The sequence below is a fragment of the Phyllobates terribilis genome, unplaced genomic scaffold (assembly GCF_046119375.1).
Source record: "Phyllobates terribilis strain yellow unplaced genomic scaffold, ASM4611937v1 Scaffold_4__5_contigs__length_816908805, whole genome shotgun sequence".
In the NCBI taxonomy this organism is placed as follows: domain Eukaryota; kingdom Metazoa; phylum Chordata; class Amphibia; order Anura; family Dendrobatidae; genus Phyllobates; species Phyllobates terribilis.
The window spans coordinates 268,496,068-268,640,246 of NW_027362764.1; the positions used below are offsets into that span (position 1 = coordinate 268,496,068).

Here is a 144,179-nt window from a genome sequence, read left to right on the forward strand (position 1 = left end):
ATAAAAAAAACATAAAATAATTCCTGAATTGCTGTTTTTTGTTTATTCTGCCTCTCAAAAATTGGAATAGTAAGCGATCAAAAATGTTATATGCCCGAAAATGATATCAATAAAAATGTCAACTCATCCTGCAAAAAACAAGCCCTGAAATGACTTTTGGCAGGAATATAGAAAAACTATAGCTTTCAGAATATGGCGATGCAAAATCTATTTTTTTGTAAAAAATAAAAAGCATCTTTTAGTGTGTGATAGCTGCCAAACTTGAAAAACCGATATAAACCGGGTATCACTGTAATCACACCGACCCAAAGAGTAAAGTCATCTAATCACTTATACTACACGAGGAACCACATAAAAAAATAATAGAACCAAGTCTTCACATGCTGTTGATTTGTTCATTCTGCATCCCAAAGATAGTAGTAAGGCTTGGCTCACATTTATCCTGCGCGAATACGTGATTCAGATGGAACCCCCGGAGGAAGATTCCCTATAATGAGGCAGATGGAGTCACTGTGGACTCTGTCTTTCCTATGATCCGGCTGTGTCTGTTTTTTTAGACGTGCATAAAAGCGCTATCCGCCAGAGTTTTGTGTACATCTGAAAAGAAGAACAACACTGAACAGAGGCCAAACGGAGTCCAGAGTAACTCTGCTGCCTCATTATAGTGATTGAATCCATCTGGTGTTTCATCTGAATCACGTCATTCAGAGATTTAAATGGAAACCCCGATGTACGTGCTCAAAGTAGAGCGGAGGATAAATGTGATCTAAAATGTTATGTAAAATGTTCCTAATAAAAGCTTCAACTCAATCCGCAAAAAGCAATTCCCCAGTCAGGTCAGTCATCTGTCAATGGAGGAGGCTTCCACAATACTTGTAGCACAAAGGCTCTGGAAAAGCAAAATGGCTCCTCACCTTCCAAAAGAAATCCAGCAAATTCTGCACTCCCAAATCCTAATGCCCCCTCCCTTCTAAGCCCCACAGTGTGGCTAAACCGCAGTTAGCATCCATATTTGGCATTTCTGTAGCGATGAGAGCCTGCCTAGCTTACGGGGTTCATGTCTCCAGAAGCACGAACTGGACACAATGTATGGGGCACTACAACATACTGGACACTACAATGTATGGGTACTACAACATACTGGCCAGTACAACATAGGGGCACTACAACGGCAGATTTGCAATTTTCACTCAGAAACATATATTGCCACTTGTTTCTGGAAAATGCCCATGGACTCAAAATAATCACTACACCTGTAGATAAATTCCCAGACCGGAATAATTTCCAATATGTGGTTACTTGAGGGGGATTCTGTTCTTCTGGAACTTAGGGGCTGCAAACTATGGAGTCTGCAAACTATTCTACAAAAATGTGTTCTCCAAGAGTCAAATAATTCTCCTTCCCTTCCAAGTCTCGCCATGTGGCTAAGCAGTATTGTACAGCCACATATGGTGTACTGCCACGTACAGCAAAAAATGTGTGTCAAATTTTGGTGCCATTTTTACCCACTTTCCCATGTGAAAATGTAAAATCTTGTGCTAAAACAACATTTTGTGGTAAAAACTTAATTATTATTTCTTCACTGCCCAATGGTATAAAATTCTGTGACATACCCATTGTGTCAATGGGTATCACTGCACTCCTAGATGAATTCATGGAGAGGTGCAGTTTGTAAAATGGGGTCACTTCTGGTGGGGGTTCTGCTGTTCTGGCACCTCAGGGGCTCTGCCAATGTGACATGTCACCTGCAAATGATAACAACAAAATCTGCACTATAATATAGTACTCCTTCCCTTGTCAGCATTTCACTGTGCCTAAAAAGTAGTTTCTGGTTACATGTACAGTAGGATATTGAAGTACTCGGGAGAAATTGCATAACAAACTGAGAGGTCAATTTTTTCCCATTAGCCCTTATAAAAGTTAAAAACTTGGGGCTAAAATAACATTTTAGTGGTGAAAATGTAATTATTCTTTCTTCACAGCCCAATGGTATAAAATTCTGTGAGGAACATGTAGTGTCAATATGCTGACTGCACCCCTAGATTAATTCATTGAGGGGTATAGTTTGTAAAGTGGGTTCACTTATGTTGGGGTCTGCTTTTCTGGCATGTCAGGGGCTCTGCCAATGTGACATGGCTCCCTCAAACCATTCCAGCAAAATTTGAACTCCAATATGGCGCTCCATACCTTCTGAGCTTTGCAATGTGCCTCAAAAAAAGTTTTTCTACCGCATACAGTATGGGGTATTGACATAATCAGGAGAAATTGTGTAGCAAATTGTAATATTCATTTACGCCTATTAGCCCTTCTGAAAATTAAAAACTTGGGGCCAAAGCATCATTTTAGTGGAAAAAAGGGTAATTTTCCATTTACTCAGCTTAATCTTTCATAATTCCATTAATCATCTGAGGTTTAAAACTGCTCACTACACCCATAGATGAATTCCTCAAGAGGTGTAGTTTCAAAAATGGGGTAACATGTGGATTTTTATGCTTTTGTGGCAAATCAAGGACTCTTCAAATGTGACATGGCATCCGCAATCTATTCGAGCCAAAATGGCGCACCAAAATTCAGTTGGCGCTCCTTCCCTTCTGAGCCCTTCCATGCACCCAAACAGTAGTTTTCTATTACTTAAGGGGTATCAGTATCAGTGTACTCAGGAGAAATTGCAATACAAATGATACAGTCCATTTTCTCCTGTTACTCCTGTGAAAATGAAAAATGTGGGGCAAAAACTACTTTTTGGTGGGAAAAAAAATATTGTTTCATTTTCAAGGCTCAACGTTATAACATTCTGTGAAGCACCTATCGGTTCAAGGTGCTTCCCACTAGTGATGGGCGTACCCGAACAGTAAAGTTCGTGGTTAGTAGCAAACACCTACTGTTTGGGTACGGACCCCAAACATGGACTTCCTCGGGAAGTCTGTGTTACTGTTCAGGTTCCAGTTTGGGTTTCCTGCGCTGTCACTTGCATGACAGCGCAGGAAACACAGGCTCTGATCGGCAGTAATAGCATTACCGTGGTCAGAGCGCTGTGGCATCATGCTGACAGATGTCAGCATCATCCCACAGCTGTAACAGTGACCCGCGGTAAATTGTCGGCTGATGGTACTACTACCACCATCAGCCGGCCCCTACTGCCATAGGAAACAGCGAGGGCAGGCGCCGCTGGAGTGGAGCAGTAGTCTCTCACCAGCGGTGCCTGTGCTGAAAGTAAAAACATTTTTTAAAATTAATAAGAAAAATTCTAATAAAAATAAAACACATTATCTTCAACTACACCTTGTCCCCGATGTTCTCCGCCCCTGAAAAAAATAAAGAATAAAAAAACACCATATACTCACCTTACAGCTATTCCCCAAAGTCCATGATCACCTGTAATAAAGGTAAAATAATAAAGCAACCTCATCCTCACTTGTTCGCCGCAGTCCAAATAGCAAGGGTCCCACGATGATCCCATAAATAGAACGGCCACATTGTAAAATGTGACCGCTCTGTTCAGCAGCCGGCAATACACTGACACTCAATGCCGGCAAATGAGGTCAGTGCATGCGCTCCTCAGTGACTCGCACTGCCGTCAATGAGCTGACCTGAGTTCATGTTACATGAACTCAGTTCAACTCATTGACGTCAGCGCAAGAGTGGGAAAATACTCACCGCGCATGCGCTGACCTCATTTGCTGGCACTGAGCCTCAGTGTATTGCCGACTGATGAACAAAGCGGTCACATTTTACAATGTGGTTGTTTTATTCATAGGATCATCGTGGGACCCTCGCTATTTGCATGTGTGCATGTCTGCGTACTGTATGAGTGCATGTCTGCGTACTGTATGAGTGCATGTCTGTGTATGTGTGTGTGCACGTCTGCATATTGTATGTGTTCAGGTCTGCGTATGTGTGTGTGAATGTCTGCATGTTGTATGTGCGCAGGTCTGCGTATGTGTGTGTGCATGTCTGCGTACAGCATGTGTACATGTCTGCACATTGTATGTGTGCATGTCTGCGTACCGTATGTGTGCATGTGTGGGTATGTGTGTACATGTCTGTGTGTGCATGTCTGCGTACTGTATGTGTGCATGTCTCCATACTGTATGTGTGCATGTCTCGATACTGTATGTGTGCATGTCTGCGTATGTGTGCATGTCTGAGTACTGTATGTGTGCATGTCTGCGTACTGTGTGTGCATGTCTGCATACCGTATGTGTGCATGTCTGCATACTATATGTGTACATGTCTGCATACTGTATGTGTGCATGTTTGCATACTGTGTGTGCATGTCTGCATACTGTATGTGTGCATGTCTGCATACTGTATGTGTGCATGTCTGCGTACTATATGTGTGCATGTCTGCGTACTGTATGTGTGCATGTCTGGGTACTGTGTGTATGCATATCTTCGTACTGAGTATTATAAGTTGGCTGCCAGACACATAGTGGATGGGAGATATGTAACATAAAGGTGAATGTCCTGTGATGTAAACCTGGAGTAATACTCTATTACACATAGCAAAAAGAGGGGTTAATCGGCCATGACAGTGCTGGGTTTAATGTGAGCAGCTGAGGAGTTAGGCGGGACAGATGCTCACCCCTGGGTGTGGTTCATATTGTAAAATGGGGCCTGTTTGTCTCACACATGGTCTGGGTGTGGAGGTATGCAGACCTCGAGGATTGTGTGTCTTTGCTAAAGGACTAAACAGCTGGACTCTAAGCCAAGCGAGCAAAACCACACTATTGTGTGGCCTTTTTACTTTACGTTTCACTTTGTGCTGGACAAGGGCAGTATTTAAGTTTCCTGTGATGTGGTTTATGAGGAGTTAAATAAACCAGCTGGACTGGTATTGTGAACAGTTAAGAAAATTGAAGATGAAATTATCTCTAAAAGGCCTAAAGTTAAAGATGACACATTTACTTTGTATTTTAGGCAAAAACATATATATATATATATATATATATATATATATATATATATATTGTATATATATACAGTATATATACAGTACAGACCAAAAGTTTGGACACACCTTCTCATTTAAAGATTTTTCTGTATTTTCATGACTATGAAAATTGTACATTTACACTGAAGGCATCAAAACTATGAATTAACACATGTGGAATTAAATACTTAACAAAAAAAGTGTGAAACAACTGAAAATATGTCTTATATTCTAGGTTCTTCAAAGTAGCCACCTTTTCCTTTGATGACTGCTTTGCACACTCTTGGCATTCTCTTGATGAGCTTCAAGAGGTAGTCACCGGAAATGGTTTTCACTTCACAGGTGTGCCTGTCAGGTTTAATAAGTGGGATTTCTTGCCTTATAAATGGGGTTGGGACCATCAGTTGTGTTGTGCAGAAATCTGGTGGATACACAGCTGATAGTACTACTGAATAGACTGTTAGAATTTGTATTATGGCAAGAAAAAAGCAGCTAAGGAAAGAAAAACGAGTGGCCATCATTACTTTAAGAAATGAAGGTCAGTCAGTGTGAAAAATTGGGCAAACTTTGAAAGTGTCCCCAAGTGCAGTTGCAAAAACCATCAAGCACTACAAAGAAACTGGCTCACATGAGGACTACCCTAGGAAAGGAAGACCAACAGTCACCTCTGCTTCTGAGGATATGTTTATCCGAGTCACCAGCCTCAGAAATCGCAGGTTAACAGCAGGTCAGATTAGAGACCAGGTCAATGCCACACAGAGTTCTAGCAGCAGACACATCTCTTCAACAACTGTTAAGAGGAGACTTTGTGCAGCAGGCCTTCATGGTAAAATAGCTGCTAGGAAACCACTGCTAAGGACAGGCAACAAGCAGAAGAGACTTGTTTGGGATGAAGAACACAAGGAATGGACATTAGACCAGTGCAAATCTGTGCTTTGGTCTGATGAGTCCAAATTTGAGATCTTTGGTTGTGCGACGCAGAAAAGGTGAACAGATGGACTCTACATGCCTGGTTCCCACCGTGAAGCATGGAGGAAGAGGTGTGATGGTGTGGGGGTGCTTTGCTGGTGACACTGTTGGGGATTTATTAAAAATTGAAGGCATACTGAACCAGCATGGCTACCACAGCATCTTGCAGCGGCATGCTATTCCATCCTGTTTGCGTTTAGTTGGACAATCATTTATTTTTCAACAGGACAATGGCCCCAAAACACACCTCCAGGCTGTGTAAGGGCTATTTGACCAAGAAGGAGAGTGATGGGGTGCTACGCCAGATGACCTGGCCTCCACAGTCACCAGACCTGAACCCAATCGAGATGGTTTGGGGTGAGCTGGACCGCAGAGTGAAGGCAAAAGGGCTAACAAGTGCTAAGCATCTCTGGGAACTCCTTCAAGATTGTTGGAAGACCATTTCCGGTGACTACCTCTTGAAGCTCATCAAGAGAATGCCAAGAGTGTGCAAAGCAGTCATCAAAGGAAAAGGTGGCTACTTTGAAGAACTTAGAATATAAGACATATTTTCAGTTGTTTCACACTTTTTTGTTAAGTATATAATTCCACATGTGTTAATTCATAGTTTTGACGCCTTCAGTGTGAATGTACAATTTTCATAGTCTTGAAAATACAGAAAAATCTTTAAATGAGAAGGTGTGTCCAAACTTTTGGTCTGTACTGTATGTATATATATATATATATATATATATATATATATATATAGTCATTTTTTACATTTTAAAAATTACAAAAAGGAAAATGGGCCAATGCAAAAGTTTGGGCACCCTTGGAGATTTGTTTTCTCAGATAACTTTGACCAAGGTTTCAGACCTTAGTTACTTAGTTAGCCTGTTAGGGTTATGGCTTGTTCACTATCATCATTAGGAAAGGACAGGTGTTGCAAATTTCCTAGCTTTATAAAAATCAAGCCTCCTCTAACTGTTAGAACCCTCCTGTTAGTTTTTTCTATCTTGTGTTTTGTGGTCACGTGACCATCTGCCTATATATTCCAGCTCCGCCCTTCTGGCTTTGCTGGACTTCAGTGTTGTTTGACTGTCTCTCTAGCCAGGTGCTTCGGTGCCTATCTCTGTCTAGTTCACTTGGTCCTCTGGGACCTCTAGTACTTTTTGTCAGTTTGTCTTTTGTGCTCTGCAACAACTTCTGTTTAGGAGGTGTCCCATTTTTGTCCCACTCCTTAGTTCATTTAGGGACCCCTCCCTTAATTCTATAGGTCTTCGTTCAGACTAGCCGAGGACTAAGGCGGGTCTGTTCACAAGGAACAGGCAGCCTGCTACATCAAAGGGATTCAGCTTAGTCTTACTGTAGGGACAGCTTTCCCCTATCTTTCCTTAGTTTATGTTGCAGATCATAACAGTAAGTCCAGCCCAAAAAAAAACTAAAAGGAAAGAAATTCGGGGATCAGTATGGTTTCCGTCCAGGAGTTGGCTCCACGCCTGCAGGGATTGTCTCTGGAGGTGGCCGAGCTTCAGCAACACGTGAGTATCTGTCCTGGAGCGCATTTTGTCGAACCCAAGGCAGGACTGCCTGATGTTTTTTATGGTAAACAGCAAGATTTTTTTCCTTTAAAATTGCTTGTTTGTTATATTTTCATTTGAGACCAAGATCCTCTGGGAATGAATCACAGCGCATTGGTTCTATTGTGTCACTTTTGCGCGCAGAACCACAGGGTTGGGCCTTTTCTCTCCAGCCTAATGATCCGTGTTTAAGTTCTGTTGAATAATTTTTTTCTGCTATGGGGCTATTATATGATGATCCTGATCGAATCTCATCTGCTGAATCAGAACTTAGACGTTTGAATCAGGAGTCAGATGATGTTGAAAATTATTGCACACACTTCAGGAGATGGGCCTCAGAAGTTAAATTGAATGATTCTGCGCTGAGATGTTTATTTCCTGAGACTCTGCAGGAAGCTATGCAGTTAGCTGTTCGTGTGGACAGGAGACTGAGGTCCAGGGTTAATGATGTAAAAACTCCTGTAACTTCAGGTCCTAGTTCCCAGAAAATCTGCTCTGACAGCGGAGAACCAATGGAGGTTGGGGCGATGTCACTTCGCTCTCAGGAAAGAGATCGGAGATTTGCCGAGGGTTTATGTCTTTATTGCGGTAAAGCTGATCATTTGATTAAGTATTGTGAGCGTCGTTTAAGTAAAGAAAAAAAAAAGGTCAGTTACGCCCGTATAGCTTGTTTACGCTCTGCAGGAGTATTTCTTTCTGGGAGTACTACTCTGCAGGGAGATTTCATTGAATTTCAGGTATTTGTGGATTGTGGTTCAACACTTAATGTGATTGATAAAGGGTTTTTGGAAAACCTTAAATTGAAATCCAAACCTTTGTCATCACCTATTTCTGTGGTTGCAATTGATAACACTCGTTTGAAATGTATTACTCACAAGACTGCTGCATTTTCCCTCACTATCAATGGAGTTCACCAAGAAATTTTATCAATGGAGTTCACCAAGAAATTTTGGACTTGGTTGTTTTGGATAATTTGCCCTCTGCAGTTGTTCTAGGATTGCCTTGGTTAAAACTGCACAATCCTTTATTGGACTGGTCTACAAATGTGATTAAGTCTTGAAGTCCGAAGTGCTATGATAAATGTTGTAAAGGTCGCATTGTGGCTGTGGAAAAAGGGGAATTACCTGTACCTATTCAGGATTTTTGGAGGTTTTTTTCGGAGGGGGAGTCGCAAGTTTTACCTCCTCATAGGGATTATGATTGCGCCATTGAGTTTGTTCCTATAGCTACTTTTCCCAAAAGTCGCTTGTTTAATCTGACTATCCCTAAAAGAAAGGCCTTGGAGGAGTACATACAGACTAGCCTGGCTGCTGGTCACATTAGACCTTCTAAGTCGCCTGTGGCAGTTGGATTCTTCTTTGTTAAAAAAAAGGACGGCGGTTTACGTCCATGTCTGGATTTTCGTGAAATTAATAAGATTACCGTACGCAATTCCTACCCATTACTGTTAACTCCTGACTTGTTTAACCAGTTAGTGAGAGCCAAGTGGTTCTCCAAAATTGATCTCCGGGGGGCATACAATTTGTTACGTGTGAAGGAGGGTGATGAATGGAAAACTGCTTTTAACACTCCGGTAGGTCATTTTGAAAATCTGGTGATGCCTTTTGGTCTTACCAATGCACCTGCATTTTTTCAGAACCTTATTATTGACATCCTGAGACCTTTGATTGGTAAGAATGTGGTTGTGTATTTGGATGACATTTTGATTTATTCACCAGATCTGGAGTCCCATTGGCAGAGTGTATGCGAAGTTTTGCAGTTATTGGGTGATAATTCACTCTTTGCTAAGCTGGAGAAATGTGAGTTCGCTGTGCAGAAAATTAGTTTTTTTGGGCTACATTGTCTCCAGCGAGGGCTTTGAGATGGACCCTGTGAAGGTTCAGGCTGTGCAGGAATGGCCTAGGCCTATTGGTTTGAAATCTATACTGAGATTTTTGGGTTTTGCCAATTATTACAGGAAGTTCATTAAGAATTTTTCTGTAATTGTTAAACCTCTAACCGATCTCACGAGGAAAGGTGCGAATACGGCCCAGTGGACTACTGAGGCCATTGACGCGTTTAAGTATCTCAAAGAGAGGTTCAGTTCTGCCCCTATCCTTATGCAGCCTGACGAGACCAAGCCTTTTTTGGTCGAGGTTAATGCTTCATCAGTGGGGGTCAGAGCAGTTTTGTCTCAGGAGAACAAGGGTGGAGTACATCCTTGTGCCTTCTTTTGGAAAAAAATTTCAGAAACCGAACTGAATTATGATGTTGGAATTCAGGAGTTGCTGGCAATTAAACTTGCGTTTGAACATTGGCGTCATTTTTTGGAAGGCGCTAGAATTCCTATTCAGGTTTTCACAGATCATAAGAATTTGATCTATCTGGATGCTGCCAAGCGCTTGAATGCCCGTCCGTCAAGCTAGGTGGGAACTTTTTTTTTCCCGGTTTCATTTTTCTGTTACCTATATCCCTGGTACTAAGAATGTTAAAGCCTATGCTTTATCTCGCAGCTTCTCTCCTACCTTCGGTGCCGAGGAGGAGGAGAGCATTTTACAGAACGGAGTTGTGGTGGCGGCTTTGGACTCCATTTTGGAGAATGGGATTCTGAAAGCTCAAGAAGATGCCCCATCTAACACTCCCCATGGGAGGTTGTTCGTGCCTAGAGCCTTTAGGAGAGATTTGTTTGTGGAGTGTCATGAGTCTAAGTTGGCAGGTCATCCAGGAATTTCTGAGACTAAGAGACTGATCAGTCGCAGTTTTTGGTGGCCTGGATGGCAGAAGGAAGTCATCAAGTGGGTGCGTCAGTGTACTGTGTGCGCTAGCTCAAAGGCTTCACATACTCCTGCTGCGGGGTTGCTTTGCCCTCTGGAGGTTCCTAGTGCGCCTTGGACGCATCTCACTATGGATTTTATTACTGATCTTCCTGTGTCCAAGGGTTTTACTGTCATCTGGGTGGTCGTGGACCGTTTTAGTAAGATGTGTCATTTGGTTCCATTCATTAAGTTGCCATGCGCCAAGACACTCGCTAAGGCGTTTGTTAAGGAGATTGTCAAGCTCCATGGCGTTCCCACGGATATTGTTTCTGATAGAGGACCTCAGTTTGTGGCTCGCTTTTGGCGTGCTTTATGTGACAGGTTGGGAGTCCATTTGTCATTTTCGTCTGGTTATCATCCTGAGTCTAATGGACAGACTGAAAGAAAGAACCAGGATGTTGAACAGTTTTTGCGTTGTTTTGTGGCGGACAATCAAGAGGTGTGGTCGGAGTTTCTGCCGCTCGCAGAATTTGCTCTTAACAATCATACATCCTCCTCTGCTGGGTGTTCTCCTTTTTTTGGTTGTACTGGGAGACATCCATCTTTTGGTTCGTTTTCCAAATTGAGGTCGGCGGTGCCGGAGGAGGAGAATTTTTCTGGTGATTTGGAGAGAGTTTGGACTAATGTACGTTGTAACCTTCAAGAGGCTAACAAAAAGTCCAAGAAGTATTTTGACAGGAAACGTAAAGAGGTTTTGTTTACTGTGAGTGACATGGTTTGGTTGTCCTCGAAGAACCTGGGGTTGAGGATTCCCTCTAAAAAACTGGGTCCTAAGTTTGTGGGTCCATTTAAAGCGCTTCAGGTTGTTAACCAGTCTGCTGTTAGGATGTCCCTACTTCCTGAAAGATTAATCCTGTGTTTCATGTTTCTTTGTTGAAAATGCTGACGTATCTGATAGGGACGTCACTGTCACAGTTCCTCCTGTGGTGGAAGACGGCGAATATGAAATTTCGCCTATATTAAATTCTAGATGGCATAGAGGGAGATTATAGTATCTTGTCTCCTGGAAGGGTTTCGGTTCCGAAGACAACTCCTGGGTAAGGACGGATGATGTCTCTGCTCCTAGGCTTGTTAAAGCTTTCCACAGGAGGTTTCCGGATAGGCCTGGGCCTGGAGGATCCGGAGGATCCTCATAAAAGAGGGGGTACTGTTAGAACTTTCCTGTTAGTTTTTTCTATCTTGAGATTTGTGGTCACGTGACCATCTGCCTATATATTCCAGCTCCGCCCTTCTGGCTTTGCTGGACTTCAGTGTTGTTTGACTGTCTCTCTAGCCAGGTGCTTCGGTGCCTATCTCTGTCTAGTTCGCTTGGTCCTCTGGGACCTCTAGTACTTTTGGTCAGTTTGTCTTTGGTGCTCTGCAACAACTTCTGTTTAGGAGATGTCCCATTTTTGTCCCAGTCCTTAGTTCATTTAGGGACCCCTCCCTTAATTCTATAGGTCTTCGCTCAGACTAGCCGAGGACTAAGGCAGGTCTGTTCACAAGGAACAGGCAGCCTGCTACATCATAGGGATTCAGCTTAGTCTTACTGTAGGGACAGCTTTCCCCTATCTTTCCTTAGTTTATGCTGCAGATCATAACACTAACCTTGTGCCAAAAAACAGCAGCCATGGGTTCTTCTAAGCAGCTGTCTAGCACTTTGAAAATGAAAATGGTGGAGGCCCACAAAGCAGGAGAAGGCTATAAGAAGATAGCAAATCTGTCATGGTTCCACCCCTCAATGTGTCTGGGATGCAGTTACTGATAGCTCAGCCATCCAATCTGGTACAGGGGCATACTGAAGCTGTCAGTGATTTGATTGACAGCTCAGTTGTACAGTCTGGTGCTGGGGTGTGCTGAGCTGTCAGTGTGTTGATTGACAGATTGGCCGTCCAATCTGAGACTGGGAGACACTGGCTATCTTCAGGTCTTCTTTATCCCAGGTGATTGCCAGGCTACTTAACTGGGCTGTTTCTCCCACACCTCTACCAAATGTACATTCAGCTTGTGAGAGGTTTGTCTCTGTGCCTTGTGTTCTGTGTATTGATCTTCTGTTGCCTGACCTTGTTCTGACCATCCGTCTGTTTAACCCCTTCTGCTCTGATCCGCTATTCTGCTGGTATTCTGACCAACGGAACGTTACCTGACTACGCCTTTGTCTCTTCCTTCTGTTTATGATGTACCCTCCTGGCTTTTGACTTCGGACTCCTTGACTATCCCATCTCATGGCTTGGCCATGAGACATACCTCAGCGTCACATAATCATTTTCAAGTTGCCTTTTCCTCAGTTTGAAATGTAACTAAGAAATGACAGTTAATAGGAACAGTGGAGGTCAAGATTAGGTTTGGAAGACCAATCAAAATTTCAGTGAGAGCTGCCCATAGTATTGCTAGAGAGGCAAATCAGAACCCCCGCTTGACTGCAAAAGACCTTCTGAAAGATTTAGTTGACTTTGGAGTTGTGGTACATTGTTCTACTTTTCAGAGACATATGCACAAATATGACATTCATGGAAGAGTCATCAAAAGAAAACCTCTCCTGCATCCTCGCCATAAAATTCAGTGTCAGAAGTATGCAAAAGAACATCTAAACAAGCCTGATGCATTTCAAAAACAAGTCCTGTGGACCAATGAGGCTAAAATAGAACTCTTTGGCCAAAATGATCAAAGGTATGTGTGGAGTAAAAAGGGCACAGAATTTCATGAAAAGAACATCTTGCCAACCATTAAGCATGGGGGTGGATGAATCATGCTTTGTTGTGTTGAAGCCAATGGCACGGTGAACATTTCACGAGTATATGGAAGAAAGGTTTAAATGAAATTTCAACAAATTCTTGATGCAAACATAACACCATCTGTAAAGAAAGCTGAAGTTGAAAAGAGATTGGCTTCTACAAATGGATAATGATAGTAAATACACTTCAAAATCCACAATAAACTACCTCAAAAGGCACAAGCTGAGGGTTTTACAATGGCCCTCACAGTCCTCTGATCTGAACATCATTGAAAATCTGTGGCTAAACCTCAAAATATCAGTGCAGGCAAGACGACCCAGGAATCTAGCACAAACCTGGAAGAATTTTCCAAAGAAAAATGGATGAAAATCCATCAAACAAGAATTGAAGGACTCTTGTCTGGCTACAAAAAGCGTTTACAAGTTGTGATATTTTCAAAAGGGGGTGCTACTAGGTACTAACCATGCATGTTGCCCAAACTTTTAAATCGGCCCATTTTCCTTTTTGTAACTTTCAAAATGTAAAAGATGAAAAGACATATACTATATATACTGTATGTACACTTGAAACCAGAAGTTTACATACACTATATAAAAAGACACATATGCATGTTTTTCTCAATATCTGACATGAAATCAGAATAAACCTTTAGGTCAGTTAGGCTTACCATAATTTTTAATATTTGCCAAATGCAAGAATAATGAGAGAGAGAGAATGTTTTAAGGCATTTTTATTACTTACCGCAAAGTTAGAAGTTTACATACACTAAGATTACCATGCCTTTAAACAATTCTGGACTGCTCCTATAATGATGTCATGTTTTGGAAGCTTCTGATAGGTTTGTGGCAACATCTGAGTTAATTAAAGACACACCTGTGGATGTATTTTAATGCACACATGAAACATACTGATTCTTTGTGTATTTGTGTTGCATCATGGGAAAGTCTAAAGAAATCAGCCAAGATATCAGGAAGAGAACTGTGGACTTGCACAAGTCTGGCTCATCCTAGGGTACAATTTCAAGATACCTGAAGGTGCCTCATTCATCTGTACAAACAATTATACGCAAGTACAAACAAGATGGGAATGTCCAGCCATCATACCGCTCAGGAAGGAGACGGGTTCTGTGTCCCAGAGATGAACGTGCTTTGATCCGACATGTGCATATCAACCCAAGGACAAAAGCAAAAAACCTTGTGAAGATGATGGCGGAAGCTGGTAAGATTGTGTCAATATTCTCAGTGAAACGAGTACTGTATCAACATGGGCTGAAAGGCCACTCTGTCAGGAAGAATCTATTACTCCAAAAGAAACATAAAAAAGCCAGATTAATGTTTGCAAATGCACACAGGAACAAAGACCTTAATTTTTGGAGACATGTCCTGTGGTCTGATGAAACTAAAATTTAACTTTTTGGGCATAATGACCATCATTACGTTTGGAGGAAAAAGGGAGAAGCTTGAAAGCCTAAAAACACCATCCCAACTGTGAAACACAGGGGTGGCAGCATCATGTTGTGGGTTTATTTTGCTGCAGGAGGGACTGGTGCACTTCACAAAATAGATGGCATCATGGGAAAAGAAGATTATGTGGCAATACTAAAGCAACATCTCAAGACATCAGTCAGGAAGTTAAAGTTTGGGCGGAAATGGGTCTTCCAAATGGACAATGACCCAAAGCATACTGCCAAAATGGTAACAAAGTGGCTTAAGGATAACATATTCAATATTTTGAAGTTGCCATCACAAAGCCCTGATCTCAATTCTATTGAAAATTTATGGGCAAAACTGAAAAGGCAGGTGCGAGAAAGGGGACATACAAACCTGGATCAGTTACACCAGTTTTGTCAGGAAGAATGGGCCCAAATTACGACCAACTATTGTGAGAAGCTTGTGGAAGGATATCCCAAATGTTTGACCTAAGTCATTCAGTTTAAGGGCAATGGTACCAAATACTAATGAAATGTATACAAACTTTTGACTTTGCAGTAGGTAATAAAACTGCTTTAAAACGTTCTCTCTCTCTCATTATTCTGGCACTTGGCATATATTAAAAATTATGGTAATCCTAATTGACCTAAAACGGGAAAGGTTTATTCTGATTTCATGTCAGATATTGAGAAAAACATGCATATGTGTCTTTTTATATAGTGTATGTAAATTTCTGGTTTCAACTGTATCTATTATCTATCCGTTCATATATCTATCTATCCATCACATATCTATCTATCCATCTGTCTATCTATTTATCTGTATATCTATCTAATGTATATCTATTAGTGATGAGCGAGCACTAAAATGCTCGGGTACTCGTTGCTCGGGTTCAGCAAATTGGAATACTAGGGTGCTCGACCCGAGCAACGATCCCAATGTAAGTCTATGGAAAACTCAAGCATTTTTTAGGCGGCTCCCCCCGGTGGTCTGCAGAAGGCCTAAAAATTGCCAAAATCAATGGGAACAGTGCTCAAATGACATGAGAACAGCATGGGGAAGACCCCTGGAAGCATTTATGACTCCCAGGTCACTGCTGTCAACAACGTTGTCAGAGTATTATGCCACTTTTACGGACTCACAATAAAACATACAAAAACAAAACCAAAATGTTTTTTCCTGGGAAATATATTAAGGAACATCCTTTCCAGGGTAATGACTTGTATATAAGGCAAAATAAATAACCAAAACCAAAAATACTCCTCCACACCTTGGGCTATGTTTACACGTAGAGTTTTTGATGCGTTTTTTCACTTTTGCATTGCTTTCAACTGTGTCAAATGCATTCACTGGGAAAAGTCATTTTAACATTTCACAACCTTATTTGGCCATGTGGTGTGTGACACATCATGAGACACATGCATACAGTGCTGAAAAGGCATGGGAACAGCATGGGGAAGACCTCTGGAAGCATTTCTAACTCCCAGGTCACTGCCTAAAAGTGTGCCCATAATAAGTGATCCTTGGCGCATGCAAAGATGCCTCCCGCCATGCACCTGTCGTTGCAGACTTGCAACAATCACCGTCCACGTCCTTGTCCCACTGCAGCGTTCAGTTGTCCCTACCCCATTCCTTGGAATGCAAGCACAAGTATGCAGCCAGCCACCCACCCACAGGCTGCAATACTATACTGCCAAATTTTTGACAGCTGCTTGCACTTGAAATATGGCCTTTTAGGCTCGTGGAGGCGGAAGCTTTTCATAACCTCATGCCGGCGGCGGCCAGGTGTCCATACTCGGTCCCCAACCGCCATTATTTTTCCCAGTATCGTCTCCGCCTTCCATAAGCACGGGTCCCACAACATTACCCGGAGCCAGTTCACAGCTTTTTTTGATGAGAGGTGTATTTAGCTCCGTGAAAGGACTAGCATAGAGGGAAAATCTACTCTGGGTGTCATTTCATTGTCAAACACGACCATGCCTGGCTGTATGTTCAGCGGTGAGAGCCACAGATCAGGCTGCTGTGTTACAGCTTTCAACAACTCTGCAGCGCTGGGTGGTTTGTCAATTAAGCATTAAGCATGTTATCTTCAGCACAGCCTGTTGCCGCTTGGCCAAGGCAGTGCTGCAGTGCTGTCAGCTTGTGACTGATGTGGTCATTTCGGAGATGGAGGAGGAGGTGCAGGAGCTGAACAATGTGATTACATTGAGGTTAAATTGGTGAAGCTGTTTTTATACTAAAGAAAGATCCTATTGTTTTGTTTTTTTTACGTTATTTTTTAAGACAAATGCATTCACCGGGAAATGTCATTTTAACATTTTACAACGTTATCTGGCAATGTCATAAAGCCTATTTTTATAGGGCTGTCAGACGGCCCATACTATTCTTAAAGGGCCAGCAGTCGGCCCTCGCTATTGTTAGAGAGCCATCAGCCGGCTATGCTTTGTTGTTCCCATTATTAACAAGTGGGTCCCCTATACTGTTATTGCATATCCAATGACTGCAAGGGCTACCAAAAATGTGGACGCACCCCAATACCCCTTTGAAGACACATAGAGGAGGGTCATAGTAAAAAAAATGTTCCCATTATAAAGGAGTGGGTCTCCTATAGTGGTAATGCCCATGTTGTGACTGCAAGGGCTGCCAAAATTTGGGAAAAACCCCACTAAGAATTTAAAGACACATAGAGCAGGGCCACAGTAATGACAAATTCCAGTTAGAAAGGAGAGTGTCTGCTATACATTTATAGGGTATGCAGTGAGTCCAACGGCTGACCAATTTTAGGAAAAACCCTACTAACAATTTAAAAACATATAGAGCAGGGCCACAGTAACGAAAAATTCCCATTAGAAAGGAGAGAGTCTGCTATACAGTTATAGGGTATGCAGTGAGTCCAACGGCTGACCAATTTTAGGAAAAACCCCACTAAGAATTTAAAGACACATAGTGCAGGGCCACAGTAACGACAAATTCCCATTAGAAAGGAGAGAGTCTCGCATAGTGTTGGCCTATGCAGTGAATGCAAGGGCTGCCAAAAATTTGGAGGCACTTCAATGCCCCTTGGAAGAGACGTGGAGGAGGGCCTCATAAAAATATGTTCCCATTAGAAAGGAGCGGGCCTCCTATACTTGTAATGCCCATGCACTAAGTGTATGGGCTGACAAACATTTACCCCTGGGGGGTATACATGAACATACTGTATAAATTTTTTTTTTACGGGCATCATAAACACCCTTTAAAAAAATTATGTGGGTGTTGCATCACGGACCACGATCACCCTGGTGATATGGTGGTGGAGGATGAGGAGATGGAGGAGGACAAGAGCAAATAGCCAAAATCAGGAAGCGTATACCCATGTCTGGGTGTGAAAAGGTGCATGGAAATACACCTCCCAAGAAAAGACACTGGATTTGAGTTTATGTTACAATGCTATCATTCGGTGGTGTTGAGAAGTCTGGCCCAATCCAGCCCTTGTTCATTTTTATAAGAGTCATCCTGTCAGCATTTTCAGTTGACAGGCGGATGTGCTTATCAGTTATAATTCCACCAGCAGCACTAAAAACCCGCTCTGATAAAACGCTGGCAGGGCAGTCCAGGACCTCCAAGGCATAGAGAGCCAGTTCATTCCACGTATCCAGCTTGGATACCCAATAATTATAAGGCACAGAGGAATCATGGAGGATGTTGGTACGGTAGGCAAGGTACTCTCTCAGCATCTTCCAAAACTTTGGACTCCTTGTGAGTGGCCTGTGCGATGGGAGGGTCTGAGAAAACTCTCCCAGAACTTTGACAGTGTTCCCCTGCATCTGCTGGATTGGAGTTGTGTCTCTCTCGCCTGTACTCCTTGGTTGTCCAACGAAGTGTGCCCTCTGCCGCCAGCGTTTTCAGATGGGAATTTTTTTAATACTTCCACAACAAGGGCCTTCTGGTACAGCCCCATTTTTGTAGACCTGTCCGCCTCAGGAATAAGAAATATAAAGTTCTCCTTGTAGCATGGGTCTAGAAGTGTCACCAACCAGTAATGACTGTCACCCAAAATTTTGAGAACGCGACGGTCATGGGAAAGGCAGCGTAACATAAACTCAGCCATGTGTGCCAGACTACTAACAGGCAAGAGTTCCGTGTTCTCACCAAGAGGATGACTGACCAAGCTCTCCTCCTCCTCTCTGTCCTCTGGCCATCCACGCTGAACAGACGGTATGACAGCTGTGCAGGTAGTACCGTCTATGGTGCATGAAACTAGCTCCTGTCCTTCCTCCTCCTCATCTTCTTCCTCATTGTCACCCAATCCACGTTGGGATGAGATGAGGCTTGGCTGTGTGTAATCACCCTGTATGGTTCCTTTCTGCATCTCATCGTGCTCCGCCTGCAATGCATCCTCTTTGATTGTGAGCAGAGAGAGTTTCAGAAGACAGAGAAGCGGGACGGTGATGCTAATTATGGCATCATCGCCGCTCACCATCTTGGTGGAGTCCTCAAAGTTTTGGAGGATGGTACATATTTCTGACATCCATGTCTACTCCTGAGGTCTTATGTGTGGAGTCTGAACTGAATACCGACGGACTTGTTGATGCTGGTACTCAACAACTGCCCTCTTCTGCTCACAAATCCTTCCCAACATCTGCAGTGTAGAGTTCCAACGCTTGGGGACCTCACACACCAGTCTGTGAGCCGGAAGCTGCAAACTCTACTGAAACACGGCAAGGGCGCTGGAAGCTGTAGCTGACTTTCTAAAATGGGCACACAGGCGGCGTTCTTTAACAAGCAGATCCGGCAGCTCCGGGTAGGATTTGAGAAACCACTGAATCATGAGTTTAAGCACATGGGCCAGGCATGGTACGTGTGTGAGCTCGCCTCGCCTCAGAGCTGCCACTAGGTTCCGGCCATTGTCACACACGACCATGCCTGGCTGTAGGTTCAGCGGTGTGAGCCACAGATCTGCCTGCTCTTTCAGAGCTGTCCACAACTCTTCAGCATTGTGCAGTTTGTCACCTAAGCATATTAGCTTCAGCATAGCCTGTTGACGCTTGGTTGAGGCAGTGCTGCAGTGCTTCCAGCTTGTGACTGATGTGGTCATTTCGGAGATGGAGGCTGAAGAGGAGGAGGAGGCTGAGGAGGATGAGGTGCAGGAGCTGTAGACCGTGGGGGCAACCCTGATTGACCTAGGGCCCGCAATCCTTGGCGTCGGGAGGACGTGTTCCGTCCCAAAGTCCGACTGGGTCCCAGCTTCCACTATGTTAACCCAGTGTGCCGTCAGCGAGATGTACCATCCCTGCCCACAAGCACTTGTCCACGTGTCCGTGGTTAGGTGGATTTTCCAGGTAACGGCGTTGTTGAGGGCACGGCTAATATTTTGGGACACGTGCTTGTGTAGTGCGGGGACGGCACACTGGGAGAAATAGTGGCAGCTGGGGACCGAGTACAGAGGGACGGCCGCCGCCATCAGGTTGCGGAATGCTTCCGTCTCCACGAGCCTAAAAGGCAACATTTCGAGCGCAAGCAGTCGTGAAATGTGAGAATTTAGTAGTGTGGCCTGTGGGGCGTTGGCTGCATATTTGCGCTTGCGTTCCAAGGACTGGGGTATGGACAACTGAATGCTACACTGGGACAAGTACATGGACGATCTTCCTGATGCTGCTACTTGAGAGTGCGCAACAACAGGTGCAGGGCAGGAGGCATCTTCGCATGCACCATGGACAGGGAATTGGCTTGCATGCACAACAGCGGAAGAAGCAATGGTACCACCTGCAGACACTGTTCCTGGACCCTGGGGTTCGGCCCACAAAGTCAGGTGCTTTGCTGCCATGTGCCTGATCATGCTGGTGGTTGTCAGGCTGGTCGTTTTGCCACCCCTGCTGATGCTGGCCTGGCAGGTGGTGCAAATGGCCTTTTTGGGGTTATCGGCAGAGTCTTTAAGAAACAACCAGACTCGGGAAGACCTAACAGTTGTACTGGCAACTTCCTTTATGTTAGTGTTATGGGGAACGGTTGCCTGCCTTCTGTCTGCCGCCACCACACTGCTTCTTCCTGCCTGTTGGGGTGCTCTGCCTCCCTCCCCCTGTGTGCTGCTGTCCTCACTCTGCATGTCCTCCTTCCAGGTTGGGTCAGTTACTATATCATCCACCACCTCGTCATCCACTTCCGCACCCTGGTCCTCCTCTTGACTTTCTGGCAATTGTGTCTCATCATCGTCCACCTCTTGTGACACTTTCCCACCGTCGCCTTCGTGTGACCGTGGCTGCTCAAATATTTAGGCATCGCTACACGCGATCTCCTCTTGCCCCGCTTCAAGTGGACCGGGTGAGAGGCCCGAATCTATAAATGGAAAAGTGAACAGCTCTTCTGAGTGTCCAAGTGTGGGATCAGTTGTCTCTGGGCACTCGGCATGGTGGGAGGAAGGAGGATCAGGGTGAGGAATATGCGGTCCAGACTCACGGCTACTGAGACTTGACCGTGTGGAAGACAGAGTGGTGGTGGTGGTGGTGGCTAAGTGACTGGAAGCATTATCCGCTATCCAACCAACAACCTTTTGACACTGCTCTGGGTTCAATAGTGGTGTGCTGCGGTCCCCTAGAAATTGGGATAGGAAGGTCAGGCAAGAAGATGTGGGTGTCTGTTGTGGCACAATTTCAGCTGGCCCACGGCCTTGTCCTCGGCCTCTGCATGCACCATTACCATCACGTCCAGTTCCCCATCCCTTGCCATGTGCCTTTCCCATTTTAAATGGAGGACAGTATCTTCCACACTCACTACAAATGACTGAGTTTGGAGCGAACTTATATGTGATCCGTGTGACGGAGAAAACAGAGTTTTAAATACCTGGCCTGTAGGTAAGTAGTTTGAACAGCAAACTGGTGTGAATTGCTTCACTACCACACTAAAGAAAATTTTTAATGGAGGACAGAAATGGCAGTATTTTCTGACAACATATATGTGATCCGTTTGACGGAGAAAATACAGTTTTAAATAGCTGGATTTCTAGCGCTGTAATATGGAAAGGACCTGGCTGTATTCTGCAGTGCCAACAAGCAAATGGCGCAGAAAAACGGTGTTCTCTGGATTGCTTTTTAAGCAAATAATGAGGATTAAGATCCAAAGAAAAGTATTCCTGGACCCTGAGACCTGGGTCTTTGTATAGAAATATCTAACAGCAGCAGAAGGCAGAATTGGAATGGAGCCTCTTGTGCTATATGCACTGCAGTCTGCTATATACCCTGCCTGCCTGCCTATATACACTACCTGCCTGATATCTCTGCAGATGGATTCGTTAGTCCTCAAAAGGACTGTTTGTTAAGATGGATATGTGTTATGTATGGTTTTTCTCCCTACACTACCTAATACACAAGAAAATCTCTCCCTGATGCAGCAGCACCTCTCCCTACACTGTCTAATTCCGGAGTGACTGTGACGAACATGGTGGTGCCAGGTCTGATATAGACCCGATGACGCTATGCGGCCAGCCAATCACTGTAATGCCACAACCAACATGGCTACGGCATTACAGTGAGTGGCAGGCAATCCCTGCATGTTGATTGGCACTGGGGAGGGGACCCGAGCTCCTGCCGAGCAACCCCGGAAACACTCGGCGAGCGCCGAGCATCTCGAGTAGTGAGATGCTCGGGCGAGCACCGAGCAGTAGTGAGCATGCTCGCTTATCACTAATATCTATATATATCAATATATATATATATTGATAGATGGAAAGATAGATCGATGGATGGATGGATAGATTCATAGATGGATAGATAGATATAAGGATAGATAGATAGATAGATAGATAGAAGGCTAGATAGAAATATGTGAGTGAGATATATACCGTATTTTTCGGACTATAAGACGCACCGGACCATAAGGCGCACTCCAAATTTTGGGGTGGAAAATAGGAAAAAAATATTTTTTATAAGATGGGGTCCGTCTTATAGTCAGAATAGGCATCTTACCTGGGGGGTGGTGGAGCGGGAGTCACAGGAGGCAGGGTCCTTCAGGAAACTGGCCCGGCGGAAGTGGAGCAATGCTGCGGACCCTGGATACATGAAGATGGAGTGCCATCTTCCTGAGGCCGTGATCTACAGGAAAATCGCCGCAGGAGCTCCCGGTCGGCAATTTTTCCTGTAGATCGCGCCCTCAGGAAGATGGCCGAGGCCACCGTAAGCTGCACACGCTGCTCTGCCGCACCGCCGGACACCCCTCGCAGCCCGGCACAGGCCCCTGCTCCTCTGCTTCACCGCCGGACGCCGCTTACAGGTCCGGCACAGGCCCCGGCTCCTCTGCTTCACCGCCCGACACCAGCCACTCCAGCACAGCTACAGGCCCCAGCTCCAGCCGCATCTCACCTCTGCCTCTGCCGGAGGACCCTGCGATCCCCGCTCCACCACCACCGGTAAAGTAACGTTCAGAGCATAAGACCCCCATTTTTTAAAAAAAGTGCGTCTTATGGTCCGAAAAATACGGTAGTCAGTGCTTTGCGTGTGTACCTTGCTGTACAAGAAACTTATTAATAAATGATTACATTTCAGAAAAAAAATGGCGTGGGATCCCCCTTAATTTTATTAAGCAGCAGAGGAAAAGCGGAAAGCTGGGGCTGATGTTTATAGCCTGGGAAGAGGGTAATACCCATGGAGCTTCACAGGCTCTTAGTGTCATCCCACAGCTGTATACTTAGCCTTTACTGGTTATTAAAATGGGGGACACAAATTTTTTTTTATATGGGCCCCCATTATAATTAATAACCAGCAAAGGCTAGGCAGACAGCTGCAGGCAGATTTTAATAGCCTAGGAAGGAGCCATAGATATTGGCCCCCTTCCGAGGCTAAAAACATCAGCTCTCAGTCACCCCAGAAATGGTGCATCCATAAGATGCGCCAATTCTGGCACTTAGCCCCCGCTCTTCCCACTTGCCCTGGTATTGTGGCAAGTGGGGTAATAGGGTTGGGGTTCATGTCAGCTTTGTATTAGCAGCTGACATGAAGCCCAGGTGAGTATTGGAGAGGTGTCTATAAGACGCCCCCATTACTAACTCCATAGTAAGGTGTAGAAATAAACACACAGTCTGAAAAAAATTCTTTATTTGAAAAAAAAGTCCACACAATTTTAATAATTTATTTAAAAATAAAAAACACCATATACTCACCAAAAGCCTAATCCGCTGAAGCCATTGTCACCTGTAAAAATCAAAACTTAAAAAAATCCATATCCCTCACCTGTCCGCCGTGATGACATAATCTCAGATGTCCCATGGAGATCAACTGTAGGACAGTCACATCAGCAGTCACTGATGTGACTGCGCTACAAGAAAGCAGGCTATACACTAAAAATGTAACATCAAAGTAGGATGTGAGCGATTAAACTCACCTCATGGAGTTGTGCAAGCAGGCACAACTCTGAAAAGAACGTGTCTCTAATATGTATCCCTGATGGTGGTTTGCTGCCAGCGTGGTTGCCGTGGACGATTCCTGGGAATCGTTCCAAAGTGGAAGGTAAAACAAAGAAACAGAGGATCAGGTTATAAGACGCTTCCACTCTGATGCATGGAGGATCCAGAGGTATAGATGGATTTGAGATTTTTTATTTTAAAAACCTAACAAAAGGTTGCTAGATGAAATATGACAAATTTAAAAAACTTAATATAACGTAAACACAACGAGTTTTGGTGTAACTGATGAAGGCTAGTCAGCCGAAACGCGTTGTGTTTATGTTTTATTAAGGTTTTTAAATTTGTCATATTTTATCTAGCAACATTTTGTTAGGTTTTTAAAATTAAAAATCTCAAATCCATCTATACCTCTGGATCCTCAATGCATCTGAATGGAAGCGCCTTATACCTCTGCTTCTTTGTTCTATCAGGCACCACTGCTGTGTGAGAATTTTCTCATGCGGGAGTTCAGTAAGTGATGAACTCGTGTGACCTCTCTCACAGCAGTTCAGGGCTGTACGAGCTATGACACTCCTGCCAGTGTATCGCCGGCTGCTGAATAGAACGGTCACATCTCAGGATGTGGCTGTCCTATTCATGAGATCTGCGTGGGACACTTGGGATTACGGCAGATAGGTGAGGATTATGGAGGTTTATTATTTTTTCTTTATTACATGTGACATGGGCATCTGGGATTAGGCGTTAAGGTGAGTATATGGTGTTTTTTTATTTTTTACAGGGGACAAGGTCATCGGCGATTAGGTCTAGGTGAGCATAATGTTTTTTATTTAAATAATTATTTATTAATTGTAATTTTTTTTTTCTTACTTTCACTGCCCAAGCGATGGCTGATGAGACTACTCTAGGCAAGCTTGCAATCCAATGTCAAGGGTCCCCATATGTGCATGCTTGTGAGTGGCTGTCTGCATTAGTATTTTGCACATGTGCTGCCCCTGCCTTTATCATGGAGACTTGCTGCATCCTGCAGTGCATTGGTAATCTGACCTGGTGTTGGTTAGGCATTATCTTTTACTGTGATGTTTTTTTAAATTATGTCCAATGTTCAACATTTTTAATGTTTAGTGTTAGCAAACGCAAGTATGGGGACCCTTGACGTTGGGTTGCGAGCTTGCGCATTTTAGCCAAAATATCGACCAATACCTCATGTGGTGTATTTATCTTATACACTATTTTTCATCTTTTTTGCACATTTTTATGCAGGATGCGGCCAGGCCTCTTTAGTGTTGGCTGGGTGAAATGGGGCGTCTGTCCTGTGGGGGTGCACGTATATACTGCTGGGCAGCCCGCCTGATCTAATAGTATGGGTGTCATCAATAGGCTGCAAGCCAGACACTGTGCATCACACATATCTGTGTGACTGGCGCACTATGCAAACTCCATCGGTGTGCATGTATAATACTACACAGCAACCCTCTCCATGAATTGGTAGGTTGGTGAGTGGCTGTCTGCATCAGTATTTTGCACATGTGCTGCCCCCACCTTTATCATGGTGGCTTGCTGCATCCTGCAGTGCATTGGTAAGTGCAGGCACTGGGCAGGTTAGTAACGCTATTAATCTGCAGGTTAATAGCGTTTTTTCTGGTGACAGGTTCCCTTTAAGGAAATGAGTGGGGTTTTTTCCTGTGTTGGGTAATGTGCGGTGAATGTATACATAAAATCCTCCCCATTACACACTTTAGGAATCAAAAGGAACTTTACCAGGAATCATTACAGGCATATATCTGTTGAGATTGTTAGATACAGGTGCATCTCACAAAATTAGAATATTGAAGAGCTGAAATACATTAACTTTTTGATGATATTCTAATTTAGTGACATGCACCTATATTTATGTTATATTGTATGTCTTGTTACACCATTCTCCTTGCTACTATTGTTATATATTGATACGGACTTTATAAGCAGCTGTGGAGATGTATCTTGAATGTTTTTGTCTGTATCTGTGATAACCAGTGTCATTATTAAGAGTTATATATTATGCTTATCCTCTCTGCTATAGCATATTGAACCTTTTTGAGGTTGTGTCTAATCTATGGGACTTTTGTATCTATAGGATTCTATTTATCATTTACAGAACACCAACCTCTTCGGGTCCAAGGAATCTATTTCATGTTTAGAGACAATATTGTGAAATCTAGTGACAGATTTGCTTTATTGTATGTCATACATGTACATTATTTAATTTACTCAGTTATATAGCAAAATTAACCCCACAGCATTTTACAGACATCATCATCACTGTTCCCATTGGGGCTCACAATCTAGATTCCCTATCAGTACGTCTCTGGAGTGTGGGAGGAAACTGAAGACCCCGGGAAACCCACACAAACACAGGGAGAACATACAAACTCCTTGTAGATGTTGTCTTTGATGGGATTTGAACCCAGGACCCTAACGTTGTAAAGCAACATTACTAAACACTGAGCCACTGTGCTGACCTTGACATTACATTACAGTAATCACAGGCGCTCGGATGCTGTAGTGACTGACAGCCAGGCTCCCACTGTACCTGCCTCTGATACAGCCAGTTTAACCCGTCAGATGCTGCATTCAATAGCGATGGAGGGGTCCTTAAGAACATGGGGTCTTACTAGACATTACAATATAAATGCAAACCATATTTTATTTACAGTACATGGAAATATATTATTCAGATCATAGAACAATCTACAAAGCTAACAGGCAGGCTCAGACTGGCCAACAGGTAAATCCCCTGGTGGCCCCTCACACCCATGTGAGCTGTAGTTGGCACAATACACTTCATTCACTATGTAAAGACAAAGGCAGCATCTCATCATTTACTCAACGACCTATCAAGTTTATTATTATATAGAAGCATAGGTAAATAGGAATATTTGCATGTAGCTGAACAATAGGCCCCCAGAGGCAATGATACTGTTGGTCCTTTGCCAACCTAGTCCGACACTGCTAGCAGGTATGTACCAGAAGAAGCCGTGAGAGCGAAACCCTGGTTCGGGCGTTTGTAAGGCATGCCTCGGTGTTTAGTGCTTTATAGTTGCTGATCCTTTAATGTTTTGCACTATGCACAGCTTTATCGCTAAGATTTACTGAGGTTTGCACAGAAATCCCACAAGGAACTTAGGAAGTGAGCAATTCAAAAGCGGACTATCAAAATGCGTGTAACCAGGGGAAGATCTCTGGTCAGTGCCACATGTCCAACGTTCATGGTCCATACAGCGCGGTTCATGGTCCATACAGCGCGGATCATGGTCCATACAGCGCGGATCATGGTCCATACAGCGCGGTTCATGGTCCATACAGCGTGGTTCATGGTCCATACAGCGCGGATCATGGTCCATACAGCGCGGTTCATGGTCCATACAGCGCAGATCATGGTCCATAGAGCGCGGTTCATGGTCCATACAGCGCGGTTCATGGTCCATACAGCTCGGTTCATGGTCCATACAGCGCAGTTCGTGGTCCATACAGCGCGGTTCATGGTCGATACAGCGCGGATCATGGACCATACAGCGCGGATCATGGTCCATACAGCGCGGATCATGGTCCATACAGCGCGGTTCATGGTCCATACAGCGCGGTTCATGGTCCATACAGCGCGGTTCATGGTCCATAGAGCGAGGTTCATGGTCCATACAGTGCGGATCATGATCCATACAGCGCGGTTCATGGTCCATACAGCACGGTTCATGGTCAATACAGTGCGGTTCATGGTCCATACAGCGCGGATCATGGTCCATACAGCGCGGTTCATGGTCCATACAGCGCGGATCATGGTCCATACAGCGCGGTTCATGGTCCATACAGCACGGTTCATGGTCCATACAGCGTGGTCCATACAGCGTGGTCCATACATGTCAAACGTGTGGCACAGACCTGTGAGCATTCTCACCAAGTGAAGAACAGAGGAGCCCTGATGACAGTGGAAACAAGGCAGAGTTGTAAGGAGCCTTGTTTGTGTAATTACCCCATGAATGCCACAGAGCAATGAATGCCCCTTAGGCCTAGCATTGGGGCGCAGGAGTTTTTCCATTGACTTTAGAGAAGAGAATGGCAATGTGCTAACCAGTGCTGTTATTGTGGAGCTGAGGGCGCAGAGCGGCGTCTCCATTCCCCTCCCTCACAACGCTCCTGCCCCGAGCTGCAGTCTCCAGGTGTCACCGGCGCCTAGCACACAGGAGCAGACGCAGCCCGCAGGCAGGCGGGAGAGGGTGGGGCCACACCGGGGAAGTGACGGGAGGCGGCCCGGGATGTGACAGCGGCGTGAGCCTATGACAGGCCGGATATAGAGGAGCGAAAACAACGGGAGGGAACTGGAAGAGGCGGCGGCAGAGGAAAGCTCCGCACACAGGACACAGAGCTGCTGCTGCGGGGAGGAGATACGGAGGACTGGTGAGGAGATCTCATACTGGTGCTGACATAATGGGGGAGAGCTCATACTGGTGCTGACATAATGGGGGAGAGCTCATACTGGTGCTGACATAATGGGGGAGAGCTCATACTGGTGCTGACATAATGGGGGAGAGCTCATACTGGTGCTGACATAATGGGGGAGAGCTCATACTGGTGCTGACATAATGGGGGAGAGCTCATACTGGTGCTGACATAATGGGGGAGAGATCATCATACTAATGCTGACATAATGGGGGAGAGATCATCATACTAATGCTGACATAATGGGGGAGAGCTCATACTAATGCTGACATAATGGGGGAGAGCTCATACTGGCGCTGATATATAATGGGGGGACAGCTGATACTGGCGCTGATATATAATGGGGGGACAGCTGATACTGGCGCTGATATATAATGGGGGGACAGCTGATACTGGCGCTGATATATAATGGGGGGACAGCTGATACTGGTGCTGATATATAATGGAGGGACAGCTGATACTGGCGCTGATATATAATGGGGGGACAGCTGATACTGGTGCTGATATATAATGGGGGGGACAGCTGATACTGGTGCTGATATATAATGGGGGACAGCTGATACTGGCGCTGATATATGAGGGGACAGCTGATACCAGGGCTGCTATATAATGGGGGGACAGCTGATACTGGTGCTGATATAATGGGAGTGCTGATACCGATGCTGATATAATGGGTGAGTGCTGATACCGGCGCTGACATAATGGGTGAGTGCTGATACCGGCGCTGACATAATGGGTGAGTGCTGATACCGGTGCTGACATAATGGGGGAGAGCTGATACTGGTGCTGACATAATGGGGGAGAGCTGATACCGGTGCTGACATAATGGGGGAGAGCTGATACCGGTGCTGACATAATGGGGGAGAGCTGATACTGGCGCTGATATATAATGGGGGGAGAGCTGATACTGGCGCTGATATATAATGGGGGGAGAGCTGATACTGGCGCTGATATATAATGGGGGGAGAGCTGATACTGGCGCTGATATATAATGGGGGGACAGCTGATACTGGCGCTGATATATAATGGGGGACAGCTGATACTGGCGCTGATATATAATGGGGGGACAGCTGATACTGGCGCTGATATATAATGGGGGGACAGCTGATACTGGCGCTGATATATAATGGTGGGACAGCTGATACTGGCGCTGATATATAATGGGGGGACAGCTGATACTGGCGCTGATATATAATGGGGGGACAGCTGATACTGGCGCTGATATATAATGGGGGGACAGCTGATACTGGCGCTGATATATAATGGGGGGACAGCTGATACTGGCGCTGATATATAATGGGAGGACAGCTGATACTGGCGCTGATATATAATGGGGGGACAGCTGATACTGGCGCTGATATATAATGGGGTGACAGCTGATACTGGCGCTGATATATAATGGGGGGACAGCTGATACTGGCGCTGATATATAATGGGGGGGACAGCTGATACTGGTGTACTGGTGCTGACATGTAATGGGAAGAACTCATAGTGTTACTGATATAATGGGGAGAGATCATCATACTGGTGCTGATCTAATGAGGAGTGCTGATACTGGGGCTGACATAATGGGGAGAGCTTGTCATACTGGTGCTGATCTAATGGAGGGGGGAGTTCATACTGGGGGAGCTTATACTGCTTCTGACATTATTGGGAGAGATCATCATACCGGTGCCGATCTACCTGGTATGTGGGGGATACAAGGGGGAGCTGTAATTGGTCCGGCATATAGAGGAGATATTGGTTGTGCCTGATATAAAGTTTGGTAAATCATGGTCCATGGTTTGGCAAATTGTGGACATGACTGTGTCTGCATGAAATGTTGTCATGTCCCCCGCATCACAGATCGGTGCATGCCCAATGAAGGCAGCCCAGTCTCAGTCGCAAAATGACGAGACGAGAGCTCAATGTGCTACATTGACTTGCATGTGATTGTGCACCTGGACCAAAAATCTGTCTGTGTGAATGCCCACCTTACTGTAGGTATTATGAGGGGTTATCGATATTCTAGTTCCCTGCAACTTCTCTTAAGGCATGGTTCTAAAAAGTGTATGTAGATATTATGGCATTGCTTTCCTACAATCCCTTTAAGGCCACGGCCCCACTATCAGTATTTGGTCAGTATTCGGTCAGTATTTTTTCTCAGGAGTGGGAGCCAAAACCAGGTGAGGAACAATCAGAGAAAATGTATAATAGAAACAAGTCACCAAAAATACTGACCGAATACTGATAGTGGGGCCGTGGCCTTACATAGATGAACATACCTTGTTCAAAATAATAATAATCATTTTATTTTTATAGCGCCAACATATTCTGCAGCACCTTACAATTTAGTGGGGACATTTACAGACAATAATGACATTACAATGTAACACACAGTTCAACAGTTAAAGCAGGAGTGAGGGTCCTACTCACAAGCTTACAGTCTATAAGGAGATGGGGGGGGGGGCACAATAGGTAGGAAGAGCTTGTCATGTATAGTCCAGTAATAAGGCATTTCATAAGCTGCCTGAGCCGGTCATCATCCAGTATCTAAGCACAGTTACCAACAACTGCTGGGAACCTCAGTATTAGTTCATGGATTTAATCCATTCTCTTATTACAGTCTGTTATAAATGGGACATTGCATACTTAGTAGAAAGTCAGTAAATGAAAGCCCTAGGATTAAATAGAACAGAGATTTGGGTTAAGTCTGCAGACCGCTGTGCACATATGACATCTGCGGACGGCGGTGCAGGTACCGCGTCTGCGGACGGCGGTGCAGGTACCGCGTCTGCGGACGGCAGTGCAGGTACCGCGTCTGCGGCACGAGAACGCCTGGTACCCCGCACATCATTCTGGACTAGCCTATTTAGTAATTTAGCCGTTCTGTATAGATTTCTGAAAATGTTTGGAAGGAACTCTGCAGCAGTTCTTCATTGCTTCAGATGTTATGAATATGGCTGTTTTATGGCTCTCATATCCTGTGGCCAGTCCAAATGGACTGCAAAACATGGATGTGTGAAGACTGCTCAATGACGCCAAATCATACACTTTAAATAGCTATCGACCGATTCTTCAGCTGTCTCATCCGATTATTGCTCTTATGTTTTTAATGCGCTGACCGCTGCCAGACATCACTAGTGGCAGCTTATCTCTTAAAAAGCAAAAGCATCGGCAGTTTGAAATCGGATTTGCCAAATCCTTATCTAACCCAACATCATCAGGCAAGGGCTCCCAATACACATTAGACTGCCAGCCGAACCTGTCAATATCAGTGAGTGTAGCTGATGTTAGTCCAATGTGTATTGGGGCATTAAGGAACATCAAAGGTGTTATCAAGCCATACTGTACCTCTCTACCTAATCTGACATTGTGGTATTGTCAGCTGCCTCTCTAATACAGCATGTAAACCTAAGTCACAAGGAGGTGGCTTATGGGCCCCTATAATACTGATCAGTAATATGTACAGTGGTGGCCAAAAGTATTGGCACCCCTGTAATTCTGTCAGATAATACTCAGTTTCTTCCTGAAAATGATTGCAATCACCAATTCTTTGGTATTATTATCTTCATTTAATTTGTCTTCAATGAAAAAACACAAAAAGAATTGTCCTAAAGCCAAATTGGATATAATTCCACACCAAACTTAAAAAAGGGGGTGGACAAAAGTATTGGCACTGTTTGAAAAATCATGTGATGCTTCTCTAATTCGAGTAATTAACAGCACCTGTAACTTACCTGTGGCACCTCACAGGTGTTGGCAATAACTAAATCACACTTGCAGCCAGTTAACATGGATTAAAGTTGACTCAACCTCTGTCCTGTGTCCTTGTGTGTACCACATTGAGCATGGAGAAAAGAAAGAAGACCAAAGAACTGTCTGAGGACTTGAGAAACCAAATTGTAAGGAAGCATGTGCAATCTCAAGGCTACAAGTCCATCTCCAAAGACCTGAATGTTCCTGTGTCTTCCGTGCGCAGTGTCATGCCCAAAGTCAGTAAGGGCAAACAGGGTAATGGGATGTATCAGAAGAGGTATGGCTGCAAAGGATGAGAACATTGTTCTTCCACTGTACAAAGCACTGGTCAGACCACACTTGGAATACTGTGCTCAGTTATGGGCCCCAATATATAGAAAGGATATAAATGAGCTTGAAAAGGTACAAAGAAGGGCAACAAAATTAATAAAGGGAATGGAGGGACTGCAATACCCAGAGAGGTTGGCAAAACTAGGACTATTCAGCCTGGAAAAGAGAAGGTTGAGGGGGGACATAATAAATGTGTACAAATATGTTAGGGGACAGTATAGATACCTTGCTAGGGATTTGTTCAAAAGGAGGGATATTACGGTAACAAGAGGGCACTCACTAAGACTGGAAGAGAAAAGGTTTCAGCACCAGCATAGGAAGGGGTTCTTTACGGTAAGAGCAGTGAGAATATGGAATTCATTGAGTGAGGAGACGGTAATGTCGGATTCACTACACCAGTTCAAGCGGGGACTGGATGCATTTCTAGATACCAGGCAGATTTCAGCATATACTTAAAAATAAAATAAAATAGTAGGTTGATACAGGGATTTATTCTGACTGCTGGTTTCAGAGTCTGGAGGGAATTTTTCCTCAGGTGAAGATTGGCCAAATCATTTGGGGTTTTTGCCCTCCTCTGGATCAACTTTAGCAATTACAGAACTAACAGGTCGAACTTGATGGACGCAAGTCTTTATTCGGCTTTATAAACTATGTTACTATGTTACTATGTCATCAAGAAGTTTAAAGCCCATGGCACTGTGGCTAACCTCTCTAGATGTGGACGGAAAAGAAAAATTGACAAGAGATTTCAACGCAAGATTGTGCGGATGGTGGATAAAGAACCTCGACTAACATCCAAACAAGTTCAAGCTGCCCTGCAGTCCGAGGGTACAACAGTGTCAACCCGTACTATCCGTCGGCGTCTGAATGAAAAGGGACTGTATGGTAGGATACCCAGGAAGACCCCACTTCTTACCCTGAGACATAAAAAAAGCCAGGCTGGAGTTTGCCAAAACTTACCTGAGAAAGCCTAAAACGTTTTGGAAGAATGTTCTCTGGTCAGATGAGACAAAAGTAGAGCTTTTTGGCAAAAAGCATCAACATAGAGTGTACAGGAAAAAAATAAAAGCATTCAAAGAAAAGAACATGGTCCCTACAGTCAAACATGGCGGAGGTTCCCTGATGTTTTGGGGTTGCTTTGCTGCCTCTGGCACTGGACTGCTTGACCGTGTGCATGGCATTATGAAGTCTGAAGACTACCAACAAATTTTGCAGCATAATGTAGGGCCCAGTGTGAGAAAGCTGGGTCTCCCTCAGAGGTCATGGGTCTTCCAGCAGGACAATGACCCAAAACACACTTCCAAAAGCACTATACACTGTGTTCCAAATTATTATGCAAATAATATTTTCTCAGATTTTCCCAAATTACCTATATGAATTGCACTCATTGGAATTTTCCAGTCAAATAACTATTAGAGTACAACTGAAAGGTTTTTGCACAAACTGCCTATGATAACAGTATATTTTTAAAAAAATAAAAAACTCAAACTGCACTCAAAATGCATGTTCCAAATTATTATGAACAGCAGAGTTTTCAACCTTTTCATTTTAATGAGGAACCAGGAAGATCCAGCTGAACAAATCTTCTAAAATCCATATTTTATTGGGTCATGCAAAAAATATTAAAAGTCCACCTTGGAGAGGAACAGCAAACACGTTTCGAACTATAAGTTCTTAATCATTGCAATAATAAAGAGCAAAAAAATAGTCATTTTTGAAATTATAAGCATTAGCAGGTTATTACAAACTGAAATCAAACAGTTTTCAACTCAAAACTTTATTCTAGGTGATGTTACATTTGCACATAGGACCCCTTGTTCGAAAGGAGCTTCTGAACTCTCTCGTCCATTGAATTTGTCAGGTTTTGGATGGTTTCTGCTTTAATTGTTTTGCATGAGGACAGAATACCCTCCCAGAGCTGTTGCTTAGATGTGACCTGCCTCCCGCCATCATAGACACTCCTTTTGATGATGCTCCAGAGATTCTCAATGGGGTTGAGGTCAGGGGAGCATGGGTGCCACACCATAAGTTTGTCCCCTTTTATGCCCATAGCAGCCAGAGATGCAGATGTGTTATGTGCAGCATGAGACGGGGCATTATCATGCATGAAAATGATCTTGCTGTGGAATGCACGGTTCTTCTTCTTGAACCATGGAAGGAAGTGCTGTTTGAGAAACTCAACATACATTATGGAGTTCATCTTTACCCCTTCAGGGATCCTAAAGGGGCCGACAATCTCTCTCCCCATGATTCCAGCCCAAAACATTACTCCACCTCCTCCTTGTTAGCGCCGTAGCCGTGTTTGCATGGGGTGTCCATCAACCAGCCATCCTCCACTCCATCCATCTGGACCATCGAGATCATTTCATATTTTATATTAATATTAACTATCACATAATATTTAGCAGAATTGAGTATGCTGACACCCCCTATATACCGTATGAGCCCGCACATGGCCGCCCCACATAGCCTCTCTATATACAGTATGAGACCCCACATAGCCTCCTTTATACAGTATAAGCCCTTACATAGTTTCTATATATACAGTGTGAGCCCACCACATAGCCTCTCTGTATGCAATATAAGCCCCCACATAGCCTCCTATATCCAGTATGAGCACCCAAATTGCCCCTATAAACAATATGAGCCCCCACATAGCCTCTGTATACAATATGAGCCCCCACATAGCCTCTCTGTATACAGTGTGAGCCCCCACATAGCCTCTCTATATACAATGTGAGCCCCCCACACAGCCTCTCTATATACAGTATGAGCCCCACAGTCTCCTACATACAGTATAAGCACCCACTTAGCCTCTTCAATACAGTATGAGCCCCCACATAGCCTCTCTATATAGCCTCTTAAATCCATTATGAACCCCGAAATAGCCTCTTAAATACAGTGTGAGCCCCAACATAGCCTCCCTATGTACATTATAAACCCTCACATAGCCTCCTATATGCAGTATGAGCCTCCACATAGGCTCCTATATGCAGTATGAGCCTCCACATAGGCTCCTATATGCAGTATTAGCCTCCACATAGGCTCCTATATGCAGTATGAGCCTCCACATAGGCTCCTATATGCAGTATGAGCCTCCACATAGTCTCCTATATGCAGTATGAGCCTCCACATAGCCTCCTATATGCAGTATGAGCCTCCACATAGCCTCCTATATGCAGTATGAGCCTCCAAATAGCCTCCTATATGCAGTATGAGCCCCCACATGCAACCATCCTATACACATGTGAAAAAAACCTACATGCTCACCTCGCCCCCATTTCCCTGGCACTTTGCGCTAGTTTTGCTGTGTGCACTGAATCTCCGGACAGCAGACGTGATGAAGTGACGTCTGCATCTTGAGGATGTAGATAGCAATGCCAGCGGGCGGCAGAGAGCATGGTGCGGCCTGTGGGCCACTGTTTCAGCCCTTCGGCTGTCTCGGTCCACGGGCCAGACTGGAACAGCCAGAGGCCCAGTTGTGACCTGCGGGCTTCACTTTGCCCAGCTCAGCCATACAGTGTTACATTTTTGCCAATGTATGGGGGATGTACTGTTTACAATCGATAGATCTTTCCAGGTCCAACATGGTATGCAATCGTTGACATGTTTTCAAGGGAAAATATTTGTGAAGGAGCATGCTTACAAATTCTTGTTCAGCCAATTATTGGCCCATGTTAAAGGAGCTTAAACAAGTTGTCCAGTACTTTTTTCAATTGCCCCAATGTATTTACCCTGGGCCCATAAGTGTTTTTGTAAATAACTTTGGTTGTCCTTCTAGCCTGTGAGCAACACTATAGCTGGCCGCTCACAGCCATCATGTGACCCCCGACGGCATCCGACTTTTTCTTCCGCTGATGTCACGTCAAGTGAGGTGTGACATCGGTGACGCGCTCCCCGCGGTGGATGCTTGGTTGTGGGCGGGTTACCCCGCACATCACACCCGGCATCCACCGCGCACTTTCCCAATGAATGAGGAGAGGGAAAGCATGCGGTGGATGCTGGGTGTGACGCGCGGGGTAACCCCACCCACAGCCCATCACTCACCGTGGAGCGCAGCACTGAGCCACGCCCGGACAACCCCTTTAATTGTACGTCACCGTTCACCTGACTGATACACTTGTATGCTGGGAATAGTGTCATATGACAACATCCGATCAGAATCCTTATCTACAATAAACATGTCCTTGGGACAGCTTGAGCGTTAAAGAAGCAACCTGCACGTGATCTTAAGTGACTTTTAGCTGGAATGGGCGAGTCTTGGAATGTTTAGTATTGGCCTTTTCGCATGCCCTTCATATTCTGAACTCAAGCTTTATAAAACAGAACAATTTGATCAGCCACGATCTTGTTTTCTTATAGGGTGGAGTAATTGTATACTAGGGCCACATCGGCTTCTGTGGGCTCAGAATCGCTGCTGCATACAATCTGGATGTTGTACAGAACGATAATATGGTAATGCCATGGGAGTATTTAGTAATGACTCCTTCTGCTGATATAGGAAGACTGTGCAAGTGGCTTTCACATGTGCAGGAACCCTAACAACAAATCTTTACTTTGGTAGGACAAATATTTTGATCATTGTTTAAACGATTATATTTGATCACTTTTAAGGGTATGTGCCCACGATGCAGATTTGAAGCAGAAATTTCCTGAGCATTTCTGCATCTCCTTGGCTGAAAAAACGCATGTGGATTTTACATGCGTTTTTAAATGCTTTTTTTTCAAGCGTTTTTCCAAGCATCACTTGGAAAAGGGCTTGACAAGTTGGTCACACAATATAAATCCATGCAACTGGCATGGATTTATATTGTGTGACCAACTTAGAGGAAATTTCTACTTCAAATGCTGCATCTAAGGCTTAGTGCCCACGATGCAGAAATTTTCCTGAGCATTTCTGCATCTCCTTGGCCGAAAAACACATGCGATTTTTTTTTTTTTACATGCGTATTTGCCATGCGTTTTCCAATGCATTGTATAAGCAAATCTGCATTCAGAAACGCACAAGAATTGGTCATGTCCGGATTTTTTCTGCGAGTAAAATCCACGCAGAAAAAATCCTGACCATGTGCACAGAACTTGCAGAAAGTCATAGGAAGTCATGGGATAAGGTATGCAATGCGTTTCTGGAACGATTCCGCGCTGCAAATCCGCACCAAAAACTCATCGTGGGCACACAGCCTAAAAAGTAAAAAAAAAAATGAAAAAGTAAAAATAAATTAAAAAAAAAAAACTTATATTCACCTCTCCGGTGGCCCCCGGTCTCCTCCCGGCCGCGTCCTTTCTCCTCGGCGTCCCACGGTGTACTGGCAGGACCTGCGTTGACGTCATTTAGTCAGCTGATGGTCACGCGACCATCACCTGTCCGCTGACGTCAGTGGTCACGTGACCATCAGCTGACTAAGTGACGTCACCGCAGGTCCTGCCAGTACACTGTGGGACGCCGAAGACAGAGGATGCGGCCGGGAGGAGACCGGGGGCTGCCGGAGAGGTGTGTATGAATAATTTTTTTTTTTTTTTTTACTTTATTATTCTCTTTTTACTTGCTGGTACGATAGTACCTGGGTTGGAGGAGAGTCTCCTCTTCTCCCGACCCGGGTACCATCCACGCATTGAATCGCATAACATCCGCATGTATACATGCGGATATTATGCGGTTCAATGCAAGTCAATGGGCAAGATTTCGCCGCGAAATTGCGCCCAAATTGGTTGTGCTGCGGATTTTTCCGCAGTGATCATCCGCAGCGGAAATTTCCGCAGCATATGTGCACAGCACATGCAGATTATCATTGGGATACATCCCAGACCTCTTAACAAGCGATTTTAATGCTTTTCTGCGGCGGAAATGCATTAAATCTGCATCGTGGGCACTCAGTCTAATATACTGTACTTAAGGCTCGTTCACATTGTGTCTTTGGCACATGTTTGGCTTCTGTCTAAATCCCTGAAAAGCAGGATTCGGGTTCATCTGCCCATGAGGCCACGTCCTTTTCCTTTTCGGCAGTGTCTGCCTTTTTGAGGCCCACACAAAAGCATGGTCAACTGTACTTTTATGCCCACCTCCAAAAGGTGGAAAAAGAGTTCAGACAAAGCGCAAAGTGACTGTCTGCTTCATTTAACTTAATGGTCTCATCGGCCGTTCTGACCAAATCCTGTTTTTCAGGGCTTCTGAAGCCCTACCAGAGGAGCTGATGAACGTCAAAGACTCATGAGCATAGCCTAAATGTGTTTCAGTACAAACGTGTTCTTAAAGAGTTTTACCTAAAATTACAGCACGGACCATGACTATTTAGTCATCTCCATAAACCTTGAATAGAATGTTAGAGCTCGTTCAGACATTTGAACAAGCCGTGGCTCTCCAAGCAGCCTCACAAAAATATATGAAGCTATCATGCTCCGCCTGAGAGACCCGCGGTCAGTGCGTGTATTGTGGACCAAGATCCACGGACGTCTGAATGAGCCCTGAGTGCTTGCTCATCCGATACTCCATTCAGAATATTTGGGACCCTCATTCTCTTGATTGGTGATGAGATATGTAGCACCTATTCTGTCCATAGTAGGAAAACCTCTTAATTATTATTTTTTAATACGTCTGCTAAATATTACTCAACTAAATGGAACCTGTCAGCTCCTCCAAGGGCCTAGAACTGTCGCCATTATCCTTCAGAGTCCTATTCCTGTATTGTTATTAGGGGCTACCTGTTCCAGAAAATTCTTGTTAAGTGTGGCAAAAATACTTTTATAGTGTCGCTCATTATATGTAAAATATTCAGGACTAGTCTTTTTCCCCAGACTAGTCCGGCCACAGGTGCTATAATCGGCATGATTGACGTATTCTTCACTATCCCCCTCAAATCTTCAGGTCAGGAAATCTCGCACAAGTGCATAATGTCCTCTACTGAAGAAAAGATTGGGTCAGTTAAGAAGACATCAATCACAACCTAGGGGTGCAAATCCAGTGCCCGTGGCCAGACTAATCTGGGGGAGGGGAAGACGCCCCACTGGACTAGTCCTGTACAATAATGAGCATGGTGTAAATGCTTCCTGTAATAAAATTCTTGAAGTATATACAGTAACTATGTTAAAGCATAACTGGTTTATTGCTTCACCTATAAGGAGAAGAGGAAAAAGAATATGAGGCCAAAGGTTCTGTTTGATTTTAGGTCTTCTGATCTTCAGCTCAGATATCAAAAGATCTTTGTAGCGGACCAATTTACTTGGCAATTGACACTGGATCAGCAAATATGTCTAGTGCTTCTAGTGTTGGTTTTATGGTGAACTGTATGGATCTGATATATGTATAATTTATATGTGTGCATGAGACCTTACTCACACTCATTTACGTAAGCTAAAACAATAGTTCTTACTGGGGTCCAGCACAGCAGAAAAGGCCAAAGACAGACATAGAGAATATTTTTCCTCTGCTGTTTTTCACACACAAACCATAGATGTAGATGCAGATTTTGTTACAAATTCACAATGAATTTGACCCTTTGCATTATAAAGGTTGAAAGCTGTGATTATAATCTGAGACATTTTGGCAATGGGATGGGCTTTTTCCCCAGAACAGAGTTAATTTTAATAAATCTTGGAATAAAATAATAATAATTTCCACAATTGGATCTGGTTAAATAAAATGTTCCTGTGCTGCGATAATCTTATAAATGTGCCCCTGCTGTGTACTGTTTAATGGCTGTGTCTGACCATACAGGAATATTGTCTGATCATACCACATCTCCTGGGTAGGGGAGGAAGCAAAAGAGTATACAGACATTACAGCAGGGGATCACACAGAGGATTCATTTTGTGAGATAAAGCATTTCCCTACCTATTTTTAAAAAAATGTTTTACCTCAAAGAAAGAATTATTTGTAATCCCGTACTATAATGTCTGTATACTCTTTTGCATCCTCCCGTGCCCAGGAGATGTGGTATGATCAGACCATGTTCCTGTACGGTCAGACACAGCCATTACACAGTACACAGCAGGGGCACATTTATAAGATTATCTCAGCACAGGAACATTTTATTTAAACACATTCAATTGTGGAAATTATTATTATTCCAAGATCTATTGATTAAAATCAACTTTGTTTAATTTCAAATCCACAACATGCAGTAATTTCTACACAGTTTTCCGCTATATGTGAATTGGGTTTATAAAACCTTACCACTTGTTCTGCACTATACATTCCTCCAGATTTTCAGTCTCTTCAAAAACCTTATTCTCTACCAGGGCTGTGGAGTCGGAGTCAGTATAAAATGGACCTACTCTGACTCCTAAAATATATAATAAATTGGGTACAGTAGATCAATGCAGTTTGTGGGGAATATTTTTTCATAAGAATTTGGGAAAGTTATGAAATGTCCTATAAATGTCTGTACTATTCCTGATCTAAGGGTCTAGACTTTTAGCTGAGATGAATCTGTGCTACAGTAAATTTATCACATAAACATGAGCCAAGTATGAGGGAGTCGTGGAGTCGGCGGTTTGGCTTACCGACTCCACAGCCCTGCTATCTACCGATGAGTATCAAAAACTCCGAAACAGATTTGTCTTGAAATGCGACAATTTGCGTAGAACACAGCAATCCAGGAGAGCGGTACATTGGTAGGTTCTTACACCGTATATATTAAGTCAGAAGAACTAGGCACTCAAATGATTAACTCAATATTTATTTGCAATCTCAAAGTGAACTGCGTATTGTGTTTCAGTTGTCAACTTCGACTTTTATCAGATACACGGATTGCATTGGAGAAGAGGGTGGAGAAGATGAGATTAATAATGTATTATGGAATAGGGTATACCCGCAGCGTATGAGATTGGTAGCCAAAAACATGGATGTCTTTGGTTTGGGCTGATATACAGAGTCATATTGTAGTGTCGGCGTCCCTGCCCTCTGCTAGGCAGGGACGCTGCTCCTCTCACCGCTCTGCTCCGTGCCCGGCTTCCTTCCCCCGCTCTGCTGTCAGCGCGCGCTCCGTCCCGGCGTCCTCCTCCTGCTCTGCTCTCAGCGCGCGCTCCTTCCCGGCCCCTGTGCTTAGGGCGCGCGCGCGCGCGCTCCCCTCCTCTTAAAGGGGCCGCGCGCGCCGCCCTAAAGAGTCCCCGGCCAATGGCCGGAGGACTTCATCATATATAAGGCACCTCCTCCAAAATGGAGGTGCCCGAGCAATGTTGTTTGCACCTGTGTCTCACCTGTGCTTCAGCCCTCAGGTCCCGTTGCCAGTTACCTGCCAGTTTCCTGCCAGTTTCCTGCTAGTTACCTGCCAGTACCTGCCAGTTACCTGCCTGATTCCTGCCTGAATACTTGTTACCTGTCTGCCAGTCTGAGGTCCGACGGTCTGCCTTACTACTCCTGTCAGTCTGTCTAAAGGACCAGCCTGCCCGCTCACCTGGGAGCGCATATCAGCTACCTGCCTGCTTGCCTGAGGTCCGACGGTCTGCCTTACTACTCCGGTCAGTCTGTCTATGGACCAGCTTGCCCGCTCACCTGGGAGCGCTTCTCCGTTATCTGCCTGCTTGCCAGCCCGGAGGCTCCGTTGTCACGTGCTGTGACCACCAGCTACTCCAGACTCTTGCCCGCTCACCTGGGAGCGCATCTCCGTTACCTGCCTGCTTGCCAGCCCGGAGGTCCCGTTGTCACGTGCGGTGACCATCAGCTATTCCAGAGACTCTTGCCCGCTCACCTGGGAGCGCTTCTCCGTTACCTACCTGCCTGCCAGCCCGGAGGTTCCGCCGTCACGTGCCGTGACCACCTGCTATTCCAGAGACTCTCGCTTGCTCACCTGGGAGCACACATCTACCACCTGCCTGCTAGCCTACCCGGAGGCTCTGCCATCACAGGTCGTACCTACCCCTTACCCAGAGACTGCCCTGATCACTTGCCGTAACTCCCTGTCCGTTCACCCAGAGACTGCCACCCGCTCCCTTACAAGGGCCGCCCCCTTGTATAGTAGCTCAGAGGTTCCGCCTCCCGGACCCGTTACAGTCCGCCTCCCGGACCCGTTACAGTTTGCTCGGGCCATGGAACCCGGTGGCACCCAAGCTCCCTCGCTCTCGGACCTCGGTCTTGAACTGTCCCGTCAGAGGTCCCAACAGGAGGCCATCCTGGGTCACCTGCGGAATGTTAATACTCGCCTGAACACTCTGTCTGATCCACCAACAACCTCCGCCAGTGCCATATCTTGCAATCCGGCGGCTCCGCTGCTCACTAATACTATGGTATCCTACCCCGGACCCCGGCTTTCTGCACCTCCTCGCTTCGGAGGCGACCCCGTCCAGGCTCGGGGCTTCTTGAATCAGTGCACCCTGCATTTTGAACTTTTGTCCTACCAGTTTAACTCCGACCGGGCCAAAATTGCCTTCATCATGTCCCATCTCACCGGGGAGGCCCTGGCCTGGCTGAATCCTCTATGGGAGAGAGGAGACCCCCTGGTGTCCAACTTGCCTGCTTTTCTCACGGCTTTCCGGAAAGTCTTCGACGAACCCGGACGGAAGACCTCATCTGCATCATCGTTGCTACGCCTCCGTCAGGGGAGTCTCACCGTGGGCCAATATGCCATACGGTTCCGTACCCTTGCCTCGGAGCTGGCCTGGGATAACGACGCTCTGGTTTCCGTCTTCTGGGAGGGTCTGTCCGGCCGTATTAAAGATGAACTTGCCGGTCGGGACATTCCTACCACTCTCGATGACTTAATAACTCTTGCCACCCGAATTGACCTACGGTTTCAGGAGCGTGCCAAAGAGGTCACCCGTGAGAGAAGGATTCCACGTTTAGCTCCTACTTTCCAGAAACCCGTCATTCCCTCCATCTCTCCCCAGGTACACTCTCCTGAGCCTATGCAGGTCGACCAGACCAAGATGGTCAAAACCCGTCAGGACTCACGCCGTGCCGAGGGGAGCTGCTTCTACTGTGGCAGTAAGGAGCACCGGATCCGTGCCTGCCCGGAGAGGTCGGGAAACGCCTGTGTCTAGGTTCGCTCAGAGAGGTCCACCTAGACAAGAATAAATCCTCTCCATCCCTGCTGTTGTCAGTTTCGATCATCTACGGGGAGAACCGTTATTTCGAACTAGCCCAACTTGACTCTGGAGCAGCCGGGAACCTTATTTCACAGTCCCTGGTTGAGAAATACCGCATCCCCACCAAACCTCTGGCTGTACCCTTGTCTGTCGCTGCCGTGGATGGGGGCCTCTTACCTCGCCCCATTCAACTCATCACCGAATCCATTACCCTGCAGGTGGGAATGCTGCATTCTGAAAGTATCTCCTTTCATGTTCTGCCTGGACTCTCTCACGCCCTCTTGCTAGGTCTGCCCTGGCTCCAGAGACATGCACCCGTGCTAGACTGGCAAACCGGAGAGGTCCTTCGCTGGGGACAAGACTGTCATAAAACCTGCCTGGTTCCCGTCCATCCCGTCCGTCCCTCTCCTACCCCAGCTAATCTACCTGGACTTCCGATTCCTTATTGGTCTTATGCAGATGTCTTTAATAAAAAGGAGGCAGAGACATTACCACCACATAGACCATACGACTGTCCCATCGATCTGCTACCCGGTACTACTCCTCCCCGTGGGCGTATCTATCCTTTGTCCGCTGCTGAGACCCGGTCAATGTCCGAATATATTGAGGAGAATCTGGCCAGAGGATTCATCCGGAAATCTACCTCCCCGGCGGGAGCAGGCTTCTTTTTCGTCAAAAAGAAGGACGGCTCTCTCCGTCCCTGTATAGACTATAGAGGCCTAAACCTGATCACGGTGAAGAATAAGTACCCCCTTCCGCTCATTCCAGAATTATTTGATCGTCTGAGGGGGGCTAGGATCTTCACCAAACTGGACCTTCGTGGGGCGTACAACCTGGTTCGTATTCGTCAGGGGGATGAATGGAAGACGGCATTCAACACCCGGGACGGCCACTATGAATACCTGGTAATGCCCTTTGGTCTCTGTAACGCTCCTGCCGTCTTTCAAGAGTTGGTCAATGACATCTTCCGGGACCTTCTCTACTCCTGCGTAGTGGTGTACCTGGACGACATCTTGGTCTTCTCTCCGGATCTCCAGACTCACCGGAGGGACGTTCGTCAGGTCCTGCTCAGGCTAAGGCAGAACCATCTCTACGCTAAATTTGAGAAGTGCCTCTTTGAGCAGACCTCGCTTCCGTTTCTGGGCTACATTATCTCTCAGACCGGCCTTCAAATGGATCCTGAGAAACTGTCTGCCATCGAGAAATGGCCCTGACCGGAGGGGTTGAAGGCCATTCAGCGTTTCCTGGGCTTCGCCAACTACTACCGCCTCTTCATACCACACTTCTCTTCCCGGACGGCCCCAATTTCTGCGCTCACCCGTAAAGGTACTAATCCCAAAGAGTGGCCACCCGAAGCAGAGGAGGCCTTTCTTTCCCTTAAACAGGCCTTCTCTTCCGCCCCGGTGCTGCATCGCCCAGATGGCAACAAGCAGTTCTTCCTGGAAGTTGACGCCTCCTCCTCTGGAGCCGGAGCGGTACTTACTCAAAAATCATCTTCCGGGAGTATGGTAACTTGTGGCTTCTTCTCTAAACTCTTCTCCTCCTCTGAGCGCAACTATTCCATAGGAGACCGAGAGTTATTGGCCATCAAACTGGCATTGGAGGAGTGGCGTTACCTGCTCGAGGGGGCTCTTCACCCGGTAATAATTTACACTGACCACAAGAACTTGGCTTACCTCCAGCATGCCCAGAGACTTAACCCGCGCCAAGCCCGGTGGTCCTTGTTTTTTGCTCGTTTTGATTTTGTCCTTCATTTTCGCCCGGCTGACAAAAACGTCAAGGCGGATGCCTTGTCTCGATCCTTTCTGGTGTCTGATCTCGAGGAGGATCCGAAACATATCATCGATCCCGCCAGAGTAATGCAGGTGGCTCCCGTGAGTCTAAATCGTCTTCCTCCTGGTAAGACGTTCGTACCAGTACCTGATCGGGAGAAGATTCTACACTGGGGTCATTCGTCTAAACTAGCTGGCCACGCCGGTCAGAAAAAGACCCTCCAGCTTATTACCCGGCACTACTGGTGGCCTAACCTGCACAAGGATGTAATAGACTTTGTTTCTGCCTGTGTGTCCTGCGCCCGCAACAAAGTTCCGAGACACCTGCCGGCCGGCCGCCTCCTACCTCTGCCAGTACCTGCTGCCCCCTGGCAGCATATAGCGATGGACTTCATTACTGATCTGCCCGTCTCTGCCGGTTGTACGGTCATTTGGGTGGTCGCTGACCGCTTCTCCAAGATGGCTCACTTCATTCCACTGCCAGGTCTTCCGTCTGCACCCGAGCTGGCTAAAGACTTTATCCGCCACATCTTCCGTCTTCATGGCCTGCCCCGTCACATCGTGTCGGATCGTGGGGTACAGTTCACTTCCCGTTTCTGGAGAGCCACTTGTAAATTGCTGGACGTCACCCTGGACTTCTCCTCCGCTTACCACCCACAGTCTAATGGTCAAGTGGAGCGGATCAATCAGAACCTGACCAGTTACCTTCGGCACTTCGTTAATGCCCACCATTCTGACTGGGTGGATCTCCTGCCTTGGGCCGAATTCTCGTACAACAATCACGAGAGCGAGTCTTCCTCCAAATCCCCGTTTTTTTGTAGTCTACGGTCAGCATCATCGGATCCCGTTTCCCGTCTCCACCTCGGCGGACAATCCGGCTGCGGAATCTCTTGTTAACAAATTTTCCTCCATATGGGAGAGTACCCGGTCCGCACTCCTTCTGTCATCCGAGCGTATGAAAAGACACGCTGACAAAAAACGTCTGGACCCTCCTCAATTCTGCCCTGGGGATAAAGTCTGGCTCTCGTCCAAATATGTCCGGCTCAAGATCCCTTCCTATAAGTTAGGGCCTCGGTTCATCGGCCCACTGGAGGTCATCAGTCAGATCAACCCGGTGGCCTATAAATTGAAACTCTCGGCCAACTTACGGATCCCTAACTCCTTCCATGTGTCTCTCCTCAAACCTGTGGTACTTAACTCTTTTTCCAAGTCTACAGGTACGCCTCCTGCTCCGGTTTCTGCTGAGGACGAGTTTGAGGTAGAGAACATTCTTGCCACCAAAAGGGTAAGAGGAAAGACCTTTTTCCTGGTAGATTGGAAGGGGTTTGGTCCTGAGGAGAGAACGTGGGAGCCCCGGGAGAACATCCATGCCCCTCTCATCCTAGCTAAATTTCTGTCTGGCCTAAAAAAGGGGGGGCCTAAAGGGGGGGGTACTGTAGTGCCGGCGTCCCTGCCCTCTGCTAGGCAGGGACGCTGCTCCTCTCACCGCTCTGCTCCGTGCCCGGCTTCCTTCCCCCGCTCTGCTGTCAGCGCGCGCTCCGTCCCGGCGTCCTCCTCCTGCTCTGCTCTCAGCGCGCGCTCCTTCCCGGCCCCTGTGCTTAGGGCGCGCGCGCGCTCCCCTCCTCTTAAAGGGGCCGCGCGCGCCGCCCTAAAGAGTCCCCGGCCAATGGCCGGAGGACTTCATCATATATAAGGCACCTCCTCCAAAATGGAGGTGCCCGAGCAATGTTGTTTGCACCTGTGTCTCACCTGTGCTTCAGCCCTCAGGTCCCGTTGCCAGTTACCTGCCAGTTTCCTGCCAGTTTCCTGCTAGTTACCTGCCAGTACCTGCCAGTTACCTGCCTGATTCCTGCCTGAATACTTGTTACCTGTCTGCCAGTCTGAGGTCCGACGGTCTGCCTTACTACTCCTGTCAGTCTGTCTAAAGGACCAGCCTGCCCGCTCACCTGGGAGCGCATATCAGCTACCTGCCTGCTTGCCTGAGGTCCGACGGTCTGCCTTACTACTCCGGTCAGTCTGTCTATGGACCAGCTTGCCCGCTCACCTGGGAGCGCTTCTCCGTTATCTGCCTGCTTGCCAGCCCGGAGGCTCCGTTGTCACGTGCTGTGACCACCAGCTACTCCAGACTCTTGCCCGCTCACCTGGGAGCGCATCTCCGTTACCTGCCTGCTTGCCAGCCCGGAGGTCCCGTTGTCACGTGCGGTGACCATCAGCTATTCCAGAGACTCTTGCCCGCTCACCTGGGAGCGCTTCTCCGTTACCTACCTGCCTGCCAGCCCGGAGGTTCCGCCGTCACGTGCCGTGACCACCTGCTATTCCAGAGACTCTCGCTTGCTCACCTGGGAGCACACATCTACCACCTGCCTGCTAGCCTACCCGGAGGCTCTGCCATCACAGGTCGTACCTACCCCTTACCCAGAGACTGCCCTGATCACTTGCCGTAACTCCCTGTCCGTTCACCCAGAGACTGCCACCCGCTCCCTTACAAGGGCCGCCCCCTTGTATAGTAGCTCAGAGGTTCCGCCTCCCGGACCCGTTACAGTCCGCCTCCCGGACCCGTTACACATATATAGTGGCTGAAATAGTATTGAACATGTCACCAATTTTCTAAGTAAATATATTCTAAAGGTGCTATTGACATGAAATTCTCACCAGATTTCAGTAACAACCCATCCAATCCACACAGGCAAAGAAATCAAACTATAGATGTCCATAAATTAAGTTATGTATAATAATGAGATATGACATAGGGAAAAGTTGGTGATGACAGCTTCAAGACGCCTCCTGTATGGAGAAATTAGTCGCATGCATTGCTGAGGTGTGATTTTGACCCATTCTTCCACGCTAAGACTCTACAAATGCTGAAGATTCTGTGGGCTCCTTCTATAAACTCTGAGCTTTAGTTTCTTTATATAAATTTTCTTTTGGATTTGGGTCAGGTGATCGGCTGGGTCATTCTAGCGGCTATATTTTGTTTCTCTGAAACCAATTGTGAGTTTCCTTGGCTGTGTGCATGGAATCATCATTATGCTGAACTGTCCACCCTCTCTTCATCTTCATCATCTTGGTAGATGGCAGCAGATTTTTATCAAGAAAGTCTCGGTCCATTTGTCCATTCATCCTTCCGTAAATTATATGAAGTTTGCTAGTGGCATATGCTGGAAAACCTCCCCACACCATGATGTTCCCACCTCCAAACTTCACTGATGGCATGGTGTTTTTTGGGGATATGCAGTGCCTTTTGGCCTCCAAACATGGTGTGTGTTATGGCATCCAAAGAGTTAAATTTTGGTCTCATATGACCAGACTATATTCTCCCAGTATTTCATAGGCTTGTCTAAATGTTGTTGAACAAACTTTAAACGTGCTTTTACATGCTTTTTGTTCAGCAATGGAGTCTTGCGTGTTGAGTGCATGCAGGACATGAAGGTTGAGTGCATTACTTAAAGTTTTCTTTGAAACAGTTGTACCTTCTGATTTCAAGTCTTTCTGTACCTCTCACAGGTTGTCCTTAGCTCTTGGATAGCTCTTCTGATAATTATTTTCACGCCTCGAGCTGAAACCTTGCATGGAGCAACTGGTCGTGGCCAGTTCATGTTGAAATGATGTTCTTTCTGCTTCCTGTTTAAGGCTCCAACAGTGCTCACTACCTTCTGTAGTTTAGAAATTCTTCTATAACTGTCATGCAAGATGTGGGAAAGACTTAATGCACACAAAGAGAAGAGGGAAAGGGAGCCCAGTGGAGACCTCCTAGGCTGATCTAGTATCACCCTGTCTCCACTAACGTCCCTATATTGGCTCTTCACCAATCTCCTCATGTGAACCTCGCCCTGTCTTTCCCTGGCATTTGGCCCTGACTAGGGAAGGGAGGGGGGTGAGCGCTAGTCGATCCCCACTGACCACTAAAGACAGCAAGGGGAAACAAACTAGGGAAGATAGCTTAGCTTTTAGTCGACTTCAGAGAGATGAACACCCGTCCCCATAGCTCCAGAGTGGATGAAGTAATGCACTTGCTCCGAGCCTTCACAAAAGGTAATGTGAGTATTGCCGGCACCTCCCTCCAGCAGACAGCAGGTATTTATACACCTAGGCCAGGGTGTTAATTAGCCAGAGGAAGGTAGCCACTGGGTCCTAGAGAGACAGCCTCTAAGAAGGTGTCTGTAATGCCAAACATAGATATCTCCTGCAACCAACTGCAGGGCGACTGTCTGTCACTTCTGACACACCCGTGACAATAACACATGCTATCAGTATGTTTTGAAACAATAAGGTTGCGAAGCTCTTGAGACAGCTCACTGGTTTTACCACTCACGAGCTGTTTCTTGTGTGACACCTTTGTAATGAGACACCTCTTTATAGGCAATCAGTTGAACCAGCTGATTATTTTTCAGTAAGTGTTAGGATTTTTATTTACTGATAGATTTCAGCTGGTGTCATGACTTTCCGTGGCTTTTTTTTTCACCTCTCTTCATGTGTTCATTTTTTTTTTATAACATTGAGATGCAGAAAATTTTTGGCGACCTTTTCATGTGTTCTATCCCAGAAAAGACACTTTGATGCATCGGGCCCATTGTCTTTACAGCAATTTTGCAGTTCAGCTTTTCTTTTGGCTGATAACATTGCTGTAGCGTCGGCGTCCCTGCCTCCTGCTAGGCAGGGACGCCGTTCCCCTCACCTCTCCGCTCCGTGCCTGGCGGCTTCCTCCCGCTCTGCTGGCAGCGCGCGCTGCTTCCCGGCCCCTGTGCTTAGGGGGCGCGCGCGCGCGCGCTCCCCCTCTCTTAAAGGGGCCGCGCGCGCCGTCCTAAGGAGTCCCCGGCCAATGGCCGGAGGACCTCACCATATATAAGGCACCTCCTCCAAAATGGAGGTGCCCGAGCAATGGTGTTGCAAAGCCTTTGAACTCTGCTTCAGCCCTCAGGTCCCGTTACCAGTTACCTGCCAGTCACCTGCCAGTCACCTGCCTGTTACTTATCTATCTGCGGTCCGACAGTCTGCCTACCAGCCCTGCCAGTCTGTCTATGGATCAGTCTGCCTGCTCACCTGGGAGCGCTCACCTACTACCTGTCTGCTAGCCTACCTGGAGGCTCCGCCGTCACGTGCTGTGACCACCTGCCTGTCCAAAGACTCTTGCCAGCTCACCTGGGAGCGCTCACCTGCTACCTGCCTGTTAGCCTACCTGGAGGCTCTGCCGTCACCTGCCGTGACCACCTGCCTGTTCAGAGACTCTTGCCCGCTCATCTGCTACCTGCCTGCTAGCCTACCTGGAGGCTCTGCCGTCACGTGCCGTGACCACCTGCCTGTCCAGAGACTCTTGCCCGCTCACCTGGGAGCGCTCCTCTGCTACCTGCCTGCTAGCCTACCTGGAGCCTTCACTTGCTGTGACCACTGGCCTGTCCAGAGACTCTTGCCCGCTGCCGTGTCCTCCTGCCTTTCTGCCCAGAGACTGTCCCCGTCACTAGCCGTGACTACCTGCCCACCTTCCCTGGGAGCCACCCGCTTCCTTACAAGGACTGCCCCCTTGTATAGTTGCTCAGAGGTTCCACCTCCCGGACCCGTTACAGTTTGCTCGGGCCATGGAACCCGGTGGCACCCAAACTCCCTCGCTCTCGGACCTATGCCATGAACTGTCCCGTCAGAGGTCCCAACAGGAGTCCATCCTAAGCCACCTGTGGAATGTCAACTCTCGCCTGGACACTCTGACTTCTCCACCAGCAACCACCGCTAGTGTCTTGACTCGCAACCCGGCAGCGCCGCTGCCCACCAATACCATGGCATCCTGCCCCGGTCCCCGGCTTTCTGCACCTCCTCGCTTCGGAGGCGACCCTGCTCAAGCTCGGGACTTCATAAACCAGTGCACCCTGCACTTTGAACTCCTGGCCCACCAGTTTGTCTCCGACCGAGCCAGAGTGGCATTCATCATGTCCCATCTCACTGGGGAGGCACTGGCATGGCTTAACCCTCTGTGGGAGAGAGGGGATCCCCTGGTGTCCGACCTGTCGTCTTTCCTCACTGCTTTCCGAAGGGTCTTCGATGAACCGGGACGAAAGACCTCATCTGCCTCCTCTTTGCTACGTCTCTGCCAAGGGTGTCTCACCGTGGGCCAATATGCCATACGATTCCGCACCCTCGCTTCTGAGCTTGCCTGGGATAATGAGGCCCTGGTGTCTGTCTTCTGGGAGGGCCTTTCCGGTCGGATTAAAGATGAGCTCGCCGGTCGGGACATTCCTACCACCCTGGATGACCTGGTGTCTCTAGCTACCCGGATTGACATCCGGTTTCAAGAACGTACCAAAGAGACCACCCGTGAGAGAAGGTTTCCCCGCCTAGCTCCTACTTTCCAGAAACCTGTCTCCTCTTCTGTCACTCCCCGGGCGCACTCACCCGAGTCCATGCAGATCGACCAGACCAAGTTGGTCAAATCTCGCCAAGAGTCACGCCGAGCCGAGGGGAGCTGCTTCTATTGTGGCAGTAAGGAGCACCTGATTCGTTCCTGCCCGGAGAGGCCGGGAAACTCCAGGGTCTAGGACCGCTCGGAGAGGTCGCCCTAGACAAAAATAAGTCCTCTGCAACCCTGACTTTGTCTGTATCTATCTCCTGGGGAGAGAACCGTCACTTTGAACTCGCCCACCTGGACTCTGGATCCGCTGGAAACCTCATCTCTCAGTCCCTGGTTGAGAAATACCGTATTCCCACCAAGTCTCTGGCTGAACCTTTGTCAGTCGCCTCCGTGGATGGAAGACTCATTCCGGTGACCATCCTGCTCGTCACGGAACCCATAACCCTGCAGGTGGGAATGCTGCACTCTGAGGTAATCTCCTTCCATGTGTTGTCCGGACTCTCCCACTCCCTATTGCTAGGTCTACCTTGGCTCCAGACACATGAACCCGTGTTGAACTGGCATTCCGGTGAAGTACTCCGGTGGGGGCCGGCCTGCCATAAGACCTGCCTGGTTCCGGTTCATCCGGTTCGTCCTCCACCTATCCCAGCTAATTTACCCGGTCTTCCGGCTCCTTACTGGCCCTATGCTGACGTCTTCGGTAAGAAAGAAGCAGAGACATTGCCACCTCATAGGTCATATGATTGCCCGATCGACCTGGTACCTGGCGCCACTCCACCCCGTGGGCGTATTTATCCGTTGTCTGCGGCAGAAACCCGGGCCATGTCTGAGTACATAGAGGAGAATCTGGCCAGGGGATTCATCCGGAAGTCTACTTCCCCGGCTGGAGCCGGATTCTTCTTTGTCAAAAAAAAAGATGTCTCGCTTCGCCCCTGTATTGACTATAGAGGACTCAATCAGATCACGGTTAAAAATAAATACCCCCTTCCGCTCATCTCTGAGTTATCTGACCGCCTTAAAGGCGCCAGGATCTTTTCCAAGCTGGATCTACGTGGAGCATATAACCTGGTCCGTATCCGTCAGGGAGACGAGTGGAAAACAGCATTTAATACCCGGGACGGACACTATGATTACCGTGTGATGCCCTTCGGTCTCTGCAATGCTCCCGCCGTCTTCCAAGAACTGGTCAACGACATCTTCCGTGACCTTCTGTACTCCTGCGTGGTGGTATACCTGGACGACATCTTGGTCTTCTCTCCGGATCTTCCCACACACCGGAGGGATGTTCGTCAGGTCCTGCTTAGGCTCAGGCAGAACCACCTCTATGCTAAATACGAGAAGTGCCCTTTTGAGCAGACCTCTCTTCCTTTTCTGGGCTATGTTATCTCCCAGACAGGCTTGCGAATGGATCCCGAGAAGCTCTCTGCTGTCCTAAAGTGGCCCCGTCCGGAGGGCTTGAAGGCGATACAGCGATTCCTGGGCTTCGCTAATTACTATCGTCTCTTCATTTCTCACTTCTCGTCACGGACTGCGCCCATATCTGCGCTCACCCGTAAGGGAGCAAATCCCAAGGTATGGTCATCCGAAGCTGAGGAGGCCTTCCTTTCCCTGAAACAAGCCTTCTCCTCTGCCCCTGTGCTGCACCGTTCGGACTGCAACAAACAGTTCTACCTGGAGGTTGATGCCTCCTCCTCTGGAGCCGGAGCAGTGCTCACCCAAAAGTCTTCCTCCGGGAGAATGGTAACCTGCGGCTTTTTCTCTAAAATCTTCTCCTCCTCTGAGCGCAATTACTCCATAGGAGACCAAGAACTGCTAGCCGTTAAATTGGCGCTGGAGGAGTGGCGTTACCTGCTTGAAGGGGCTCTATACCCGGTGATCATCTACACGGATCACAAGAACCTGGCATATCTCCAAAATGCCCAGAGACTTAATCCACGTCAGGCCCGGTGGTCTTTGTCTTTTGCCCGCTTCGATTTCATCCTTCATTTCCGCCCGGCGGACAAAAATGTCAAAGCTGATGCCTTGTCCCGATCCTTCCTGTCCTCCGACCAAGAGGAGGAGCCTATGCACATTATCGACCCCTCCAAGGTGATGAATGTGGCCCCCTTGGATTTGACTCGTCTTCCACCCGGCAAGACGTTCGTGGCGCCTCCAGACCGTGAGAGGGTTCTTCGCTGGGGTCATTCTTCTAAATTAGCTGGCCATGCCGGCCAAAAAAAGACCTTCCTACTCATTTCCCGGCATTACTGGTGGTCTACCCTGCGTAAGGATGTGGTAGACTTCATCTCTGCCTGTTCATCTTGTGGCCGCAACAAATTTCCCAGACACTTACCAGCTGGTCATCTCCTGCCGCTTCCCGTACCTGTTGCCCCGTGGCAACACATCGCTATGGACTTCATTACCGATCTTCCTGTCTCTGCCGGGTGTACTGTCATTTGGGTGGTCGCGGACCGCTTCTCTAAAATGGCCCACTTCATTCCCCTGCCTGGTCTTCCGTCTGCACCTGAGCTGGCTAAGGACTTTATCCGCCATATCTTTCGTCTCCATGGCCTACCCCTCCACATCGTGTCGGATCGAGGGGTTCAGTTTACCTCACGCTTCTGGAGAGCCACATGTAAACTGCTGGACGTCACCCTGGACTTCTCCGCTTACCACCCTCAGTCCAATGGTCAAGTGGAGCGGATAAATCAGATCCTTACCAGCTATCTCCGGCACTTTGTTAATGCCCACCATTCTGATTGGGTGGACCTCCTTCCTTGGGCCGAGTTCTCTTATAATAACCACGAGAGCGAATCCTCTTCCAAGTCCCCGTTCTTTATTGTCTATGGCCAGCACCCCCGGATTCCGTTTCCCGTCTCCGCCTCTGTGGACAACCCTGCCGCGCAGTCTCTTGTCAGCGAGTTTTCTACCATTTGGGAGAGTACTAGGTCTGCACTTCTTCTGTCCTCCGAGCGGATGAAGCGATATGCTGATAAGAGACGTCTGGATCCGCCTCAATTCCGTCCGGGAGACAAGGTTTTGGCTCTCTTCCAAACATGTACGGCTCAAGATACCCTCCTACAAGTTAGGTCCTCGCTTCATCGGTCCTTTCGAAATCCTCAGGCAAATGAATCCAGTGGCCTACAAATTAAAACTCCCGGCCACCTTACGGATTCCCAACTCCTTCCACGTATCTCTCCTCAAACCCGTTGTCTTTAACTCTTTTTCCAACAATCCAGGTACTCCTCCTGCTCCGGTTTCCGCTGAAGACGTCTTTGAGGTAGAGAGTATTCTGGCCACTAAGAGGGTAAGAGGTAAGACTTTTTTTTTTGGTAGATTGGAAGGGGTTTGGTCCTGAGGAGAGAACAACCATGCCCCTCTCATCCTTGCTAAATTTCTCTCTGGCCTAAAAAGGGGGGGGCCTAAAGGGGGGGTACTGTAGCGTCGGCGTCCCTGCCTCCTGCTAGGCAGGGACGCCGTTCCCCTCACCTCTCCGCTCCGTGCCCGGCGGCTTCCTCCCGCTCTGCTGGCAGCGCGCGCTGCTTCCCGGCCTCTGTGCTCCCCCTCTCTTAAAGGGGCCGCGCGCGCCGTCCTAAGGAGTCCCCGGCCAATGGCCGGAGGACCTCACCATATATAAGGCAGCTCCTCGAAAATGGAGGTGCCCGAGCAATGTTGTTGCAAAGCCTTTCAACTCTGCTTCAGCCCTCAGGTCCCGTTACCAGTCACCTGCCAGTCACCTGCCCGATTCCTGCCTGTTACTTATCTACCTGCGGTCCGACAGTCTGCCTACCAGCCCTGCCAGTCTGTCTATGGATCAGTCTGCCCGCTCACCTGGGAGCGCTCACCTACTACCTGTCTGCTAGCCTACCTGGAGGCTCCGCCGTCACGTGCTGTGACCACCTGCCTGTCCAGAGACTCTTGCCAGCTCACCTGGGAGCGCTCACCTGCTACCTGCCTGTTAGCCTACCTGGAGACTCCGCCGTCACGTGCTGTGACCATCTGCCCGTCCAGAGACTCTTGCCCGCTCACCTGGGAGTGCTCACCTGCTACCTGCCTGTTAGCCTACCTGGAGGCTCTGCCGTCACCTGCCGTGACCACCTGCCTGTTCAGAGACTCTTGCCCGCTCACCTGGGAGCGCTTACCTGCTACCTGCCTGCTAGCCTACCTGGAGGCTCTGCCGTCACGTACCCTGACCACCTGCCTGTCCAGAGACTCTTGCCCGCTCACCTGGGAGCACTCCTCTGCTACCTGCCTGTTAGCCTACCTGGAGCCGTCACTTGCTGTGACCACCGGCCTGTCCAGAGACTCTTGCCCGCTCACCTGGGAGCGTCCACCTGCTACCTGCCTGCTAGCCTACCTGGAGGCTCTGCTATCACTTGCCGTGACCTCCTGCCCTTCTACCCAGAGACTGTCCCCGTCACCTGCCGTGTCCTCCTGCCCTTCTACCCAGAGACTGTCCCCGTCACTAGCCGTGACTACCTGCCCGCCTTCCCTGGGAGCCACCCTCTTCCTTACAAGGACTGCCCCCTTGTATAGTTGCTCAGAGGTTCCACCTCCCAGACCCGTTACAATTGCATTGTAGAATTTTTTAGAGACTAAACAAGGGATGTATTCAGCTGGCAGCCAGCCCACTATTCAGCATTATCTCTGTAGATCTAATGGAAAAACTGCATTTAGTAATTGTGTTCCAGGTTCTGATGATTACAGCAGTAATGATTATACCCTCTTATGTCTGCATAAATGTGTCATGTAATAACATTCTCTAAGAAGATTAATTCTAAATAAGTTATTTTTCTTTTCTGCTATGTTCCCAAGATGAGTATTTGGTGAGTTTTTGGTATTGCAGATTTTTTGCACCTATAAGATTACTTGCATTTTTTTCCATGCATTTTTATTGTTTTTGATGCTACATATTTTGTCTGTTGCTGGTATGTCATGTTTTGAATAAAGCTGATTTGTTTTTGATACTTCTTGCTATTTGACTTTGACAACTTTTGATAGTCATTTGTGATTGACTTTCGTGTTTGAATTCCTGCGCGTTACTTACCTGCCGATTTTCTGCAATTCTATGAGAAAAATCTACACGTAAAACTCAGCGTACTCGCAAGGGAAATTGACATGTTATGGATTTCAAATACGCAACGCAGGTCAGTTTACGCTGAATTAAAAAATAAGCACAGTGGGTATGAGATTTCTGTAAATCCCACCCACTTTGCTGGAACTAGAAGATGATGCATTTATGGGGCATGGAAAATACACGTCTTCAAAACTCATTGTGGGAACTTTAATTTACTTTACGTTTTTATTTTAAAGAGGATCTGTCAGCCCTACTGACATATGGTTTTACCCTTGAAATTTAGCAGCAATGAATGTGAGTGCTAAGTGTGACATGCCCCACTTATAAAGTAAATGTAACAGAGTGCTGTCAATTTTGAATAAAAAGGCAGAATACATAAGGGCACATTCACATTTTTTTTGGAGGTGGAGAATCCCGCCTCAGGAAATTGTTTTGTTTTTCTTTTTTCCTGAAGTGTTTTTTTTGTGAAGGATTGTTTTACAGCCTTTTATATTGACAGTGACAAGTTCAGAGTAGATTCCGTAAGAATTCTGCCTCGAAGTTACAGGTCAATCCTTTTTTTATTTCCCTCAGTGAGGTTTTCAACACCTCGGAAAAAGAAAAATGCTGAAAAAATTGTAAGGTAAACCACAAAATAGATTTTACATTTACTTCACAATCTTCCATAAAAAAACTGATCAAATATATCCTACGTATACAAAAGCATGGTAGGACATTCAAGGAAAGCAGATAATGACATACCTAGTGGTGGCTTATCTCCCAGGAAAACAAGAGGATCGGGCATTGTAATTCAAAATGCCTGATCCTTCTCTCCCCCAACATCATTGGTCAAGGGAGGTTTGGGAGGCCCCAATATACATTAGATGGTCATCTGTCTTTAGTCTAATGTCTGTAATCCGTTTTAAGAGTAATCAAACGTTTACTAGGGGTCCGGATGCTGAAGCCACAACCGATCGCTCGGAAACGATCCGAGAAGTGCATAGCTCAGGAGACAATAGTGCTCAGCTCCTGCTTCAGTGCCTGCACAAAATGGGGTACGCATGTGGTAGAAAGCCTATGCGCGTGCTCAGCCAGGAGTTGTGCACTTCTGTTTTCTCCTGCTCTGCCCACCTATATGGGTGTTTCTGAGCAATCTGTGAGGGTCTCATGACTCGGACCCCCTACCGATCTACTTGCAATTAAGAGAATAGCAACATATGAAAAAATAATAGCAAAAGTTTATGGACTCCCAACTCCCAAATTTTATCGCTCCTTAGACTTTTATTAGTTGTGACTGCCATTAAAGGGAATCTGTCACCCCTGTCACTTATCTGAATGCAAATCTATACCTACCTGTATGCTTCATATTTGAGGTCTTGTTGCTGTGAAATGTCTTTTTATTCCTACAAGTTTCTGATGCTTGCAGGCAGGGCTGTGGAGTCAGTAAGCCAAACCTCCGACTCCAACTCCGACTCCTCAATTTCCATGACACCGACTCCAACTCCACAACTCCCTCATACATGGATCATGTTTAAGTAATAAATTTACAGTAGCACAGATTCATCTCAGCTAAAAGTCTAGACCCTTAGATCAGGATTAGGACAGACATTTATAGGACATTTCATAACTTTCCCAAATTCTTATGAAAAAATATTCCCCACAAACTGCATTGAACTACTGTACCCAATTTATTATATACTTTAGGAGGTTGAGTCGGTCCATTTTATACCGATTCCGACTCCACAGCCCAGCTTGCAGGCCCGGGGCCCTGAAGAAATCCCCGCCTCCTGTGGTAATTACAATGTTTCCCCCCCTCCCCTGCATGTCACAGTGCCTGGATTTGGCTGCTGCAACTGCACATCACAGGGCACTGTGACATGCAGGGGAGGGGGGGAAACATTGTAATTCACACAGGAGGCTGGGATTTCTATTAGTCCCCAGGACTGGAACACATCAGAAACTTGTAGGAATAAAAAGACATTTCACAGCAACAGGACCTCTAATATGGGGCATACAGGTAGGTATAGATTTACATTTCTATCACCTGTATGCCCATATTAGAGGTCAGATAAGTGCCAGGGGGTGATAGATTCCCTTTAAATTGTTTAGCGACATGTCCTTGTAAATTTTTTCACTTTATAGCTTTGAATAATTATTGTTCATTTGGCCTACACTTTTGTCATCTTTCACTATAATTGCTTAGAAGATGTGACGTGCCAGGACATTTTAGTGTGGGTAATATATTATTTTAGCAATTAAGTTTGCGAACTTTCAAAATATGCAAATCATCGGCTCCTGACACTTGTGTCTTTTTATATTGCCAGGTTCTGATTTCAGCCAGATTGATATCAATACGCACAACGGATGAAAGTGACAAAAAGGACTTCTTGCCTTCAGTCACAGTATAACAGGAACAGCAAAATTTGTGATTACAAGGTAACAGTCATCTAAATTGGAGAAGTTCTACCGCACCTCGTACTTACAGTTCTTATTGCCTACAGACATAAATACCCTTCCTATAAGTTTCTTTTATATCTGTTCTGCTAACATCTAAAATAGCAGAGAAGAGAAGTTTCACTCATGTACATGAATTCTTCTTTTTTTTTGTCTGCAGTTTCCTCTTTGCACAGAGTTCAGTGACCCAGGCTTCTTTACAATGCTATCACATGGGGAAGGCGACACTGTCTGGGATCTGGCCAACAACATGTGATCTGTGAGAAAACACTTGTGTTTTATTGTGTGGATAGGGAAGTGCGAAGAATGGTTCTTACAGGTATATAGATATGCTAAGTAAGTACAAACGTCTGCACACATTATTGTATTAAAGTGCTCTTCACTGTAGTGGCTAACAATGTGTTTGTGCTTCTTCTATATAGACTAGTGGTACAATTATGGGGTTAAAAGCGTTTTTTTATACTGATATGAAGCCAGCATATGAGTTATGTGCAGAAATGTAACGTCTCTAGTGATGTTCTGAAGATCTTTCAATGAATATTTGCTTTTGTATTCCATTTCATTTGTAAATGCATAGAGAGGGGTAGGTCCTAAAGAGCTGGAACCCGGTGTGAAGTCTTCGGAAGCACCTGATTTCCCTATGTGACAAATTTGGTTCAGTAATTTATTTGTCCGTGCATAAAGAACAGATAACTTGAGAAATTAATTTAGTAAAATATATAAAAATTAATTTATCATGTCTGTTATCTGTTCTTTATGCATGGCCAAACAACTGGACCAGCCTGCGTCAAGCTTGACTCTTCCAAAAATTTTAGACACAGCCATTACAAAAAAAAAGGAGAGGAGGAGAGGACACCACACAATCTGGATCTCCATTTCATCAATGAGAAGTCCCTTTTAATAGATGATAATCTACTGCTAATAGTACAGAGACTTCTATATTAACTCTTTATGGACCAGGGGATTTTTTGCTTTCAAGCTTTTGTTTTTTCTCGCCTTCATCCAAGAGCCATAACTTTTTTTATTTTTCCATCAATATAGCCGTGTAAGGGCTTGTTAATTTGTTGGACGAATTGTAGTTATGATTGGCGTCATTCATTTTACCATAAAATATACTGAAACTCAAAAAAATTCCAAGTGTGATGAAATGGTGAAAAAAAAAGAAATGCAAATCTGCCATTGTTTTTTGTATATTCAAATAAAAAGTTTGAAAATTGCAAATTTTTCAAAATGTTTGGCAAATTTCAGATATTTTCATAAATAAATGCAAATCATATCCACCAAAATTTACCACTAACGTAAAATACAATTTGTCACAGAAAATAATCTTAGAACCACTGGGATATTGAAGCGTTCCAGAGTTATTACCCCATAAAGTGACACTGGTCAAATTTGAAAATTTGGCCTGGCCAGGAAGGTGAAAACAGGCTCGGTGGTGAGGGGTCTACAGAAATTCTACAATTTGTGTAAACCCTTTAACCATAAATTTGTGATGAGTGCTGTGATTTGCTTCACTCTCTTATGAAGTTCTATTTAAAAAAAGAAAAAAAGTTAAATATTCTTTCTAGACGCAATCATTTTTAGCTCCTACAGGAGACTCCACTTATCTTTTTCAGTCTGAATTGCAAATCTACCCAGTAATGCAGGGATACAGCCCACACTATCAATTTACTGTATAACTGCTGTTTAGAAGATTCAGAAAACTGAATTCATTGCCATATGAGTTAATGGAGAACAAAAATGACAACTTATTTTATTGTCCATTAATGAGATAATGTATGCTGTCCTCTTAAAGGGAATCTGTTATCTCATTTGACCTATGTAAACTATTAATATGGGCATTCAGGTTATAGACTACTAAGGAGAGTGATCCCTGTATGTCTCATATCAGATGTCTTGCTGTGGATGAATCCTCTTTTATCACTTTAGATAAATGACCTCTTCCAGGCTCTGAGGAGGACACTGCCTGGAAGATAACTCTGCCTCCGCACTTCATGTATATACATCTCGCCTCCCATCAACGTCACTATGTCCCTGTGATGTCAGCCCCTTGACAGGAAATCTTGTGCATGTGCTTTTTCTCCGAAGTCTTCAGCCCTTCTATGGCATAGGCATCAAGTGTCTTCTGTGCAGGTGCCGTTCCCAGTGTTCTCTGACGCATGCGTCTAATCACTCTGGGAACACTGGAAATGGCACCTGCACAGAAGACACTTGATGGCTATGCCATAGAAGGGCTGAAGACTTCGGAGAAAAGAGAACAGTAATGGGCAAGTGTGAGATTTCATTTCAAGCGGCCAACGTCACAGGGACAGAATAAGGCTGATGGAAGGCGAGATACAGTTATATGAAAAAGTTTGGGCACCCCTATTAATCTTAAGCTTAATGTTTTATAAAAATTGGTGTTTTTGCAACAGCTATTTCAGTTTGATATATGTAATAACTGTTGGACACAGTAATTTTTCTTCCTTGAAATGAGGTTTATTGTACTAACAGAAAATGTGCAATCTGCATTCAAACAAAATTTGACAGGTGCATAAGTATGGGCACCCTTATCATTTTCTTGTTTTAAATACTCCTACCTACTTTTTACTGACTTACTAAAGCACTTTTTTTGGTTTTGTAACCTCATTGAGCTTTGAACTTCATAGCCAGGTGTATGCAATCATGAGAAAAGCTACTTAAAGTGGCCACTTGCAAGTTGTTCTCCTGTTTGAATCTCCACTGAAGAGTGGCATCATGGGCTCCTCAAAACAACTGTCAAATGATCTGAAAACAAAGATTATTCAACATAGTTGTTCAGGGGAAGGATACAAAAAGCTGTCTCAGAGATTTAACCTGCCAGTTTCCACTGTGAGTAACATAGTAAGGAAATGGAAGAACACAGGGACAGTTCTTGTTAAGGCCAGAAGTGGCAGGCCAAGAAAAACATCAGAAAGGCAGAGAAGAAGAATGGTGAGATCAGTCAAGGACAATCCTCAGACCACCTCCAGAGAGCTGCAGCATCAACTTGCTGCAGATGGTGTCACTGTGCATCGGTCAACTATACAACGCACTTTGCACAAGGAGAAGCTGTATGGGAGAGTGATGCGAAAGAAGCCGTTTCTGCAAGCACGCCACAAACAGAGTTGGCTGAGGTATGCAAAAGCACATTTGGAGAAGCCAATTTCTTTTTGGAACAAGGTCCTGTGGACTGATGAAACCAAGATTGAGTTGTTTGGTCATACAAAAAGGCGTTATGCATGGCGGCAAAAAAACACAGCATTCCAAGAAAAACACTTGCTACCCACAGTAAAATTTGGTGGAGGTTCCATCATGCTTTGGGGCTGTGTGGCCAATGCCAGCAACGGGAATCTTGTTAAAGTTGAGGGATGCATGGATTCCACTCAGTATCAGCAGATTATTGACAATAATTTTCAAGAATCAGTGATAAAGTTGAAGTTACGCAGGGGATGGATCTTTCAGCAAGACAATGATCCAAAACAATGCTCCAAATCTACTCAGGCATTCATGCAGAGGAACAATTACAATGTTCTGGAATGGCCATCCCAGTCCCCAGACCTGAATATCATTGAACATCTGTGGGATCATTTGAAGAGGGCTGTCCATGCTCGGCGACCATCAAACTTAACTGAACTGGAATTGTTTTGTAAAGAGGAATGGTCAAAAATACCTTCATCCAGGATCCAGGAACTCACTAAAAGCTACAGGAAGCGACTAGAGGCTGTTATTTTTGCAAAAGGAGGATCTACTAAATATTAATGTCACTTTTCTGGTGAGGTGCCCATACTTATGCACCTGTCAAATTTTGTTTGAATGCAGATTGCACATTTTCTGTTAGTACAATAAACCTCATTTCAAGGCAGAAACATTACTGTGTCCAACAGTTATTACATATATCAAACTGAAATAGCTGTTGCAAAAACACCAATTTTTATAAAACAATAAGCTTAAGATTAATAGGGGTGCCCAAACTTTTTCATATAACTGTATATGAAGATAACGCTGCCTCTGAACTTCATCTTCCCAGCAGTGTCCTCCCCATAGCCGGTAAGAGGTAATTTATATAAATGGATAAAAGAGGATTCATCCACAGCAAGGCATCTGATATGAGACATACAGGGATCACTCTCCTTAGTAGTCTATAACCTGAATGCCCATATTAATAGTTTACATGGGAATCTGTCACCATTGACCTTTTAAAGGGATTATTCAGTCTTCTCAAGATTGAGCGCTCTGATCCCCAACCTCACAGCCTCCTGCTTAATTGACACTTCTGATGAGTGGTAGCTGTGCTCCGTTGGCCCAAATTGTCCTCCCCGATACTGAATATAAAGGCGTCTTTGGCATTACCACATCAGAGGAGTGCATTATCATGGAAGCAGGCTAGAATTGGGAGGTAACGGCACACTGAAGCAATCCCAGCCAGCTTACAACCAGAGTTTACAAGTTTAATAGCTTGTAAGCACTGCTCATGTTCGGCAACCACTGCTAGACTGCAGCAGTGGCTGGTAACCTAAGCAATGAACAGTTAGGCTATGTGCCCACGATGCAGAAATGAAGCAGAAAATTTCTGCAGCATTTCTGCATCTCCCTGGCAGAAAAAAACGCATGCAGATTGTGCATGCGTTTTTCCTGCAGAATACATGCGGATCCACATGCGGGTTCACATGCGTTTCCGCATGCAGATTGACAAGCGCTTTCCAGGCGATAGCATCACTTGGAAAGTGCTTGACAACTAGGTCACACTGTATAAATCCATGCAAACAGCATGGATTTATACAGTGTGAACCGTAAAACTTGAAACAAATAAAGCTATACTCACCCCCGAGGCCCCGGTATGTGCTGCAGCGCTGCTTCCTGGCTGGTTCCCGGCTGCCGGCATATCGCGAGACAGAGCGGTGAAGGGCCTGCGGTCACATGACTGTGACGTCACCGAAGGTCCTTCAGCGCTGCTGGCATTCAGAGAGAAGCCTCCGGACAGGTGAGTATAAACTTTATTTGTTATTTTATTCTTTTTTTACAGGTACAATGGTACCCAGGTCTGGATGAGAGTCTTCTCTCCTCCAGAACTGGGTACCATCCGCACATAGAGACGCATAGAAGCCGCTTGTACAAATGTACAGTCGCGGTTTCTGTGCGTCTCAATGCAAGTCAATGGCGGGAGTTCCGCTGCGCTTCCGCAAAATTAAATGACATGCTGCAGATTTTTGTACGCAGCATAAACGCTGCGGAAAAATCCGCAGCATGTGCATAGAACATGCGGAATCCCCTTGGGGACCATGGGGTGCGGATTACCTAGCGTTTTACAAGCGTTTCCGCTGCGGAAATTCCGCAGCATAAACGCTTGAAAAACGCTTCGTGGGCACACAGCCTTAATAGCAAAATGTAAAATCACACCGTTCTTGATTTTTAATGACAGGTAAATTGCAAAGTTGCTATAACCCTTTAAGGTAGCCGTACACTTTAGATAACTGTTGGTCAAACATTTTTCAACTCTTCCTTTATATCTATCCATACAAATATGAGCCAAGCATTCATATATTAGTGAGGTCATGGCCATCGACTCTGAAAGCTTTCACCTAATGTGTTATGGCCACCTTAAGCAACCTCGTCACGGAAAACTTTGTTAATGTGAGACCTGCCATGGTCTTAAGATGAAGTTACTAAGACTCCAGCAGATTTGTGCCTGGGAGGCTGGCGGCTCTTGCTACATCGGATTTGTAGTACCATATGCATGTAAATAAATGTCCGTCCTTGTAATTCCTAGATAAAGGGGGTCCGCCACTGCTTGTTAGTTGTCTTTCACTCCTAGAAATGATAGAACTATGATGTTCTTATACCCTGATCGGTCATTAGGAAAGGGGTTGTTGAAATAAGGCAACTCCATTCATACTGTTCTGTCGTATATTTCTTCTAATGACCGTTTATTCATTTGCACAGGTACAGATACTTTTAGGTGATGATAGAGAAGAAAAGAAGCCATCCTTTGCTCAGTCACAATGAACCAGCAAACGGTTGACAGCGAGTACGCACGAAACAGGGTCTTGGATTCTCACGGTTCTCTGATTGACGTCCATTCAATTAATAGCGCTGAGTTGGTGGCAAGACTTGAATCATATGAGAGCTCAGGGAAAAAAAGCATATCTGATGTCAGAAGAACATTCTGCCTCTTCGTCACCTTTGATTTCCTGTTTGTCGCTTTGTTGTGGATCATAGAACTAAATGTGAGTAATTCCTTTTGGGTGGGTCATAACGTTTTTTTCCTTTTCGTTAATAGCCAGTCATGTACATTTTTGAATTCCGTATTTATTTTAACTTACAAAGTTGAGTATGCAAACTGTTTGTAAAGACTTGGGCCTCATTCAAACGTCCATATATTTCGGAGCACGATGCCCAGACTGGCCGCAGGTCTCCTGACCTGAAGTTGACAGGCTGTTACAGTATTATACAAACATTTTAGTCAGATGTGGGAAAAATGCTGCAAAGTAAAAATGCTTTAAAAATAGAGTAAATAATACTTTTATTATTAGCAAATAAGATGCAAAGTGAATGAACAAAAGAGAAATCTAAATGAAATCAATATTTGGTGTGACCACCCTTTACATTTTTAAGTTTCTCTAGGTACACTTGCACACCGTTTTTGTATAAACTTGCCAGGGAGATTGCTCCCAACACTTTGGAGAACTAACCACAGATGTTCTGTGCTTGTAGCCTTGTGTCCTTCTGTCTCTTCTTATAATCCCAGACAGACTTGATGATGTTGAGATCAAGGCTCTGTGGGGCCATATCATCACTTCCAGGACTTTTTGTTCTTCTTTCATCACACAGGTCATACCTCAATGGCAAGACTGACCACAGTAACAAGATACAAGGTAGTTATAGTGCATCATCAAGGTCTCCCTTACAATGATTTCAAAGCAGACTGGGGTTTCTAGATGTGCTGTTCAAGCTCTTTTGAAGAAGCGCATAGAAATGGGCAACATTGAGGACAGTAGACACATTGGTCTGCCAAGGAAAGTTATTACAGCAGATGAAAGACACATCATGCTTACTTCCCTTCGTAATCGAAAGATGTCGAGCATTGCTATCAGCTCAGAAATGGTAGCAACCAGTTGAACCCAGCTATACCCATCTACTGTTCAGAGAATTCTTTGTGGAAGAATTGTACCCAAAAAGCCATATCTTCAACACATAAGTAAGGTCAAGCGACTCAACTATGCATGAAAACATAGGACTTGGGGTCCAGAAAGTGGCAGCAGGTGCTCTGGACTAAGTAGTCAAATTTGAAATATTTGGCTGTAACAGAAGGCAGTGTAGTTGCCGAACATCTGCAGAGCGGTACAATAATGAGCATCTGCAGGCAACAGTGAAGTATGGCGGAGGTTCCTTGTAGTATGGGGCCATGTTTCAGAAAATAGAGTTGGGAATTTGGTCAGGATTACGGGTGTCCTCAATTCTAAGAAATACAGGCAGATACTTATCCATCATGCAATACCATAATGGAGGCTTCTGATTGGCTCCAAATATATTCTGCCGCAGGATAATGACTCCAAATATTTTACCAATGTTGTTAAGAACTATCTTCGCCTTAAAGAAGAACAAGGAGACCTGAAAGTGATGATATGGTCCCCACATATTCGTGATCTCAACATCATCAAGTCTGTCTGGGAATACGTGAACAGACAGAAGAATTTGCACAAGTGACATTCACAGAAGCTCTGTGGTACTCAAATATATTTGGAATAACCCCCCCTGCCGAGTACCGAGTTATAAGCATTCAGCTGTTTCCATTGTCATTATGAACATTGAATGAGGCTGCAGGGCACATGCTCAATATCTGCTCCCTTTAAAGAGTAAGGCTATGTTCACACTAGGCATTGTTTTTATTTTTATGCTTTTTTATGAAATTTTCAACTGCGTTTTATAGTACCAGCAAAGTCTATGAGATTTCGGAAATCTCATGAACTACTTGTTTTTTTGTCCTCAGTGTTTTGTGCTTTGCATGATCTTTTGCACAATAGAGCATGTCACTTCTTTCAGCTTTTTTTCAGCGTTTTTCACTTATTGAAAGCAATGTGTAGTGCAAAAAACACAGATGTCAGGTTTTGCTGATGATTTTTTTTTTTTTTGTGAAAAAAAGCAAGTACAGCAGTATGTGAAACCCATTTATTTTCGTAATTTTTTTTTCCGAAGTTTACCATCTTGTCTTGGTCACATGAGATGGTAGTTTGGATTAGTACGGTTTAATTAAATTAGTGATGTGTGCACAGTAAACATTGGATGACCAAAGTGTGAGATTGAACAATACCTGTGGCCAATCAAGTTGTGAAATTGAACAATGCTGGAGTAACTCAATGACCAACCAAAATGTGAAAGTAAATAGCGTCCTACAAACAAAATGCTCTGCCAGTGTCTTAGGCAAACTATTCCTGAACCTCACCCACCGTTACATTTGTAATTCTAGTTAATATGGTTTCACATATGTCTTGCATTCGTGACCGGTGTTCATGCTTCTGTGGTGGAAGCAAAGCTAAACTTTGGAATCCTGAAAAACGCAGCAAAAAACGTACCAGAATATGCATTTTTGACCCTGGTTCTTTTCTGCCAAGAGAGCAGGTTTTTCTGCAGAAAAATACACTGAAAAAACAATAGCCTAACCATCGTTTTAAATTTTATTTCATAAATCAATAGTACACGTGAAAATAATAAACTTTAGATATATTACAATAAGAGAAATCTGCTCCTTTCTCTTCCTGTAAAACAAAGAGAGGGTGGGGTGGAGAAGCGCTGTGCCTGTGTGAACCCGATAGATTATAAACTGGCTGTGCGAATAATGGTAGGCTGCTCACCTTTGGGGGGTTGTGCAAACCGCACAACCCAGGTGTGGAAGCCTCTGATGTTCAAGGTAGTTGCTGCCGCTTATGGTGCGTGGCCTCTGATGACCGCTGTCCGCTGCTGATCACGTGGTACCTGGTACGGATCACGTGGACGGTGACGTCATCAAGGTCCTGGTTCCAGCGAGCGCATACAGTTCCCTGCAGCTCCGAGCCACAAATCCCCTCGGGGAATGCAGAAAATGTACAGATAGATTGTGGTCAAATTCGGGCGCCAGGAACTGGAAAAAACGACTGGAAGGATATTTAAAAGAAAACGAACCTCTTTATTCGACAATGTTATTCCCACTACGCGTTTCTGCAGCGATCTGTTGCCTTCATCAGGTATAATTACAAGGAAAAAGGTAAATTAGGGCACTTTTTATACAAAAAGGAGGAACTCAGTGGGAGGATTTAAAAAAATCAATCAATTTACCTTAACCCCTTGATTACTGTTCACCAAATAACAGTGTGAATTGGCAATCGAGAACCAAAGGCCCTATAAAAACCAACAACGATACATTATAAATCTACTAATAACATCAAATAAGACAATGATAACAATCATGATAAAATATAATAATAATTTGCACTTAATCACAAAAATAATTAAAAATATTAAAAAGTAATAAAAGAACTCATTAATAAATCATGCATGTAAGATCCTGACAACTTCACTTATTTCTAATGCAGAGAGTACACATGCATCATCTGCAAACGTTGTCAATCGCTAAATTTAACCCTTCAGGATATAATGTACCTAATTTGAAGATCCAAAAATTCTCTCTCTTCATAAGGTATTTATACCGATTCACCATATTTTCAGAAATTTGTTCCAAAATTGTCACTCTCAGATCACTAGGATCCTTCTGGTGAGTAGTCAAAAAATGTTTGGATACACTGTGCTGTAAATAACCATTCTTGATATTGGAACGATGTTTATTGAGGCGGGCATGCATTCTTTGTATAGTCCGGCCTACATATTGTAAACCACACCCACACTGTAACATGTAGATCACGTAATCAGAATGGCAATCCACCCTACAAGAAATATAAAATTGCTCCCCCATGGTCTGTGAGGTAAAAAAGGTGGCACCATTGGTGATAGCGCTACAACATAAACATCCAGGGGATCCGCAGGCGAAACAGCCTATTTCTTCCTGTTTTTGTTTCTCGTATTTTCGTGTTGAGGTTATATGTTGAGGACCTTAGATTCCGATTTTTTCTATAAATAATCCTAGGCTTACTTGGTAGATGCTTATGTAGGATCGGGTCACCCAACAAGACACACCAATAACGATTTATCAATTTCTGTATGTTCATTCTAGATTTATTGAAAGTGGTCACTAGACTCCAATCTCTAAATCGTGTGCTTGTGTTCTCACATTCCCGTTCAGAGACCCGTGCCAAACATGATTCTTGACTGAGCAGCTTAGTTCTTTTATACGCATCTCTAATCAGTTTCTTGGGGTATCCCTTCCTCAAAAATCTTTTTTGAAGAACATCAGCCTCATGGACAAAGTCACCATTATGTGTGCAGTTTTTTCGTATACGCCAATACTGGCCATACGGAATGTTCTTAATCCACCTAGGAAGGTGGCCACTGTCAAATCTGAGATAGCTATTCACGTCCACAGTTTTGAAATGAGTGGACGTGAAAAAATTCCCCATGTCATCCAGTTTCAACATAAGGTCAAGGAACTGTATGGAACTACATGACATGGATACGGAAAACTTAAGACCCCATGGGTTGTGGTCCAAGGTAAAAAATAAATCTCTGGCTGATTTCTCTGTACCCTCCCAAATAAAAATCAAGTCATCAATGTAACGGCGGTGGAGTAAAATATGAGCTTGGGATAAGGGTGAGGACGTGATAAACAAGGATTCAAAAAGTCCCATGAAGAGATTCGCGTAGCTGGGAGCTACCCTCGTCCCCATGGCACAGCCCTTTATTTGCTTATAGAAATTGTCTTCAAACATAAATACATTTATTATTTAATATGAATTCTATTGATTTTAAAATGAATTATTTTTGGGAAAGGGGGATGCTATTATTCTTCATCAAGTAATGACGTACTGCTCCTATTCCCAAGTCATGGGCGATGTTACTATAAAGAGCCGTAACGCCTGCTGTGATGAGAATACAATTTTTTACAGACGGTAGGCTCCTTATTATGGTAATCAAGGAAGTGGAATCTTTGAGATAAGACTCCAATTCACACACATATTTCTGGAGGAACAGGTCAATGAAGTGGGAAAGGTTGGACGTGATTGAATTGATCCCAGATATGATGGGACGCCCAGGTGGATTACATGGATCCTTGTGCATCTTAGGTAGGAAATAAAAAACAGGAATCCGGTAACTGGGGATATCTAAAAATTTCTTTTCAGTCCTATTTAAAATGCCTTTCTCATGACCCTCCTTAATCAGGTAATTATAACTTACAAAAATGGAAATAGAGGGATCACTATCCAATTTTTCATAATATTGATAATCACTCAATATCCTGAGATCCTCGTTCTGATACCAAGATCTGTCCATGACCACAACCCCACCTCCTTTATCGGCACTTCTGATTATAATGTTGTTATTACTTCTCAAGGACTGTATGGCTTCCCTTTCACCTTTTCTTAGATTGTCCGACTTATCACATCGTTCAATTGAACGCAGATCTCTGAGGATCAGCTGTTGGAAGGATTCTATATGCGCACCTTTATGGTGCATTGGATAGAACTTACTAGAACCACCCCTAACTGTCATATGTTTATAATGGTCAGACAGGATTACCTCCTCATCTGGTGACCTGGAGGATCCTGTAGGTGAGGTAGGGGCTGGCAATTTCTTGACACGTTCTTCTATCAAAAAATGCCGCTTGATGGTCAGTTTCCGAAAGAATTCGTTCAGATCTAAATATAGATCAAAACTATTCAAATCAGCATCTGGGCAAAATGATAGTCCCTTCGCTAACAAGGAAATCTCGCCTTCTGTTAATTCATGGCTTGAAAGATTGAATATCCCAAGGGTTCTCAAGTCAATAGTTTCTGAAATTTTTAAATTGGGTCCTAAATCACCTATACTTTTGTTTTCTTTGTCACTGTGGACTCTGATTTGGCAGTGTTTGTCAGAGACTCCTCTGACTCCTCTACCTCCTCTACATCCACGTGTCCTCTTTTTCTTTACGGGTGACGCCCCGGTGCCACCCGAAAAAATTGTGTGATCTTGGAGTCTTTCATTACTGATAGTGGCCTGACCTGGCCTGGTGGTGGTAAAAGTCCCACCGCTGTATTAGCTGTCTCAGACATGGGTACAGTTAAGGATAAAGCAGAATTTTTAACCTCTAATAATGGTGTGCCCATAGGAATGGAAGCAATTTCCCCAATGGACTCAACCGCTTGAGCGTTACTACATCCTGATTCAAAGAGCTCCTGACTCATATCTGGCCCTGATGCCATTTTACAATCTTGTGAAGTGGGATGAATCGTTAGAAATAGGGGGACTCCTTCGATGTTAGTATTACCCGGTACATGTTCGTAACTTGGTATAGGACCCATATTCAAGCCCATTCCAGGTTCCATGGTTAAGAGAGCAGTGTTACTCACATGTAATGAAGCCACTGCTTCCATGGAATTCTGTGTGGCTCCATGTATATCACATGTGATATTTACTCTACTCTCATCTGGGGTGGGGATATTGACTTTATTAGCGAGGTTACATAGGACATTAATATCATGTAGCTCTGGGTTGGTTACTCCTGAGAGTGGCAAGGGTGCGTTACCCATACTCAGGGGGTCTCCTGGGTTACCTAGATTGACATTACACTCAAAAATAGGAGATGGAGTCTGAGAATTTAACAAGGCAATCACTTGTGTTGTGTGGTTAATGTCCTGCGTACCGTGTTTAGCTGGTATTGTTCCTAATGAGGTAAAGGTTTCCATGGCCTTGGTTGAAACCACATTCTTACCACGCAGCGTCTTCTTATGTTTATCATAATTGTCCCTTTGTACCTTTGTTTTAAAAGCACTAGATGAACCGGATATTGGTCCCCTTTCCTGTTTATCCTCTAATTTATTACATATATCTGCTTCCGTTGTGACATTACACACTGGAGATATAGTCATGGGATCAAGAGGTGTGGAGTTCTCCATTTTATCTCTCAAATATTTGGTCCCTTTTTTCCTAATAATATTATCTTCAAACTTCAACAGCCTGCATTTAAGAATGGGATCGAAGTCCTGAAAATCCCTATACCGGGAAAACGATTCTAAGCTATTCCTCAAACAGCACATATCACCAACGGCCTTATCAGCCAAGGCTGTTCTTTTCTCAATCAGGAGCTTCATGAGATTCATTGAACAATCAATGAAATATTCATCCCACTGTTTAGTAAAATCTTTATCTTGGGGAAAAGAGGATGGTACCTTCACCCTTAGACCCCTGGGTGTAATTCTGCTTAGTATATATTGGTTAAGAAACAATATATATAATTTATTTAAAATTTCGATCTTAGATGTATTTCTGAACTCCAGAAACAAATCATACATGCACCTTTTATCTGCCTCGCCCAAATTATCATTACGTGTGATTGGGGCTCCATCTGTATGGAGACTATTTGGGGTGTTAATGGCCGCCAACATGAGCCTCTCCCTCCTGGATTCCCCATTGAGTAGATAATCCATGTTAGCCAACCTGATGTGTGTTAACCAACACGAGTGTTATATGGGGATCAGTATAAACTGCCGGGTTAAAAAAATAAAATACTGGTGAACAGTAATCAAGGGGTTAAGGTAAATTGATTGATTTTTTAAATCCTCCCACTGAGTTCCTCCTTTTTGTATAAAAAGTGCCCTAATTTACCTTTTTCCTTGTAATTCCACCTGATGAAAGCAGCAGATCGCTGCAGAAACGCGTAGTGGGCATAACATTGTCGAATAAAGAGGTTCGTTTTCTTTTAAATATCCTTCCAGTCATTTTTTCCAGTTCCTGGCGCCCAAATTTGACCACAATCTATCTGTACACCTTTCTCTTCCTGGACTGATCTTTTATGTTCAAAATTCTTAATTCTTGGGTAAAATCTGTATTCAGGGACTACAATTTTTTTATATTACTGAGATAGAATCTTATTTCAGTAATATAAAAAATTGTAGTTCCTGAATACAGATTTTACCCAAGAATTAAGAATTTTGAACATAAAAGATCAGTCCAGGAAGAGAAAGGAGCAGATTTCTCTGATAAAGTATATTACAAAGTTTCTTATTTTTACATGTACTGTTGATTTATGCAGTAAAAATTAAAATGACTGTTACTCTTTTTCACTATGGTTTTGTAATAGAAAAAATTGTATCAAAATTGATTGCGCATACAATTCATTTCATAGGGAAAAAATCAGTTTGAACTACTTTTCTGGAGGAGAGGACTAAGCAATAATTCAGTCATATTGTTACTGCTCGTGATATTTTAACTTGCGTGTGGCCACTATTCTAAAACTCAAATCACGCTCTGAGATTCCTCCTGATTTTTTTTCATTTTGTTTTTGGGGTTTGGTAAAAATATGTTATGTTGTACTTTGTGCAGATGATGATAATGCAATATTCTTACTGATGTGTATAAAAATGGTTATGTTCCCTACTACATACATTTACACTCTGCCTGCAATGTATTAACTAATTTTTAAAGGACTTGGAGCAACTCGCATTGATTTTAAGGTCTTTGGGTTTTGTGCTAAAATATATGAAATGTTTTTAGTAAAATAGTTTTTTATTTTTTCTTTTAGGCAAAATATAATATTTTAGATGCCCTGGAGAAAGAGGTTTTACATTATGACTACTACTATTCATTTTTTGACATCTTTGTAAGTATTTATGTGAAGTAAGGGTATAAGCATGCAACAAGTAGTAAGGAGGCATGAATGGAGTATCGGAATAGAGGTGCATTAATGGGCACCTGTCACATCAGATAACGCCATGATCCTGCAGATATAGAGTCAACCTAATTAGCATTAAAGCGGTTGTCCGGTCCAAATCGATAAGTCTGAAGTCAGTCTGTGTGACTGCAGACTTATGAGTCACCCCCCCCCCCCCCCCAGCACATGCACTGTGCGCTGCGGGGATTCACCGGTTTCTGAGCGGGGACTGGAGGGTATGTGTTATACATATCCCGTCCAGTGGGTACAGCCTCTCTTCCATACACTTGTATGGAGCGAGGCTGCGCTCTCTAGTTGGCCACTCCCACTGGTCGGCCGCATCACTAAACGAGGCGCAGCCTTGCTTGATACAAGTGTATAGAGCGAGGCTACTAGACGGGCCCTGGCCAGGAATATGTATAACACATACATACCCTCCGGTCCCGGGTCAGAAACTGGCGAATGCGTGCGCTGAGGGATTTATAAGCCTGCAGTCACAGAAAGTCACTGTAGACTTATCAATTTAGACTTATCAATTTGGACTCGACAACCCCCTTAAGAAGGTGCCTGACCACCTTGCTGAAATCACCACTGTCGGGAGGAAATTAACTTTATTCCTCTCAGGAACCGCCAGCTTTCAGTCATAGGGGTGTGGCCAGAGCTGTTTCAGTCTCTGCTCAGTACATATTGAACAGCGACTGTGAGCATGTGCTGGCACTTTGACGGATTCACTGCTGTGCCAGCTGTCCATCCAAGTCCCAGTTGTGCTTATAGCCATGCTGCTTGTTTACTGAGTGGTGACTGTAGCCACGTTGGCCGTGCCTCTATGACTGAAAGCTGGCTGCTCCCGAGAGGAGTAAAGTTAATTTTCTCCCGAGTATCGGACTTTCAGTACACCGGCGCAGCACCTTCCTAACACTATTAACCTGCAGATTAACCCAAAATCCGGCGTGACAGGTTCCCTTCAAACTGCGGCTACAGCGAATATCAGATATATTTAGTTAAAATGTTAACTGTGTGTATTGTGTAAGATTAGCCGTGTCCGAGGCAGGAATTGACCTGTTCTTAATAAGTGGTGTACAAAATAAATGCAAAGCTTTACATCAAAACACAAATTAACCCCTGCACAGCTGAGCACTATTTAGACATCAGCTTCCCTGACTATACAGGTGACCCACTACCATCCACCCAAAATAAAACAAAAAGGTCACACCAACAGCACTAACTGGAGACGAGTAGTCTACTGAACGGACAAGTTCTGCCTCTTCAGCCGGCTTTCTCCTACTAAAGTGCACACATTTCTAAATAATAAATAAGCCTTGGACTGACTGTGGGCTTCAGGGAATACCAGGTCAGGAAGAAATAAAACACCCTGCTGTCTATCATTCCATAAAAATCCATGCCAGGAAACAGAAATTTCCAAATCCCTTAAAGGGGTTGGGAACATTTTTTTTATTTTTACTTAGATACATGTATTTGGGACTAAAAATAATTTTTGCAATTGAGTTTTGTTAAAATTGTTGCACCATTTGTGTTCTATAGCCTCTGTGTTTTATATTTGTGGCTGCAGAACGAGTTATGTGTTATTTTGGCAGTGAGCTCATTCTAACAATGTGCCAAGGAGTTTGTAACCTCTGTATCTCTTCTTCTGAGCTCCTCTCAGCTAATTTGTGGCCACAAACCACATCAAAGTTTAATGTGCAAGGAAACAAAAGGCCTGCAAAAAGCCAAATTGTGCAACATTTTTAATGATTTATAATTGCAAAAATGACTTTAAGCTTTAAAATGCATGTATTTACATAAACAAAATTCCCCAAAGTTAGACAACCCATTTAACAAACTTTGCTAGTGTTATCCAGCTTTCCTGGAGCCTTGTATGCATATGAGAGGAATCTTGGGGAAATATAGCAATCCCTGACTATCTCACAGTATGTATATACTGTACACACGTGAATTAGTTATTTCACTCATTTGTTAAGTGATTCTGATAGAGATTATGTATGTACCTAATTAGCTCATTTCTCTTACTGTCCTATCAGGAGGTTTCAAACTTTTGTAAACGTGTAATATCTTGCTCCACAAGGAGAACTCGATCTGCACGGGAATTGGTAAATTACTGACCTGTCTCTACATAGATGCTGGCAGGTCAGGAATGTCTCCCGACATATGCAGCTGTATAACCAGGAAAATACAGCTGCACTCTGAAATGCTATAATATGCAAATATTGAATATATGATATTGGAACTGCATTACTGCTTTAAAAAGGTACTTAATGTACAAATTGGCCAATTCATAAGAGCCCAACACCCACGGCGAGGCGTACCATTTTGTTGGGACCGTAACCTTATATGCCGCTCCAGGGCTGAAAGCCTACAATTTTAAGGGCAGGCAGGATCCACCTCTAAGTAAAAATGCCTTAAGCTGATGGGAGGAGTGCTCAGTCAGAAGGAGTAAGTTGTTTTATATTTGTAGTACACTCCTGACTGAGCACTCCTCCCATCAGCCTAAGGAATTTTTAATTAGAGCTGGATCCTGCCTGCCCTTAAAATTGTAGGCTTTCAGCCCTGGAGAGGCATATGAGGTTAGGGTCCCAACAAAATGGTACGCCTCACAATGGGTGTTGGGCTCTTATGAACTGGCCAATTTGAGCACTAATTTAACAAATGAAGGTACTTATCTGCTATAGCAGTAATGCTGTTCCAATTTAATATATTCAATGTTTGCATATTATAGAATTTCAGAGTGCAGCTGTATTTTCTTGGCTATATTGAATAGTTTTGACGGCTTGTACCTGTTCACACTTGTCTTATTTTCTTTGGAGGTGCTGATCAGGTTTTTCTATATGCAGCTGTATGCCTTATACCACTGATCACTTCATTCTTAGATTCACAGTTAGCCCATGTGAGCCGTAATACTGTTTGAAAATGTTTGCTGGCCGAAGGGTTCATTGTAATGTGGTGAATCACATGCCCAGTTTTCTGTTGGAATCTCTGCAATCAGTGCTTCAAGCCAAATACTCAGTATGATAGATGTTATCATAGACAGCTTGTTGAAGTATTTTGCTTTATACATGGTTATGCAGAGTCCAGCTTAAAAAGCATTATTGTTTTTGGCATCCAAGAGTAGAATGGATCCCAAATACAGTCATGTACAGGACCCCTAACTCCGTTCCCCGGATCCAGAGGCTGCTTCTCTGGACTAGATACTGAAGCGAAGCCGACACATTCAAGATGCTGTTAGGCATAATGTGCCGAAATATCAGAAGTAAATACTGATTATCTTCTTTACTTGGTATTCTTTATACATTTAAAGGGGTTTTCTATTACACAAACAATACATTTTTAAATGGAGTAGTCCCCCTTGTAAATTAAAAATGACAGGTGCTCGCCTCCTGCATCGGCACCATTCCAGCAATGTCTTCTCCCGGGGCTCACATGACATTGGCTGCAGGGCTCACGTGGCACAACAATCAGCAGCCACTATTGGTTACTTCCATTGGACAAACCTTGGATAAGTGGAAGAAGTGAGCGCACAGCGGTCCCATAGCAGCCGCTGAGTGACATGGCATTACAATGTCTTTGGAGACCCAGCGCCGACATTGCTGCAATACCACCAGTGCGGCAGGTGAATATCGATTACTTTTATTTCACAAGAGGGACCATGCAAAAAGGCTTTGTCCAAGTAGTGGAAAACCACTTTAATGTAATAAACCATGAATTGTTTTAATGCAATTTTCTTTTTTCTCTACAGTTGTTATCATTCTTTCGATTCAATCTCCTAATTATTGCTTATGCAATATGCAAAATTCGCCATTGGTGGGCAGTAGCGGTAAGTATTAAACTAATGATATCGTTCCTATTGTAGATACTATACATGTTAATAACTGGTACTTAAAATTCACATTTTACTGTACATACATTAAAAAAATGATAGTGAGTGGGTCAAGAAATGCAGGAGGACACGTTAGGTTTTTAAAATGGTAGTCCTGTTTCTGAATGATTATAGGACAGTTTGATCCGGACTATGCAGTTATATTAACATATAACACCAATGATTTTACCAAATAGTGTACTGAAAAACAGGGAAAAAATTCCAAGTGCGGTGAAATTGCTAAAAAAAAAAAGTTCAATTCCACAATTGTTTTTTATTCAGCATGTTCACTACATGGTAAACCAGACCTGCCAATCTGATTCCCCAGTTCAGTACGAGTACAAAGATACCAAACATGTATAGGTTCTTTTTTATTTAAGAAGTGAAAAAAAAATCTGAAATTTGTATGTAAAAAAGTTTTTGTGTTTGTCACCATTTTCGGAGACCTGTAGCGTTTCTATTTTTCGGGATCTGGGGCCGGGTGAGGGCTTATTTTTTTGTGCCCTGAGCTGACGTTTTTATTGATACCATTTTGGGGTAGATCCGATATTTTGTTCGCCTTTTATTGCAATGTTGCAGCAACCAAAAAAAACGTAATTCTGGTGTTTTGATTTTTTTCTCGTTACGCCATTTACCGATCTAATTAATTTATTTTATATTTTGATAGATCGGACATTCCTGAAATCAGCAATACCAAATCTGTGTGGTCTTTTTTTATTTCTTTTTAATTGTTTTATTTTAATGGGACAAAAGGGGGCTGATTTGAATTTTCATGATTTTTTTTTGTTGTTTTTAACCTTTTTTAAAAAAATATTTTTAAAAACTTTTAAAGCATGTGAGACCGCATCAAACGCAGGGACGTGGCCAATGACGTAAATATATGTTATCGGTCATGAAGTAGTTAAAGGGGCTTTCCAGTCTAGGAAGAAAAGTTTGCAGTCACTCTAAGTGACCGCAGACTGCTCAATGACACACTACTCACGCTCTAAGTGACCGCAGACTGCTCAATAACACACTACTCACGCTCTAAGTGACCGCAGACTGCTCAATAACACACTACTCACGCTCTAAGTGACCACAGACTGCTGAATCTTGACTGGACAAAGCAAACACTATGACGATTCCCCTGTATTCATCATGTGAGTGGGAACATGTCTGTGATTTTTGCATACTTTTCATTTTTTCATTCAAGTGCCAACTAGTCTAACCCAGCTCCTGTCAATTACCGTCTATTGAGACAAGCCTGATGAGACAAGTCGGCACATGACCACAACTATGTAAATTGCTGCTCACTCACACGGGCCCTCCAGAGGAATCCTGACAGTATATGCATTTCACACTGCCACGACCAGTCAGTGTGCAGTCACATAACGTGACTGCAGACTTTTCTTCTTAGAATGGAAAACTCCACTAAAGAGGTTTTCCACTACAATGTGTAATGTGCAGATCGATTTAAACCTTGGAAATGAGCCCTTCTTCACTCAGGGAGCCTGGGCCCCGTCTCGGTGATGCCGGGTCAGCTTCCATTTCTGGACATTGACATGACATCACCGGACATCAGAGGCAGCTGCAGCCGAGGGTCACGTGATGGGGATGAGTGGACAGCGATAGCGCCGCTCACAGGAAGCTCAAGGTATTTGAAGAAAGCCTCATTTCCAAGGTTTAAATTGATCGGCCCACTATACATTGTAGAGGACAACCTCTTTAAGGGGGTTGTCCTGTTTTTTTTTAACAAAAACAAGAACAAATACTGTAGAACAATGAAAGACACACTACTCACATCTATTATCTATTTGTGACCCAGCACAGAAGTGCTGTAAGTCTTCCCAGTCTTTTTTGACAAGAAGCCAACACATGACCACAGGAGGCAGTTGGTGACCACTAAGGACACTCTTTCACTGTTCAGTTCTGAGCCTTGATGCCAGTACTACGGCACAGACCACTCTGGCCACGTGGTCACGTGCAAACAACTAGAGGACTGCCCTGATTTAGATCACTGTTAGATCAGTGGGTGATAGCAAATTTAAGTAGTGTTTATTTGTGTATTTTTGTTTATTATTATTATTATTTTTTTTTTTTTATGTAATGGGATTAAAGCCCTTTTAACATATTAAGATCTATTAAGCCTGACACAATAACTTTAGTCTACTAATCGATTGTGTTCAGTTCAGAAAACTTGTACCGTCAGAAATGAACTCAGCAGCCAAAGTTGCTTGTTGAATTTCGTTTGCTAACTGAAGTGTGTGACTCGCTGCTTGACCTGCAGGTGCTTCTCACAAAATTAGAATATCATCAAAAAGTTCATTTATTTCAGTTCTTCAATGCAAAAAGTGAAACTCGTATATTATATAGAGTCATTACAAACAGAGTGATCTATTTCTAGTGTTTATTTCTGTTAATGTTGATGATTATGGCTTACAGCCAATGAAAACACTAAAGTCATTATCTCAGTAAATTAGAATACTTTATACCAGCTTGAAAAATGATTTTAAAATCTGAAATGTTGGCCTACTGAAATGTATGTTCAGTAAATGCACTCAATACTTGGTCGGGGCTCCTTTTGCATCAATTACTGCATCAATGCAGCGTGGCATGGAGGCGATCAGCCTGTAGCACTGCTGAGGTGTTATGGAAGCCCAGGTTGCTTTGATAGCAGCCTTCAGCTCGTCTGCATTGTTGTGTCTGGTGTCTCTCCTCTTCCTCTTGACAATACCCCATAGATTCTCTATGGGGTTAAGGTCAGGCGAGTTTGCTGGCCAATCAAGCACAGTGATACTGTTGTTTTTAAAACAGGTCTTGGTACTTTTGGCAGTGTGGACAGGTGCCAAGTCCTGCTGGAGAATGAAATTTCCATCTCCAAAAAGCTTGTCGGCAGAGGGAAGCATGAAGTGCTCTAAAATTTCCTGGTAAACGGCTGCGCTGACTTTGGTCTTGATAAAACACAGTGGACCTACACCAGCAGATGACATGGCTCCCCATACCATCACTGATTGTGGAAACTTCACAGTACACCTCAAGCAGCTTGGATTGTGTGACTCTCCACTGTTCCTCCAGACTCTGGGACCTTAATTTCCAAAGGAAAATTGAAACTCTGGGACCTTGTGCAGTGTGTCAATGACTGCCTTCTGGACATCTGTCAAGTCAGCTGTCTTCCCCATGATAGTAGAGCCAACTGAAACAGACTAGTGGACCTTTTTAAACGCTTAGGAAGCCTTTACAGGTGTTTTTTGTTAATTATTTTAAATTACTGAGATAATGACTTTGTGTTTTCATTGGCTGTAGGCCATAATCATCAACATTAACAGAAATAAGCACTTGAAATAGATCACTGTTTGTAATGACTCTATATGATGTGTTTCACTTTTTGTATTGAAGAACTGAAATAAATGAACTTTTTGATGATATTCTAATTTAGTGAGATGCACCTGTATCTGATCCTCATTCTCTGACTTAATTTGGCAGCCCCTCAAATGAGTTATGAGTGGGGGCTGTGAGAACCTATCCCTATATCAATGGTTCATTAAGGTATATTTATATACAGTCGCTAGATACATTTTAGACTCCATAATGAATCAATAAATAATAAAGGCTTCTTTGAGTAGTGTATTGGTTACCCATTAAACAAGTAGATGTGGCAATTAGGAGATGGCGAGTGGGCTATATAAAGCCTTTGACATCACAGTCTCTATAGCAAATGGAGGAGACTGAGGTTTTGTAGTCTCCTTTACAGAATATGCTTTGGAGAATTTTAAACCTGTCTTAATGAGACCAGCTCGAGTTTTTACAGCACCTGTGACCCGTATCTTACTCCTACTGTGACATAAATCAGTTTGGATGCTGCTTTTGGGACATTTATTAAGAGATATATATATATATATATATATATATATATATATATATATATATATATATATATATATATATATATAATGTGTGTATATTATATATTCCCTAAATATAGATTATATAAGGCTCATAAGAGGAGGAGTGCCTTTCACGTGTGAATATGTAAAATGTATACTACATGTTATATGTAGCAGAAGGTAGTATGCAGTCTACGGAAGAAATATTTTGTTGTCGCTCCGGTTTTTGACCTCGAGGTTGTTAAGAAGGTTCAAATAATTTGACGTACATTTTGAAAGGACTTTTTCTTGTCATTCCCCTACAGGTGACCACAGCAATTACCTGTGCCTTCCTGATAGTGAAAGTCATTTTATCGAAGGTAAGCAGGAGATTGAATAATGTTCCTTTCCCGATAATCCCATCTCCTAAATATGACTGTGGGCATCTAGCTTGTAATATGGATTTATAATGGCAGCAGGTGCTTTACTTTTATATAAATAAAATTCCTCCCCTATAAACAAACTAAATTATTTAAAAGATCTTGAAATCCGTAAAGAATTGAAGCAAATTGACAATATTTCTGAATACAGAATGGTTAAAGAAGCACTGTGAGACAAAATAAAAAGACAGCTTTTTCCACAAAAATAACTCCACTCTTGTCCATAGACTTTATCTGGTATTGCAGCTCCGTCTAATTAACCCCTTAAGGACCCTGGGATTTTCAGTTTTTGCATTTTTGTTTTTTTGCTCCCCTTCTTCCCAGAGCCATAGTCTTTTTATTTTTTCCATCAATATGGCCTTGTGAGGGCTTATTTTTTGCAGGACGAGTTGTACTTTTAAACGATATCACTGGTTTTACCATATCGTGTACTGGAAAATGGGAAAAAAAATTCCAAGTGCGGTGAAATTGCAAAAAAAAGTTTGGTTTTTTTTTGTTGTTTTTTTACCACGTTCACTGAATGCTAAAACGGACCTGCCATTCTTATTCTCCAGGTCATTACGAGTTTGTAGATACCAAACATGTATAGGTTCTTTTTTATTTAAGTGGTGAAAAAAAAATACAAAGTTTGCTTAAAAAAAAAAAATGGCGCCATTTTCCAAGACCCGTAGCGTTCCCATTTTTCGGGATCTGGGGCCGGGTGAGGGCTAATTTTTTTGCGCGCCGAGCTGAAGGTTTTTATTGATACCATTTTGGGGTAGAACTGATGTTTTGATCGCTCTTTATTGCATTTTACTGCAATGTTGCGGCGACCAAAAACTTAATTCTGGCATTTAGAATTTTTTTCTCGTTACGCCGTTTACCGATCGGATTAATTATTTTTCTGTATTGATAGATCGGACGATTCTGAATGCGGCAATACCAAATGTGTGTGGTTTTTTTTTATTATTATTTTATTTTGAATGGACTGAAAGGGGGGTGATTTAAACTTTTTATATATTTTTTTTAATATTTTTAAAAACATTTTTTTAAATTTTTTTGCTTGCTTCTATAGTCTCCATAGGAGACTAGAAGCAGCAACTGTCCGATCGCCTCTGCTACAAAGAGGTGATGAGCAGATCACCTCTATGTAGCAGAAATGCCCCTGTGCCATGAGCGCCGACCACTAGGTGGTCTGTTTTTAATTAGTTTTAGCATGTTTGTGTCAGTGCACATTAATACATTTTGGAATTTTTTGATTTAACACTATTGACTCATAGGTGTGCATTTCCATATTACATTGTCTCTTTCTTCTTTTTTTTTGCCGCCGACCACTAAGTGGCGCTCATAGCGATCAGTACATGACAACCACTGGGGTCTGCTGGAGACCCAGGGTTGTCATGCCCACCCATCAGTGACCCGCGATCACGTGACGGGGTCACCGATGGGCGGGGTAAGTGACGCGCTTCCGGCGCGGTGCTGTTAAATGCCGCTGTCAGAGATTGACAGCGGCATTTAACATGTTATCAGCCGCGGGTGGATTGCGATTCCACCCGCGGCTGTTGTGGGCTCATGTCCGCTGTATAAATCAGCTGAGATGTGCTCGGTTCAGTGCGGGCTCAGCGCCGGAGCCTTCACTGAACCAGGGGTGATAGTCTGGTGCCTACTATTACGCTCCAGGCTTTAAAGGGGTTAAATGGAATCAGCAGGTTTTATGTAATCTGAGAGCAGCATGGTGTTGGCGCTGAGAGCCTGATTCCAGAGATGTGTCACTTTTTAGACTTTGATTTTATTGTAAAAAAAAAAAAAAGTGTTTTATCAGCAGTAGATTTTCACTATAAGGCCACAGTCCCACTATCAGTATTTTTTGTCAGTATTCAGTCAGTATTTTTTCTCAGGAGTGGAAGCCAAAACCAGGTGAGGAACAATCAGAGAAAAGGTATAATAGAAACAAGTCACCAATTCTGCATTTATCATCCACTCCTGGTTTTCGCTCCCACTCCTGAGAAAAAATACTGACCAAATACTGATTAGCAGCTTTCTGTCGCTATACATTGGCAGCTCTCTAAGTACAATCAGTGGTGTGTGTGGGGTTACACTGGGCTCAACATTCCAAGCTCTGCTAGATCTGTAACAGAAAAAATGTGACTCTATCTCAACTGCTACACCCAGTAAACTAAGTGATACATCGCTGGAATCCTGCTCTCTACCCTACATCATGTTGCTGTCAGATTAAATAGCAAAAACTTTCTGAAAGATTCCCTTTAAGATAAGAGCCTTATAAACTCCTATTCACACAAACCTGAAGCATCCTTTCCAGCCTTGCACCAAGCTGTAACGTTCCAGGAACGATTTAGTCCACACAAATTTCCGTAATAATTTGGCGCATTTATAGAGTGGCACAGGAGCTGTACCTGCGCCATCATTTGTGGATGCTAGCTGATAGCAACTACTGACCACCTGCTTCAAATTGAGATCTCTGATCTCTCCTAGCTTTTTTACCCTTTGGACTTTACGTTGTAAGTCATTGGATAGAAAGCTTCCCATTTTAGCACCTGTGCAATACGGTTCTGGAGTGATGATGGGTTACTATTGCAGCCGGTGGCCCAACAATGGCCCCCAGATCAGCCATGCACGGAAGCCTATTACTGCCTACCAGAGATATAATACATTAACAGGCATTATACATTGCAATACAAAAGTAGGGTTGGCTGTTCAAGTCCCTTAGTATAAAAAAATGGATAAGTCCTTTAAGGCTATGTGCCCACGATGCGGAAATGAAGCAGAAAATTTCTGCAGCATTTCTGCATCTCCCTGGCAGAAAAAACGCATGCAGATTGTGCATGCGTTTTTCCTGCAGAATACATGCGGATCCACATGCGGATTCACATGCGTTTCCGCATGCAGATTGACAAGCGCTTTCCAGGCGATAGCATCACTTGGAAAGTGCTTGACAACTAGGTCACACTATATAAATCCATGCAAATAGCATGGATTTATACAGTGTGAACCGTAAAAATTAAAACAAATAAAGCTATACTCACCCCCGAGGCCCCGGCGTGGCTGCAGCGCTGCTTCCTGGCTGGTTCCCGGCTGCCGGCATATCGCGAGACAGAGCGGTGAAGGGCCTGCGGTCACATGACTGTGACGTCACCGCAGGTCCTCAAGCGATGCCGGCATTCAGAGAGAAGACGCCGGACAGGTGAATATAAACTTTATTTGTTATTTTATTCTTTTTTTTACAGGTACAATGGTACCCAGGTCTGGATGAGAGTCTTCTCTCCTCCAGAACTGGGTACCATCCGCACATAGAGACGCATAGAAGCCGCTTGTAAAAATGTACAGTCGCGGTTTCTATGCGTCTCAATGCAAGTCAATGGCGGGAGTTCCGCTGCGCTTCCGCAAAATTAAATGACATGCTGTGGATTTTTGTACGCAGCATAAACGCTACGGAAAAATCCGCAGCATGTGCATAGAACATGCGGAATCCCCTTGGGGACCATGGGGTGCGGATTACCTAGCGTTTCACAAGCGTTTACGCTGCGGAAATTCCGCAGCATAAACGCTTGAAAAACGCTACGTGGGCACACAGCCTCAAGATTTTAGAAACATAAAACCAAAATCCTACAATAAAAATAATCTATAAAACACTTTTCTCCCTATATAAGCTACTTATATATTGGTGTCACACTCCTTCCTTATTACATAAACTCAATCCTTATATTCCCGTCTGCTGATGGAGATGTAGCAACTCACTTATTCTGGTATTGTACAGGTATCCTAAGCTTTTGGAAATCTGTTAAAAATCTTATTATTAAAGTCACTGGTCTTCAGGTACCCCTTGATCCTAAATTGTATCTACCTAATATCCCACCATTTCAAATCAGTCCTAATGTCCGACAACTATTACTTCACATGACCACTGCTGCTAGGTATCACACAACATCTCAGAACCCATGTATTAGACTGAGTAGAGAAGCGATCCACCAATTAAAACCAAATTTTATTGAAATCATTAAAACAACATAATAAAATAAGCAAAATTCTCTGAACTATATTACCATCCTATTATAATGCAATAATATCAAAAAGGGAAACCATCATAGCCACCCAGTACAAGAAGTAGAATGACAGCCTCACTGATAAATCTTCAAGGAAATATCAACACCTTAGTCCAAATAAACAATAGCCCCTAGTGGGTGTAATATAGGCAATACTCTACAAGAGATATGCCAAAGGGGAGTATAACAAGTAACCCAAGTAGATATCTAATGAGGCATGTGACACTGTTACACCAAAGCAATGCTGAAACCATATGCAGAAATAGGCTTCGCTAATATACCTGCAATACTATGCAATATTGTTTGCTAATATTTTGAATTCTATGGTGTCATTCTGTAAATTTATTTTTGAAAAATGTTATAAAAATTCAGTTATTAAAAAAAAAACTTTTCTCCCTTACATGTCTCTGTGTTATGGCAAAAAATGGGTTAAAAAACCTGGACATAATTGGTACTGCTACATCTGCAACTACCACGAGTTGCAATGTAAAATTGTAAAAGTTATGGCTGCTTCCTTAAAGATGTTACTACTAGACTAGACTACTAGATATCCCTCCATTGTGTTAAGTAAAGTAAGAAAATACATACCTCCCGTCCCATCTCTGCCTTGAGCGCTGTGTCCCCTGGTGATCTTGTGACACTGTCCATGTCACATAAGCGCTGCAGCCTATCATCCCCTAAAGACTCTTTTTTTGTCTGTCGATTATACTTACATATTTCATGTGGATTTTTTTATTATTTTGTTCTTTTCATCATATAAAAGTGATAATGAAAATAAATATACCTATTTGCATTTCCCAGTTGTTTTCCCAAGGTGCTTTTGGTTATGTCCTTCCTATTATGTCCTTTATCTTGGCCTGGATAGAAGCTTGGTTCCTAGATTTTAAAGTTTTACCTCAAGAAGCTGAAGAAGAAAATCGTGAGTTGTTAAATGTTTGTTCATTATTTTGTATTGGTTTTTATTGTTGCTGTTTTGGATATGTGTCTCTTAAAGGGAAAGTTTCAACAGGTCTTTGTCACCTAATCTGAGAACAACATTACAGTGGCATGTAAAAGTTTGGCCACCCCTGGTCAAAATGACTGTTATTGTGATAAGTTAAGCAAGTTGAAGATGAAATGACCTCTGAAAGGCCTCAAGTTAAAGATGACACATTTCCTTTATATTTTAGGCAAAAAAAATATACTGTCATTTTTTACATTTTAAAAACTACAAAAAAGGAAAATGGGCCGATGCAAAGGTTTGGGCACCCTTGGAGATTTGTGTTCTCAGATAACTGACTAAGGTTTCAGACCTTAATTAGCCTGTTAGGGTTATGGCTTGTTCATTATCATCGTTAGGAAAGGCCAGGTGATGCAGATTTATCAGCTTTATAAAAACTGAGCTTCCTCTAACCTTGTGCCAAAAAACAGCAGCCATGGGTTCTTCTAAGCAGCTGCCTAGCACTCTGAAAATGTAAATGGTGGAGGCTCACAAACCAGGAGAAGGCTATAAGAAGATAACAAAGCATTTTTAAGTTGCCTTTTTCTCAACTGAAATGTAATTAAGAAATGGCAGTTAACAGGAACAGTGGAGGTCAAGATAAAGTCTGGAAGACCAAGCAAAATTTCAGTTAGAGCTGCTCATAGGACTCCTAGAGAGGCAAATCAGAACCCCCGCTTGACTGCAACAGACCTTCAGAAAGATTTATCAGACTCTGGAGTTGTGGTACATTGTTCTACTGTTCAGAGACCTCTGCACAAACATGGCCTTCATGGAAGAGTCGTCAGAAGAAAACCTCTCCTGCATCCTCACCATAAAATTCAGCATCAGAAGTATGCAAAAGAACATCTAAACAAGCCTGATTCATTTTGGAAACAAGTCCTGTGGTCCGATGAGTTTAAAATAGAACTCTCTGGCCACAATGGTCAAAGGTATGTGTGGAGAAAAAAGGGTACAGAATTTCAGGAAAAGAACATCTTGCCAATTATTAAGCGAGTGGGGGGGTGGATTAATCGTGCTTTGGGGTTGTGTTGCGGCCAATGGCATTTGGAACATTTCACTGGTAGAGGGAAGAATGGATTCTTTGTGAATTCTTGATGCAAACATGACACCATCTGTAAAAAAGCTGAAGTTGAAAGAAGGATGGTTTCTACAAATGGATAACAATGATCCTAAGCACATGTCAAAATCCACAATAGACTCCCTCAAAAGGCACAAGCTGGAGGTTTTACAATGGCCCTCACAGTCCCCTGATCTGAACATCATTGAAAATCTATGGCTAGACTTCAAAATAGCAGTGCATGCAAGACGACCCAGGAATCTCACAGAACCGGAAGGATTTTCCAAGGAAGAATGGATGAAAATCCCTCAAACGAGAATTGAAAGACTCTTGTCTGGCTACAAAAAGTGTTCTCAAGCTGTGATATTTTCAAAAGGGGGTGCTACTAGGTACTAACCATTCAGGCGGCCCATTTTCCTTTTTTTTACTTTTTTTTTTTAATGTAAAAGACGAGTCTATATGTATGTGTGTGTGTGTTTATGTATGTGTGTGTGTGTATATATATATTAATTATAATGAGTGAGGCATATATCTGGTGAGATTGTTACATACAGGTGCATCTCACTAAATTAGAATATCATCAAAAAGTTAATTTATTTCAGTTCTTCAATGCAAAAAGTGAAACTCATATATTATATAGAGTCGTTACAAACAGAGTGATCTATTTCAAGTGTTTATTTGTGTTAATGTTGATGATTATGGCTTACAGCCAATGAAAACACAAAAGTCATTTTCTCAGTAAATTAGAGTAATTAACAAAAAACACCTGCAAAGACTTCCTACGCGTTTAAAAAGATCCCTTAGTCTGTTTCAGTAGGCTCCACAATCATGGGGAAGACTGCTGACTTGACAGATGTCTAGAAGGCAGTTATTGACACACTCCACAAGGAGGGTAAGCCACAAAAGGTCATTGGTAAAGAAGCTGGCTGTTCACAGAGTGCTGTATCCAAGCATATTAATGGAAAGTTTAGTGGAAGGAAAAAGTGTGGTAGGAAAAGATGCACAAGCATCCGTGATAACCGCAGCCCTGAATGAATTGTTAAGAAAAGGCCTTCCGAAATTTGGGGGAGATTAACAAGGAGTGGACTGCTGCTGGAGTCATTGCTTCAAGAGCTCGGATACACAGACGTATCCAGGACATGGGCTACAAGTGTCGCATCCTTGTGTAAAGCCACTCATGACCAATAGACAACGCCAGAAGCGTCTTACCTGGGCCAAGGAGAAAAAGACATGGACTGTTGCTCAGTGGTCCAAGGTGTTGTGAGATGAAAGTAAATTTTGCATTTCATTTGGAAATCAAGGTCCCAGAGTCTGGAGGAAGAGTGGAGAGGCCACAATCCAAGCTGCTTGAGGTCTAGTGTGAAGTTTCCACAATCAGTGATGGTTTGGGAGCCATGTCATCTGCTGGTGTAGGTCCACTGTGTTTTATCAAGACCAAAGTCAGCGCAGCCGTCTACCAGGAAATTTTAGAGCACTTCATGCTTCCCTCTGCCGACAAGCTTTTTGGAGATGGAAATTTCATTCTCCAGCAGGAGTTGGCACCTGTCCACACTGCCAAAAGTACCAATGCCTGGTTTAAAAACAACAGTATCACTGTGCTTGATTGGCCAGCAAACTCGCCTGACCATAACCCCAAAGAGAATCTATGGGGTATTGTCAACATGAAGATAAGAGACACCAGACCCAACAATGCAGACAAGCTGAAGGCTGCTATCAAAGCAACCTGGGCTTCCATAACACCTCAGCAGTGCCACAGGCTGATCGCCTCCATGCCACGCCGCATTGATGCAGGAATTGATGCAAAAGGAGCCCCGACCAAGTATTGAGTGCATTTACTGAACATACATTTCAGTAGGCCAACATTTCGGATTTTAAAAACATTTTTCCAGAATTCTAATTTACTGAGATAATGATTTTTGTGTTTTCATTGGCTGTAAGCCATAATCATCAACATTAACAGAAATAAACACTTGAAATAGATCACTCTGTTTGTAATGATCTTTTTGAGGATATTCTTATTTTGTGAGAAGCACCTGTGTGTGTATAAAGGGAGCACTCAAATAACACATCCTAGATCTGAATGAATGAAATATTCTCATTGAATACTTTATGTACAAAGTTGAATGTGCTGACAACAAAATCACACAAAAATCATCAATGGAAATCAAATTTATTAACCAATGGAGGCTTGGATTTGGAGTCACCCCCAAAATTAAAGTGGAAAAACACACTACAGGCTGATACAACTTTGATGTAATGTCCTTTAAAACAAGTCAAAATGAGGCTAAGTATTGTGTGTGGCCTCCATGTGTCTGTATGACCTCCCTACAATGCCTTGGCATGCTCCTGATGAGGTTGCGGATGGTCTCCTGTGGGATCTCCTCCCAGAACTGGACTAAAGCATCCGCCAACTCCTGGACAGTCTGTGGTGCAACGTGACGTTGGTGGATGGAGCGAGACACGATGTCCCAGATGTGCTCAATCGGATTCAGGTCTGGGGAACCGGCGGGCCAGTCCATAGCTTCAGTGCTTTCATCTTGCAGGAACTGCTGACACACTCCAGCCACATGAGGTTTGGCATTGTTCTGCATTAGGAGGAACCCAGGGCCAACCGCACCAGTATATGGTCTCACAAGGGGTCTGAGGATCTCATCTCGGTACCTAATGGCAGTCAGGCTACCTCGGCGAGCACATGGAGGGCTGTGCGGCCCTCCAAAGAAATGCCACCCCACACCATTACTGACCCATTGCCAAACCAGTCATGCTGAAGGATGTTGCAGGCAGCTGATCGCTCTCCACGGTGTCTCCAGACTCTGTCACGTCTGTGACATGTGCTCAGTGTGAACCTGCTTTCATCTGTGAAGAGCACAGGGCGCCAGTGGAGACTGCCAATCCTGGTGTTTTGTGAGCGCAACCCCCATCTGTGGACGTCTTGCCCTCATACCACCCTCATGGAGTCTGTTTCTAACCTTTTCTGCAGACACATGCACATTTGTGGCCTGCTGGAGGTCATTTTGCAGGGCTCTGGCAGTGCTCCTCCTGTTCCTCCTTGCACAAAGGCGGAGGTAGAGGTCCTGCTGCTGGGTTGTTGCCCTCCTACGGCCGCCTCCACGTCTCCTGGTGTACTGGCCTGTCTCCTGGTAGCGCCTCCAGCCTCTGGACAATACGCTGACAGACACAACAAACCTTCTTGCCACAGCTCGCATTGATGTGCCATCCTGGATGAGCAGCACTACCTGAGCAACTTCTGTGGGTTGTAGAGTCCGTCTCTTGCTACCACGAGTGTGAAAGCACAACCAACATTCAAAACTGACCAAAACATCAGCCAGAAAGCATTGGTACTGAGATGTGGTCTGTGGTCCCCACCTGCAGAACCACTCCTTTATTGAGTGTGTCTTGATAATTGCCAATAATTTCCATCTATTGTCTATTCCATTTGCACAACAGCATGTGAAATTGATTGTCAATCAGTGTTGCTTCCTATGTGGACAGTTTGATTTCACAGAAGTTTGATTTACTTGGAGTTATATTCTGTTGTTTAAGTGTTCCCTTTATTTTTTTGAGCAGTGTATGTATATATATATATTGTATATATTATAATTTTTTTTTGTTTTCAACCTAAAATACAAAGGAAATGTGTCATCTTTAACTTTAGGCGTTTTAGAGATCATTTCATGTTCAACTTGCTTAACTGTTCACAATAACAGTGATTTTGACCAGGGGTCACCAGACTTTTACATGCCATAGTAATGTAGAAACAGAGACCCTGATTCCAGCATATGTCACTTTCTTGGCTGCTTACTGTAGTTTTGATTAAAATCACAGTTTTATCAGCAGGAGATTATCACTAGAGGACTAATAAACCTACTGCCATGTAGTCCTTCATGTTCATGAGCTCTATATAACCCCGCCCCCAACACTGATTAGCCGCTTTCTGCCTAAGCACAGCTGTGTCAGCGGGGTTACACAGAGAACTGGTAAATCTGCAACAGATAAAACTGGGATTTTATCAGAACTGCAGCAATCAGCCCAATAAGTGACTTATTGCTGAAATCAGAGTTCCCACCTGTACATTATGCTACTCTCAAATTAGGTAGTAGACATTTGGCGAAAGATTCCCTTTAAATTAAATAAACATTCCCATTAAAATGAAATTACCTTCCATACGTTCATGCACTTATTACGCCAAACATTGCAACATCCACGTGGGTTGGCCTTGCTGTGAATAAATCTGCAATAGCAGCAGAAAAGACTGATCTACGCCAGACAGAATGAATACCTGGTCAGATAATGGTAACAGCAAGAGTAAACAAGACAATTAATACTTGCCTTTTAATTCAGTCTATTAAAAGTTAATAATTATAAAATCAATGTAGAAGAGACAACAACGGTCTGTACCCAAATAGTGATAGAACCATTTTGGGTCAGGGACCTAGGTCACCTATAGATTAAACAGGCAGTGAACAAGCGGAGGAAAAATTGCCCCAAGCAGAACAATGCCTGTCGACTGTGTCCAAGCTAAAACTTAGATGGACAAGAGAAAATCGCATAAATAAGTGTAATACATATCAGGTGAGACAAGCATCAAAAATGTCTTCATATACATATACAGTACAGACCAAAAGTTTGGACACACCTCATTTAAAGATTTTTCTGTATTTTCATGACTATGAAAATTGTACATTCACACTGAAGGCATCAAAACTATGAATTAACACATGTGGAATTATATACTTAGCAAAAAAGTGTGAAACAACTGAAAATATGTCTTATATTCTAGGTTCTTCAAAGTAGCCACCTTTTGCTTTGATGACTGCTTTGCACACTCTTGGCATTCTCTTGATGAGCTTCAAGAGGTAGTCACTGGAAATGGTCTTCCAACAATCTTGAAGGAGTTCCCAGAGATGCTTAGCACTTATTGGCCCTTTTGCCTTCACTCTGCGGTCCAGCTCACCCCAAACCATCTCGATTGGGTTCAGGTTTGGTGACTGTGGAGGCCAGGTCATCTGGCGTAGCACCCCATCACTCCCCCTCTTTGTCAAATAGCCCTTACACAGCCTGGAGGTGTGTTTGGGGTCATTTTCCTGTTGAAAAATAAATGATGGTCCAACTAAGCGCAAACCGGATGGAATAGCATGCCGCTGCAAGATGCTGTGGTAGCCGTGCTGGTTCAGTATGCCTTCAATTTTGAATAAATCCCCAACAGTGTCACCAGCAAAGCACCATCACACCTCCTCCTCCATGCTTCACGGTGGGAACCAGGCATGTAGAGTCCATCCGTTCACCTTTTCTGCGTCGCACAAAGACACGGTGGTTGGAACCAAAGATCTCAAATTTGGACTCATCAGACCAAAGCACAGATTTCCACTGGTCTAATGTCCATTCCTTGTGTCCTTTAGCCCAAACAAGTCTCTTCTGCTTGTTGCCTGTCCTTAGCAGTGGTTTCCTAGCAGCTATTTTACCATGAAGGCCTGCTGCACAAATCTCCTCTTAACAGTTGTTGTAGACATGTGTCTGCTGCTAGAACTCTGTGTGGCATTGACCTGGTCTCTAATCTGAGCTGCTGTTAACCTGCGATTTCTGAGGCTGGTGACTCGGATAAACTTATCCTCAGAAGCAGAGGTGACTCTTGGTCTTCCTTTCCTGGGGCGGTTCTCATCTGAGCCAGTTTCTTTGTAGCGCTTGATGGTTTTTGCAACTGCACTTGGGGACACTTTCAAAGTTTTCCCAATTTTTTGGACTGACTGACCTTCATTTCTTAAAGTAATGATGGCCACTCGTTTTTCTTTACTTAGCTTTTTTCTTGCCATAATACAAATTCTAACAGTCTGTACAGTAGGACTATAAACTGTGTATCCACCAGACTGCTGCACAACACAACTGATGGTCCCAACCCGATTTATAAGGCAAGAAATCCCACTTATTAAACCTAAATATTTACATAAAAAGATAACAGTTAAAATAGGCTAAAGAAAACAGGAACGTCCTCACCCGTTAGTTGATATCCTCTACGGGGACAGGTAGGTTCTCAGAGGAGGAAAGGCAAGGAAGAGTCCAGAGGAGAGGCGTGAATGTCTGCCCCAGTGTCTTCCTGTATGATCTATGCTGCCCTGGCACCCCTTGCTCCTTCCCTCACAAGGACAGTCCACATCTAGCGCTGCACTGTTTAGCCCTGCGCTTTCCCTGTAGTACAACCCCTGGCAAAAATTATGGAATCACCGGGCTCGGAGGCTTTTCATTCAATTGTTTAATGTTGTTGAAAAAAAGCAGATCACAGTCATGGCACAAAACTAAAGTTATTTCAAATGGCAACTTTAGGGCTTTAAGAAACACTTAAAGAAATCAAGATAAAAAATGTGGTACTCAGTAAAGGTAATTTTTTTCAGACCAAGCAGAGGGGAAAAATTATAGAATCACTCAATTCTGAGGAAAAAATTATGGAATAATGAAAAACAGACACACAAAAGAACACTCCAATACATCACCAGTATTTTGTTGCACCACCTCTGGCTTTAATAACAGTTTGCAGTCTCTGAGGCTTGGACTTAATGAGTGACAAACAGTACTCTTCTTTAATCTGGCTCCAACTTTCTCTGATTGCTGTTGCCAGAGCAGCTTTGCAGGTTGGCGCCTTGTCATGGACCATTTTCTTCAACTTCCACCAAAGATTTCCAATTGGATTGAGATCCGGACTATTTGCAGGCCATGACACTGACCTTATGTGTCTTCTTTCAAGGAATGTTTTCACAGTTTTTGCTCTATGGCAGGATGCGTTATCATCTTGAAAAATGATGTCATCCCCAAACATCCTTTCAATTGATGGGATAAGAAAACTGTCCAAAATATCAATGTAAACTTGGGCATTTATTGAAGATGTAATGACAGCCATCTCCCTAGTGCCTTTACCTGACATGCAGCCCCATATCATCAATAACTGTGGAAATTTGCATGTTCTCTTCATGCAGTTATCTTTATAAATCTCATTGGAACGGCACCAAACAAAAGTTCCAGCATCATCACCTTGCCCAATGCAGATTCGCGATTCATCACTGAATATGAATTTCATCCACAGTCCACGATTGCTTTTCCTTAGCCCATTGTAACCTTGTTTTTTTTCTGTTTAGGTGTTAATGATGAAGCATGTTTAGCTTTTCTGTATGTAAATCCCATTTCCTTTAGGCAGTTTCTTACAGTTGGGCCACAGACATTGACTCCAGTTTCCTCCCATTCGTTCCTCATTTGTTTTGTTGTGCATTTCCTGTTTTGGAGACATATTACTTTAAGTTTCCGGTCTTGACGCTTTGATGTCTTCCTTTGTCTTCCAGTATGTTTGCCTTTAACAACCTTCCCATGTTGTTTGTATTTGGTCCAGATTTTAGACACAGCTGACTGTGAACAACCAACATCTTTTGCAACATTGCGTGATGATTTACCTTCTTTTAAGAGTTTGATAATCCTCTCCTTTGTTTCAATTGACATCTCTTGTGTTGGAGCCATGATTCATGTCAGTCCACTTGGTGCAACAGCTCTCAAAGGTGTGATCACTCCTTTTTAGATGCAGACTAACGAGCAGATCTAATTTGATGCAGGTGTTAGTTTTGGAAATGAAAATTTACAGGGTGATTCCATAATTTTTTCCTCAGAATTGAGTGATTCCATATTTTTTTTTCCTCTGCTTGGTCTGCAAAAAATTACCCTTACTGAGTACCACATTTTTAATCTTGATTTCTTTTAGTGTTTCTTAAAGCCCTAAAGTTGCCATTTGAAATGACTTTAGTTTTGTGCCATGTCTCTGATCTGCTTTTTTCAACAACATTAAACAACTGAATGAACATCCTCCGAGCCCGGTGATTCCATAATTTTTGCCAGGGGTTGTAGCTTCACAAGAATTTATTGGAGACAGTCATGTTTCTCTTGTAAGAGACTAGTATAGCTCCGTATGTGCTGTAGAATGACAGTGCCCTGATGACTCCGGATTGGAAGAAACGCGTCGAGACTACAGGGAATGCGGCTGAGGACGTTCCTGTTTTCTTTAGCCTATTTGCACTGTTATCTTTTTATGTCAATTATTTGTGTACTACAGGTATATGTATATGAAGACCTTTTTGATGCTTGCCTCACCTGATATGGATTACACTTATTTATGTGATTTTCTCTGGTCCATCTAAGTTTTAGCTTGGACACAGTCGACAGGCATTGTTCTGCTTGGGGCAATTTTTCCTCCGCTTGTTCACTGCCTGTTTAATCTATAGGTGACCTAGGTCCCTGACCTAATATGGTTCTATCACTATTTGGGTACAGACCGTTGTTGAATAAATCTGCAGAAAATGTGAGCTAGAATCTGTAGAGGAATTCGCCAAAACATCTGCACTAAATTGTCCTGACTTTGGTGCTGCTTTTCTGCAATTAAAAAAATAATAATCATGCACTGATCATCTGCTGCTTCTATCTCACCACATGTCACCGTGAAAGCCAGTGACTGCCTGCAGCAGCCCCGTGTCAAGAGCTTCCGACCATTAAGCTGACATCTGTAGCAGATTGCAGTGCTATTCCATGCATGGTATAAAATGGAGACCTCTGCGTATTCAGCTAGATAGAGGTCACATTGACCCTGTCTGGTAGATGGGGTTCTATAGACTCGCATGCCACAAACTGAAATAAGATGCAGTGCGGAAAGACCTTTGCTTCTGATTCAGCAAAGTTATTCAATGACTATAATATTCTCACCATGAAATCTCTGAAAGAATGCTATCTCGTTGCTATCCTTGTGTTCACTAGGGATCACACCAGCCGGACACTTGCTTACTGGAATGTCTCAGTACATCCAATGTATCAGCAATGTTTCCTTAGGCCCACATTCACATTAGATACCTATTGTCTGAATGATCATTTGGCCGTCAGCTATCTCCCCTTCACCCCATACGTAGGCCTAGCCTATGAGAGGGCCATTGCAAGAATCACTAGACAAAGAATTATCTCCAGGGAGAACGAAAAGGATCGGCCATTGAAATTAAACATCCTTCTCTCCTCCAACATCAGGGGAGAGTTGGGAGGGCTCCATACATATTTGACTAATTTAGATATTGCTGGGTTCTGACAACTTTAGCTTAATGTGTATGGGAGCCTTTAGACAAACATGGGGTTTCCTTGCTTAAACTGAACCTGACAGCTAATACCTACTGCCCGATCCACGGACAGGATGTGTCAGACACTGGATGGATGAATTCAGCCAGGTACTCTGCGGCGTTTCATTGAAAAACATACTTTAAAAGCCGCCGGGGGCTGAGCCACACTGGAGACTAGTCGCACAGACGGGACCCCGGCGGCTTCGCCCTGCTCATTTAGGGGCACATATAGGCAGAGACCTGCCACTTCAGGGCAGCGGACGGGGAGAAGCTGCCGGGAACTCACCTGTCCAACTAGTCTACAATGTGGCTCGGTTCCTGGCGGCTTTTAGGCTACGGTCACACGACCGTAGATTTTCTCATGCGAGAGAGTCGGATCAATTATATTAATGACACTCCAGTCAAACTCTGATCCGAGTTTGATCCGACTGTCAGCTTAGTATGTGCTGATTTTTCTCAGATGAGAGAATCTTGGCACAAGTGAGAAGATGAACAAAATTTCTCCATCTTCTCCTTTCTGTGAGTATGCCAAAATCGGACTGCAGTCGGATGTCATCCGAGTGCAGTCTGATGTTTTCCATGCACCCATAGGCTTGGATGGCCAAGTGTGATTTAATTTGCACTGCTATTTTTTTTCTCATGCTGAATCGGTATAAGAAAAATTCCTCTGAATCAAACATACATGAGTGAAATCATCCATGCAGTGTCTGATATATGCTGCCTGTGGATCGGGCGGCATGTATCAGCTGTCAGGTTCCCTTTTAAAAAGTTTCTTGAATTGTTTTTTTTTTTTTTCTTTTAAGTGTAGTTTTATTAAAATCTGCTCAAAGAGCTTTTGTTTGCTGTGTGACAAGGATCTGCGGCTTTCTCTAGTGACTTGGCCGTTTACCCTCAGGAATCCACCTTCTGCTTGTTGCAAAAACATGTCTAAGGCCGTCTGCATTTCTAGTCCTACTGGTGCACAGGAAACAGAAGAGCTTTTCCTTCTGAAGAACAGATGCGGTAGTCATCAATTTACTTTCCAAGGCCTCGTATAAAACCTTGTGATAAACAATAATATATCTTATGACAAACGTTAACATCCAGGACCTTCTTATACTCCAGGAATAGGCTGATACAACGTTATGGTGGCGGTTTAAGAGGGGCTGGGCAGCTGACCGCTTCCTTGAGATGTCATGTTATGTTACAGCATGTCTTATTAGTCCCAAATATCTGACTCTTCTTCGTGTGCTGCATGAATTTCAAAAACGTGTCCAGCCTGTAGTTCCAATGGCTAAAATACCAAATCTGCAGCATAAAGAATCTATAAAAAGATTAGATTAAGTGTTTGTTCAGACCGGTGTATTTTACAGACAGTGCTGTCTGTGCGATTGGGAGGTACTCTGACTAATGGAATTCAGCGGGGCCATACAGATGACCGTTTTCCACAAGTGTCCATGTGAAGAAAGTCGCAGCATGTACGATTTTCTTCTATATTGCCCATGAGACTCGTCCATGGATGTGCAAAAAAAGATCAGATCCCATACCAGTCATCTGTGTAGTATTCAATTTTTACGGGTACATTGCCATTATTAATACAGGAATACACCTAATTTGATCTTGTTCATTTTAAACTGTTGATGTATAAGTGTGGATGTCACACGGACTTAAAATATGGACATACGGATGGAAATCATCTGAGTTTTCTGGATGAAAATCGGACAATTTTTCATATACTCGTCTGACCCCAGCTTGAATTGTATCCTGTAAATCTATAGCCTTCACCTAAATACAAATAATTTATAGTATCTTATTGTATTTTGAGATGTAAAAACTATGCAAAAAAAGTGTTTGTTTTTTTTCTTTTTTAGGTCGTTTAATGATTCAGAGTGTTTCTGAACGTGCTGCACTTTTAACACCAGGACCAAGGTCGGACGGACAGTTCTACTCACCCCCTGAGTCTCCTGCAGGTAGAGCAAGCAGTGCGAAACGTTCAGAATGGAGATATACTGTATGTGACTACTATTCACCCAGAGTTTAGGATGTTATTACTGACTTGTTTAACCATTTATATCGACTGAATGCGCGTCCTCATGCAGCCGCTCTCATTGCATGCCATCCAATCATGGAGTGCCAATGGGGAGTCATGGCAGCAAGGTGTGTGCTTAAAGGGGTTGTCCGGTACAAATCGATAAGTCTGCAGTCACTCGGTGTGACTGCCGAGTTATGAATCCCCCCAGTGCACGCACTGTGCGCTGCGGGGATTCGCCAGATCCTGACCAGAGCCCATCCAGTGGGCGCAGCCTCGCTCCAGATACTTGTATTGAGCGAGGCCGCGCCCCAACTAGTGACGTGGCCATCTAGTGTGTGTGTGGCCTTCTAGAGAGGGTGCAGCCTTGCTCCATACAAGTGTATGGAGCGAGGCTGCGCCCACTGGACCGGTGTATGTATAACACATACATACCTTCCGGTCCCGGGTCTGAAACCGGCGAATCCCCGCAGCGCACAGTGTGTGCACTTGGGGATTCATAAGTCTGCAGTCACACCTTCTGTCATGTAGACCTCAATATTCAAGAGCTCTTTATAACCCTGCCTCCACCACTGATTGGCAGCTTTCTGCCTATGCATAGTATACATAGAAAGCTGCCAATCAGTGGCTTGGGCAGAGTTATCCAGATCTCAGTATTCCGAGAACTAGGATATCTGCAGCAGATAAAACTATAATTGACACATCATTGGATTCAGGGTCTCTGTCACTACATCATGCTGCTCTCATATTGGATATCAAAAACTTGGTGATAGATTCCCTTTAAAAACAAAGGATCAGACTTGTTGAAATTCAACATGTTTAACCCTTCTTTTTCCCGATGCACATAGTTTAGAAGGTTTGTCTGACTTTGGCCACCTTTAGACTTCTTTCAGTCAGAGCAGGGTAAATTGACAGTAGTTTTTGTCCTCTTCACTTGTAGATGATCTTCTGGACTAATTCATGTCTAATTCTGAAACAGTCTTGTTGAATCCTTTTTCCAGACATGTACATGGCCATTTTCCCCTGTTCATGACTAGCACGTTTTTGTTTTTCGTCATACATGTGGTTTTAACAGCTCTAAGGTTTTCTTCTCATTTCGTTATTCATATAATTTTTGCTTTTTTTTTTTTTTTCGGGATAAGCAATGCCTAATTTAAATTTTTCATATGCTTTGCCAATATAGAGGAAAGTTGTTTAAGGAAAAAAAAAAAAAAGGAAATATCTGTTTTTTTTTTTTACAATTTCTGTTTGTTTTGTTTTTTTTTTTTTTTATTAAAAACACAATGGACCACTAAATTATGTTTTCAGTTATGTTCCTATTTCCATTACAATTTTTTTTTTTACTTCTCAGACATTGGGATTTTTATGTCAGGATGTGAGGCTAGAAACAGCAGTTTAGACTGGAGGTGCCTTTCCTCATTCTATTGTCATATTTTTCTTGGCTTATATTTGCTTTCTTTTATTTATTTCACGCATTGTGCTCCCATAAGGTCATGGCATGGCACACCTCCTATATAAAACTAACACGTTGCAGTCTCTTTCTAATGGTAGACACATGCACTTTGACATCATTATTGGTGAGAACTACATTTTCTGATGAAAATCAGTTTCTTTTCAAAAAGAACAGGTACCTCCGTTTTTTCCCTGCAATATTCAGCGGAAATCATCTCTTCATCATATTATATTATATTATATTATTATTATTATTTTTTTTTTAATTTATGTACAGTGGTGTGAAAAAGAGTTTGCCCCTTACTGATTTCTTATTCTTTTGCATGTTTGTCACACTTAAATGTTTCAGATCACAAAACAAACAATTACAATTTTAGACAAAGATAACACAAATAAACACAAAATGCAGTTCTTAAATGAAGGTCTTTATTATTAAGGGAAAAAAGAATCCAAGCCTACGGGGCCCTGTGTGTAAAACGGATTGCCCCCTAAACCTAATAACTATTGAGCCACCCATAGCAGCCACAACTGCAATCAAGCGTTTGCGATAACTGGCAATGAGTCTTTTACAACACTCTGGAGGAATTTTGGCCCACTCATCTTTGCAAAATTGTTGTAATTCAGCCACATTGGAGGTTTCCGAGCATGAACGGCCTTTTTAAGGTCATGCCACAGCATCTCAATTGGATTAAGGTCAGGACTTTGACTAGGCCACTCCAAAGTCTTAATTTTGTTTTTCTTAAGCCATTCAGAGGTGGACTTGCTGGTGTGTTTTGGATCATTGTCCTGCTGCATAACCCAAGTGTGCTTCAGCTTGAGGTCACAAACAGATGGACAGACATTCTCCTTCAGGATTTTTTGGTAGACAGCAGAATTCATGGTTCCATTTACCACAGCAAGTCTTCCAGGTTCTAAAGCAGCAAAACAGCCCCAGACCATAACATTACCACTGTACTTTACTGTTGGTATGATGTTCCTTTTCTGAAATGCTGTGTTACTTTTACTCCAGATGTAATGAGACATATACCTTCCAAAAAGTTAAACTTTTGCCTCCTCAGTCCACAGAATATCTCCCAAAAGTCTTGGCAATCATCAAGATGTTTTCTGGGAAAACTGAGACAAGCCTTTATGTTCTTTTTGCTCAGCTGTGGTTTTCGTCTTTGAACTCTGCCATGCATGCCATTTTTGCCCAGTCTCTTTCTTATGGTGGAGTCATGAACGCTGACCTTAACTGAGGTAAATGAGGCCTGCAGTTCTTTGTATGTTGTGGGTTCTTTTGTGACCTCTTGGATGAGTCGTCGCTGCACTCTTAGAGTAATTTTGGTCGGCCGGCCAGACCTGGGAAAGTTCACCACTGTTCCAAGTTTTAGCCATTTGTGGATAATAGCTCTCACTGTGGTTCGTTGGAGTTCGAAGGCTTTAGAAATGGTTTTATAACCTTTTGCAGACTGATAGATCTCAATTACTTTGTTTCTCATTTGTTCCTGAATTTCTTTGGATCACAGCATGATGTCTAGCTTTTAAGCATCTTTTGGTCCACTTCACTTTGTCAGGCAGGTCCTATTAAAAGAGATTTCTTGATTGAGAACAGGTGTGACAGTAATCAGGCCTGTGTGTGGCTAGGGAAATTGAACTCTGCTTTCCAAAGATGTGATAAACCACAGTTAATTTATGTTTTAAGGGGAGGGGGGATAACTTTTTCACACAGGTCTCTGTAGGTTTGGATTTCTTTTTCCCTTAAAGGGGTTTTCCCACGAGCGAAAGTTCATTTTAATCAATAGATCTTGGAATAATAATAACTTCCACAATTGGATGTGTTTAAATAAAATGTACCTGTGCTGAGATAATCTTATAAATGTTCCCCTGTGTAATGGCTGTGTCTGACTGTTTATGGAATACTAGATGGTGGCCCGATTCTAATGCATCGGGTATTCTAGAATATGTATGCGTCCGACCAGGCGCAGTCAGCAGAGCGGTGTTTAAATTTGGCGCCAATATCGCTGATTGGTCGCGGCCGCCACCAATCAGCAAACCGTATTAGTGCGGACCGGGGAGCTGCGCTGCCTGTGCGGGTACTTCTGCTGCGAGCAGCCGGGAGATGACTGGCTGCTCGCAGCAGAAGTATCCCGACCGGTGGCGCTGCTCCCCGGTCCTCCCTTCACACTTGCCTTCGGGAGATCAGTGGCCCTAGCCGCTGATCTCCCGACGGTAGCTGCATGGAGGTCAGCGGCGCCGCCGGTCGGGGTACTTCTGCTGCGAGCAGCTGGGAGATGACCGGCTAGCGCCGGTCATCTCCCGGCTGCATCGCCGCTGACCTCCGTGCTACAGATGAGCAGCTAACGGCCGCTATCTTTTACTGAAATCCCTCGTCGCTGATTGGCCGCGGCCGGACTGAAGGACAGACAGACGGGATAAGACGATTATATATATTAGATGGTCTGATCATACCACATCTCCTGGGCTGGGGAGGGAGCAAAAGAGTACACAGACATTACAGCCGGGGAGCACAGCTGATTCTTTTTGTGAGGTAAAACATTTCACTGCCTGTTTATAAACAATGTTTTACCTCAAAGAATCAGCTGTGAACCCCTGCTGTAATGTCTGTATACTCTCTTTCAATCCTCCCCTGGCCAGGAGTTGTGGTATGATCAGACCATGTTCCTGTACAGTCAGACACATCCATTACACAGTACACAGCAGGGGCACATTTATAAGATTATCTCAGCACCGAGACATTTTATTTAAATACATTCAATTGTGGAAATTATTATTATTCCAAGATCTATTGATTAAAATCAACTTTTGTTCGTGGGAAAACCCCTTTAATAATAAAGACCTTCATTTAAAAACTGCATTTTGTGTTTACTTGTGTTATCTTTACCTAATATTTAAATTTGTTTGTGATCTGAAACATTTAAATGTGACAAGCATGCAAAAGAATAAGAAATCACTGTATAGGGTCATCTTTTAGACATTGGCTCATTCTTATTTTTATAAGTAAATACATACTGTCTTAGGCTATGTGCCCACGATGCAGAAATGAAGCAGAAAATTTCTGCTGCATTTCTGCATCTCCCTGGCAGAAAAAACGCATGCAGATTGTGCATGCGTTTTTCCTGCAGAATACATGCGGATCCACATGCGGATTCACATGCGTTTCTGCATGCAGATTGACAAGCGCTTTCCAGGCGATAGCATCACTTGGAAAGTGCTTGACAACTAGGTCACACTATATAAATCCATGCAAACAGCATGGATTTATACAGTGTGAACCGTAAAAATTAAAACAAATAAAGCTATACTCACCCCCGAGGCCCCGGCGTGGCTGCAGCGCTCGTTACTGTCTGGTTCCTGGCTGCCGGCATCTCGCGAGACAGAGCGGTGAAGGGCCTGCGGTCACATGACTGTGACGTCACCGCAGGTCCTCAAGCGATGCCGGCATTCAGAGACAAGCCGCCGGACAGGTGAATATAAACTTTATTTGTTATTTTATTCTTTTTTTACAGGTACAATGGTACCCAGGTCTGGATGAGAGTCTCCTCTCCTCCAGAACTGGGTACCATCCACACATAGAGACGCATAGAAGCCGCTTGTACAAATGTACAGTCGCGGTTTCTATGCGTCTCAATGCAAGTCAATGGCGGGAGTTCCGCTGCGCTTCCGCAAAATTAAATGACATGCTGCGGATTTTTGTACGCAGCATAAACGCTGCGGAAAAATCCGCAGCATGTGCATAGAACATGCGGAATCCCCTTGGGGACCATGGGGTGCGGATTACCTAGCGTTTAACAAGCGTTTCCGCTGCGGAAATTCCGCAGCATAAACGCTTGAAAAACGCTACGTGGGCACACAGCCTTAAAGTGCTTTGATTTTAGTTTTCTTTTCTTGTTTGTAGATTCTGAAGATGATGTTGAAGAAAAACAAGACAGTGAAAAATCTCTCATTTAGTAAAGTAAGCAAACTAATTTTCCAGTGAGAAATGTAATGTTCTGTCACATTTTACTGTAACATCCTGTGCAATAGTGAAAATATTTCTGTTGATGGATGACCAATAAAAAAAACCTAAACTCTAAGCAGCTCATTCAAAAGTGGCGTTAAAGCTGTGACTGAGTTGGGACAGCGGCATGGCCGCGTCTACCTGTCAGATCCATCAAGACTGCCGGCTTCTGTATGCCAGAAATACTGGCGTCCCTGTGCAGCACATGGATTCGCACACCACTTGGGAGAGGTTATGAAGATCAATTCATCCCGAAAGCCGGGCATTCAGTGCGATGGCCACACGACTATAGAGCGCTATTAACCTGCAGATTAACCCCATACCTGCAAGTTAAAGGGAATCGGTCAGCATGTTTTTGTTATGCAATCTGAAAACAGCATGCTGTAGGGGTTAAAACACTCCATGGTTTTGTTTGCTTGCAATGATTGTTTTAGCACCAGGAGCTTATCATTGCTGGGCACATCAACATGTGCCTCCTGGTCTGGCAATGCCCCCTCTTGTGATGCACATCTCATTGTCTATATTGTCTATAGACATTGTATACACAGAGCCTGGTGTGGGCGGGGTCAGCTTTCTCAGCTCTGCTAAATCTAAAAACTGATTGTGTGAGAATGGCTGCACCCAGTAAACTAAGTGATACATCTTTGGTTTCAGGGTCTCTTCACCTATATTATGCTGCTCTCAGATGATGAGCTGCAAAAACCTGCTGACAGATTCCCTTTACTAGTAGTTTTTTACATGACTATTTTCTTTTAACCCCCTTAAGGATTCGCTGATACGCATTAAAACGGCGATCGTTAAGGGGCCTTATTCCTGATATCCGTTTCAAAACGGCGATTGGGAATAAGGGAATACCGCAGCAGTGGCAATTCCTGACGGTGTCGGTTGTACATGACATAGGTATTTAAGTGTTTGCAAGAGGGTCACAAGACCCCCTTAGTAAACATAGAATAGTAGCCTGTGAGATCCAGCTATTAGCTGGGTCTCACTGACTGCTCTCATGCACTGCTGTACACGAGTACCGCAGTGTATGAGACCAGCAAGCAACAAAAAATATATACATGAACCACTGTGAAAAAAGTGGAAAAATGTAAAATAAAATATGTAAAAAAAAAAAAATCAGGAAAAGCAGTTTTGCCACTCAAAACGCAGCGTTTGTGATGAAATAAAAATAAACAACATTTTGCAGTGTCCAGAACGGCCCGCTCTATAAAACTGGCATGTTTTTTATTCCAAATCACGAACGCCTTAAAAAAATAAATAAATAACATGCCAAAAATGTAGCTTTTTCAGCATACTGACTCACAAAAAAGTGAATGAAAAGCGATCAAAAAGTCATATGTAAAAAAGGGGTATAAATGAAAACGCCAAACCGTCCCGCAAAAAAACAAACCCTAATGTGGCTCATTCTCACTCAGAATATGGCTATGCAAAAACAAATTCATTTTTGTAAAATAGTGTTTTTTAGTGTGTAAAAATAGCGAAGCATAAAAAAACAATATAAATCTGGTATCGCTGTAATCGTACCGACCCGACAAACAAATTGGTGTTATCACTTCTACAACACAGTGAACGGCGCAATAAATAAAAGCAATAACGGAATTGCTGGTTTTTGTTCATTCTGTATCTGAAAAACTGGTAGAACAAAGACTCTGGAAAAGCGACATGGCTCTCTCCCCCTCAAATAAAATCCAATGAATGCTGTGCTCCCAAATCCAATTGCCCCCTCCTTCTGAGCCCCACTGTGCCTAAACCACAGTAAGCGGCCACATGTTTGGCATTACTGTAGTGGGAAGAGAGCACCTAACATTTTACGGGGTGTGTGTCACCAGAAGCACAAGCTGGGTACAATGTATGGGGGCTCTACAATATATGGGGGGACAATGTATGGGCACTAAACTGGTGTGGATGTTACAAAATAGTCACTGCAGGCGTAGATGAATTCATTGAGAGGTGTAATTTTTACAATTTGAAAAAAAGATTTCCAGCAAAATATACTGTATTTTGCGGATTATAAGACGCATCGGTTTATAAGACGCACCCCAAATTTTGGGGAGGAGAATAGGAAAAAAATGCGACGGTCTCCGAGAAAATGGACATCAGAGGCGGCGCATGCTCAGATTGAGATCTTGACACTGAGATCTCGGCTCTGAGATCTGAATTGCGCATGCACCGCCTCCCGCTGCCATTTTCCCGGAGACCGCCGCATGGATCAGTATGGAAGGTGCTGCGCTCCGGCTTTTAAAAAATATCGGCAGAGCCACCGGACACCTACTGTAAGCAAGGGGACTGCAGCCATTTTCCGACCCCTACCACTGCCGGAAGGCAGAAGCTTGTGGCAGCAGCAATCCTGGGATCTCGTTCTACCAACGCCGGTAAATGCCGGTATAGTTCGCTTTATAAGACGCACCCCCAAATTTGGGGGAAAAAAAGTGTGTCTTATAATCCGAGAAATACGATAATTCCTTTTCTATTGTTAAAACTTCACATTTATTCTTAAATTAAAAAGGTGCATACATAAGACAGGCCACGGATGTGAACAGGACCAACATGTTTCAGCAGTCACGCCTTAATCATGACCTAATTTTTACAAAGGGGTCACTTTTGGGATTTGTCCGCTATTCTGGCACCTTTGGGGCTCCGCAAAAGTCGCCCACAAACTACTCTACCAAAATCTGTGCTCCAAAAGGCAAATAGTGCTCCTTCCTTCCCAGCCCTGACGTGTGGCCTAACAGTAATTTCTGATGACAAAATTTTTGTGAAAAAAACCCGAAAATTTTCCATATGACAACCTAATGCTATCAAATTCTGTGTAGTACCTGTGGGTTCAAAATGCTCACTATACCCCTGGATAAAAGAGGTGTAGTTTCCAAAATGTGGTCATTTATGGGGGGTTTCCACTGTTTAGGCACATCAGTGGCTCTCCAAACGCGACATGACGCTCGCAGACCATTCCATCAAAGTCTGGGTTCCAAAACATCACTCCTTCTTTTCCGAGCTCTGCCGTGCTTCCAAACAATAGTTTTCCCCTACATATGGGGAATCTGCGTGCTCACGAGAAATTGAACAACAAATTTTGGGGTCCATTTTCTCCTATTACCCTTGTGAAAATAAACAAAATTGGGACTAAAAGTACATTTTTGTGGTAAAAATATTTAATTTTCATGGCTCTACGTTATACACTTCTGTGAAGCACTTGTGGGTTCAAGGTACTCACCACACATCTAAATACATTCCTTGAGGGGTCTAGTTTGCAAAATGGGGTCACTTTTGGGGGGGTTTCCACTGTTTGAGCACATCAAGGCCTCTCCAACCGAGACATGGCGTCCTTTCTCGATTCCAGCCATTTTTGCCTTCAAAAAGTCAAACGGTGCTCTTTCCCTTCCAAGCCCTGCCGTGTGCCCAGACAAAAGTTTTCCCCCACATATGGGGTATCGGCATACTCGGGAGAAAATGGACCTCAAAATTTGTTGTGCAATTTCTACTGTTACCCATATGAATTTTCACGTGTTTAACAGGAGAAATTGCACAAAAAAGTTGGGACTAAATTTAAATTTTTGTGAAAAAAAAAAAAAGTAAAATGTTCATATTTTCCTTCCACATTGCTTTAGTTCCTGTGAAGCACCTGAAGGGCTAATAAACTTCTTGAATATAGTTTGGAGGACTTTGAGGGGTGCAGTTTTTATAATGGTGTCACTTCTGGCTATTTTCTGTCATATAGGCCCCCCAAAGTCACTTCAAATGTGATGTGATGTACCTAAAAAAAAATGATTTTGTAAATTTTGTTGGAAAAATGAGAAATTGCTGATTAACTTTTAACCCTTTATAACTTCCTAACAAAAAAAAAATATGTTTCAAAAATTGTGCTGATGTAAAGTAGAGTTTGTGTGACATAACTCTGGTTTAAGGGCATAAGAATTAAAAGTTTGAAAATTGCTACATTTTCTAAATGTTCTCACAAATAAACGCAAGTCGTATCAAACAAATTGTACTACTATCATGAAGTACAATATGTCACGAAAAAACAGTCTCCGAATCACTGGGATCCATTGAAGTGTTCCAGAGTTATTATCATTTTAAATGACACTGGTAAGATTTAAGAAATTTGATCTGGTCATTAAGGTCAAAATTGGCTCCATCACTAAGGGGTTAATCAGCATAAAGGTCTTTGGTCTTGTCCTTCAACTAATGTCCACTAGGTGGCGACTTGTTTACATTTCTTACTATTTCTATTGTGAAAACCAACTTTCCATTCTCTATTCTCTACAGATTGAGCATTACATTGCATCGAACTCTTTTGGAAAAAGTGACGCATCTATGGTGACAACGGGAAAAAGCCACCTAAAGCCTTTAACTAGTTTACTGACGGTGCTATTCTAATGGATAGTTCCAAAAGGCTGCTAAGCTACTGTTGAAGATGCTGTAGGCATAGGTTAAGACTCGCCTTAGTAAGAAGAGAAAAATACAGCATATACTTTTTGTAATATTGCAAATACAATAAGGGTCACAAAACTGGACCAACATATATTGTGCTGTCCTGGAGGCCACAGTGTCCGATATTAGTGCCTTTGTGTTCTCTATGATGCTGACATAGGTACAAACCTAAGAATGAGTTCTCTAGTGAGACATAAAATGTGAAGTTGTGGATTTCATTATAGTTGTGTTGTAAGTCATGTACATGATGTATATATCTAACTAATCTGACATGTCTTTATAAATAGTGGCACACTGGCAAGAAGCAAGAAATGGAATTAGTATTTAAAGCGTCCTACACTGGGCGAGATTTAAGCTTATACTGTGCATCTCTCTTATCACTCTTTGCTCAAATACTTTTTTCGTAGCTGCTATTATAGAGGTTAATTCCAATTTCTTTATTCAGCCTTAGTTGTTTTTTTTTTGTTTTTTTTAATCCATGTTGTACATTTCTAAATCATCACCCATTGTATGTTCTCGAGCAAAGCTTGCCAAAATATATCTCAAGATAATTATGAATAATTTTACTTGCATTGAGATTTGATTGTATCCATTGTTCTGCAATTCTGTAGATTATTTTTAATTTATTTTAAGCCTGATAGATATAAACTATAAAAAAGCCCCTAACATATATTTATATACAGTACAGACCAAAAGTTTGGACACACCTTCTCATTTAAAGATTTTTCTGTATTTTCATGACTATGGAAATTGTACTTTCACACTGAAGGCATCAAAACTATGAATTAACACATGTGGAATTATATACTTAACAAAAAAGTGTGAAACAACTGAAAATATGTCTTATATTCTAGGTTCTTCAAAGTAGCCACCTTTTGCTTTGATGACTGCTTTGCACACTCTTGGCATGCGGTATGATCAGACCTTGTCTCTGCACGGTCAGACACAGCCATTTTCACAGTATACAGCAGGGGAACATTTATAAGATTATCTCAGCACAGGAACATTTTTCATTTTCTTTTTAACACATTCAATTGTGGAAATCATTATTCTTCCAAGTATTTCATGTATTGATTAAAATTAACTTTGTTCGTGGGAAAACCCCTTTCATTTCTTAACAGTTGCAGCGTATTTCAATATATGATTTTAATAGATTATTTAGAACAGTAAAAATACTTTTTTTTTCAGAATCTGAAAATCCTGAAATTCCTCAAACCTAACACGTTTACATCTATTATAACATTGTGTCGAATCAGAAAGTGTGAAGCATTGAGAGATTCATTTAAAAAAAATGTATGATAACATTTATTGTGTTAACATTTTATTTTGTGCTTTATCTTGGCTATTAAGTTACCCCCAAAATAAGGTTAAAAAGATTGAAATAAAAGATACAAGATCAACTTTTCTCAATCAGTTATACGTTATCTATCGCAAGATTATCCATAACCCACAGTGCCATTTTTTATGAGAAGTAGGTTATGCTGAAGATTCCCTTACGAGACTGATCTACATGTTTTTCATTGAATATCCAGAGAATGTTATCATCTGACATACATAATGACCTGGATCGGATCTCGTTGATGTCATATTAAAGCAAATTTACTGTGCCTATATGCTCTATTCTTGCCATTTATAATATATCATCTTTTCTGACCTCCAAGTGTAAAAGTTAATGTATACTTATATGGTGACCTCCTCCTAGAAGAAATAGCTACCCTTTTTTTTGATGTAGACAAAAAACATGTACATGTAGTCATTTATATTCCACCGATCCTTTTTTTTAGGGCCTCACCTACGATGAGAGTGGGGCTATTGCCATAAAGTGTCAGAAAAATGCTGTAACCAACAGTTAATATAACTTCCTGACGTTAACTTGGTCTTATAAAGGTTATATCCTTAAGCCAACCTGTGGATTTTGGCAGAACCAGCCAACTATCTAGTGTGTATGGGTTTTTCTCAATCTTCCACCAATGGCTGCTGTTGGGGGAAAGAAGGATTGGGCCTAACGGATGTTTCAAAGATGTCTTGTAGGATCTTCTTACCATTCAAACCACATGTATACACAGCGAAGTATACATTTATATGGGGGAGTCGAGAGTAAGAGCTTTTCCACTGACCGATATCCACAGTATTTGGGCACCTTTTTACAACATTTAGCATTTCCTTGTAAAACATTAGGGTATGATTAACTACAATTTCAAATTACATTTTAGGATGACTAGGCATATTTTCTGTTTTCATCATTTTATTTACATTTAACCAATATATTCTGTTGCACTTTGCAATTTAAAGGGAACATGTACAGTCAGTATCAGACTTAACCGAGTAACAGTTACAGATTCAACAATTAGACAAGCGGTGTGAGGGCCTTGCTCGCAAGCTTACTATAAGGAGTGGCACATAAGATAAAAAGTGCTGGTCGTGTATTGTCCAAACATCAATATAATAAGGGTATTCAAGTAAAGCTGCTTGAGCCAGTCATCAGACCGTATCTGTCTATATCCAGGTAAAATGTGCTACCGAGTGCATGGGTGTGGGAACAGGTGATAGAAAGGACCAGATTCTGATGAAAATTTAGGAAGGAAGAACAGACTGTAGTTAAATTCATAAGGTGATAGGCCAGCCTAAAGAAATGTGTTTTTAGGGCATGCCTAAAATTATGGATACTGAGAATTAACCCGAGAACTGGCACAGCACGAGAAAGGTTTTGGAGACAGGAGTGGGAAATTTGGTTTATGAAGGATCAAAAGCAGAACAGATGACACCAAAAAGGTGGCAGACAGACATGAGGGAGGGGATATAGAGTGTTCCAGAACTGAGAAGAACTTTTGGGGTGATTTGTTTTATTCTGTAGCAAATGGGTAACCACTGCAGTGACTTGTACAGCGTGGAGGCAGTTTCAAAGGTAAGCAAAGGGTGGATTATGGAAATGTTTCGAAGGTGTAGGCGGACACAAGGGAGTCATTGAATTGATATAGGGAGTGGAGGAAAGGTCACATATAACCCCAACACAAAGGGAGTGCTGGGAGTTTCTGGCAAAACGAAACACAGAAATATACCGTTTAGGCTGTGTGCCCACTATGCGTTTTTTAAGCATTTCCGCAGCGGCAATTCCGCCGCAGAAACGCTTAAAAAATGCTTGGTAGAAGGTCTGGAATGTTCCCCAATGATAATCCGATGTGCTGTGCACATGCTGCGGAAATTTCCGCTGCGGATTATCATTGTGGAAAAATCCGCAGCACTACCAATTATTTAGCGTAATCGCGGCGTTTTCGCCGCCATTGACTTGCATTGAATCGCCTGATATCCGCATCACTACATGTGCACATGCGGATATTAAGCGATTCAATGTGCGGATGGTACCCGGGTCTGGAGAAGAGGAGACTCATCCAGACCTGGGTACCATAGTACCTGTAAAAAAAAAAAAAAAAAAAAAGAATTTAAAATAAAAAAATACATTTTACTTACCTTCTGATGGCCCCATGTCTCCTTAGTGATGCGTCCTGGCTCCCCGGCGGCTCGTGATGACTAAATGACGTCATAGAATGTCCTTTTAGACCATGTGAGGGATCACACGACCGCTGACGTCGGCAGTCGCGTGACCTGTCACATGACTAAATGACGTCATGGAAGGTCCTTTTACACCACTGCGAGACACTGGGGAGTAAGGACGCATCGGATACAGAGACCGGGGGGCCATCGGAAGGTGAGTATAATGTTTTTTTTTTTATTTTTTACCATTTTTATTCTTTTTTTTTTAACTAACCTGGTCACACTATATAAAATTCATGCCGGTTGCATGGATTTATATAGTGTGACCAAGTTGTCAAACACTTTCCAAGTCATGCTAAAATCGCTTGGAAAGCGCTTGACAACCCGCATGTGAAATCGCATGTGCAGAACGCGTGACAAACGCTTGTCCCAGACTGAAAAAAACGCATGTGTAATCCGCATGCGTTTTTTTTGCCAGGGAGATGCAGAAACGCTCACGAAAAATCCGGAGCATTTCTGCACCGTGGGCACATAGCCTTAGATAGGTTAGTAGAGGGAGGAAACAAAAAAGCTCAGTTTTGCAAGATTGTGTTTCAGACACAGGTAGGAAATAATGTTGGAAACAGCGGACAATCACTGGTATAAGAGAAGGGGTAACACATGCCAGATCTGTACAATTTGTCAGCATAGTGGTAATATTTGCTATAACTTCTCTATGTGTTTTATTTAATATTGCAAGTAATTGAGAACTTCTTGCATGCAGATATTGCAAAATAAATTTTTATTTTTAAAGGGGATTTCCGGGACTTTAAAAAAAAAAAAAAGGCATGTACTTGCTAACAGCATGACAGCAGTAGTCCCAGCCTGTCAACAGGAAGAGAAACTGCTGCTCTGTTGACAGGGAGCAGCTGAATCTCAGGCAGGAGCGGTCAATGACCGGCACCAGGTACAACAGGCAGGTAGTTGTCTCTGTTAGCAATTACATGCCTTTTTTAAAGTCCTGGATATCTCTTTTGAGTAATATCATCTTTTATTTTATGCTAAAATTTCTCATTTTACCAAAATAATTGTGGACTTTAAAATGAGTGTAGTATAAACTAGTTATAATAAGATTGCTATTTAGAGATCTGCCTCTCTGACTGGGTAAGTAGTGTAGATCTAGAAATGTTTTCTGTTTCTGTCAGTTTGTTAGGAACCAAAAAGAGTAGAAACTATTATTGACAGCATTTTCTGTAATTATAAGTCTATTTCCAATTCATTGTCGTGATTTTCTTACACCTATGGGATTGGTTGCCCTCATTAATTGGCAATGTTACATCCCAAGTTATTATCTGCAATTAATAACTAAAAAAATATATTCTAATATGTTGTGAATGTATCTAGAAAAATTTGTTTACAAGCAAATGTGCAGTGACCTCTACAAAGGAATTAGACATTTTCATTAAATTTTTAACCATTTCTATAGCAACTGCACATTTGATTTAGCTATTAAAGAGAACTTGTCAGGTCCCTAAAGTCTCAGAAACCACCCATTGTGCAATTTAGGATGCAGTCAGACAGCCGTATAACTCACACAAGAATCTCATTGCAATCCTCGGACTGGCCGTCAGCTCTCCTGACCTGAGCATGACAACTGCATAGAAATACATACTGTCACACTCAGGTCAGGAGAGCCGATGGCCAGTCCAAGGATTGCGATGCGATCCTCGCTCGAGCAATACGGCCGTCTGTCTGCGCCCTAAGAATGTAAATCCAGCTTCCCTTCTAATAATGTCTCTGATACCTGAAATTATAGCAGTTATTAAATAGTACAGCATATGAAAAGAGATAGTAAGGCACCAGTCACACTAGCAGCTTTCAATTGTCGAGCACAGCACTAATCGCTGCACTCTGCATATGAAAGAGTGTTGGCCTGGAAACCACGTAGACAGGGCACTAGCCGTGTACATGCGAGCCAGGTGGTGCAAATTCCATATAAAGTGAAACTTGAGCCATAAAAGCTATAGAAATGGAACAGATAATGCACTCGCCAATAGTGTTGCTTGATAATAGTCCTGTTTATTCAGGATTACACATGCGGAGGGTTGGTGCAGGTTCTGGGGTGCGGGGGGTAAGAGGACAACATCCGTTTCGCGCGAGTCCTGCGCTTCAACGGGTCCACTACCATAGGTAAGGTAAGATAAACAGGACTATTATCAAGCAACATTGTTGGTGAGTGCATTATCTGTTCCATTTCTATAGTTTTTATGGCTTATTAAATAGTACACAATTTCTAATTTAATGGTTAACTTGGTACAAGTCAAAGTCATAGTTCATCTATCAAAACACACTATCCCTTTTCTATATTAAAAGGGTTATACCTGGCTAATCTGATTCAGATCCTTGAGAAAGTATTGTCAGATTACCACATGGTTAAAACTGGTAAAGCATGATAAAGACTGGTATTGTCGAAACGTTGCACTGTGTTTGGCACAATAAAAAGATTTTTTTACTTCACTCAAGTTTGGATGCTGTCCTTCTATTCTACTGATGTATTTCTACGCAGGTGTCGTGCTCGTGTCAGGAAAGCCGACGGTCAAGCCAAGGATTGCAATGCGATCCTCACGCGAGAAATACGGCCATCTGTCTGTTTTCTATGCAAATTTTTCACAGATAGAACAAGCACACATTAAAGTCTATGGGGCAGTTCATATGTCTTAATTTTTTTTTAGAACTGAGTGTCCACAAAAAAATAAACTATTTAAATTCAATCAAAACTACACATTCAAGTCTATTGGCCGGTGAAAAACTTGGGCAGGACAGTGATGGCTTCTTAGTTGCATCCTAGTGCTTTTTTTACTGACTGTTTTCTAGGAGATTCTTGAGAAGCCTCCATTAGTCTGGAGAAAAAACTGATGAAGCGCTGATATAAAAGCTGACACACTGACCAAACACTGATGGAAAATCTGATCCAAAACACTGATGGAAAATGGTCCAACATTTTAAACGTACAAGAAAACAATGAATATCTGAATGGGTTCTTAGAGTACAAGTCGATTTTTTTTTTTTTTTTTTTAATATTTATAAATAAAACCAAATTTAAAAAAAGATATTACTGCTCATTAACCCAAAAGCACATAAGACCCATGTCTGCTTTTTTTCCTTTCTGTATTGATTAATGTAGTAATGTCAAAGAGCATAGTACGATTTCACTTCAGAATTCATGCAACTGCTTTTTACATTTAGTGTATCCTTTTTCTATTTACTCAAATAGATCCAAAATTATTTGTTGCTTAAAAGGAATTTGTCAGCAGGTTTTTGATATGTAATAAGAGAGCAGCATTATAGAGGGGCTGAGACCCAGATTCTAGTGATGTGTCACTTACTAGGTTGTGTGTTGTTTCAATAAAATAAGCGTTTTATCAGCAAGAGATTATTACTACATGATGATGTGTCTCGCACATCCTAGTCAACAGCTTTGTGTAACCCCACCCCCACCACTGATTGGCAGATTTCTGTGTACACTGTATATTGACACCAAGCTGCTATATCAGTGGTGTGAACTGGGATATATAGGGCTTAGTGTTTGAGCACTACTATATCTGCAGCAGAGAAAACATTGTATCAAAATGACAGCAAGCTGACCAGCAAGTCTAGGAGACCAGGTGTCTCCAGCCCACCACTGATTAGCAGCTTTCTGACAATATACATTGTACACAGAGAGCTGCCAATCAGTGATGTGAGCGGGGTTATTTAACATTCTGAGCTCTGCTAGCTTTTCATCAGAGAAACCTGTGATACTATCACAACTGCTGCACTGCCTGGAATTAGGCTCTCTATCCCTACATCATGCTGCTCTCAGATTACATAACAAAAACCAGGTGACAGATTCCCTTTATTTTTTTTACTGTGTGTTCACAGGGAATAGACATTTTTACAATACATAAAATATATAAAAATATATTATTAGGTTGCACTGTGTTTGGATGTATTTAGAATAAAATTTATGAAACAAGAGGTACACCTTTGCAGGGGACTATAATAAAACTTTGATAATGTACTTTGAACTACTTGCCTCCAATAATGCAAAGTTGTAATGATTGTAACATGTAAATATTTGTATATGACATTGTATGGCAGTATTGCTTAACAATTGTATTTAGTGGGCTGCTTAAGTGTTTGTAAAAGCATATTTTTTCAAATAAACAAATGTATCATAACATTCTTATGAGTCCAGTAACTTCTATGCAAGCAATAATGCGGAAGCCAAAATCGCCATAATTATACTTGGGTGTTAATTTCAACACTTCCCAATCCTCTGGTCTCAGTCTTCCAATCCTCCTCTACCCTCCAGCTCCAGCAATGGCATCCCATAAACTGACATGTAGTCACTGCATCCAATTTGGCAAAGAATATACAATTTGTCATTTCTTACTTGTTTCCAAACACAACTTATCCCAAGATATACAGTTATATGAAAAAGTTTGAGAACCCCTATTAATCTTTAGCTTAATGTTTTATAAAAATTGGTGTTTTTGCAACAGCTATTTGAGTTTGATATATGTAATAACTGTTGGACACAGTAATGTTTCTGCCTTGAAATGAGGTTTATTGTACTAACAGAAAATGTGCAATCTGCATTCAAACAAAATTTGACAGGTGCATAAGTATGGGCACCCTTATCATTTTCTGGTTTTAAATACTCCTACCTACTTTTTACTGACTTACTAAAGCACTTTTTTTGGTTTTGAACTTCATAGCCAGATGTATGCAATCATGAGAAAAGCTACTTAAAGTGGCCACTTGCAAGTTGTTCTCTTGTTTGAATCTCCTCTGAAGAGTGGCATCATGGGCTCCTCTAAACAACTGTCAAATGATCTGAAAACAAAGATTATTCAACATAGTTGTTCAGGGGAAGGATACAAAAAGCTGTCTCAGAGATTTAACCTGTCAGTTTCCACTGTGAGGAACATAGTAAGGAAATGGAAGAACACAGGGACAGTTCTTGTTAAGGCCAGAAGTGGCAGGCCAAGAAAAACATCAGAAAGGCAGAGAAGAAGAATGGTGAGATCAGTCAAGGACAATCCTCAGACCACCTCCAGAGAGCTGCAGCATCAACTTGCTGCAGATGGTGTCACTGTGCATCGGTCAACTATACAACGCACTTTGCACAAGGAGAAGCTGCATGGGAGAGTGATGCGAAAGAAGCTGTTTCTGCAAGCACGCCACAAACAGAGTCGTCTGAGGTATGCAAAAGCACATTTGGAGAAGCCAAGTTCTTTTTGGAAGAAGGTCCTGTTGACTGATGCAACCAAGATTGAGTTGTTTGGTCATACAAAAAGGCATTATGCATGGCGGCAAAAAAAACAGCATTCCAAGAAAAACACTTGCTACCCACAATAAAATTTGGTGGAGGTTCCATCATGCTTTGGGGCTGTGTGGCCAATGCCGGCACCGGGAATGTTGTTAAAGTTGAGGGACTCATGGATTCCACTCAGTATCAGCAGATTCTTGACAATAATGTTCAAGAATCAGTGACAAAGTTGAAGTCACGCAGGGGATGGATCTTTCAGCAAGACAATGATCCAAAACACCGCTCCAAATCTACTCCGGCATTCATTCAGAGGAACAATTACAATGTTCTGGAATGGCCATCCCAGTCCCCAGACCTGAATATCATTGAACATCTGTGGGATCATTTGAAAAGGGCTGTCCATGCTCGGTGACCATCAAACTTACAGGAACTGGAATTGTTTTGTAAAGAGGAATGGTCAAAAATACCTTCATCCAGGATCCAGGAAATCATTAAAAGCTACAGGAAGCGACTAGAGGCTGTTATTTTTGCAAAAGGAGGATCTACTAAATATTAATGTCACTTTTCTGGTGAGGTGCCCATACTTATGCACCTGTCAAATTTTGTTTGAATGCAGGTTGCACATTTTCTGTTAGTACAATAAACCTCATTTCAAGGCAGAAACATTACTGTGTCCAACAGTTATTACATATATCAAACTGAAATAGCTGTTGCAAAAACACCAATTTTTATAAAACATTAAGCTTAAGATTAATAGGGGTGCCCAAACTTTTTCATAGAACTGTATGGTTCCAGATATTAAACAAACAAAAATAAATTAATAATTGAATCATATAAACATTGGTATCATGACAAATTGCTAACTTAAAGTGTACCTTTAATTTCAGGTAATAAGATTGCGTGTGTGTCCATGAGGAATAACACTATATCTGACTATTATATCATTTGCATCATGCATTTTTGCCAGTTTACCCTTTACAGGCTCTATATCAGTTTTCTCAGAACTAGTGGGTGTAGTTTAGTTGCTATAATGTCTCCTACACACAGAGTTCTTTCTCTGTTTAGAACATGTTCAGAAGTAGCAGTAGGACAGGATACAGCAGCATGGAATATAGTATGCAGCAGTACTGAGCACTGTAATTGTGAATCCAGCCTGGAAAAAGATAAATCACTCACTAACTTCAGCGGGTTCGTTCTGCCTGTCTTTACTTTTGCTTGTTTTCTGATTCTTCTTTCCTCCTCTCAACTCCACCTCACTGTGCCAGAAGGCCATCTCTCTTTGACTTGTTTTTCAGTAACTTGGATTCAGGGAGTTTGGAAGGGAGGACTTTGGACTGAATTGCTGTCTGTATTTCATTAATTCTTTGCTTTTCTTTTTACTTAAAATTCTGTCTATTGCAATCCCCATTAGGAAATGAGCTCCATTATTGACAATGCTATCCAGTGTACATCTTGCCACATGTATGCAATCCTTGAACAGCCGGTCGGGGTAGCTTACTGCTGCGCGAGATGTGTGCACGTTGTGCATTTGGAAGCCCAGATACTGGATCTAAATGAGCAGCTGGCAACACTGAGATCCATTGACAACATGGAAAGGAGTCTGCTGCTCACTGAGCAGCAGCTCACTGGGGGTGATGTGGGGGAGGGTGGTAGTCGGGAGCTGCAGGACAGTGAGGCCGTTAGTTGGGTGACAGTTAGAAGGGGGGGTAGAGGGAAGAGTGCCAGGGAGGCTAGTCCTGATCTGGCACACCCCAATAAGTTTGCAAAGTTGGCAGATGAGGGGAGTGACGGTACAGGGGTAGCACTGCTGCAGCAAGGCATGTCCCCTGAAAGCCGGAGGAGTGTCAGCTCCAGTAAAGAGGGAAATAGGAGAGTAGGGCAGGCTAGGCAGGTGCTGGTAGTGGGGGACTCAATTATTAGGGGAACAGATAGGGCAATCTGTCACAAAGACAGGGATCGTCGAACAGTGTGCTGCCTACCTGGCGCTCGAGTCCGGCACATCGCTGATCGGGTTGACAGATTACTAGGAGGGGCTGGTGAGGACCCAGCGGTCATGGTGCACATTGGCACAAATGACAAAGTTAAAGGTAGGTGGAAGGTCCTTAAAGATGATTTCAGGGAATTAGGCTGCAAGCTGAAAGCAAGGACCTCCAAGGTGGTATTCTCTGAAATACTACCGGTACCACGTGCCATGCCAGAGAGGCAACGGGAGATTAGGGAGATAAATAAGTGGCTCAAGAACTGGTGTAGGAAGGAGGGATTTGGGTTCCTGGAGAACTGGGCCGACTTCTCAGTTGGCTACAGACTCTACGCTAGGGACCTTCTGCACCTTAATGGGGAGGGTGCAGCTGTGCTGGGGGAGAAAATGGCTAGAAGGTTGGAGGAGTGTTTAAACTAGGGATTGGGGGGGGGGGTATTCATTTTGTAGGTGGGGAAGATAGTGCAGATAGTGACCTGGGCACAAATAAAGAAATTGGGGTGGGGTTAGAACAGTCAAAAAAGTAAGAAGGAATAGAGGTACAGAGAGATACATAAAATGCATGTACATTAATGCCAGAAGCCTCACCAACAAAATGGAGGAATTAGAATTAATTTTGTTGGAAAATAATTATGACATGGTAGGGATATCTGAGACGTGGCTGGACGAGAGCCATGACTGGGCAGTTAATTTACAGGGCTATAGTCTGTTCAGAAATGACCATACAAACAAGTGAGGGAGGGGGTGTGTTTATATGTAAAATCATCCTTAAAACCTGTCTTGTGGGAGGATATATGTGAATCTAATGAAAATGTAGAGTCCCTGTGGGTGGAGATAAGGGGAGGGGGAAAAAATAATAAATTACTGATAGGGGTTTGTTATAAGTCTCCAAAAATAATGGAAGTAGCGGAGAATATCCTCGTAAAGCAAATAGATGAAGCAGCGACTCAAGGAGAAGTTGTTATTATGGGAGACTTCAACTACCCTGAAATACATTGGGGGACAGAAACATGTAGTTCAAGCAAAGGTAATAGGTTTTTGACAACTATGAGAGACAATTACCTTTCACAACTGGTTCAGGACCCAACAAGAAGGGGGGCACTGCTAGACCTAATATTAACCAATAGGCCAGACCGCATATCAAATATACGAGTTGGGGGTAACTTGGGTAATAGTGATCACAAAATAATACGTTTTCGTGTAACCTTTAATAAGATGTGTAGTAGAGGGGTTACAAGGACACTAAACTTCAGGAAGGCTAATTTCCAACGGTTGAGAGATGATCTTAGTGCAATAAACTGGGACGATATCCTGAGACATAAAGCTACACAAAGCAAATGAATAGTACCTGTGCACAATATATACCCTTTGGGAATAAACATGCTAGAAATAGGAGGAAACCACTATGGCTAAATAGAGCTGTAAGGGGCCCAATAAGTGACAAAAAGAAAGCATTTAGAGAACTAAAGCAAGTAGGTAGTGATGAGGCATTAAATAAATATAGAAAATTAAATAAATTATGTAAAAAACAAATCAAGGCAGCAAAGATTGAGGCAGAGAGAATCATTGCCAGAGAAAGTAAAAATAACCCCAAAATATTCTTTAACTACATAAATAGTAAAAAACGAAAAAATGATAGTGTTGGCCCCCTTAAAAATAGTCTGGGTGAAATGGTGGATGAGGATGAGGAAAAAGCCAATATGCTAAATGATTTTTTTTCAACCGTATTTGCACAAGAAAATCGCATGACAGAAAACATGATTAGTGATGACAAAAATTCTCCATTAAATGTCACTTGCTTAACCCAGCAGGAAGTATGGCGGCATCTAAAAATCACTAAAGTTGACAAATCCCCGGGCCCGGATGGGATACACCCGCGAGTACTGCAGGAATTAAGTAACGTCATAGATAGACCATTATTTTTAATCTTTAAAGATTCCATAATAACAGGGTCTGTACCACAGGACTGGCGTATAGCAAATGTGGTGCCAATATTCAAAAAGGGGACAAAAACTGAACTTGGAAATTATAGGCCGGTAAGCTTAACCTCTACTGTGGGTAAAATCCTGGAGGGTTTCCTAAGAGATGCTATACTAGAGTGTCTGAAGAAGAATAATCTCATGACCCAATATCAACATGGGTTTACAAGGGACCGTTCCTGTCAAACTAATCTGATCAGTTTTTATGAGCAGGCAAGTTCTGGACTGGACCAAGGAAATGCAGTGGATGTTGTGTATATGGACTTTTCAAAAGCTTTTAATACGGTTCCACACAAAAGGTTGATACATAAAATGAGAACAATGGGGATAGGGGAAAATATATGTATGTGGGTTAAGAATTGGCTCAGTGATAGGAAACGAAGGGTGGTTATTAATGGAAAACACTCAGACTGGGTCTCAGTTAACAGTGGGGTACCACAGGGGTCTGTATTGGGCCCCCTTCTTTTTAACATATTTATTAATGACCTTGTAGGGGGCATACAGAGTAATATTTCAATATTTGCAGATGACACTAAACTCTGCAGGGTAATCAATACCGAGGAGGACAATTTTATATTACAGGAGGATCTATGTAAACTAGAAGCTTGGGCTGATAAATGGCAAATGAGCTTTAATGGGGATAAATGTAAGGTAATGCACTCGGGCAGAGGAAATAAAATGTATAATTATATGCTTAATTGTAAAACAGTGGGCAAAACTGTAACTGAAAAAGACCTGGGTGTATTGGTGGACGACAAGCTCACGTTTGGTGGCCAGTGTCAGGCAGCTGCTGCAAAGGCAAATAAAATAATGGGATGCATTAAAAGAGGCATAGATGCTCATCAGGAGAACATAATTTTACCTCTATACAAGTCATTAGTGCGACTACACATAGAATACTGTGTACAGTTCTGGTCTCCGGTGTATAAGAAAGACATAGCTGAACTAGAGCGGGTGCAGAGAAGAGCGACCAAGGTTATTAGAGGACTGGGGGTTCTGCAAAACCAAGACAGGTTATTACACTTGGGGTTATTTACTGTGGAAAAAAGAAGGCTTAGGGGTGATCTTATTACTATGTACAAGTATATGAGGGGACAGTACAAAGACCTTTCTACTGATCTTTTTACTCTGAGGCCTGAGACGGGGACAAGGGGGCATCTTCTACGTCGGGAGGAAAGAAGGTTTAATCATAATCACAGACGGGGATTCTTTACTGTAAGAGCAGTGAGACTATGGAACTCTCTGCTGCATGATGTTGTAATGAGTGATTCACTGTTAAAATTTAAGAAGGGCATGGATGCCTTTCTTGAAAAGTATAATATTTACAGGTTATAAATGCTAGATTCCTTGATAGGGTGTTGATTCAGGGAACTAGTCTGATTGTCGTATGGAGTCGGGAAGAAATTTTTTTTCCCCAACGTGGAGCTTAGTGTTTGCCACATGTTTTTTTTGCCTTCCTCTGGATCAACATGTTAGGCTATGGGTTGAACTAGATGGACTTAGTCTTCCTTCAACCTTAAAAACTATGTTACTATGTTACTAAAATGGATATGTCTGTGGATGATGTGTTTAGAAGGCAGGAGAGGCGGGCAGTGGCTTATAAGTGGAGAAAGCAGATTTCTGTGATTAGATTTATATTACAAAAGTTTTGTATGTTCGCTTGTACTATAGCTACACTGTGTGCAGAATTATTAGGCAAGTTGTATTTTAGAGGATTATTTTTATTATTGATCAACAACTATGTTCTCAATCAACCCAAAAGACTCATAAATATCCAAGCTTAATATTTTTTCAAAGTTGGAGTTTTTTTTTTTTAGATTTGGCTATCTTAGGAGGATATCTGTTTGTGCAGGTAACTATTACTGTGCAGAATTATTAGGCAACTTAATAAAAACCAAATATAATCCCATCTCACTTGTTTATTTTCACCAGGTACACCAATATTGGTGCACAAAATTTAGAAATAAACATTTCTGACATGCAGAAACAAAAACCCAAAAAATTAGTGCTCAATATAGCCACCTTTCTTTATGAGGACACTCAATAGCCTTCCATCCATAGATTCTGTCAGTTGCTCGATCTGTTTTCGATCAACATTGCGTGCAGCAGCCACCACAGCCTCCCAGACACTGTTCCGAGAGGTGTACTGTTTTCCCTACCTGTAGATCTCACATTTTATGATGGACCACAGGTTCTCTATGGGGTTCAGATCAGGTGAACAAGGGGGCCATGTCATTATTTTTTCTTCTTTTAGACCTTTACTGGCCAGCCACACTGTGGAGTAGTTGGATGCATGTGATAGAGCATTGTCCTGCATGAAAATCATATTTTTCTTGAACGATAACGACTTCTTTCTGTACCACTGCTTGAAGAAGTTGACTTCCAGAAACTGGCAGTAGGTCTGGGAGTTGAGCTTCACTCCATCCTCAACCCGAAAAGGTCCCACAAGTTCATTTTTGATGATACCAGCCCATACCAGTACCCCACCTCCACCTTGCTGGTGTCTGAGTCAGAGTGGAGCTCTCTGCCCTTTACTGATCCAGCCTCTGGCCCATCAAGAGTCACTCTCATTTCATCAGTCCATAAAACCTTTGAAAAATCAGTCTTAAGATATTTCTTGGGCCATTCTTGACGTTTTATCTTATATTTCTTGATCAAAGGTGGTCATTTTTCAGCCTTCCTTACCTTGGCCATGTCCCTGAGTATCACACACCTTGTGCTTTTTGATACTCCAGTAACGTTGCAGCTCTGAAATATGGCAAAACTGGTAGCGAATGGCATCTTGGCAGCTTCACGCTTGATTTTCCTCAATTCATGGGCAGTTATTTTGCGCCTTTTTTGCCAACACGCTTCTTGCGACCCTGTTGGCTATTTGCCATGAAACGCTTGATTTTTTGGTGATCACGCTTCAAAAGTTTGGAAATTTCAAGACTGCTGCATCCCTCTGCAAGACATCTCACAATTTTGGACTTTTCAGAGCCCATCAAATCTCTCTTCTGACCCATTTTGCCAAAGGAAAGCAAGTTGCCTAATAATTAAGCACACCTTATATAGGGTGTTGATGTCATTAGTCAACACCCCTCCTCATTACAGAGATGCACATCACCAGATTTACTTAATTGGTAGTTGGCTCTCAAGCCTATGCAGCTTGGAGTAGGACAACATGTATAAAAAGTATCATGTGATCAAAATACTCATTTGCCTAATAATTCTGCACACAGTGTATATGCAAAGATTGTTAAAATAACTGACTAGCACAAATAAATATAACCTAGGATAAAAACAAAATTAGCAAATACCCTGTAGTAAGTAAATACATAGTACATGTACATAACATAGGGTACTTGGTTGACCCTATTTTGATCAATGGGTGGGATGACTTTTAGGCTCTTTTGATCAAAATAGTGTCAACTAAGTACTCTATGTTATTTTTATTTACTACAGGGTATTTGCTTGTTTTTGTTTTTTTATCCTAGGTTTTGTCGAATAGCCTCAGTGTTAATGTGCGCCTACACATTGCACTTATACCACCATGCGTTCTGCTCATTTCTTTAGTTTTACTTTAGTTTTTTGTTCTTTGTACATACAGGGGCGTGGCTCTCTTTTTTGGGGTTGGGCATCTTATCTATAAAGCTTTCCACAGGCAGGTGCAAAATGATCATGTCTGGATTCTGCTCTTCCAGTCTATTTTGGAGTCTGCTGACACATAGTCATGGCCGAAAGTGTTTGCACGTTTGAAATTGTTCCATAAAATTAAGTATTTCTCCCAGAAAATTATTGCAATTACACGTTTTATTATACATATGTTTATTTCCTTTGTGAGTATTGGAACAACACAAAAAAACACAGAAAAGGCAAATTGGACATCATTTCACACAAAAAACACAAAAATGGGCCGAACAAAATTGTTGGCACCTTTCCAAAATTGTGGGTAAATAACTTTGTTTCAAGCATGTTATGCTCATTCAAACTCACCTGTGGCAAGTAATAGGTGTAGTCAATATGAAAGTCGTACCTGAAACCAGATAAAAATGGGAAAAGTTAACTCAATCCTTGCATTGAGTGTCTGTGTGTACCACACTAAGGATACGGCCTCACTATCAGTATTCGGTCAGCATTTTTTCTCAAGAGTGGGAGCCAAAACCAGGTGAGGAACAATCAGAGAAAAGGTATAATAGAAACAAGTGCACCAATTCTGCATTTATCACCCACTCCTGGTTTTTGCTTCCACTCCTGAGAAAAAATACTGACCAAATACTGATATTGGGGCCGTTGCCTAAGTATGGAGAACAGAAAGAGGAGAAGAGAACGGTCTGAGGACTTGAGAACCAAAATTCTTTAAAAATATCAGCAATCTCAAGGTTACAAGTCGATCTGCAGAGATCTTGAGGTTCTTTTGTCCACGGTGTGCACTTAAGAAGTTTACAACCCTTGGCATTGTATCTAATCTGCATGGATGGCAGAGAAAAATTGAGGAAAGGTTGCATGGTGTTGCATAGTCCAGATGGTGGCTTACTATCCTCCATCAAATTCCAAAGAAATTCAAGCTGTCTTAAAGGCTCAGTGTGCATCAGTGTCAGCGCAAACTGTTCGTCGACCTTTGAATGAAATGAAACACTATGGCAATAGACCCAGGAGGATCCCACTGCTGACACAGACATAAAAAAAGCTAGACTGCAGTTTGCCAAAATTTCTGTGAGTAAGCCAATACTGCTGGGAAATCGTCTTGTAGACAGATGAGACAAAGATAGAGCTTTTTTGGTAAAGCACATCATTCTGTTTACTGAAAATGGAAAATAATACAGTACCTACAGTCAAATATGGTGAAGGTTCAAAGATGTTTGGGGCTGCTTTGCTGCCTCTGGCAATGGGTGCCTTGACTGTGTGCAAGGCATCATGAAATCTGAAGATTACCAAAGGATTTTGGGTCACAATGTACAGTGTCAGAAATCTGGGTTTTCGTCCTAGGTCATGGGTCTTCCAGCAGGACAATGGTCCCAAACATACTTCAAAAAGCACCAGAAATGGATGGAAACAAAGAGATGGAGAGTTCTGAAGTGGCCAGAAATGGGTCCAGATATTATAATTGCTATTGGGAGAAGGCACCCTTCAAATATGAGAGCCCTGGAGCAGTTTGCAAAAGGAGACGTCCAAAATTCCAACTGAGAGGTATAAGAAGTTTGGTTGATGGTTATAGGAAGTTATTGATTGCAGTTATTTATTCCAAAGGGTGTGCAACCAAATATAAAGTTGAAGGTGCCAATAATTTTGTCCGACCCTTTTTTGGGGTTTTGTATGAAATTATGTCCAATTTGCCTTAGACATAGTATCGAGTATGAGCACCACGCACAGAAATACACACACCCACCTTGTCTGCTATCAATGAGGTCATTAATGATTGAGGAATGTTCTGCCACACTGAGTGGATTTGGGCATGCAAATCATCAAGATCGGCCACTGGCAATTGCCGACCAATGACGTTCCAGATGTGGTAGATGGGAAACAGGTTTGGAGATGCTGTAGGCCCCAATAGCCAGTTTAGGCCATGCAGTCTGCTCACAATAGCACAAGCAATATGCAAGCAGGCATTGTCATGTTAAAAAATGTCTTCTGAGACTCGTTGGAGAAATAGTCATACCACTGGTTCCACAACTGATCCATTCTGTATTGTAAGCAATATTGGGATTCATATATCAAGCCTAAGGCATCAGTGTGTACAGACTATCACAAAGTGTTTGCATAACATTGGGCTACAGGCTAGTTGTCCAGCTGCAAGTTTTCCATTGACATCCCACCACCGTTCTCATATGCTATCATGATGCAGAGCAAAATGGCAATGGAAGTTGAAATGGAGGTGTTTCCTGTTCAATGATTAGTGTCCCTTCTATTTTGCATACGATGATAGCCGAAGATTGGTTCTTGAGAGAACGTCACTACTCCCGCTATTATTGTGTGGGGTGGCATAGTATAGAGTAGCCATACCCCTCTGGTCTTCATTCTAGGTAGACTAACGGCTAAATGTTACATCGTTTTGGTCAGGGAATCAGTGGTACTGCCATTTCTACAAAGTGTTCCAGGAGCCGTTTTTCAACATGACAATGCCAGGTCACATGTTTCTTATGCTACTGTAAGCAGCCTGGGTGGCCTAACTGTGCCATCATGGCTTGTAGCATCTCTAGACATCTCATAATCAATACTGATTAAATTGAGATGTTTTGAAAAATTTTTTTCCTTTTTTTTCATTATTTGCATATCATTATTATGTCCCTCGATTCTGTGATTTCCATAATTCCATGATTTTTCCTTCTTGATGTTGCAAATTTGCGGTAGATGTATTATGCCTTAAAGGTCTTATAGATGACTGTCCAAAGCTTACAGCAGCCCAATGAGCCCCTCCTTGTACAGTGTTGTGATAATGTCATGATGACTGCAGCAATGAAGTGGTTAATTACCATATTTGTATAAATGTATAGTCTTCAATTTAAAGGAAAAACGTTCTGGCTGCATGGAATTATTATTCAATAAAAAAAGAGGATCCAGGGGGTAATTTACCATTTGCATAAAGTCTAACCAATTTCTGTGGGAGTTCCAATGATAATGAGTAGAGTGGAAGTCAAGTATGTGCGCCTCCACTCAGTTCAAGATGGGGCTCTGCAGAGCCTGGTTCTCAGGATTAATAGCCCTGTTCATAGGTTCACTGAACAGATGGACCCCCCAGTACTTAGTTATCTTCTATGCCATTGATAGGGGGTAACTTTAGATTCTGGGAAACTCTATGCATGGGGCTTAAGAGCTTTGTACCTGAAAAATGAGCTCCAACTATATAAAGACCTAATTGAAAAGTAATAGGCACAGGGTGCTACACCTAACGGATGATGGGGTACTCATTCACTTCAAAGTTAAACCAGGTTTAAATGTCTTCACTAAGTGGTCATTTAATTGTCTTCAGTAAGTGGTAATTTTTTTAGTAGCCACTTTGTTCTAGTCAAATAAAACTGTTTTTGTTTTTTTCGTAGAAAAGGCGTAGTGAATATGTAAATATCTATGTTGCACTACTGGCGTAGCACTTCTGGAATCCAGACGCCGGAGGAGCGAGAGCAGGAAATGGCAGACAGTAGTAGAAGTTCTTGCAAGTAGTAGAAGTTGTAGCAGCAATCTGCAGAGAAGTGGGAACAGTCTGGGTAAAATAGTTCTCAGAACAAGGAGCTGGTGACTGAACTAGACTAAACAACAAGACACAATACTCAAGCAATGAGTGAGGGATCCATGTGACTTTAAGTAGGCCCAAACAAGAAACCAGATGGATTCCACAGGTTCAGAATCTGCCATCTTAGTAAAAGGCAATTTTAGGACACAACAGCAGCCTCCAGTGGAAGAGGTGAAATTACAGCATAATATCAAGGTGAACAACAGCAGCCACTAGGGGTCAAACTGTAGAAAGAAAACAGGAATCCGGACATTACTCCACCCTTTCAACCACGATGCTTGACTTGGTTTATGTGGGTATTTTTGGTAAAACTCTTTATGCAGTCGAGGAGCATTGATATTTTTGTACAGGTTCCCATGCGTTATCGTCCGGGCCGTACCCTTGCCACTTTATTAAGTATTGCAGCTTGTTTCTGAATATTCGGGAGTTCAGGACCTTTTCAACTGTGTAATGTTCTTGTCCATCCACTTCAATAGGATCAGGAGGAGGAAGACGACTCCCTGGAAAAGGACTTGGAACAAATGGCTTTAATAAGGAGACATGGAACACTGGATGTACAGTACAGACCAAAAGTTTGGACACACCTTCTCATTTAAAGATTTTTATGTATTTTCATGACTATGAAAATTGTACATTCACACTGAAGGCATCAAAACCATGAATTAACACATGGGGAATTATATAGTTAACAGAAAAGTGTGAAACAACTGAAAATATGTCTTATATTCTAGGTTCCTCAAAGTAGCCACCTTTTGCTTTGATGACTGATTTGCCCACTCCTGGCATTCTCTTGATGAGCTTCAAGAGGTAGTCACCGGAAATGGTCTTCCAACAATCTTGAAGCAGTTCCCAGAGATGCATAGCACTTGTTGGCCCTTTTGCCCTCACTCTGCGGTCCAGCTCACCCCAAACCATCTCCATTGGGTTCAGGTCTGGTGACTGTGGAGGCCAGGTCATCTGGCGTAGCACCCCATTACTCTCCTACTTGGTCAAATAGCCCTTACACAGCCTGGAGGTGTGTTTGAGGTCATTGTCCTGTTGAAAAATAAATGATGGTCCAACTAAACGCAAACCGGATGGAATAGCATGCCGCTGCAAGATGCTGTGGTAGCCATGCTGGTTCAGTATGCCTTCAGTTTTGAATAAATCCCCAACAGTGTGACCAGCAAAGCACCCCCACACCATCACACCTCTTCCTCCATGCTTCACGGTGGGAACCAGGCATGTAGAGTCCATCCGTTCACCTTTTCTGCGTCGCACAAAGACACAGTAGTTGAAACCAAAGATCTCAAATTTGGACTCATCAGACCAAAGCACAGATTTCCTCTCGTATAATGTCCATTCCTTGTGTTCTTTAGCCCAAACAAGTCTCTTCTGCTTGTTCCCTGTCCTTAGCAGTGGTTTCCTAGCAGCTATTTTACCATGAAGGCCTGCTGCACAAAGTCTCCTCTTAACAGTTGTTGTAGAGATGTGTCTGCTGCTAGAACTCTGTGTGGCATTGACCTGGTCTCTAATCTGAGCTGCTGTTAACCTGCAATTTCTGAGGCTGGTGACTTGGATAAACTTATCCTCAGAAGCAGTGGTGACTCTTGGTCTTCCTTTTCTGGGTCTTCATGTGAGCCAGTTTCTTTGTAGCGCTTGATGGTGTTTGCAACTGCACTTGGGGACACTTTCAAAGTTTTCCCAATTTTTCGGACTGATTGACCTTCATTTCTTAAAGTAATGATGTCCACTCATTTTTCTTTACTTTGCTGCTTTTTTCTTGCCATAATACAAATTCTAACAGTCTATTCAGTAGGACTATTAGCTGTGTATCCACCAGACTTCTGCACAATGCAACTGATGGTCCCAACCCGATTTATAAGGCAAGAAATCCCACTTATTAAACCTGACAGGGCACACCTGTGAAGTGAAAACCATTTCTGGTGACTACCTCTTGAAGCTTCAAGAGAATGCCAAGAGTGTGCAAAGCAGTCATCAAAGCAAAAGGTGGCTACTTTGAAGAACCTAGAATATAAGACATATTTTCAGTTGTTTCACACTTTTTTGTTAACTATATAATTCCACATGTGCTAATTCATAGTTTTGATGCCTTCAGTGTGAATGTACAATTTTCATATTCAGGAAAATACAGAAAAATCTTTAAATGAGAAGGTGTGTCCAAACTTTTGGTCTGTACTGTATCTTCATTGTTCTGGGCAGTTGAAGGCGAAAAGCTACTGAGCTAACTTGCACTATGATTTTGAAAGGATCAATACATTTTTGGCCCAGTTTTGGTGAGGGAATAGGGAGTTTCAAATTCTTGCTGGAAAGCCATACTTCACCACCCACTTGGAAGCTTGGAGAAGGTCTGCGAGATTTAGCCACTGCTTCCTTATATTTCTACTGGACAATTCTTAAAGTATCTTTTAGCATTTCCAGATTCTGTTGCAGGGATTATATTCTGTCAGTGACAGCAGGAATAGACGTTTCTCTGGGAAAATTAGGAAGAATACTTGGATGGTCATCCAAATTTGCGAAGAATTGTGTTTGTTTGGTCGAAGCATTTTGAGAATTATTGTATGAAAATTCTTCCATAGGAAGCAAATCAATCCAGTAATCCAGAAGATAACAAATGTAGCATCTGTGATATTGTGCTAAGGTTTGGTTTGTGCGTTCAGTTTGACCATTAGATTGGGCTGCTTTGGTGAGTCAGTCCATCACTACTAGAATGCAACTCTTCCCCTTTTGAAATTGGTAGTTCAACAATACAGTCCATAGATATAGAGCCCCAATGACAAGATGGAATTTTCAGTGGCTGCAAAAAACCCATTGGTGATATGCGGGGAGTTTTGTACATGGCACAGGTGCTACAGGAAGATGCATATTTTTTAACCTCTTTTTGGCAATTGGGCTACCAAAAGAAGCGAGACAGAAATTCTTGTGGTTTTTAAATTAATTTCTGTCCTGCTAACTTGAAGTTATGGATCAGTTTTAATAGATGGTGGAGGTGCTGCTGAAGAAGAATCTTTGGAGAATATTCTAGATAAGTCATCAGCTTTAACATTACAGGAGCCAGGTCTCTAAGAGATAACAAAGTTGAATCGGTTAAGAAAAAGACTCCCTCGAGCTTGGCAGGGGGACAAACATTTGGCAGATCTGATAAATTCAAGGTTACCATGGTCAGTTAGAACAACAATTTATTGAGCTGCTCCTTCTAGATGATGTCTCCATTCTTTGAAAGCGGCAATGATAGCTAATAGCTCTTTGTTTCCCACATCATAATTCCTTTTTGACACGGTCAAACTTCGGGAGAAATATGCACAAGGATGTAGCAATTCTTTTGTTCCTGTTCTTTGTGATAGAATAGCCCCAACTGCACTGTCTGAAGCATCCACTTCTACAATTAAGGCATGTTCAGGATTGGGATGAATCGGTATAGGAGCTGTGGTGAACTTTGTCTTCAGGCAAGAAAAAGCATCTTGTGCTTGAGGAGACCAAACAAACGATATGTCTTTCTTTGTTAATCGGTAATTGGAGCAATTATACCTGAAAAATTCTTAATGAAATGTCTGTAAAAATTGGCAAGGCCCACGAATCATTGGACGTCTTTCACATTTTTTGGCATTGGCCTCTCAATGATAGCTTGAATCTTGCTAGAGTCCATTTGTAATCCTAGAGTAGAGATTAAATAGCCCAAGAACTGGTTCTCTGTTAGATGTAACTCACATTTCTCCAGCTTAATATAGAGATGGTGAGTTCTTAGATTCTCTAGCACAGTTTTCACATGATTCTGGTGTACTTCTGCATAATTAGAAAATATTGGTATATCATCCAGATAAATTACTACAAATTGATCAAGCAAGTCTCTGAAAATGTCGTTAATGAAATCCTAGTGTACGTAAACCCTTTAAAAGTTTATATTTAATTAGAACGAGATTAAAAAATACCTAATAAGCCCAAGTGTACAGTGAAAAAAATCAAACAAACAAGATTGTCTGATTCATTGTATCTAGTAATTGATTATCATAATGCTTTAACAATAGTTATGGATCAAGGAATATAAACACATTTTAAACAATGCAGTAGCTCCTTAGACCTCAGAGCAAAACAATATATGGATAGCAATGATAGTCACAGAGGATTGGAGTTATGTTAATGAGATAAATATATACCATCCCAGGTTATATCACAGATATACGGCCTATTAGTCCCTAGGATGTTTGCTAGGCTGGTCCTGCCTAGCAGCGGAGGTTGGCACCCTAATAATACGGCATTTGGTGCCTCCACTCCACGGTGACTTGCCGTCACTTGCTCTAGTTGTCCCTACTAGACAGACAGATAAAATCATAGTCCAGACAATATAAGTACTATTCTAAGGCAAAGCATATCATAAAAAATATATATTGTAGTATAACTTATCAGTTTTGTTAATTTGTCATGATGTCAATCTCTGTACCTCATGCCTCGATGCGTTTCACCAGATATTGGATCATCAGGAGGCCCAGTCCAACAATCAGAGAAATAGAGATGCAGGATGAAATGCATACAGGATACTCATAGGCCCATTGTGACAATGGGTCTATGAGTATCCTGTATGCATTTCACCCTCCCCCCCCCCCCGATAGAGAAACTTCTCACTTTGCACGTTTCTGTACATCCTTGGTCCCACATATTCATGGACTTCATTACGGATCTCCCTGACTCCAAGGATATGACTACGGTGTGAGTTACGCCGTGTCTTTCACTGATTTCCACGGTTGTCAGTCAGCTTAGGATGCTGCTTTGTCTGGCACTAAGCAGTGGTGGAATTATGTTAATTCGGCTGTGCAAGCTAGCAGGGAGTGGTGTCTGGGGATGATTGGGAGGTATCCAACACCTGATCATTAGGCGGGCTATTTAATCCTGCTCACTGCTCAGTAATTTGTTGTTTATTTCAGTTCCTATTTGCTTGGTGGTGAGTGGTGCTAGCATTAGTGTTGCTATCTTTTCGGGGGTTTTCTCATTTTCTCTTCTGGTTACACTTCCTGGGGTTCTAGCAAAGGTACTCACCTGGTTCTTGACTGGCACGAGCCAAGTTACCAGACGCCAGCTGTCCGGTGACAGTGGGCCTGGGAAGGGCTCTGCCAAAGTCACTGTTCCATTTACTGGGAGCTGTGTAGAGTATTCCCCGCCGTCAAGGGCTCAGCTAGCTGGGCAGCTTGTGCCAAGTGTGTCTGTGGATGCACCTCTGCTGGTTTGGTGCCAGTCTTGCTGGGTCCCTCTGCAAAACGCATAATAGAATAAACAGCCATACAGTATATGCAGGTGAATCTCACTAAATTAGAATATCATCAAAATGTTAATTTATTTCAGTTCTTCAATACAAAAAGTGAAACTCATATATTATATAGAGTCATCACAAACAGAGTGATCTATTTCAAGTGTTTATTTCTGTTAATGTTGATGATTATAGCTTACAGCCAATGAAAACACAAAGTCATTATCTCAGTAAATTAGAATACTTTATAACAACAGCTTGAAAAATGATTTTAAAATACGAAATGTTGGCCTACTGAAATGTATGTTCAGTAAATGCACTCAATACTTGCTCTGGGGCTCCTTTTGCATCAATTACTGCATCAGTGTGGTGTGGCATGGAGGCGATCAGCCTGTGGCACTGCTGAGGTGTTATGGAAGCCTAGGTTGCTCTGATAGCAGCCTTCAGCTCGTCTGCATTGTTGGGTCTGGTGTCTCTCATCTTCCTCTTGACAATACCACATAGATTCTCTATGGGGTTACGGTCAGGCAAGTTTGCTGTCCAATCAAGCACAGTGATACTGTTATTTTTAAACCAGGTATTGGTACTTTTGGCAGTGTGGACAGTTGCCAAGTCCTGATGGAGAATGAAATTTCCATCTCCATAAAGCTTGTCGGCAGAGGGAAGCATGAAGTGCTCTAAAATTTCCTGGTAGACAGCTGCGCTGACTCTGGTCTTGATAAAACACAGTGGACTTACACCAGCAGAAGACATGACTCTGTGGCGCCCCTGCGGGTCCAGTTGCCACAGAGGTACTGCATCTCAGCCAGAGGTGTGGTACCCCACTCTTAGGTAAGGAGGGAGCACTACCCGGGACCCAAGCACTCACATCCAACACTACACCACCCCATTAGGGAAGGTCCAGATAGCTCGTAAGGGAGAGCACAGGCCTGGTCCCTGTCTGGAGGGTGGAACTAAGTAGAGGAGGTGAGTGGAGGAAGTAGTTTAGGGGAGCACTGAAAGAGGAGTATAAAAGCAAGGGTAGAAACATCTAGAAGGGTTTATTCCTGCTTCCAGTCCATGGAGCAGGAGTTCTGTCAGTTTTGACGGCGAAGGGGCCCAGATAAAGGGGCCCAGGAGGAGAGTGAGGAGAGAAGACCGGAGCAGTGAGAAAGGCTCCAGAGACAGAAGGGATCCTAGGGGCACGGCGAGTGCGGGATGCCACCCGTGCTCCCTAGTTCACGCTGACCGTGGAGGGATCAAGGCCGCAGGAGGAGACCGACCCCAGACTAGTGGAGTACTTTAAGGCTCAGCTAGCAAAGCTGAGGTTGCGGTATCTTCATGAGCCATAGCCAAAGTTCACGCATAATCGCTGAAAAGGTGGCAATATAGGAACAAGGGGACAGACCGGACGTCGCCCGACAAGGCCCGGGACACTGTGTGAGAGGCGCAGGGCAGGAGGGCGAGAGCCAGCGCAGAGAGAGACGACCTGGAGAGGTACACAGAAAGGGGTCCCGTTCAAGTGCTTCTAAGTTATCTGAGAGTTGGCTGGATCACTTCCCCGGAGGACACAGGACGACGTGGGCGGTTACAGACCGGTAACTGTAACCTGGAGAACTTAACAACTGTGAGTAAATACCCGAAGACTGCACCCCACTGTGTCCTTGATTTATTGCTGCATCACCGGCCGTGCATTACACCAGCAACATCTATCTCATCAAACACCATATACTGCCCTGGAGCTTATCTCTGCCCGTGGAGAGCTGAACCATCTTTGCTGCGTCACCATCAGCCCCAGTGGATCTTCACCGCAGCGGCGGCCCCATATAGCCGCATACCACAGGTGGCATCACGAACATTACCCCCAAAACTTTATTCCCCTTTTCTTTATTTCCCCAAATTGACTTTCACTGTTTTTTGACCGCCCTGGGCCACGGACCGGGTCACTACCGTCATGACTACCCGAATACAGGACTGGCCCGGCTACCGAGTACCCCACGGCCCCAGGGGGCACGTCAACTTGGCATCACGAACAGGATGAACTGACCCGTTACAACTGGGTATATGGGTGCGCCAATTGGGACTGGTCCGCAGAGATCGAGGACCAGCAGGGAGCCCCTTTAATGCTCACGTCCGCGCCCCTGGTTGCCTGCAAAGGAGGACAGGAGTTTAGGTGGGACAACCTGGAGGGCGACCTTATGGGATTCCCGCGGGAGACTCAAATGGAGGCCCTAAGGAGAGAGGAGTATTGCAGGCGGGAACTCCAAAAGCTGGCAGCGGAGCGTCGGGAACGTCAAGTGCGGTGGGAGGCGATGGAGGCCCGCAACATGCAGGCTAAGACCCAGGCCCGCAAGGCCAAACCCACGAAACCCAGTCCTCGCACCGAAGGAACCGTGGTCAAGTTTGACCTGGAAGGAGGATGGGGCTTCATTCGAGAGCCTCAAGTGGCCAAGGACCTCTTTGTGAACCGGCGCGATGTGGAGTCCCACCTACATCAGGGACACCCGGGGCGGGATCTATACCCTGGAGACAAAGTCACCTACACCTGTCACCACGGAGAACGGGGGTGGTACGACCTACATGTGCGTAGGTTGGTGGAGGAGGAGAATGCACCGCTGCCATCTGAAGCTGATGACCCGGCTGGGCCATCCAGTGGTGGACAAATGTTCCCCCGGAGGGCGCACCATTACTGAACTGAACTAGTTGAAAGTTGAAAAACTGTATATAGTTACCCGGAAGGGTAGTGGAATCATCTTGTGTGTTTAAAGAAAAAGTTTTTGTTTGTTTTGTGTGTACCCGGTTAAGAAAAAGGACTTGGTGGTTAAGGACAGTGATTAACCCAAAAACTTTTATGGTAAAAAGTTAGCACTTCATAAGGTGCTTCCTGTTGGTTTTATAGACCACTGAACAAAAACCCGTTTGGCATGGCCGAACACCTGGTCCAACGAGTGGATCAGCTATGCCCTGCAGCCACGCCCAGGGCCTACGTTGGGGGTTTTCGGACGGGTTCCTCATATTGCACTTACACCAGTGAGATGGACACCCTGATCAGGATCTCACTACAGTCAGCTGAACTTGTTTGACAAAATGTTATTTAAAGTGATGTTATATATTGTTTTATATGCCTGGTATAGTATACTACTACTACTACTAGTACTACTACTACTACCTCTTTATTTCCCCAAATTGACTTTCACCGTTCTTTATTTGACCGCCCTGGGCTACAGACCGGGTCACTGCTGCCGTGACTACCCCAATACAGGACCGGACCGGCTACCGAGTACCCCACGGCCCCAGGGGGCGCGTCAACTCCCCAAACCATCACTGATTGTGGAAACTTCACACTAGACCTCAAGCAGCTTGGATTGTGTGCCTGTCCACTCTTCTTCCAGACTCTGGGACTTTGATTTCCAAATGAAATGCAAAACTTCCTTTGCATTTTCTTAGTGTTAATGACTGCCTTCTGGACATCTGTCAAGTCAGCAGTCTTCCCCATGATAGTGGAGCCTACTGAAACAGACTAAGGGACCTTTTGAAATGCTTAGGAAGCCATTGCAGTTGTTTTTTGTTAATTATTTTAATTTACTGAGTTAATGACTTTTGTGTTTTCAATGGCTATAAGCCATAATCATCAACATTAACAGAAATAAAAACTTGAAATAGATCACTCTGTTTGCAATGACTCTATATGAGTTTCACTTTTTGTATTGAAGAACTGAAATAAATGAACTTTTTGATGATATTGTAATTTAGTGAGATGCACCTGTGTGTGTGTGTATGTGTGTGTGTATGTATGTGTATATATATATATATATATATATATATATATATATACAGTACAGACCAAAAGTTTGGACACACCTTCTCATTTAAAGATTTTTCTGTATTTTCATGGCTTTGAAAATTGTACATTCACACTGAAGGCATCAAAACTATGAATTACCACATGTGGAATTATATACTTAACAAAAGAGTGTGAAACAACTGAAAATATGTCTTATATTCTAGGTTCTTCAAAGTAGCCACCTTTTGCTTTGATGACGGCTTTGCACACTCTTGGCATTCTCTTGATGAGCTTCAAGAGGTAGTCAAAGGAAATGGTTTTCACTTCACAGGTGTGCCCTGTCAGGTTTAATAAGTGGGATTTCTTGCCTTATAAATCGGGTTGGGACCATCTGTTGTGTTGTGCAGAAGTCTGGTGGATACACAGCTAATAGTCCTACTGAATAGACTGTTAGAATTTGTATTATGGCAAGAAAAAAGCAGCTAAGTAAAGAAAAACGAGTGGCATCATTACTTTAAGAAATGAAGGTTAGTCAGTCCGAAAAATTGGGAAAACTTTGAAAGTGTCCTCAAGTGCAGTTGCAAAAACCATCAAGCACTACAAAGAAACTGACTCACATGAGGACCGCCCCAGGAAAGGAAGACCAAGAGTCACCTCTGCTTCTGAGGATAAGTTTATCCGAGTCACCAGCCTCAGAAATCGCAGGTTAACAGCAGCTCAGATTAGAGATCAGGTCAATGCCACACAGAGTTCTAGCAGCAGACACATCTCTACAACAACTGTTAAGAGGAGACTTTTGTGCAGCAGGCCTTCATGGTAAAATAGCTGCTAGGAAACCACTGCTAAGGACAGGCAACAAGCAGAAGAGACTTGTTTGGGCTAAAGAACACAAGGAATGGACATTAGACCAGTGGAAATCTGTGCTTTGGTCTGATGAGTCCAAATTTGAGATCTTTGGTTCCAACCACCGTGTCTTTGTGCGACGCAGAAAAGTTGAACGGATGGACTCTACATGCCTGGTTCCCACCGTGAAGCATGAAGGAGTAGGTGTGATGGTGTGGGGGTGCTTTGCTGGTGACACTGTTGGGGATTTATTCAAAATTGAAGGCATACTGAACCAGCATGGCTACCACAGCATCTTGCAGCGGCATGCTATTCCATCCGGTTTGCGTTTAGTTGGACCATCATTTATTTTTCAACAGGACAATGACCCCAAACACCTCCAGGCTGTGTAAGGGCTATTTGACCAAGAAGGAGAGTGATGGGGGGCTACGCCAGATGACCTGGCCTCCACAGTCACCAGACCTGAACCCAATCGAGATGGTTTGGGGTGAGCTGGACCGCAGAGTGAAGGCAAAAGGGCCAACAAGTGCTAAGCATCTCTGGGAACTCCTTCAAGATTGTTGGAAGACCATTTCCGGTGACTACCTCTTGAAGCTCATCAAGAGAATGCAAAGAGTGTGCAAAGCAGTCATCAAAGCAAAAGGTGGCTACTTTGAAGAACCTCGAATATAAGACATATTTTCAGTTGTTTCACACTTTTTTGTTAAGTATATAATTCCACATGTGTTAATTCATAGTTTTGATGCCTTCAGTGTGAATGTACAATTTTCAAAGTCATGAAAATACATAAAAATCTTTAAATGAGAAGGTGTGTCCAAACTTTTGGTCTGTACTGTATATATATATATACAGTGGTGGCCAAAAGTATTGGCACCCCTGCAATTCTGTCAGATAATACTCAGTTTCTTCCTGAAAATGATTGCAATCACAAATTCTTTGGTATTATTATCTTCATTTAATTTGCTTGCAAGGAAAAAACACAAAAGAGAATGAAGCAAAAATCAAATCATTGATCATTTCACACAAAACTCCAAAAATGGGGCAGACAAAAGTATTGGCACCCTCAGCCTAATACTTGGTTGCACAACCTTTAGCCAAAATAACTGCGAACAACCGCTTCCAGTAACCATCAATGAGTTTCTTACAATGCTCTGTTGGAATTGTAGACCATTCTTCTTTGGCAAACTGCTCCAGGTCCCTGATATTTGAAGGGTGCCTTCTCCAAACTGCCATTTTGAGATCTCTCCACAGGTGTTCTATGGGATTCAGGTCTGGACTCATTGCTGGCCACCTTAGAAGTCTCCAGTGCTTTCTCTCAAACCATTTTATAGTGCTTTTGGAAGTGTGTTTTGGGTCATTGTCCTGCTGGAAGACCTATGACCTCTGAGGGAGACCCAGCTTTCTCACACTGGGCCCTACATTATGCTGCAAAATTTGTTGGTAGTCTTCAGACTTCATAATGCCATGCACACGGTCAAGCAGTCCAGTGCCAGAGGCAGCAAAGCAACCCCAAAACATCAGGGAACCTCCGCCATGTTTGACTGTAGGGACCGTTTTCTTTTCTTGAATGCCTCTTTTTTTTTCCTGTACATTCTATGTTGATGCTTTTTCCCAAAAAGCTCTACTTTTGTCTCATCTGACCAGCGAACATTCTTCCAAAACGTTTTAGGCTTTCTTAGGTAAGTTTTGGCAAATTCCAGCCTGGCTTTTTTATGTCTCGGGGTAAGAAGTGGGGTCTTCCTGGGTATCCTACCATACAGTCCCTTTTCATTCAGACGCCGACGGATAGTATGGGTTGACACTGTTGTACCCTCGGACTGCAGGGCAGCTTGAACTTGTTTGGATGTTAGTCGAGGTTCTTTATCCACCATCCGCACAATCTTGCGTTGAAATCTCTCGTCAATTTTTCTTTTCCGTCCACATCTAGGGAGGTTAGCCACAGTGCCATGGGCTTTAAACTTCTTGATGACACTGCGCACGGAAGACACAGGAACATTCAGGTCTTTGGAGATGGACTTGTAGCCTTGAGATTGCTCATGCTTCCTCACAATTTGGTTTCTCAAGTCCTCAAACAGTTCTTTGGTCTTCTTTCTTTTCTCCATGCTCAATGTGGTACACACAAGGACACAGGACAGAGGTTGAGTCAACTTTAATCCATGTTAACTGGCTGCAAGTGTGATTTAGCTATTGCCAACACCTGTTAGGTGCCACAGGTAAGTTACAGGTGCTGTTAATTACACGAATTATAGAAGCATCACATGATTTTCCAAACACTGCCAAGACTTTTGTCCACCCCCTTTTTTAGGTTTGGTGTGGAATTATATTCAATTTGGCTTTAGGACAATTCTTTTTGTGTTTTTTCATTGAAGACAAATTAAATGAAGATAATAATACCAAAGAATTTGTGATTGCAATCATTTTCAGGAAGAAACTGAGTATTATCTGACAGAATTGCAGGGGTGCCAATTCTTTTGGCCACCACTGTATATATAATTTTTTTTTTTAAATGGATTAGGTTAGGCAGCTTACTGACAAGATGCAGAGTCTTCTGGGTATGTTCCAGGATTTAGGGGGCACCGTGAACCAGCACAGCCAGACCCTGGCTCAGGGTGTTTCCCTGACACAGGCAAGTTATAACCCCAGTCCTGCAGCAGGGGTCATTCCCATAGAACCTAAGGTGCCTCTTCCTGACTTTTTTTGGGGGAGATCGGAAACTATTTAATAATTTTAAGGATGAGGGGAAGAATTATATTTCCAACTTCGCCCTGTTTCTTCCGGGAATGAAGGTACTCGGGTGGGTCTTGTTACTTAGAGTGGATCCCCAGTCTTGGGCATTTTCATTACCCTCAGGTTCACCCATACTCTCATCAGTGGATGAGTTTTTTAAGGCTATGGGGAAGATTTATGATGAACCTGAGCGGGTGGCCTTAGCTGAAACCCATCTTAAGGCATTGTGTCAGCGGGACCTCACTGCGGAGGACTACTGCTCCCAGTTTTGTAGATGGGACATAGAGACTGGGTGGAACGATACCGCTCTTTATAGTACTTTTCATGTCGGGGCTTAATGAACATATTAAAGAGATGCTAGTGCACCACTCTCCTTCCTGGTCATTGGAGGCCGACATGACTTTAACGGGAGAGATGTCGGGAAAGATTGTCCCTTGGGTGGAGTTCATCCATTCCCTCTGTCGGTCCTGAGGCTGAGGGAGAACCCATGCAGCTTTGTGGAGTTGGTACCTCTTGGGAGTCAAGGTAGCAAAGACGGCGTCGGCGACAGTTTCTTTTAAGTGGTTCCTCGCGCCATCTGGTTCATGAATGTCCACGTCTGGAGCCGGCAGGAAACCATTGCACCTGAGTTCGGGGATCCCCAGTTAGGCACTGAGGTACCTCTAGCACAGAAATCACTTTTACCTATTGTTATCACATTTAACGGTAAAAAGTGTTGGAGGCAGCATCAGACTGGTGTGCCTTGGGCCCACCAGAGAAAATCATTCCTGGGGCCCATTATGTAGCTACATAGGAATAATACAAGCCCGCCAATTGTGAGATAGAATGTGCTAATATTGTGGTGTATCATAAAAACACAATGGTTCGCATTTATCAAAAATATTGTAATTTGAGCCAAATCTTGTGTACTCACTTCAACTTCATTATTCCATATTTATCAAATTTTACCCCTAATGATAAATTTGTTCAAATTATTTAACACAACATTTTAAGCATGGTAGCACACTTCTCTATGTTAAAAAAAAGAGCTGACATCCAGTGTGTCAAATGTTTCATCTATATATATAATCGTCTTATCCCGTCTGCCTGTCTGTCTGTCTGTCTGTCTTTCTGTCTGTCTGTCTGTCTGTCCAGGAAATCCCGCGTCGCTCATTGGTCCGGCAGCGGCCAATCAGCGCCGCGGGATTTCTGAAAAAAGATGGCGGCCGTTAGCGGCTCATCTGCGGGACGGAGCTCAGCAGCGATGCAGCCAGGAGATGAGCGCCGCGAGGCGCTCATCTCCCGGCCGGTACCAGCAGAAGGACCTCGACCTCCGGACCCATCTGCGGGACGGAGATGCAGCCGGGAGATGACCGGCGCGAGGCGCTCATCTCCCGGCCGGTAGCAGCGAAAGGACTGCCGGCGTCGCTGACCTCCATGCGGAAGAGAGGACCGGGGAGCGCTGCTGCGGGTCGGGATACTTCTGCTGCGAGCGCCCGCTCATGTCCCGGGTTCTCGACCAATCAGCAGAGCGTTGTTTAAATTTGGCGGCAATCTCACTGATTGGTCTCGGCCGGCGGCCGGGACCAATGAGCAGAGCGGTGTTTAAATTTGGCGCCAAAATCGCTGATTGGTAGCGGTCACTGGCGGCCGCGACCAATCAGCAGAGCGGCGTTAAAATTTGCAGTCTATATCGCTGATTGGTCGTGGCCGGCCTCCGCGACCAATCAGCAGAGCTGCGTTTAAATGTGCCGCCCATCTCGCTGATTGGTCGCGGCCGGCCACCGTGACCAATGAGCAGAGCGGCGTTTAAATTTGCCGGCCATCTCGCTGATTGGTCGCGGCCGGCCACCGCGACCAATCAGCAGAGCGGCGTTTAAATTTGCCGCCCATCTCGCTGATTGGTCGCAGTCGGCCACCGCGACCAATCAGCAGAGCGGCGTTTAAATTTGTCGGGCATCTCGCTGATTGGTCGCGGTGGCCAGCCGCGATTAATCAGCAGAGCGGCGTTTAAATTTGCCGCCCATCTCGCTGATTGGTCGCGGTGGCCGGCCGCGATTAATCAGCAGAGCGGCGTTTAAATTTGCCGCCCATCTCGCTGATTGGTCGTGGTGGCCGGCCGCGATTAATCAGCAGAGCGGCATTTAAATTTGCCGGACATCTCGCTGATTGGTCACGGCCGGCCACCGCGACCAATCAGCAGAGCGGCGTTTAAATTTGCCGCCCTTCTCACTGATTGGTCGCGGCCGGCCACCGCGACCAATCAGCACAGCGGCGTTTAAATTTGCCGCCCATCTCGCTGATTGGTCGCGGCCGGCCACCGCGACCAATCAGCACAGCGGTGTTTAAATTAGCCGCCAATCTCGCTGATTGGTCGCGGTGGCCGCCCGCGATTAATCAGCAGAGCGACGTTTAAATTTGCCGCCCATCTCGCCCATTGGTCGCGGCCGGCCACCGCGACCAATCAGCAGAGCGGCGGTTAAATTTGCCGCCCATCTCGCTGATTGGTCGTGGCCGGCTACCGCGACCAATCAGCAGAGCATTGTTTAAATTTGGCGCCAATCTCGCAGATTGGACGTGTCTGGTGTCCGCGACCAATCAGCAGAGCGTTGTTTAAATTTGGCGCCAAGCTCTCTGATTGGTCGCGGCTGGCGTCCGCGACCAATTAGCACAGCAGTGTTTAAATGTGGCGTCAAAATTGGTGATTGGTCGCGGCCGCTATTTAAA

At 43.5% G+C, this 144,179-nt stretch overlaps 1 protein-coding gene across 3 annotated transcripts; it reads left to right on the plus strand.

The window, feature by feature from the left end:
* Window positions 1–27,902: 27,902 nt before the first annotated feature.
* STARD3NL (STARD3 N-terminal like) lies at window positions 27,903–109,492 on the plus strand. 3 transcript variants are annotated; one of them, XM_073676609.1, is made up of 12 exons: window positions 27,903–28,204; window positions 57,072–57,120; window positions 58,802–58,913; window positions 59,092–59,267; window positions 64,872–65,155; window positions 73,576–73,653; window positions 77,456–77,533; window positions 81,744–81,797; window positions 86,699–86,816; window positions 98,912–99,010; window positions 104,417–104,473; window positions 108,788–109,492. In XM_073676609.1, exons 5-11 carry the CDS (start codon window positions 64,931–64,933, stop codon window positions 104,467–104,469), a joined length of 705 nt encoding a protein of 234 aa, XP_073532710.1. In that variant the 5' UTR covers window positions 27,903–28,204; window positions 57,072–57,120; window positions 58,802–58,913; window positions 59,092–59,267; window positions 64,872–64,930; the 3' UTR covers window positions 104,470–104,473; window positions 108,788–109,492. The 3 variants fall into 3 exon arrangements, with proteins under 3 accessions (XP_073532710.1, XP_073532709.1, XP_073532708.1); XM_073676608.1 differs by lacking the exon at window positions 57,072–57,120 and having other exon boundaries at window positions 27,908–28,204; window positions 59,092–59,250; XM_073676607.1 differs by lacking the exon at window positions 57,072–57,120 and having other exon boundaries at window positions 27,912–28,204.
* Window positions 109,493–144,179: the final 34,687 nt, after the last annotated feature.

Excerpts from the sequence above, each read along its gene's own strand:
- STARD3NL (XM_073676609.1), top strand. The coding sequence starts at position 64,931 with ATGAACCAGCAAACGGTTGACAGCGAGTACGCACGAAACAGGGTCTTG. Across the intron at positions 81,798-86,698 it reads TGAAAGTCATTTTATCGAAG|TTGTTTTCCCAAGGTGCTTT; the intron begins GTAAGCAGGAGA and ends TGCATTTCCCAG. Across the intron at positions 86,817-98,911 it reads AGAAGCTGAAGAAGAAAATC|GTCGTTTAATGATTCAGAGT; the intron begins GTGAGTTGTTAA and ends TTTCTTTTTTAG.